Source organism: Sprattus sprattus (assembly GCF_963457725.1).
Source record: "Sprattus sprattus genome assembly, chromosome: 19".
In the NCBI taxonomy this organism is placed as follows: domain Eukaryota; kingdom Metazoa; phylum Chordata; class Actinopteri; order Clupeiformes; family Clupeidae; genus Sprattus; species Sprattus sprattus.
This window is the reverse complement of record NC_137917.1, coordinates 4,206,212-4,349,867: the sequence shown is the minus strand read 5'-3', so window position 1 is coordinate 4,349,867 and position 143,656 is coordinate 4,206,212. Positions and strand designations below refer to the sequence as shown.

General features: G+C 42.1%; 9 protein-coding genes across 11 annotated transcripts in view; 6 read left to right on the top strand and 3 right to left on the bottom strand.

Annotated features, from left to right (window-relative positions):
• Positions 1–5,956: 5,956 nt before the first annotated feature.
• Positions 5,957–10,815, bottom strand: LOC308380538 (retinol dehydrogenase 12; the record flags this gene model as incomplete). The annotated part of the gene is made up of 7 exons (XM_080857933.1): positions 5,957–6,050; positions 6,406–6,610; positions 7,546–7,665; positions 7,855–8,016; positions 9,395–9,586; positions 9,953–10,087; positions 10,749–10,815. 7 exons carry the CDS (start codon positions 10,813–10,815, stop codon positions 5,957–5,959), a joined length of 975 nt encoding a protein of 324 aa, XP_080714059.1.
• Positions 10,816–26,445: 15,630 nt separating this feature from the next.
• On the top strand, positions 26,446–41,585 carry pogzb (pogo transposable element derived with ZNF domain b; the record flags this gene model as incomplete). The annotated part of the gene is made up of 19 exons (XM_080857354.1): positions 26,446–26,566; positions 26,902–27,039; positions 27,682–27,872; positions 28,111–28,198; positions 28,479–28,748; positions 28,979–29,149; positions 29,276–29,358; positions 29,559–29,803; positions 32,209–32,363; positions 32,594–32,694; positions 32,916–33,062; positions 33,247–33,381; positions 33,520–33,737; positions 34,018–34,158; positions 34,260–34,316; positions 34,440–34,552; positions 35,629–37,278; positions 39,466–39,493; positions 39,857–41,585. The coding sequence occupies 19 exons, from the start codon at positions 26,446–26,448 to the stop codon at positions 41,583–41,585; spliced, it is 5,781 nt and encodes a 1,926-aa protein (XP_080713480.1).
• A 6,707-nt stretch (positions 41,586–48,292) lies between these two features.
• Positions 48,293–56,661, top strand: selenbp1 (selenium binding protein 1). 2 transcript variants are annotated; one of them, XM_080857520.1, is made up of 13 exons: positions 48,293–48,376; positions 48,477–48,610; positions 50,200–50,256; positions 50,427–50,539; positions 50,841–51,026; positions 52,139–52,259; positions 52,483–52,665; positions 52,816–52,997; positions 53,401–53,479; positions 53,651–53,772; positions 55,008–55,100; positions 55,497–55,615; positions 55,980–56,661. In XM_080857520.1, the coding sequence occupies exons 2-13, from the start codon at positions 48,607–48,609 to the stop codon at positions 56,140–56,142; spliced, it is 1,422 nt and encodes a 473-aa protein (XP_080713646.1). In that variant the 5' UTR covers positions 48,293–48,376; positions 48,477–48,606; the 3' UTR covers positions 56,143–56,661. The 2 variants fall into 2 exon arrangements, with proteins under 2 accessions (XP_080713646.1, XP_080713645.1); XM_080857519.1 differs by having other exon boundaries at positions 48,339–48,610.
• A 6,556-nt stretch (positions 56,662–63,217) lies between these two features.
• Positions 63,218–80,104, top strand: pi4kb (phosphatidylinositol 4-kinase, catalytic, beta). The gene is made up of 11 exons (XM_080857408.1): positions 63,218–63,289; positions 66,361–67,460; positions 74,056–74,283; positions 74,740–74,967; positions 75,107–75,216; positions 75,349–75,453; positions 75,626–75,749; positions 76,017–76,282; positions 76,652–76,784; positions 77,044–77,164; positions 77,716–80,104. The coding sequence occupies exons 2-11, from the start codon at positions 66,381–66,383 to the stop codon at positions 77,895–77,897; spliced, it is 2,577 nt and encodes an 858-aa protein (XP_080713534.1). The 5' UTR covers positions 63,218–63,289; positions 66,361–66,380; the 3' UTR covers positions 77,898–80,104.
• Positions 80,105–83,854: 3,750 nt separating this feature from the next.
• On the top strand, positions 83,855–98,233 carry myo1eb (myosin IEb; the record flags this gene model as incomplete). Its single annotated transcript, XM_080857450.1, has 26 exons — positions 83,855–83,947; positions 85,827–85,916; positions 86,578–86,672; positions 87,570–87,657; positions 87,824–87,913; positions 88,603–88,734; positions 90,582–90,716; positions 90,932–91,064; positions 91,206–91,402; positions 91,799–91,879; positions 92,052–92,138; positions 92,237–92,323; positions 92,435–92,602; positions 92,816–92,901; positions 93,305–93,386; positions 93,608–93,813; positions 94,130–94,274; positions 95,092–95,206; positions 95,431–95,600; positions 95,736–95,881; positions 96,016–96,162; positions 96,447–96,604; positions 96,856–96,930; positions 97,173–97,368; positions 97,648–97,823; positions 98,157–98,233. The coding sequence occupies exons 1-26, from the start codon at positions 83,870–83,872 to the stop codon at positions 98,231–98,233; spliced, it is 3,240 nt and encodes a 1,079-aa protein (XP_080713576.1). The 5' UTR covers positions 83,855–83,869.
• A 1,474-nt stretch (positions 98,234–99,707) lies between these two features.
• Positions 99,708–112,018, top strand: prune (prune exopolyphosphatase). Its single transcript, XM_080858638.1, has 8 exons — positions 99,708–99,909; positions 104,020–104,124; positions 104,626–104,828; positions 105,410–105,594; positions 106,168–106,326; positions 106,665–106,759; positions 108,674–108,832; positions 109,924–112,018. Exons 1-8 carry the CDS (start codon positions 99,871–99,873, stop codon positions 110,359–110,361), a joined length of 1,383 nt encoding a protein of 460 aa, XP_080714764.1. The 5' UTR covers positions 99,708–99,870; the 3' UTR covers positions 110,362–112,018.
• A 567-nt stretch (positions 112,019–112,585) lies between these two features.
• On the top strand, positions 112,586–124,161 carry bnipl (BCL2 interacting protein like; the record flags this gene model as incomplete). The annotated part of the gene is made up of 9 exons (XM_080858438.1): positions 112,586–112,629; positions 116,074–116,154; positions 116,271–116,341; positions 117,249–117,500; positions 118,220–118,402; positions 118,745–118,847; positions 119,109–119,240; positions 122,326–122,412; positions 124,059–124,161. 9 exons carry the CDS (start codon positions 112,586–112,588, stop codon positions 124,159–124,161), a joined length of 1,056 nt encoding a protein of 351 aa, XP_080714564.1.
• A 2,558-nt stretch (positions 124,162–126,719) lies between these two features.
• On the bottom strand, positions 126,720–138,384 carry cdc42se1 (CDC42 small effector 1). 2 transcript variants are annotated; one of them, XM_080858547.1, is made up of 5 exons: positions 138,306–138,384; positions 134,780–135,101; positions 131,681–131,785; positions 129,344–129,423; positions 126,720–129,172 (listed from the first exon to the last, which is right to left on the bottom strand). In XM_080858547.1, the coding sequence occupies exons 2-4, from the start codon at positions 134,831–134,833 to the stop codon at positions 129,355–129,357; spliced, it is 228 nt and encodes a 75-aa protein (XP_080714673.1). In that variant the 5' UTR covers positions 134,834–135,101; positions 138,306–138,384; the 3' UTR covers positions 126,720–129,172; positions 129,344–129,354. The 2 variants fall into 2 exon arrangements, with proteins under 2 accessions (XP_080714673.1, XP_080714672.1); XM_080858546.1 differs by having other exon boundaries at positions 138,214–138,321.
• Positions 138,385–142,146: 3,762 nt separating this feature from the next.
• The window catches only part of ttk (ttk protein kinase), a gene marked incomplete at its 3' end in the record, with an annotated part of 10,225 nt that continues 8,715 nt past the window's right edge, over positions 142,147–143,656 (bottom strand). Inside the window, exons 21-25 of the mRNA XM_080857353.1 lie at positions 143,585–143,653; positions 143,239–143,415; positions 142,990–143,086; positions 142,808–142,893; positions 142,147–142,233 (exon numbers count right to left, since the gene is read on the bottom strand). Of these exons, the coding sequence (XP_080713479.1) occupies positions 142,147–142,233; positions 142,808–142,893; positions 142,990–143,086; positions 143,239–143,415; positions 143,585–143,653 (516 nt within the window). The remainder of the gene's footprint in view (positions 142,234–142,807; positions 142,894–142,989; positions 143,087–143,238; positions 143,416–143,584; positions 143,654–143,656) is intronic.

Genomic DNA, 143,656 nt, shown 5'->3' with positions numbered 1-143,656 from the left:
CTGAAGCAGGCTTTGAGGGCTGTAAGCATGTGTTTGTGTGTGTGTTATGTGTGTGCATGCTTATGCATGTTTACCAGTCAGCTGAGTAGCTGTGTTTGTCTGTTTGTGGGCATTTGTATGTCACTACACATGTGTGAGTGTGTGTGTGTGTGTGTGTGTGTGTGTGTGTGTGTGTGTGTGTGTGTGTGTGTGTGTGTGTGTCTGTCTGTCTGTCTGTTTGTGGGTATGTGTATGTCACTATGCATGTGTGAGTGTGTGTGTGTTCCCAGCAGCTGCCATCACCCTCAGAGAGTCTTTCACTTTCTCTCACATGCTGCCTCTTGGCCTCTGGCCTCGGCCTGCTGAATGCTATCAAAAGCCATCGCACACATCGTGTCCTCCCTCTCTCACAACTGACCATTATTAGGGGGAGAGATGAGGGAAGGGAGGGAGTAGAGAAAAGTCCCCTTGAGAGAGTGAGTAACCTATTTCACACTCGCCCTCCCTCTGCCTCTACTGATCATTAAGGAAACATGGAGAAAGAGAACAGAGAGAGAGAGAGATTGAGAGAGAGAGAGAGAGAGCGAGAGAGAGATGGAAGGTGGAGGGAAGCTGATAAAAATGGTAACGCCAGAGAGAGAGGGAAAGGCACGGAAGCCACACAAAGACATGATGATGAGATGGAAAACAATCAAGGATGGTTCAAATGCGTGAAGTGACAGGGGAGCCCTGGAACTCACAAGTGAAAAACACACACCTCTGTTGGTTTGTGTTTTGGTTGGCAAATAGGGTGAGCAGCAGAGATGGTGTTGACTCTTCTGAGAGGGCTCACACAGCCTGAGTGGGCGCTATCCGTTTTAACAGCAGTACCTTCTCCACAGGACCCAAAGCCCCTCTTGCCAAAGCTAACTGAAACAGAATAGCTAAGGATGACTGGACCTGAACATTTTCCCCTATAATCTCCACACAAATGGAGACTTGATTCATTTATAAGGTAAATTACCACAAAATTCCAAAGCTAATGAAATCTGTGTCAACTGTTGCCAGTTTTGAACCCTGATACATGGCTTCAATAAACTCTTTAGTGTCTTTGGGCCAAAAGACTGCCAGTGTTAAATTCTTAAACAATGAAGACTGATGTGTGATCTTCCGCTAAAAGGATCGATATCACACTAGGTTGTGTACTCATAGGTTTTGCCATGCATGTATGTCTTTGCAGCATAGGTTCCCCATATACCATACTGAGATATGATATTGTTTGTATAGATGAAGAGTCTGACTGATATGTGCACCTCCTCACACATCAAGGCAACTCAGCTGCTCATCCGGCCACTGCTGCCTGACTCTGTGTGTGGGCCTCAGCTGTCCAGGCAGAATACAAGCCTTTGACATCTCCTCAAGCAGGCATACTTACACACACACACACACACACACACACACACACACACACACACACACACACACCATTGGCCAGTGTTTAATGTTGATTTTCTGCAACTAAATCAGCACTATTCCTTGCCATGCCTGGCATCATAATGTAATGGTTGTGACAGTCAAGGTTATTTCCCTCAGGGTCTCTCTCCATCCCTTCCAATAGTGTTCCCGGCTTCTTTCCAGAGCGAGCCTCAAATCCATCAAATAAACTGCTCTCGTCCAAAGAAGAAAAACGCTCTCGCAGGGCTGTTTGTCTCTCTCTGCTGAGATGAAAGGACCTGTCCCTCTGCCCCCGGCCTCTTTTGTGAGCGAATGAAACAGCCCCACTCCCTCCCCCATGCCACCCCTGCATCCCCCACGGTTATTTTTACCATACCCCTTTGTGACGACACCCCACCGCTCACACGGCCCCAGCCATGGAAGAAAGGAGAGTGGGGAGCCCATAAATCGAGCAGGCACTGAGGACAACCTCATGAGGACCAAGCCAGAAGAGGGGCCACTCAGACTCAGGAACATGAGGCACCCTAGAGTGGTGAAAGGCACCAGCATGTTCAACCCATTGTTGGACATTGCTGGATTCCACCATGGCCTCCATGTTGCCTGGAAGAGAGGGGGCCCAGTTCACTTCGCTGACATCTCTAAGGGCTTGATGATGGCCTGCATGTGTGCATGGGGGCCGCCCCAAGGCTCAGTGGTGAGGGGGATCGACAGTCACTGGGACCTCCTTCGCTGGATGAGCTGGGGGGGGCTGTGCCATTCCCAGCCCCTGGGGCAATCCTTTCCTTGGTTTTCTTCTGGAGCACTACAACCACATACACCCCGAACCCCAACACCAGCCTCTGAAAACTTTCTCAAACAGCCCGATCAAAGGGGTGATGGGAGTGGGAGGGGGAGAGGGAGGAACAGTGGATACCCTCTGGGGTCACACAACAAGGGCTTGGGGTGGCCAGGATGACGTCTCTCAGTCAGTGCTTAACTATTCACTGACTTTTTGTGCCTGTGAAAGTACGTCACCAGGGGCAGTTCATTCCCTTCAAGTCATGATCTGACATTTATGTGGCTTGAACCCATAGCCAAATCTAAAGGAAAAGGCTCATGAAGTGTCTGTTGTGCTTCAGTAAAGAGAAAAGTAGTAGTGAACAGTCACTCTCTTTTTAGAGCCATAATAACAGGAACTTGAGAATAACAGGAACAGAGTACTGAATATTACAGACAAGAAATAAATCATTACACTTTACATTTTCCATTTTCCATTTTCCATTTTTCCATTTTCCATTTTCCATTTTCCATTTTCCATTTTCCATTTTACGTTTTACATTTTACATTTTGCATTTTGTATTTTGCATTTTGCATTTTGCATTTCACATTTACATTTTCAATTTACATTTACATTTTACGTCCTTTTCTTTCTTAAGACTATTTCAGGCAATTTGCTCTAATAGACATTTTATTGGCTCCAATAGACCATCAGTGTATTCTGCCTCTGGGTGCTGCAGTTCCGCCCTGGAGAGGTAGAACAGAGGAGCATTGAAAGGCCCGGAGCCTGTAATGAGTTCCCACACAAAAAGGAAAAGGTCAAATGTCTCCCAAGCACACGCACACAAACTGAAGAATCCACATAATTAGGAGTCAAGCATTCAATTGCCCGTCCAAACTCTGATGAGTCATACGTGAACCACGCATAAACAAGAACTTTTCCTTCAATACAGACTTGAACCCCCTTGAAAGTGTGTTCTACGGTATACCGTGCCATAGGACTGACGGTGCAGACAGGAAGTTGTATTTAAAATAGTATTGAATGTTGAGGTGAGGTGGAGGGCCTGGTAATGGCCCATGAAAATGAGGGTTTAGTGGACTGTTCAGCTAAGAGCCATCAGCTCCTAACACCAGACACGGCAGTGCTGATCAATGCTGTCTGGGGATGAGGGAGTGGCGGTCTATGTCTGTGTGTCTGTGTATGTCTGCATGTGGATTTGGTGTGTCTGCCTATTTACATATGCGCTCATGTCTCAGTGTGTGTGCTTCGAAATGTACGTGAAGCCGTTGTTGTGCATGTTTTTGTGTGTCGGGTGGAGTGGGGGTTGGAGGAGTTGTCTGTAAATGCTATTCACCCCCACTCCACCCCACCCCACCCAGACTGCTCCTCGTTTGTGCTGGCACATACGTCGGCAGTTGTCCAAGGTGCTGAAGGGTGTGCGGTGTGTTTGAAGGCGGGCGGTGTCAGAGGTGGTGAGGCTGGTCAAAAGGCAAGTGTCAATGTCAGCCAAGCGCTGCGCTCAGACAGGAGATTGTGTTGCTGTTGTGAAAGCGCACACTGGCCGTGGCTGAACTTGTTTTTCCTCACCCACTTGCACAAATGTGGGTCAAGGGTGAATATGAGTATATTTGACAACATATACACACAAACCGCAATAGCACATACTGTATAGAAATAAACCATAGCTTTAATGGAGGATTAAAAACTAATGGGTGACAAAGCTATACCACTATACTATGACGCAACCAATGGAGCTATTATCATGCCGCAGCAATGTTATTAGTGAGAATGTAACAATAACAGAATATTGAATCATGTAACAATTCTAAAAGTAAGGCTCTAGCCTTTAACCCTTTGTATGTATGCCTGAAGCACACTGTCCACGACATGTTTGTTTGGTTTGTCCCACTGGCCTGTCAGTCTCCTCATCCCCTTTAGGTGTTTGTTCAGCTCAGGAAAAAGCGGATCTGTCCAGTCTCAAGGTAAGACTCAGGAAGCCGATGAGGGGCTTTCATTTCCTCTGTCAGTCACAAAGAATAAAGAGTAGCTGTGTGCCCTCTTCAGAATAAAGAATGGTCTCTTTTGTGTGTGGACCATGAAATAATACTATTGTGTTTCAAATACACGGGGATATGAGTAGTCTTTATGGCGGAGAATTCTGTCCTACTGGTCAGCCTGCAAAGGGTTCATTCACTGCAAAGGGATCATTCATTGTGATGATGGGTCTCAGTCCACTTAAGACCCTTTTGTCAACTGAAAGTGGCTAACTGACACTGGCAGGTCACCTGTGTCCGTCACATGGACACACGCAGGAACTTGTGACCTTTCGAACTAGGCATAGATCACCCCACAAGCCTACCTTGTGTCCATTTTGGAATCTAAGCAAGCTCTAAAATGGAATGATTTTGCGCAGAAGTGACTGCAAGTGACTGATTAACCTCAGCAAATCCTTAAATCCATCAGCTGCTACATTTTGATCAAATATTTATTGCATGTTTCATGTTAACATGCTACAAATCTTTCAATCTATTGAGGTTTACCAGCAGTTAAGTTAGATGATCATTTGATTATAACAGATGATAACAGATTTATGATATGATTTATGATGATACAATTTGTAATATATAAATGACTGCAATTGAAGTGTAATAATGAAATGTTATTCAAACCCATATGTATGGGCTCTGTAGAAACACTTGCACAGGGCCTCTCATGTATGCTTTCAAAACCAGTTAACATGAAAAAGACACTACTATGTGAAATAAACCATAACAACAATAGTGTTGTTTTTATTATTCCTGTTGTCTTCACTTAACAGGTCCATATCCTTCTGTTATGTCCTATTCATTTGAAAATAACTCCAACAACAAGGCATCTCAGATTCTGGGTTATGATAATGAAGTTAACGTGAAAGAAATCATATTTCTCAGGCAGTCTACTGTCTCAGTTATAAATAAAAAGACAAGACTATTCTGCCCCCTTGTGGCCATTTATTGGACGTACAAAAGAGATACTGTTACACTGTAATATTATATAATGCTGACTGAAATACTCAGTTAACTTCCATGACTCCTGAAGTTAATAAACTCATGATACTGTTCACATTTAAGTGTTTCATAATTGTTCAGTACATACAGTATTAATGCATAAAGTTAAGTTTAGAAGCCAAGTATAACAAACAGTACTGTACCTGGTATGTAACATACATAACAGGGTACTTTTCTAGACAGAGTTAGTTCAGTCAGTTCAGTCAGTTAAAAAGTTCTGTTTCTCTTGCCTTTACAAATCACAGGCTTAAAGGCGAAATATTCAAGTATCTTACAGTTCATTGTAATGTGGTTTATTGTAGCTTACACAGAAATGCAAAACCCAATAAAAACTGAAAACTCAAATATTAAAGATGAATTCCATTTGAACCACGGATGTTAACCACACAGACAAACTATTAACAGTAGGTTGATTTCATTCATTTCACATCTAACTAATTTCCTGATATAATTCTTCCAGCTTTAAGAGGAGAAAGAAATCACTCACACAAAATCATGAACAAGGCAAATGAGCTTGCTAATGTGAAAATTATTGTTTGTTGATTGGGTTGCCTTGATTACTCCAAAATGTCCATGAAAACACCCAGAAACATCCTGCTTTTCCCTCTTTAAGCATCAGACGAGACAGTGGCGTTTTGAGGTGTGTGTGCTGACACCTTGGAGCACCCAGCAGGGGTGGGAGCGAGCGGAGCTGGTGGAGGAGAGGCGGAGGAGGCGTTTCTCCCTCTGAGCCTTCCTCTCAGAGGCCCACCAGCTGGACACTGACCTCCCACAGTCGGCTGGCCGCAGCGTCATCTCTGCCCTCTGGTGCGGCCTCCTTCTCAGAGCAGTCACTGAAGTACAGGCAGATACAGACACACACACACACACACACACACAAACGCAGAGCAAGTATTCATATTTATTGCACCTAAACACGCGAACATTGACATTTTCAATAAAGGAACATTATCTATGAACAAATATCATCCATTAACAGATATCATCCATGTATACTACACTAGATCCAACTGTTTTTGAATCACAGATACATCAGACAACAGGTAATAAACCCCCAAGACTCTGCCATGATTTGGTATCTGCATCACATCACTTACATACATCAAAACAAACAACTCACCACAAATCTGTGACCATACCCATTGCCATAAAAAAAACTCCACCAAGAGCTCTGTAGTCCAAACCTACCTGAAGTAACAGCCAGATTTGCTCTCCAGCCCCTCGGTCACAGCGCAGTAGATGGATGTCTGCGCTCCCTCCCGTGGGGTTTTCATGAACGCGTATGAGGGGAGCATCAGAACAGTCTTCAGGAAGGGGAACCAGCTCTCCACGTGCCGGCCGAGCTCTGTCCGAATTACCCCTGGATGGAGGCTAAACGACGTAACCCCGGTGCCTACAGACACAGACAAACTCCTCACTCACACACTGTTTTAAAGGATCGGGGGAAGTAAATAACATTCAAATGGTGTTTACCCAGCGCAGACCCATTTCTCCATGGCAACAGTGAAAGTTACATAAGTGCCCAGAGAACTTAACCTATGCTCTGCTGTCTGCCATGGTCATGGTCCCCAGGACTGACATCTTTTCTAAAGCACACTTCTCAGAACGTAAGTAGGGATTATCCTCAAATTCCTCAAGTCATCAAGTGTAAATTATACACTTGAAAGGAATTTGTCTTTAAAATTAAAATCAAGAGACTGGTCATTTGTGTGTATTGTAGAACCTTTTACTGTGATATAATTGCTGTTAGAAATATAGCTAGCTAGCTATCCAGAGTTAAATAGGCCCAAGGTGGACAATAAGCTGTTCGATAATGCTGGCTAACAGCATCATCAGAAGACAACAGTTTAGACATGAGGGGTTTGTTCAAGCTGGAGTCTTTGCTTGAGATGGGAATTAAAAGGGACTTAGCTCAACAGGACAAAACAAATCCTGAATTACTGACTAAATTATTGAAGAGCTTTCCCAGCAACAAGGATATCATGAATGAATCAATCAATGTATTTATTTATTTATTGTCACTTTACACTTTTTTCAAAGTGTGTTTTCTCGCCGTAAGGGGTGCAAATCACTGACCCAAACAGACATAGATTTAATTGTAGTTCTAATGAGAATTCAGAAAATCTCAAATTGTTCAACATTTATATTTCATTTTGGTATTTCAATTGAATTTAACATTAATAATCCTTGCATCCCACCAAATGTTGGCACCCTTGGAGAGTGTCAGAACTGCCACCATCTGCCATCTACCCAGTTGGAGGTAAATCAACAAGGAGAAATTAAGCACAAAGGAGGACCTCAAAATTAGGTCTATGGGGAGCTCTTTACCTCTCAACCTGCGAGCAAGCTCTCGGGAGAAAAGGACATTGGCCAGCTTGCTTTGCCTGTAGCTGACCAGTGGGCTGTATGCCCTCTTTTCGAAAAACAGATCATCAAAGTCAATTTTTCCTGTAGGAGTTCAGCAGAAATATAAGGTAAGTTGGGTATGTCAGCAAGTCAAGACATCTAATTGATCTTGTTTTGACTTTTATTATTAAAAAATCTCATAATTCAACATCTTTTTGTATATGGCTGTAATTATATTTTCAGCAAGCAGTTCTTTGGTTATAAGTTAAAAGAATTTCAAGCAAACATTACCTCCTTTGTGTGCAATACTGGCCACATTCACTACCCGACTAGGGGTGGACCTCCTCAGCACCCCTATCAGCATGGTGGTCAGAAGGAAATGTCCCAGATGATTGACAGCCAGCTGTGTTTCATAGCCATCCTCTGTCACCCACTTAGGGCACATCATCACACCTGAGAGACAAATATCAGCTTTAATACATCATAGGGGAAACGAGGGTAGAAAATTCCATTCCAATATAATGTTGGCCTTGAGAGTTGTATCAGCCATCCACTTGATAGCCCTAATATATGAGGCTCTTCCTGGACTAAATATGATGAACAACCTGGGTTAAGACCATTTTGATAGTACACAGTCAGGTGAAGAGGAGATACAAAAACATGCAAAAATGTGACAGTACCTTTCACAGCATGACTGCCAAATAAACATAGCACAAAAAGTAAGGAAATCTGTGTTTGGTAGATTATTTCTTTGTTGTAACAATGCTTTATGGCAATACATCTTATAGTGTTGGGAAGCCTGTATATTTCCCTTTTCAATGGTGCCACATTTCTAAGGAACGTGGGATGAGCGGCACAGCTGAGTCTGTGGGTAGCGCCCAACCAAAATTCTCATATTCTACTGTTGGTATTCACTCTTGTTCTGAGTTGTTTGGTGGATTGGATGATTGAACTCTCGATCAGTAGCAATGAATAAAGTGTAAATTGCCAATATGTCTTGTTTGTTCCTTGTTACTGATCGAGATTTCAATCATCCAATTCACCAAAACAACTCAAAACAAGAGGGAATACCAACATGAGAATAAACTGTTTAGCATTGGCAGAGAATTTTGGCAAATTTTACTTGGGCGCTACCTACATAAACAGTTGTGCTGCTCATCCCACAAATGCATGTTCCACACAAATGTGGCACCATTTCAAAGGTAAATGAACAGGCTTTCCAACGGTATAAGATGTATTGCCAAGAAGCATTTTTACAACAAAGAAATAATCTACCAAACACAAATTTCCTTACTTTTTGTGCTATGTTTATATCACCAAAATGCATTTTATAAATGCCAGCTGTGCTGTTGTTGGTGTTGGCAGAGCAAGACTGTGGCTTGTTTTATACAACACACCTTACTGAAAACTGCACTAAATAAGGCAAGTTTTCTGTAAATAAGAATGACTATAACTTTATATAGAACATCAAGTTGGAATGACGCAGTTAAACTAACTTCACCTATCTGTTTTTTTCCTTCACAACCTTCTGAGGTCAAAAGTATTCCTGGGAGCAGTAATAGTGTCTAAACTGAAATTAATGGGTGCAGTGTTTCCGAATGAGGTTTGTGGCTAAGCATTCAGGGTCACAGAGCAAAGCTAACACACTAACTTGGCCCAGAGCTGGCCTGAGAAAACTTCCTAGAAGGACATACAGTGAAATGTACAAGGGAACACAGGACAGAATAATACCTCAAGTTATATATGTCCATATCAGAACCTTCTACTCTTAAGATCCCTTTTGTAGATAATGACTTATTATTCCAATGAAAACAGCAATGCCACACCTCACCTGCATTGTTAATGAGAATGTCCAGGCGATCTTCTGTGAGTTGAAACTCTTTGGCAAACTGACGCACGGAATACAGGGAGGCCAGATCCAGGTGGCGCACAACCACATTTCCATTTCCTGTTGATGTCCGAATATATTCTGCCGTACTCTCTGCCCTCATCAGGTCCCTGCAAGCCATCACCACTCTGGCCCCTAGATATAGAGACACACTATTACCCAAGAAAAGGGCAAATACACGGCAGATGTATGGCAATATCTTTTACAATTACAATTTCCATGCGGTTTGGTATGTCCACCATTGCACAAAACAGGTCAACATGTGATACACTGATATAATTAGCCAGTATGATTTTCATTTAGAGGTCATGCTAAAGCAAGGCAATCACTCTAGTAATTAAGAGTGCAATACACAAATGCATACACTGCCATCATTGTGCACAGCACTGCCAAACACTCTGCACTTTACAATGGAGACTCAAGCCCACTGTGTTCACAGAAAAAAATCATATACGTGCATCTAGATGAAATGCTGCATTGGAAAGGAAGGCCTGGTTGTACCTCTGCACGCCATGTCAAGTGCTGTCTCCTTGCCAATGCCGGTGTTGGCTCCAGTGATCAGCACCGTCTTCCCATCAAGACGTGCCTGGCTGCGACACGTTCCCCCAGCTATCCATCTCCTTAGTGCAAGAAGGCCTTTGTCAGGGGGAAATGTGCTTTAATTTCTAACTCTGTTCTAACTTTTCTGTCCAAATAATTTGTTTGTCTATGCAAAATCAAATGAGCTGTACATTGTGGGTGCTATGGAGTATGCTTACTTATAGTCCGATACGTTACGGACTGTGACATGAAACCAATTCAAGTTCACTAAGGACCAAATATTTTATTCAGACATGCAGGCACATTGGACCAGGTACTTGCTGTGTATTGAGTATTGTTATTAGACTTGTGGAGCAAAAAAAATCTGATCTTTAAAACTGCAAGCCATAGAGCAAAACACCTTGAAAATTGTCTGAAGATTATTCCATAATCATGTCAACAATAAAGTTATAAACTAGCCAGGTTCACAGAAATAATAGGAGCTAAGAGGAGAAACTAAGAGCTTCTTTCAAGCAGAGAGAGACTCTATAGCTGAAACAAGAACCCCTAAAAATAACAGTTTGCATAATAGGCATCACTTGAAATCCCCATTGTTTCATTATTTCTTTCTCTGTTCCACTCGGGTTAAGAGATGCAGCATCCGTCCATTTCCTGGTAGGATAATGCACATTTCCACAACAAATTGCATGCAGCTTAACAGCATAGAAGACGTGGTATTGAATCGTAGGACAAAGAGCCACAAAAGGCGGTTACTTACAGAAAGCTGTCACCACGGTTACAGCACCATACTTGGCGAAAGCAGATGATAGAACTTCTTCCCACATCTTCTACACCGGTAACGGGCTGTCCCCGAACCCAAACCCTCCTCGCGACTGACCTCTGATCGAGTTAATGTTGCGATGTTTGTCTCGCCTCTTTCCTCTCCCGAACGAGGCTATGAATAGGTTTAAGCAACTTAACACAGCGGCTTACAGACTACCCATTAAGCTGCCTGGGTGATTCATCTCCAATGACTGACAGCCAGTCACACATCGAAGCAGAGCCTTATAGCAGCGAACGGTAGAGCTGCCATCGATGTATTTTAATAATGAGAAAAAAATCCATTCCCAGTAATCCATAAACAAGCACACACAGCATAAATTAAACACATTCTCGTGTAAATGGATACTATCTTGATTCCATCGGCAACACATTTGGAAAAACTGTCATTGGACTACATTAAGAAACTTTATTAGGTCAAATGTATTTTTTTAATTCGAAATAATTACGTAAAGGTTTGAAGAAAAAAAGGAAACATAATAAATAAAAAGGAGTATTGTAGATATTTAATTCATAATACGGGCTGATATAGCCTAGCACTGGTCAATTGCACAGCTCAAGAGAGGAGAATATTTTCTAGAATTCTTTCAATAAAGAATATACCAGCATGCTTCAGCAGCCTGATGAAAGTACATTTTTAATACTTTTTATGGGCGTTTTTTGGGTAATCAATACTAAACAATTACACATTACAAATCTAATGATTGATTATACCCCTACCCACAATAAGACCCACATGCCCCCAGCCGACCTACCCCATGCAGCCCTCCTAGTAAAGTAAAAAGTAAAGAAAAAAAAAGTAGAGAGGGGGGAGGGGGGTTGCCATCTAATCTTTCTCTTGTAGTGGGCTTTGTATGCTCTCATAGTACGTCAATAAAGGGATCCAGGTTCTCTCAAAGCTCTGTATGGAGCCTTTCAGAGTATATCTGATTTTCTCCAGTTTCAGGAAAGACATGGTGTCTCTAATCCGTCTACTAAATGTTGGTGGTGTTTGTTCCTTCCATAAGATTATAATCAGACATCTGGCAGGCAGAGAAGTGAAAGCTGACAACATGGGCCCTGCCCTTAAGAGAATGAGTTTCATCAGTAAAGCCAAAAATGGCACATAATGGGTATGGAGGGATGACCATACCAAACATTGTAGAGTAAAAATGTCTGCCCAAAATATTCTGAGGAAAGGGCAAGACCAGAACATATGTATGTGATCAGCTGGTTGACTTTTACAGCGGGGACAAGAGGGGTCAACATCAGGTAAAATCTTAGCAAGTTTAGCCCTTGTCCAGTGAACTCTCAGGCAGTGGCGCCACCAAGGGGTGGCGAGGGGTGGCTGCTGCCACCCCAAAATCATTCTTTGCCACCCCATTTGCCACCCCTAAGACAAATTTTATTATGCATATTTATTTTAAATATTTAATGTACTCGAGATTTTTTTTAAATTCACAATAGTTGTTCGTAATGTGAAAACGATTTTGTAGCAAGATACAGCGCGCTGCTCTTGCTGACATTTTAGCTAGCTCCCCCTCCCTGACGTTGCTTGTTGGTGATTGCTATGAGAGATTTGAAGGAAACGTGGAAGACGGAGACTGTAGTAGTACACAGCACTTGGACAACACCTTTTGAACAGCACTTGGACAACATTTCCGACGAGAAAACTTCTAGTGGGTATGTATATCACACAATGGTGAACTCTCAAAGGAAATACATACATATGTTTACTTCATTCTTAAAACTGAACTTACTCATTACGTTTTTATTATTGTTGAATTCACGCTAGCATTGCTAAGCGGGAAAGTTAGCATAGCTAACAACTAATACTGAAATGGTGTGTCAATTTTCAGAGGATGAAACGAAAAACGGAAAAACAGCCATAGGCCGTAAGGTGAACACGGTTTTCGTTTCAGCCCGTTCCACTCACTGGCATCTACACAATCTTTAGCTTATAAAAAAGAACGAGTCGTGGTTAGTTACCAAAAAAAAGTTCGTCGCTGATTTTCCAGTCGATTGTCTATATGGCTTTGTTTCATGCAGAACTAGAGACTTCAGAGCGTAATAAGATTTTTGTCGGGAGCCGTGCCACGGTTCGACACGTGATCATGCTACACCAATGAGAAGGCTGCATTTGTCAACAGAATGGAAAAATGGCGGCTCCCGTGTGGTTAGAAACATCGTTAAAGATAGAGGAAAACATCCGAACATCCTCCAAAGTGGGCTAAATTAATTCTAATTAGTGCTGTATAGATAGCCGCGTCCAAGAATAACAATGAGGCAAATATACGATAATGTTATTTTTATGTTAAGTCATTGACATCAAGTTTAACATACATGGGAATACCCATTACTGTGGATCTTACATGGACTGTGAACACCCACCGAAGAAATCAAGGCAAAGACTGTACTTCCTACATCAGCTGAGGAAGTTCAGCACCATCAGCTGTGTGTCCTGACAGCATCACTTGGTATGGGAACTGTACAGCCTGTGACTGCAGCACCGAATCATCAGAGCATCTCTCCATATTCTGCAGGAGACCTACAAGAAAAGACCTACCTACCAGCGCCCAAGGTATTGTAAAGGATTCCTAACATCCTGACCATGGACTTTTCAAAACACTGAGGTCAGGCAAACGTCTCTGCTGCTACAAGACCAGAACAGAGAGACTGAGGAGGAGCTTCTTTCCTCAAGCATTCCTTATCCTGAACACACACAATGACTATAAAACATCAATTACACCTTTTTTCACACACTGCTCTTTAAACTCCCTCTTGCTATTTATGAAAAATATTTCTTGATCTTTCTTTCTTCACACTCGCACAGAAAAAACAGTAGTATTTTTATGTATGTGACAAATAAACCTCCATGTATCAATAAAAGGCAGTAATTGTAAATACCAATGACCATCTGTTTGTTCATTCATTCATTCATTCTTCCACAAATGAAAACAACACTAATGAACCATAAAAACACTCTTTATGAAACATGAAATATGATATATAAAACTGTACAAAACTGAATAAGAAATAACAGATTAGGGACACTCAGTCCTCACTGTTAGTGTCAGTGTCAGGACAGTTATCTTCCAGTTCCTACAGCAACGACATAGGTCAACTATGCAACACAATCCTGCAGAAAAACATCTGTCTGTCTCACAGGCACCTTTGCAGCCACAGTGTATCACATGCAAAACACTGTCAGGGGCCGGATTTCTAGTCATCCAGGTGACATGCAAGTTCCCATTCTCTATTTGCCAACCATATCCAGCAGGTGATGGAGCACTTATATTATGTTTGAGACAGGACCTCATTATTGCAGCCTGGTAGTTTGCCCTTTTGCAGTGCTGATGGAGGGCATCAGTGGTAGGGGGAATGGATAATTCTGGCAAGGCTGATGATGTCATACAGAAAGCCTTGAACCTAGCTTTATTTACATTATCAGCTGCCGACTGATCATATAAGTGGCATACATACTGGCAAAGAAATGCAAATGTTGACTGCTCCAAGTTTAAGTTAGTACCTAAACTTTTAAAAGCCTTTAGGTACTCATCTTTCTCACATGCAACAGAAAATGTCTTTTTTTTCTCCTTTGCCATTAAAGGCACTTGTGGAGTCACACCCAGAAAATGTTTGAATTCCGATCAAGGCTGAAAACACACTGGTTCCAAGAGCTGATGACACCTTGGTAATGTCAATGATACATGTCCTGTTGCCAGTCCCTGTAAAAAAACATATAAAGTGCATGGCAAATCTGTCTGCACACTTACAGCAATGACTGCCACATCTGTATATGCCAGACAGTGTAGCGGGTTGAAACGGAAACAGGGTTCACCTTACAGCCTATATGAGGATGTGCATGTGTGTGAGTGTGAGTGTGCACACACTGGGCACCTTCACGAGGCTTCTCTCCAGTCTTCTCTTCCACACACACACACACACAAACAGAGTTGAAGACCTTGTAAATGTTTTCCCACATAGTATGTTTTTGCATATGAAAATGCCAGTGAAAATGCCTTTAAATATTGTAAACATATAAAAGGTCAGGCACATTTATGTGGACCTTCCCTGCCATGTACTATCAGGTGATGTTTTAAAGACCCAGCTTGTTTAGAAGTTTTTCCACATTGGCATGAGTATCAACATATGCATTTGAGAAGGGCAAACTTCAAACTTCAGAATTCAAGCATTTACATGGCTTTTCTTCACTGTGCAACCGCTGATGGCATTTCAGACTTGATGTCCTAGTGTAGTGTTTCTCAACCACTGGGCCGTTGCACTTATCCTTATTACTACTGTATTTTGTGCTGTGTCTTACTGATATAATGTATTTAACCCTTATTTAATGTTAATCACAATTACAAACGAGGGTCTGACAGGGCTTACAATTAGGTGTGAGTGCTCCAGATCAATGAGGAAAAGTCAACCCCCTCCCTGGATTTCTAAAGTTGGGATGATTATTGTATTTCTGTGATGACTTCTTACAATGTTGCATGGAATTGTTTGTGTATCATCTAAGCCTATGATTTCTCATAGTTAAGATCACCTTAGCTGACGTAGGAAGTACAGTCTTTGCCTTGATTTCTTCGGTGTGCTGGGTGTTCACAGTCCATGTAAGATCGTCAGTAATGTGTATGCCCATGTATGTCAAACTTGATCTAAATGACTTAACATAAAAACAACATTATCGTATATTTGCCTCATTGTTCTTCTTGGACGCGGCTATGTATACAGCACTAATTAGAATTAATTTAGCCCAATTTTGAGGATGTTCAAGTGTTTTCCTCTATCTTTAACGATGTTTCTAACCGCACGGGAGCCGCCATTTTTCCATTCTGTTGTCAAAAAGCAGCCTTCTCATTGGTGTAGCATGATCACGTGTCGAACCGTGGCACGGCTCCCGACAAAAATCTTATTACGCTCTGAAGTCTCTAGTTCTGCATAAAACAAAGCCATATAGACAATCGACTGGAAAATCAGCGACGAACTTTTTTTTGGTAACTAACCACGACTCGTTCTTTTTTATAAGCTAAAGATTGTGTAGATGCCAGTGAGTGGAACGGGATTCATTTTCTAAAGCACTTTTCGTGCTTCACCTTGCGGCCTACCAGGGGAGAATAGGCTAGGTGCACGAAATACTTAGTGTGGGCTGTTTGTTTCCTGTTTAGCCAGGTGTGTTTGAACCTGCCACTATTCTGAATGTAATTAGTGTCTACAAGTCCTTCTTTATCGTAATGCTGATTCACTAGGTGCAACACCTAACCAGGTCCGTGTAGACGCTAATTACATTCTGAATAGCGGCAGGTTCAAATACACCTGGCTAAACAGGAAACAAACTGCCCACACTGAGTATTTCGTGCACCTAGCCTATGAGAATGAGGAGGAACAGGCAATGAACTGGAAGAGGTGGATAGATCAGGGACAGAACACGCCGTGTCAGCGACGGTTCCTGGGCCAGCAGGTAAAGTTACAGAGATAAAATAGATATCCTTGCTACTGAAATGGATATTTCAGATAGGCTAACATCAGTAATGTAATGGCATCATGTTTCAATATACCAGGAATCCGAAAGTTTGATAGGAATGCCTGAGGATTAATTTCGGTTGAGAAGGTTAGGCTACATGTTTTTGGTCATTTGCTCTATCAAAGTGCAATCTTAATTTTATTTTCAAGGAAAAACAAAGCAATCCAATTTCTGTAAATTCATTGCAAATTAATGTATCTGAACTGTTCATGTATTGTCCATTGTTTTTTCAATGTTTCATTTCTGTTCATACAGATTTGGTTGAAGATGGCAAGCTTGTGAATATATTCAGGCAATATTCTAAGATGGAACTGTTTAATTGTTTTAATAGTTTAACTGTCTATTTAAATGGACCTATTATAACCTGTGCTGTAAATCTGTGCACTGCACAAAAAAGCAATATAAAAAATATTTTTGGGGTGTTTTCAAATATATTGTTCATTTAAACATCAAAATTAAACTACAGTAATTGTCAAGGAAAAGTACAGTTATATAAATGGTACTACTATTTAGCTACTGTGAAATAGGCTACTGTATAGTATACATACACATGTAAAACAAGATTGCTTGTTTGAGAGTTGCCATTAACAGTCAAGAGATCAAAATATGTCTGTATACACCATATTACATAGATATAGATTTATTAGAATAAATAGTAGATTATTAAATTGGGTTATGTTTTTTTTTTGTTTTTTGTATGCCACCCTAAGATTTGCTGTGGCCCCCACTGGCCACCCCTGGAATAATTTTCTGGAGGCGCCACTGCTCTCAGGAGGATTTTTAGTTGCTTACATGTTTTAAAGGTATTATAAATAGTTTGTGTTTAAAACTTACTTACATGCTTCTGTGTTTAAAACCATAATGTAGGCTTTGAAGTAATATGACATAAATGTTTGTGCTTCCTTGAAGAGCCCCTGTTGACACTTTGTAAAGGTCCCAACATCTCTCAAGTGTTCTCAAAACGATTCACATCCATTTACATCAAGGTTGTGGCAATGATTGCTGATCACACCCTGATAAAGGGGTCCCCTCAAGGATCTGTGCTTGAACCCCCTTCCTCTCTTGATATTTACCATCTCCCTCCAAGGTTATGACACCCAGCTGTCCCTTGTGGAAGTCTCCACAGTACCGGCACAAATCTTGCTTGGCTTATCAGAGATTTCAGCTTTAATGAAGGAAAGTCATATTCATCTTAACTGAAGATGACTGTTATCCGGGACAGTTTTTATGCACAACATGATAATAACTAGTCCAGCTTTTCATTGCTTCAACAAAGTCTGCAATAAATCTGGGGGCAAAGTCTTGGGACAATCCCAACAGTGGTGTTTCCTTGATCCTAGATTAGAGCCCCCTTTGGGTCCGTTTTTGGTAGCGAAAAAGGGCGTCACTGTTGCACAAAAAAGGACACGCTTTGAGCAAGCAGTAAAATCACTAAGTGGGCAAAGCCAGACCAAAGTTAATTTGTGAAAAAATTGGTGAAAGCCGTCCGTACGAGTTGTCGAGCAATCCCTAAACTGAATACTTGAGACAAGATTACAATATCAGTGTTAGTCATGAGTGCTTTTACAAGGAATAAACTTTAGTACTTCTTCCGTTGTTCAAAACAATTACATGTAAAGACACATAACTGTAGCTTGTAATACCTGTTTTAAAGTGGCCAAGGCACATGCCTTCAAACAGACTGTTTTGTTGAAAATCAGGGTCTGTGATTTGGGTTCACGACAAGCTGACGTTTTTTTTTTTTTTAAGAACAGTATAACCCGTCTCTCATCCATTCTTTATTAAGGCCTTCAATGTAACATGTCCAAACATGAGTCACATGTGAGGCATATTAAGTTCATCTAAATGTATCTAATGGAACACATATGCAGCTTCGGAGCTAGGAACTGAAACAAAAAATGTATCTTACATATTTCAAATACACATTTATAGGTGTAAGTGCAATGCAATTAAGTACAGGGGGAAAAACATACACAAGTTCAGTGTGAGAGAGACTTCAAGCTAACTTTTTCACCAAGCTTTAAAAAGGGATGATTAAAGTTATTCTATCTTCCGTCATTTCAAAGGCTGATTTCATGGATTGACACATGTACTAATAAATATATTTTGTGTGTCCTAGCAACATCACTGATGCTGGCTTGTTCATGGCGAGTGAAGGAGAGGAGTTGGAGCCATGGCAACAAAAAAAGGGGAATGGAAAAGATGAAACAATTAAATCTATTGAGAGAACCAATTCTGATAAGATATTTGTTATGGCAACACGGAAGAACTGTAGTTTAAATATATTTCTATGAGTAACCATTTGAAATATGAGTATCTGCCCAATTAAGTGTAGTATTTTTCCAATGCTTATCTTCTGAAGTACACTATGAATGTGGTTCACTACTGGTTTTATTCAAAAACGAACATGTAACAAAAATTATTCTGAGGAACTGTTGGAAATCCACCTTTATCATGTTTCTACCCTTAAGAAACAGGGCCTCGTTTCCCGAACGCGAAAAAGCACTTGAAATCGGTCGTAAGAGGGATCCTACGTTGCAGAGCAGTTTCCCGACGCCGCACTTAGCTTGATCTTTCGCTGAGAAGAATTCTACGTGTGGTCAGGACCAGTAGTAACTTCACACTTAGCGAACTTCACACTTAACTTCACACTTAGCGATGCAATCCACCAGGGGCGTCGTCCGGCCTATTGTAACAGACTAGCTTTGTGAAGAGCGAATGTATTTTATCCCCTCGGGGTTTCCGTACTTGGAAAGAAGTATTCCAGCTCTCACGTTGTACGTTGTGACTGACTCACTTCTTGTCTATACGAAGTAAACGAGACTGTTTTCCCTTCAACGCATGTGTCATTCTTGTGATAAAAGATATAAGTGCCAACACTCGGTTACACTATTATAGAAGAAATCCAAACGATGTTTCTGTGTATAGCACATCATGAGAATGTCATTGTTTCACCTGCCTATTCCCATCAAAATAGAAATAAAGAATATTGAGTATTTGAAAATAAAGATTATACAAAATAATATGTTAGTGAACTAAGGAGATGGCTTTTCTGACTGTAGTTAGGCTGCAATATTAGGAAATTGACATGTCATTGAGCCTGGCTGGAAATCAATCAAGAGGTTGGCACCTAGCCTATATCAAGGTAGTGCTGAGTTACACTCTTCTAGGAGTAAAGATGGCGGGTCTGCAGAGACTAATTCAAATAAACAACAGGATTCGGCAACGGCGCAGCCGTCTTGTAATAATTAACGCGGAGCTGAGGGTACGCTTCAACCCCCTCGACACATAATCAGATGGGGAGATAATGTTACGTTATCGCCTGCCCCGGGGGGTAATCCTCCAGCTATTGGAGATCGTTTCCCCCCTGATAGCTAGGGCAACAAGGCGTAACTATGCCCTGAGTGATGTTTTTTATTTGATCTTTTCTAGCCTATATATATATTTATTGAGGTATTGTTCTTATGTCGACACTTGTTATATTGGAACTTCATTCATGAGCCTATACACAAGTGAGAAAATCGACTCTTCTGACATCGATTACGTTACTTTCAGAACCACTGTGATGGACAGCTCCAACCACTAGGAGTACTTAAGGACTTGTGCACGTTACGCTCGTGCACCTGACTTTAAGATGATGTTCGGGAAACGCTCGTAAATAGAAAGTGTTACTGAGTCTTCTATGTCTTAAAAATCCACGTAGGCCGTTAAAATACGTCGTTTTCGGGAAACGAGGCCCAGAAGAATACACAGATGCTTACTGTATAGGGCCATAATCTAACCAACAGATGTTTACTGTACAGGGCCATAATCTAACCCACTGATGTTAACTGTATAGGGTCATAATCTAACCCACAGTTCAGACAGCTGCAGTGGCACGTGCCCGACCAGAGAGTAGTGATGTCATTCATGTGCAAAAAATTCATGCACTAGCATTGGTATTGTTAGACGGAAGGGGAAAATACTAGTAAACATGGTCCTCACACTTATACCTTCCATATGAAACCTAAATGTATGCAGGTATGCATCTAGGACTCATGTATTAGTCTACTGTTTCTGTGGGTCACTGTAATAAATCGCTTTTTGATATAACAACAAAAACGTAGTTGAATAGTTACAACAGAAGGTTGTCTTGTTCTAGGGGAAACCATGTCACATTGTGATGAATTGTGGTAGTCACAAATTCACTTTGAAAAAATGAATCCATTGCAGGCTTTGAAATGTTATCGTTCGTATTTATAACCTTTAAATTATCATCTCAGTTAATCCTGTGCCATTAATTAAGGTGTACTTCCTTAAATTGGCAATATAATCAACAATTACAATAATATGAATACATTTTTTAATGAAGAGCCTCACAATAAAGATTATATCATTACATTTATATTATATTTCTACACACTGTTGTCTGAGATATGATGGCTATACAAGTCAGATGACTTACGTGTATCCTCAAAAAATGCCTACTGAAAAGCTAAGCATCCTGGTCTGGTCAACTGTCTCAAAAATAATTGAATAGGCATAACCATGCCATTAGTTCAATGCTTTGGCCTATCACATCATCAGTTCACCAGAACTGTTCAGTGCAAGCAGCACAATCAGCATGATCAGTTTTGGGGTAGAAGAGTGCCATACGGCAGCAGGGTGGATCTGAAAACAGTAGCCTACACTTCTGCTGGAAGAATGAATTCAACCTTACTCATCTTACACATGTTATTATATTGCTTTCAGACTGCACAAAGTAAGTGCTACCACATACGCTATACTCTTAGCAATGGATATTTTAACACTTATGTAAGTGTTTTGAGAGAGTGCTTAGTGTGCTTAGTGACTAACTAACACATGGTTGTATGCTAGGCCTACTCTTGGGAGATAACAGAACTCTCTGATCACAGAAAGTAGTTCGGAGGAAACTTTCTATGAGCAAATATCACTTTAAAACAAGCCACCTGCCGCTGAAACCAAGCCGTGAAATGAAATGTTGTACAGTAACCTTGTTAACTTATACACTTCACTGTTTAATTGTGTAGGCCTATGTCATTGTCAAAAATCCCGGGAAAGTCTTGTGAAAAAAAAGAATCTAAAAAGCCAACACAAAATTCTATCTAGAAAATACATTACAGTCTAGTTTTAGGCAGCTCTAGATCACAGGCCGGTAACATTCAATAATATTAGGGTCGCAACTGCTCCCAGACAACTTTCATCTGCATTTTAACTGATGTGGTGATTGGGTAAAATTCCCCTCGCGAGGCGCATCACAACCGTGCTGCGGACAGGGGCGTAGTAATACGCCTTCCCACTTGCCTTCAATAAACACAATAGGCCGTAAGGTGAACACGGTTTTCGTTTCAGCCCGTTCCACTCACTGGCATCTACACAATCTTTAGCTTATAAAAAAGAACGAGTCGTGGTTAGTTACCAAAAAAAAGTTCGTCGCTGATTTTCCAGTCGATTGTCTATATGGCTTTGTTTTATGCAGAACTAGAGACTTCAGAGCGTAATAAGATTTTTGTCGGGAGCCGTGCCACGGTTCGACACGTGATCATGCTACACCAATGAGAAGGCTGCATTTGTCAACAGAATGGAAAAATGGCGGCTCCCGTGTGGTTAGAAACATCGTTAAAGATAGAGGAAAACATCCGAACATCCTCAAAAGTGGGCTAAATTAATTATAATTAGTGCTGTATAGATAGCCGCGTCCAAGAATAACAATGAGGCAAATATACGATAATGTTATTTTTATGTTAAGTCATTTACATCAAGTTTAACATACATGGAATACCCATTACTGTGGATCTTACATGGACTGTGAACACCCACCGAAGAAATCAAGGCAAAGACTGTACTTCCTACATCAGCTGAGGAAGTTCAGCACCATCAGCTGTGTGTCCTGACAGCATCACTTGGTATGGGAACTGTACAGCCTGTGACTGCAGCACCTAATCATCAGAGCATCTCTCCATAGGGCTCAGATACACATACGCGTTTTTGTAAAAACGCGACGCTAGGAAATGCATTGATTCCTATGGTACGGGGCGCTTTGCGTGAAAGCGCGCCGTACCATAGGAATCAATGTATTTCGTAGCGTCGCGTTTTTACAAAAACGCGTATGTGTATCTGAGCCCATATTCTGCAGGAGACCTACAAGGAAAGACCTACCTACCAGCGCCCAAGGTATTGTAAAGGATTCCTAACATCCTGACCATGGACTTTTCAAAACACTGAGGTCAGGCAAACGTCTCTGCTGCTACAAGACCAGAACAGAGAGACTGAGGAGGAGCTTCTTTCCTCAAGCATTCCTTATCCTGAACACACACAATGACTATAAAACATCAATTACACCTTTTTTCACACACTGCTCTTTAAACTCCCTCTTGCTATTTATGAAAAATATTTCTTGATCTTTCTTTCTTCACACTCGCACAGAAAAAACAGTAGTATTTTTATGTATGTGACAAATAAACCTCCATGTATCAATAAAAGGCAGTAATTGTAAATACCAATCACCATCTGTTTGTTCATTCATTCATTTATTCTTCCACAAATGAAAACAACACTAATGAACCATAAAAACACTCTTTATGAAACATGATATATGATGTATAAAACTGTACAAAACTGAATAAGAAATAACAGATTAGGGACGCTCAGTCCTCACTGTTAGTGTCAGTGTCAGGACAGTTATCTTCCAGTTCCTACAGCAACGACATAGGTCAACTATGCAACACAATCCTGCAGAAAAACATCTGTCTGTCTCACAGGCACCTTTGCAGCCACAGTGTATCACATGCAAAACACTGTCAGGGGCCGGATTTCTAGTCATCATATGTTTGAGACAGGACCTCATTATTGCAGCCTGGTAGTTTGCCCTTTTGCAGTGCTGATGGAGGGCATCAGTGGTAGGGGGAATGGATAATTCTGGCAAGGCTGATGATGTCATACAGAAAGCCTTGAACCTAGCTTTATTTACATTATCAGCAGCCGACTGATCATATAAGTGGCATACATACTGGCAAAGAAATGCAAATGTTGACTGCTCCAAGTTTAAGTTAGTACCTAAACTTTTAAAAGCCTCATCTTTCTCACATGCAACAGAAAATGTCTTTTTTTTCTCCTTTGCCATTAAAGGCACTTGTGGAGTCACACCCAGAAAATGTTTGAATTCCGATCAAGGCTGAAAACACACTGGTTCCAAGAGCTGATGACACCTTGGTAATGTCAATGATACATGTCCTGTTGCCAGTCCCTGTGAAAACATATAAAGTGCATGGCAAATCTGTCTGCACACTTACAGCAATGAATGCCACATCTGTAGATGCCAGACAGTGTAGCGGGTTGAAACGGAAACAGGGTTCACCTTACAGCCTATATGAGGATGTGCATGTGTGTGAGTGTTAGTGTGCACACACTGGGCACCTTCACGAGGCTTCTCTCCAGTCTTCTCTTCCACACACACACACACACACACACACAAACAGAGTTGAAGACCTTGTAAATGTTTTCCCACGTAGTATGTTTTTGCATATGAAAATGCCAGTGAAAATGCCTTTACATATTGTAAACATATAAAAGGTCAGGCACATTTATGTGGACCTTCCCTGCCATGTACTATCAGGTGACGTTTTAAAGACCCAGCTTGTTTAGAAGTTTTTCCACATTGGCATGAGTATCAACATATGCATTTGAGAAGGGCAAACTTCACACTTCAGAATTCAAGCATTTACATGGCTTTTCTTCACTGTGCAACCGCTGATGGCATTTCAGACTTGATGTCCTAGTGTAGTGTTTCTCAACCACTGGGCCGTTGCACTTATCCTTATTACTACTGTATTTTGTGCTGTGTCTTACTGATATAATGTATTTAACCCTTATTTAATGTGAATCACAATTACAAACGAGGGTCTGACAGGGCTTACAATTAGGTGTGAGTGCTCCAGATCAATGAGGAAAAGTCAACCCCCTCGCTGGATTTCTAAAGTTGGGATGATTATTGTATTTCTGTAATGACTTCTTACAATGTTGCATGGAATTGTTTGTGTATCATCTAAGCCTATGATTTCTCATAGTTAAGATCACCTTAGCGGACGTAGGAAGTACAGTCTTTGCCTTGATTTCTTCGGTGTGCTGGGTGTTCACAGTCCATGTAAGATCGTCAGTAATGTGTATGCCCATGTATGTCAAACTTGATCTAAATGACTTAACATAAAAATAACATTATCGTATATTTGCCTCATTGTTCTTATTGGACGCGGCTATGTATACAGCACTAATTAGAATTAATTTAGCCCAATTTTGAGGATGTTCAAGTGTTTTCCTCTATCTTTAACGATGTTTCTAACCGCACGGGAGCCGCCATTTTTCCATTCTATTGTCAAAAAACAGCCTTCTCATTGGTGTAGCATGATCACGTGTCGAACCATGGCACGGCTCCCGACAAAAATCTTATTACGCTCTGAAGTCTCTAGTTCTTTATAAAACAAAGCCATATAGACAATCGACTGGAAAATCAGCGACGAACTTTTTTTTGGTAACTAACCACGACTCGTTCTTTTTTATAAGCTAAAGATTGTGTAGATGCCAGTGAGTGGAACGGGATTCATTTTCTAAAGCACTTTTCGTGCTTCACCTTGCGGCCTACAATGAGTTGCCTATGTTAAGAAATTCACTCAATGACCTCACGTTAATTGTTTTGACTGTGCCTCTTGCTTAATCTACACTGCGTTCTAATGTATGATGTGTCATTTAACAGTGAAAGAAGTGCGTTTTTCAATAATAGGTCGTCGTCAAACGTTTTATTTTTTGGAAAGTAGGCCATGTTAGCTATTAACTCCTCCTCCTTTTTAACTACGATTACAACCAATCAGGAACCAGCTTTAAAAAGGGGAAATTACGTAAAACGGCGAATCCACCAGTGCGAGCGAGGGAGAATAGGAAACGTCTGCCCCCTCAGCGCAGGTATTTGTGTCAGTGAGTGACCAGCCCGCGAAGAAATTCAATGCTAACGTTTAGAGAAATATAGAAATACCCCAGCCCGAGGAAAGGGTGAGTAGCATTTGATATCAAACGAGTTGCTTATGAAATATAAACGTGTTTAAGGTTTGGACCATTTGTCGTCATTCTTGTAAAACCGTAGACGATATGCGGAGGGAGTCGCGCGTTGCAATAAGGCTGTGCGCAGTCTGTGATGTGTATCAATTGTTAGCTGTTTCAATCCAGGAAATGCCATCTCTTACTTTGATATGCTAAAAGACGTTTTACCAGTCAAATTTGAGAATAAAATATGGAGTCGTCTGCAACGATATAACAGCGAAATTCTGGTTACACTCCTGTTTCCTTAATCTAATCCAATCCGCTCAAACGGCTGAATGGGAACTATTTCCTCCCCGCCCCTTATGTTCTTTTTGGCAAATCTCGTGGCTAGTAACTCTGTGAATTTTGCGAAAACTACTTCTAAATGATCTCATTGTCAGCTCACCTACGTTGTGGATAAGACATTACAACATACCATTCCAATGTTTATTACGTAAAGTTGAGGAATGTAAATTAAGTATCTAACTCATAGCCTTTCCATCCCTACCTCCACAACGTGCGTGCAGAATTGTAGAGACAAGGTGCACTCAGCTCTGAGGCAAGTTGGAATTGTTTGAGTTGTGGATGACTTGTGGAATCACACCTGAGTCTAACACATGACTTTCATATGCATATAAACAATCTCCCATGACTATCTTCATGCACGCAGACATATCAGACCGAAAATGAGCTTTTCAAAGACTACTAAGAGGAAAGCACTACTACAGCACTATAGTTAAATATGTCCATGATTTTGTAACCATGTTAGTGTCCCTTTGAAGACTTTATTGGAGATTAGATTCAGCAACATAGTTTTGCATAAATTAGGCACATCATGAATGCAATACTGCATTCAACATGTCATTTTTTATTTTATTGCTGCATAATCTCTCTTAAAGATAAGATACGTAACAGTAGGTGTATACCACTTTGTCCATGCAGTTCTATATATTACTCAAAAAAAAACTACCTAAAGGCATAGTATGTATTCAATGACTGCTCCCTTCTCTTCACCTACAGTCATATACGTATATTGTACACTGTGTTTTCTAGCAAAATGGATGATTCCGACTTGTTCATGGAGTGTGAGGAGGAGGAGTTGGAACCATGGCAACAGATACACGAGAATATACAGGATGAAATGACTGAGCCTATGGAGTGCGCTGTAAAGCAAGGTGGTGTGCCTGCACATAATAGCACTGGAGTTCAGTGATGTGGATAATGAGGGATTTGGGGATTTTAAGCTGGGTTCTTTAACTTTTCCCTTTTCTCTTAACATCAGCAAGGTTAATGGAGGGCTGTATCATGATCATACACATGTTTGTCATTCTTATGAGCCTCAACAGGCTACAGATGTTAGATCCTCCAATACTACCAATGACATACTTATCATTACTCTTTATAGAAGTAAAATCCAACTTATCCAAATGTTTTGCTGAGGCCACAATTATAATTGCCTCTGTGTAAGTTAGTGGCTTCAGTTTAGGAAACTGTCTCTTTAAATCATCTGTAGCAGTGCCTGCAGTGCTGCCAGTGGTGACTCCTGCCTCTGCCACCGCTCCAGTGGTGTCCACCCATATGCTGCCCTCAAGCCATGCCCTGTCTGGCAGCAGTGGCAAGGACACTATGGTGCCGCTGCTCACCAACACAAGTGAGTACCTGTGGGTACCTGGGCTCTCTTCAGGTCTATTGAGACATACCGTGACATTACCACGGTGTGCATAGTGCACCATGCTCTACTTTGAACTGTGCAGCACTCCTGACAAAGACATAGAGTGGCTTTTTAAATTCAGTTTTAAATTCAGACTGACTTCAGAAACAGTCAGTCGTCATCCTTACTGAAAAAACACAGTTGGAAAAGATGAGGTCATTCTATTAACTTACAATATGCACAAGTACTAGTGAAACATGTTCTGCCACTGTATTTTACATCCAAATGTCCCAATGAACAGGCTGCCTTATCCCTTTTCTTGAGATTGTAGTTATGACCCTGCTATAATGCATCTTATTTGCCTCTGTAAGTATTTGAAAGATTAACCCAGGTGTGGAAGATGAGATTTTGCAACAAAATTGTGCAGCAAGTTTAATCACCTGGAAAACTATATGTAATTATGTGTGTGTGTGGGTGTGCATATATATTTATAAATCTTTATATATACATATATACAGTAGGTGTGTGACTTACCTGCCATCAAAATAAAGTGTCTACTAAGTGAATAGATGAATGTCTTTTGGTATGGGCTCCATATGTAATGTGTATGTGTGATGTGGTGTGTAGTGTGTGCCACTACAGCATCTCTCCTCACCTCCATGGCTTCAGTCCCTGCCTCCACTACTCTGCCTGCTGGCCTCCCCAAACCCTCCCCGGGGCAGCAGCTGATCCTCACTCAGGGGGCAGGGGGAGAACTCTCGCTCTCCCAGGTGCTGCTCCCTGCCCGCGGACCCGGCACTGCCACCGGCCAGCCTTTTTTCTTTACCACACAGGTACTTTTACATTTAAACAGCATTTACCCAAGTTCTGTACTATTTCAAGAAAAAAATGACAGAAAAGGACAGGAATTGATGACGACACACAGAGAAACGAAGACGCACTGTACAAAGAATATGGACAAGCCATAAAAAAACATACCAAACCATAAAATAAATGTTTCCGTAGCCTAGTGTTACATCTGTGTATTTTGATGCCAAAGGAACGGCTGAGTCAATGTGTTTGTCTTTGCAGGGTCTTCCTGTTCAAAATTTAACAGCTGGACAGATCGTCCTGAATGTCCAACAAGGTCAAACCATTAAGCCCTTCACGTTGGTGTCAGGTAAAAAAAGGACATTTACCTGTGGTATACAGTATAGTATGTATATACTTTGTTTTGGTAGTTTTGTGTTTCTTGGAATTAGACAGTGTGGATTTCGTAAATGTATATTTAAACAACAGTTAATCAGAAAACACCAATGGCAGTACAGTCATGTTTTGATTCAGAGTTTACTGTACATTACAACAATTCCTCTTGCAGATTTACAGTAACCCTTGTTGATATCACTGGAATTCACACAGGAGGCCAGCATGCACTAACATGTTCTCTCACACCCTCCCAGCACCTGGAACTCCAACTCTATTCAAACCGGCAGTCGGAGGGTCCCACATTATAAATCAGCCCGCTCAGTTTAAGGCTGTCACACAGGGTGGACCTGTGAATCGCCCAGCCCCCCCAACCCACACCACCACCTTCACCAGAGTCCAGATCCCAGCCACCCTCACCATCCGCAACACCACCCCGATAAACCAGCCCAGACCCACTATGGTGACCGTTTCAAGTTCCCTGCCCTCAACCTCCGTCAAGACGACAACCATCCCGATAAAACAATGTGAGCTATGTCATGATTCTGTGATGGTTACACTGATGAATGAATGAACTAACAAACAAATAGATGGATGAATTAAGAGGTGTTTGAGGGAGTGTGTTGGCCATTTTGTATTATCAGTTATTGTTCAATCATAAGGAAACAAAAGCAACCAGTTTGCCTTTGAAGTAATTGTCTTCTTCCTTGACATTTTGGACTCTGCAAAGCTGACGTCTCTTCCTCTTGTTTGACAGACACAGCAAACACAAGCAGCCTGCTCACAGTGAAGCCAGGAGAGGGCAGCACTGACCTACCGAGACTGGTGAGCCTGGTCAACCAACCTCAGACGATCATTTTGCTGCCTAGCCAAAAGGCCAACGGTATCTCTAGCAGCTCCACCCCCAGCACTACGCTCAATGTCCAAGGTATTATTAATATGTAACACTCTCTGGTTTGATCAAGCACAAACTAGAAAACAAGATGAAAAGGCTTTTACCCTTGTACCAATTCAAAATGGCTCACCCCTGCCTCCTCTGCTCCCTTTCCTGCAGTGAGTTCTGCATCATCACTTAAAATATGCCCACGCTGTGGTGCCCAGTTCAAAATGATAGAGGCACTACGTGGACATATGTGTGTAAGTACATAGCGTTATTGAAACTATTAACAAAAACAGATTGGCTCCCCAGTGGTCAGAAATAATAATATTTATAATAATAATTATAATAAGTCATACTATAACCTCTATAACCTCTTCTGGGTTCAACTAAGATGGTGCAAACTGGAGCAAACCACCCGGAACATCCAGGAGGATCTGTTAATTACTTGCTCTCTCAGTTCTGTTGTCCAGATCTGACCCAGGCCGCCAGCACCAGCAAAGTTTCCTCTGGTCAGTCTCCTACGAGCCTGAAAAACGCAAAGGGGGCCGAGGGGGAATCTACAGACAAGCTTGTGATGCTTGTGGATGACTTCTATTACGGAACGTATGAGGGGAACCGCACAAATGCAGCACAGGACAACCTGAAGGAACCGCTGACATTCAAGTGCCTCTCTTGTGGAAAGAAATTGAGAAGCAACATAAGGTATGTGAATCTGTTTCTGCCAATCTGTCAGTTTGTCCCCAGGGCAAACATAACGTTTAAAATGCTGTGTCCAATCCAGCTGCTAGGCCTCAGGAGTAGTGTTGTGTAAGTCATAAACCAATCATTCAAATAGAACAACTCTTTTTACTGACTCGGGAGTCATGATTCTGCTTGTCCAATAACTCGGTCCTCCACTTGCTGCTAGTACCAACAGAGGGCAACATCACAGAAAAGAAGTGCAGACTCTGGGCCGTATTTTGGCACTGAAACTCTGTGATCAATTGAAAATTCCTCTGACTTTGGCATTTGGGATATAAGTGTGGCGAAATTCTTCCCTGAAAAAGAACATTTGCATGAGCAAATTACAAACCATTTTGACAAATAAACATTTCACAAAAAATAAACAATATTTCTTTATTAGCAAAGAAGCCGGAGCAAATTCCATAAAGCAATTATTCTGTCTTGGATCGAAGTTAACACCTATTTTGTCAGGGTTAAATAAAATGAATTCCTTTAGTTCCTTCCTACCCTTTTGCTCAGTCAACTGTAAAGGAATGTCACCCATGATAAGAATGAACAATAACTGTGTGTTGTCATAACTCATCTCATTATTTCCATTCAGAAAATGTAGCATAAATACATGAAAGCAAAAGAAGAAATCAGTGCCACACAAAAGCATTTTTAACAGAATGCAGAAAGAGATCGCATTTATGCTGTAGTTCATGTGGTCAAATTCAACCCCATAAACATAGCTCACATATGCACTCCCCATTCATGTAATGGTCACTGCTGTGCTTGCGTCAGGTTCTTCTGTCCAACTCTTTGCACTGTCTCTGGAATACCCTAGAGAGGGCGTCAGTATACATGCAGTTACCGATAGCCTCGTGTCATGCAAATTATTCATTTAAATGTCCACTCTCTCCCTATGACCCATTGCCCTAAAAAACAGCCTTTTACTTATCTGTTGGGTTTTACTGTTCTGGGTGCATTGACAGCACTAGATACATTTTGTTGCTCTGTCTACAGTCAGGCTAATTTTAAGTTAAAAGAAGGATAAGGATATAATTACAATCTAATTAACATTCATACTGTGCTTACCTGAGATGAACCTATTAAACAGTTGCAGTAAATGCTTAATGATTATTTTGTTATTTTTTATTTTATCACCACACTGTACTGGGAAAGAAGTGAATGCACAAATTGTTCAAAACTTTTAGTTCCATAGAAAACAGGGCAGACTCCTCCTGCTTCCAACAGTTCAGTCGTCCTTGGTTTCCACCAGTTGGTTTTGCTCTCAAATTAAGGGCCAAAATGTCAGTACGTTGTGCAACTCCTTGTAACTTGTACAATTTGATGATAGCATACCCAGTGAGGGGGCGGTCCGGGAGATGAAACTTTATTACAATATTTGTATTAGTTTAGAGTGCATAGGGTCAAATATTTCAATAAAGTGATAAGGCTATTAGCCCCAAGATAGTTGTGTTACAGAAACGATTAGTATTTTCATCAGAACTACATAGCCTAATAAGGGCAATGTGTCAGAAACTATTAAACTTAATGGTATTTACCCTCGTTATAATAATAAAAAAAAAACACTCACACACAGACAGTAAACTCTCAATGGTATAGCATATTAACTTCAAAAGAATCATTTCTTGTCAGGGCGTCAGACGACTTGAGGCGCAGTGGGCTCTCTGTTCACCAGTAGAGGGATAAGTGAGTCGTGACAGAACTTGACAGTCAGTAAAAACTGTCAAACCTCTCATCAAGGCTCAGAAGCTGGTATTTTTCCACTTCAAAAGAACCCAATCATTCTGCAGTTTCTGCATAATAGTTTAGGCTTTAGCTTACAATGTAAGACTTACTGTTCTTGAGTGGAATGATGTCCTTGTTAGGGAGTCTGTGTTATCACTTACTTCAGCTGTCTTCTTCTAAATGTGTGTAACTGGTTGATATTTTTTCACAACAATTCAACCCCACTGAGGGCAGAATAATATGTAATATTGAACTATTGAGTCCTGGGCATGACGTTAAACTGCACTGGGGCAGACGGAACTCATGAGCGTGCATGACTCAGCGATGGTCTAGGTAGGGGAAGGGAAACCCTGACAGAAAACCAACTGGTCCTCCAGGTTGGGGGTTGGGCTACAGGCCAATCACTTTTTCCCAGAAAAACTGAAATGATTACTGAAACTGCGACTATTCAGAAGATATGGCCTTGTGCGCCTCATGGCGTGGAGAGAACTTAAAAAAAAAAAAAAAAAAAAAAAATCCAGGGATGACTATTTTTGGAGAGCAAAGGAGGACAAATTACTTTATTTGTACTCATCAAACTTACAAACCTTGAAATGAGCTGGGAACCAACCCGCTGAAATCCTGAGCGAGTTTTCCTCATCTCCCTGCAGGCTCATGAACCACATGAAGCACCACGTGGAGCTGGAACAGCAGAACGGAGAAATGGACACCCACACGTCTTGCCAACATTGTTACAGACAGTTCCCTACTCCCTTCCGCCTTCAGTGTCACTTGGAGAGCGTGCACAGCACTTACGAGTCCAGCAGTAAGACCCCACACACACCAACCATTTGAATGGTGTTCATGTATTTCATATGGAACGTGTCATCTAGACCAGTTGGCCACCAGTTGCTATTTTTTTTTATTGTTTTAATAACTTGGATAATGATAAACTGATTATAGTTTGTTGGAAGTTATGGAGAAACAAGCTGACCGTTTCTTGAACAAGCATTGGATTTCTGTCTCCCAAACTCCGTTTTAATCCTCTCTCCTCAGCCAAGTGTAAAATCTGTGAGTGGGCCTTTGAGACTGAGCCAGTCTTTCTCCAGCATATGAAGAATACACACAAGCCTGGGGAGATGCCATATGTCTGCCAGGTAAAAATCGCTATAAAGAATATATCTATAGTGAATCTAATAATTGTATTAATAAATTCCCATTCTTCAATTTATCTGATGCTTTTATTGGAGAGAATAAGATTACATTATCATAGACGACTAAAACTGAAAACATTGTTTATATCTGATGTAGCGGAATGCAACCATAGCAGGATACACTTGGGAAATTGACCGCAGATATGGCCTCTGTGTGAATACAGGTGTGTGAATACAGGTCGTCAATCTACTCTGACGTGTACAACCACTTTCGCACGTGGCATGAAGACACACGTTACCTGCTCTGCCTGTACTGCCTAAAGCTCTTCAAGAACTCCAACTCCTATCAGCAGCACTTCTCCCGACATCAGGTGAATATGGACTCAATCTCCATGCAAGATGTGGACATTTGGTTGTCTATCCATGTGGTGGGCTTGTGTTGAAAGATTTTACTTCGTAGTTTTAAAATCCTTTTATTTTCATGGAGGCCTTTTAGAATGTTCCTTCATAAGCCTGTATTCAACTTGACCAATGTTGTCATATGCATTTGAGCAGAAATCTACAGTTTACCACTGTAACAAGTGCCGGCTACAGTTCCTCTTCACTAAAGAGAAGCTTGACCATAAGATTAGCCATCACAAGACTTTCCGCAAGCCCAGGCAGTTGGAAGGACTCTCCCCTGGTACTAAAGTGAGTGACTGACTAGTCCATGAAATCAGTTCTAACTGTCAAATACAAATGAAGTGTGTATATCTGAGCTGACTTGTTGTTACTAACCTAATACTGTAGTTCTAGCAAGTCAAACTGGTCAATTATCTTTCTTTCCAGGTGACCATTAGAGCATATGCACAAACTAAATCGCGGAGCGCTAACTCTGGAACGTCTCAAGGAGCATCGTTACCCCATCCACGGCCATCCACCGCACCAGTCAGCCTCTCTCAGCCCAGATCAGACCCCAAACAGATCATTCAAAAGCAAAGAGCCAACGTGTCAAAGAAGCCCATCAGCAGGATGATCGAGCTGCTAACCAAGTTCCAAGAGCAAAGGTGATGTGGGCTCTCAAAATGTCAAAGTTTAGAGCTAGGCACTATTTAGCATGAAGGTTGGGGAGGTGAGCAAGGGTCGGTGAGGATTACTTTCTTATCACCTTTCTTTCTTCTATTTGTTGTGCTAAGGCCCTGGGTCCTTATTCTGATGAAATGTGAAACATTTGAAAGGCTCAGTATAAATGTTAAATGAATATTATTGACACTGTCAGCGGCACTTTTGTAATAAATGTAATTATCAAAGGTCTGGAAATGACACGGTAAACCATTCTCGCTGCAGGCCTGTCCTTGGCAAGCAGAAGTGTATTGAGTGTAATTACGAGGTTCCAGACTTCACGCATCACTACCCCACCTACGTCCACTGCTCCCTGTGTCCTTACAGCACCTGCTGTTCCCGTGCCTATGCCAACCACATGATCAGGTGAGGAAACCTCAAAGGGACTTTTACATACACAGCCTGTTTTGTTACAACTAGATGTTTGACCTTAATAGAACTGATACGTGGTTTTACATTTATTTCAGCAACCATGTCACACGTAAAAACCCCAAATTCAAAGGACCTACACTGCCACCTCCAAGGTAAAGCTGAGTTTTCCCAATTTTCTGACCTTTTATGGCTTAATACTTACCACCAAACCATATTATGTCTTAAATAAAGGAGTTCTTCCACCTCTTAAATCGCCATTTTCTTTTCACTTGCAGCTTGTTAAAGATGGTCTGTAGAGACTGTGATTTCACCACCTTCAATGGTGACCTGATGGCTAAGCACTTCGTGCAGAACCCTGGCCATTCCTATACTACCTGCACTCCAAAAGGTGTGTGTTCTCCCAAACCAACAAGACTGATTAAATATGTAAATGGCCAGTTGTAGGATGATGACATGCCCCTGGTCATGATATAATTGTCATATTGGACAGAACAGTTTTGTGTTAGTAATGGTTTGCATCAGTCAGTTTCAACACCCTATTCAGCTGTGAATGGGTGGTGTGTGTTGCTGAATATTTAAGTACGCTGAAAGTTAGTGTGCCCAGGATGAAAGTTGTTTTTGGTGTCTGCTATATGGCAGCTTTGGTGCGGAAAAAAAATGCACTATTACATTTTAATTTATTAAGCTGAAATAAAATGCATCTTTCTTAAACTGATTTGTGTGCTTTGTAACATTGCAATGTTTGCTGCTGTAAGGATGTCTTTTGGGCGAACATTAAATAAGCATGCATAATTTGGCTTGGTTCATTTTGCTATGTCTTGTGATTCTTTTGGGGGCTTAAGTTTGTTTGCAATGGCTGCTTTGTTGGTTTGTTTGCACAATTTATTTTAATGTATTTTGGCTGTAAGCTTGCACCCCTATCAGTTTTGTTTGCTCATTTCTATGAACTTTCTATGATTGATTGCAAGTAAAGATGCTAACTAGCTAGTTCTCTGCAATAATTTAAGAAATATTCAGATACATCGGTATTGTTTGCATATTAACACAGTTATTGCTCACAAATTTGAGGCGTTGGTCTCTGAAATGTGTTTTTATTTTTTGTCAACCCTGGCCACTGTGTTATTACGGAATTACATAATAATTAATAATTTGGAAAATGCCTGAGATTTTAGTCTGCGTGTTTAACACTTTTACCCTTTATCAGTCAATGGGAACCTCCAAGCCTTTCCTCTGGAAAAGAGAGACAAGCAGTGCTTGCAACATAAAAAAAGACGTGGAGGGCCTTATTCGAAAGCTGCAATCATAAATGAAACAAGGAGAATGGAACAGCTTATCATTTACTTTTTTCTCTGATCTTTTTTTTCATTTTCAGCATGAGTAGTTAATTGGAGTATTGCTGAAATATATCCAACTCTTAAGAGCAGCAGTCTAACTGTGTTCCTATGATCCCTCCCCTCCCCACAGAACTCCTGGAGTCGGATATAGAGTTCAGCGAGGTTGAGGAGGAGGAGGAGGAACCACGAAGTGAAGAAACTAGTGCTGTAGGGAAGGAGCCAGATTGGGCCCCGGTGGATGCCTGGACCGAGGGCCAGAGCAGTAAACCCATCCCAGATTTCACTGACTCCAGTGGGCCCTGTCACTCCCTGGGCAAAAATAGTGATGCTATTGACTACTTCCAGTTACTTTTCCCCAACTCACTGATGAAACTCATCACTTATGAGACCAACGCCTATGCCAAAGGTTACTGCTTCTTGAGGCAGGGAGACCCTGACTGGACTCCCATGACGGTGAATGAACTTAAGGGATTTTTTGGTCTCTGTATTTTCATGGGTTTGCGGCATCTCCCTGCAACTGAAATGTACTGGTCCTGTCAACACTATGATGGCTGTGCAATCTTCATGAGAACAATGACATTCAAACGCTACCAGCAGATAGCCTCCCACCTTCGAATGGGGAGTTGGGTCACAGAGAGGGAGGGCAGCAGCAGTCAGGGGCGGCTCCGGCTCTTCCGGCCCATGCTGAACATCCTGGAGGTCAACATGTGGGAAACATACAAACCCAACAGGAATCTGACCATTGATCGTGCCATACTGCCACGTCTGGAGACTGAGGGTGGTAAGGAGAAACGACTTAGAGAAGCACAACCAAGGATATGGCTTCTCTGCGACTCGAAATCTGGGTATTGTCATCGACTGCAAATTCAGACTCAGTGTAGAAGAGGTAGGGAAATGGTTGCCAGTGTCGTGCCTGCATTAGTGGAAGGTATAGAAGGTAAACATCACCAGATCTACCTATCAACATCTCTGTCATCTATTCCTGTCATGCAAGAGTTGTTGGTCCAGCAAATCTATACCTCTGCATCTGTACTTCCTCAATCCCCAATTTTGCCCAAAGCACTTTGGGATCAGGATCATGTGGAGACACCTGGAGATTTTCGGCAGTCCACCTGTGGCCCAGTGCTGGTAACTAGATGGAAGGATGCTAAGGAAATGTTCTGCATGTCAACAAATTGTGAGCCAGGGCAACCTGATGTTGTTTGGAGGAAGTCCCACAGCCAGCCTGGGGAACTCGTTTCCATCCAAAGACCACTGGCTTTTAAGTTGCTTCAAGATAATATGCGGGGTGTTGATATCTGTAACCAGCTGCTGACTTGCAACCCACTGGGTGGGATAGCCCTTGACACACACTGGCGCTGCCTGTTCTGGCTCTTGGTCAACTTGAGCATCATCAACTCCTTCATTGTGCTGAGAGAAAGCCGCAAAAACAACCCACCCACATGGGTGCAAGATGGCCGCTTCTCCCAAGCCCAGTACCGTAAACGTCTGGCCTATCAGCTGGCAAAGTGTGCGTGTAGAAAAGCTGAACAGTTTCATAAACACCTGCGAAAGCCAGTGAAGCCAGTAAACCTTTGCATGAAGGAAGAGAGAAAGGATGAATCAGAAGGTGTGAGACACTACCTGTGTAAGGTCACTCCTAAAACCAGGAGGTGCAGGAACTGTACGCTGAAGAATGTCCGTCACGAGACAGTGTTTGGGTGCAGTGTTTGCAGGGTGAACTTGTGCAAGGGCCCTGTCTGTTTCTGGGAATACCATGGATTCTCCACCCATCTGAAAGGTCTTGAGTTGTTTTGAGTTTCTTTGTTTATGATTGATGCCATGTTTTGTGAAACGTTTTGTACAATCTACAAGTTATTTATTAACATGTGATAAGTGTTGCACTTTTGGACAAACAAAAGCACTTAATAGCTTGTGTTGTCCCCATGAAAAGTCTTGGCAGGTTGATCACAATAATTATAATTTCTAAGTAATACATGCAATGATATATGTGGAAGATGAGTTTGATTAATGTAATGTGGAGAGAAGTTCGCTCTTGACCACCAAGTACATCACTTCTTCTTGAGAGTTCACCTGCATCACACACATCACATCCCCAGTCTGACAGGTTGGGTATCTTCTTGTCCAGGTTGGAGAGATGTGCTCACAGAGACTAGATTTTTACCTGGAGCAGATGTTATGTTGATAGCTGCTGTTATTCTGAACTAATGAGAAATGGGCTGGAGATTGGATTGTTTTGCACATAAGGTTTCAAACCAATGGTAGATTTCAGTTGCATAAATGGAATAGGGTTCCTGGAACAAGGATATTATGAGTGCTGTATAGGAGCACTAGTGTGTTCCAAAAAATGAAAATGGAAGTACGGCTAGGATATAGCATTTTCAATATTCCAATGTAGCCTACATAACCTCCGTCTTAGAATTTTCAAGAGAGTTTAAAAATGCCTCAACCATAAAAATACTTTGCATTGTAGGCTTATATATGGAAATATAGACATACATAATAAGACATGCTGTGTTGTGAATTAAAGATGCAGTCCGAGAATTCCGCAGTCCGAGGATTTGGTTGAGCTCAACAGCCAATCAAATAACAGCCCTCCTGAACCTGTGTGATTGGCTGGGATTGTTTATGGCTCAGCCTGAGCCACTATGTTTGTTTCCAAAGTACAGAACCAGGACTGTGTATGAACCGTGGAAGGAGGTTTTTTAACCGCTAACTGACTCGACAACTAGAGGACTGTGAGGAACAATTTGTTGAATTTCAAGAGTGTATGGGGTTAGAATTGTGGACTGCAGTAGTGGCTTTTTCATTCTTTTTTTTTTTTTTTACCAAAAACAACGTTGACAAATTCTCAGCTGCATGTATAGAATAAAAGTCCCTGGGTCAGTGATTGCACTCCCTTAACATAGGCAAAGTCATACATTTAACAATGAAATCGCGTTGTGTCTTGTTATACATATATGTTATGTAGGTACATTATATGGACAAAAGTATTCGGACACCTGACCATTACAGCCTCCACTCTTCTTGGAAGGCTTTCCACAAGATTTTGGAGTGTTTCTGTGGGAATTTGTGGCCATTCATTCTGTAGAGCTGAACATATGTAATTACAGTCCCTGTTGGTGTAATGGCCAGGCGTCCGAATCCTTTTGTCCATATAGTGTATGCTATGTCTTGCAATATCAACTTGTGTCCTTATGATGGGTGTGTAAATGTGGTTTACTGCTGACAGGCCTACACAGCATCATACTATAGCTAGGTTAATGATTCCGAAGTTTCAGGCAGTCTAACGAATGACTGAAAAAATGTATCCTGGCAATTCATTGCGGTGGTACTGGATTGCAAAAAACTAAAAGGAAACAAAAACTTGCAACCATGAAGTGCAGATACAGCACACAAATACAAAAACCTGTGGTTCTGACGTGCAGATGCATTATACAAACATGCTTGGTGTGGTGTATAATGGTGTGGTGTATAATGGGTCTTTGCATGGAAGTATGTTTAGCTCTTGTGGGTGGTTTGTATTCATACGCGAAACATTACAGTTTGTAGGATTTGCAAAGTTTTAACTATCATTAGTTTAAGTTAATTAGATATCTTCCTAACTGAGTACCTGCTCATGAAATCATGTCAACATAGATACGATAAAAATGCAACTCTAAAAAGAATGTAAAAATGCCAAATGTTGTATCAGATATGGAATGATGTGCACAAGTACAAGATACACATGCAGTTTGCATTTGTGGTTGCACATGAACATAATGAAACCTTTGCATCAAAGTGGACCTGCAACAGAACATGCTCAGGTGCCAGTTTTTTGCAGGCTTTCCCTGTATTTGTAGTGACAAGAGATTTGCACATTACTACACTTGGTGGTAGAGAACTAGGTTAAGGACCTTTACTGTTCACTATACTTATTTGTAATGTGATTTAAATGCTAATTTTTTTTTTTTTTCTTTCCTTCTAGCACCTCCCAAAGTCGGTTTCATTGAAAGGTAATGATAAAACACATTCCATGCATATCACAGATGTGTGCACACATTTATAATGTTTACATCAGTGCAGAGGTCTTATTGTGAATGGAATACAATAAACCTTAGTTAAAAAATAGTTTATTGGCCTTTTCGCCTATCTTTTGTAAGTGCCGTGCACATGGACAAAGCATACAAAGTTCTTGTTCTCTCTTGCCCTTTCCCGTGCTTGAGTGAGACAATTCTGGTATGCATAAACATGGTTGAACATTTGAACAACAAACATTTTCGTCCTTTGGTTTATCAGATAAGATTTTTTTTTCCAAGATAAAGCCCTTTTCTGCCGGCATAACTTGACTCAGAAAATGCACTCTTTTTTTACGACAGAAATCGGGGTTCAGGCATGAAGAGAAACAGAGGGTCAGGCTCGGTTTCAGAGTCCCTGGACGACCATTCTGTGTTGGAAAAGGATCCAGACCAAGAGTCCCTGGAGGACTATTCTGAGTCGGAGAAAGATCCAGACCAAGCCATGGCTCCCCTGGAAGACTCAGACTCAGACTTGGAGCAAATGGACGACCACGTGCAGAGGCCTGCAGAGGAGTCTGATGAGAAAAACAGGAGTTCAGAGCAGGATATCAGTGAGGAAGCACACACACAAATCCCCCCCACGCATGAGAGCCCTGGGGCTGAACCTCAGCCGTCTGCCAAGGAGCGAGAGAAGACCCTATCCGTCAGGCAGCTCAAGACTGTCCTGTTTGCGTTGTGTAGCGGGATCAACCAAGCATCAGAGAGTCTTGCTACTGAGCCAGAGCTCATCGAGACCTGGCTCAAGGAGAAAGAGACCCAGTTAGAGAGTGAATGCCAGAGAACCACTGTTGATGGTAGTGACGCTATTGAGGCCATTGAAACCCTGGTCGAGTGGGTGCTTGCACAGCAAGAGCAACAACTGCCAGTCAGTTACGAAGATCTCTTTCATAAGGCCTTGGAGTTGCGTAGCCAAGCCAGTCAAAACAGCAGCTTTAGAATCTCATACGAGTGGGCCGTAAGTTTCATGCTACAGCACAGACTTGGTGCCCAGACCATTGCAAAAGTGGATCGCCCTCTTCCCGGTAGCATGGAGGGTGATTCGCTCCGTTTCACTGACTTTGTCCAGAAGCAGATCAAACAAAACAACCTGTGTCATTCTGTCATTGGGGCTATGGATGAGCTATCCATCTTTGTGGATGTGGACTGTCTTCTTGACACTGCTCCTTCAGGAAAGAAGAAGATGGCTTTCCAGTTTGTAGGCAGTGGCAGGTCTTTAATTGACATCTACTTGGCAATTCTTGCTGATGGCACAGTACTGCCAACCCTGGTGTTTTTCAAAGGCCAGCTTCCCTCCGGGCAACTCAGTGGGTTGCCAAACTGTGTTCTGGTGGAGGGCAAGGTTGAGGGGTTCACAGAAGAAGAAGAGCTGAATATCTGGATTGAAAAAGTTTGGCGAAAGCACCTTAGTGCTCACAATGAGAGCAAGGCTCTTCTGGTCATGGACGGATACCGCAGACACAAGTCAGACTCCAGTCTTGGCAACTTGAGCAATTGCAACACCTTGCCAGCCATAATTCAAACAGGATGCAGCTCCAGACACCAGCCTCTAGAGATGTGTTTCCGGCCGGCACTGCAGACATTCCTCCTAATGCGCTGGGCTCAGCTGGCTGAGAAGGGAGGCTCTTCCGGGGCTTCAGAGAGAGATGTGGTGCAGCTGCTGGTGGCCTGGCTGGTAGAGGCCTTATCCAGTCTCTCAGAGCCCGGGATCATCCAGCGCTCTTTCTGTTTAGCCAATGTGGTTGATGAGGAGGAAGGAAACAAGAGCGCAGCAGATGCTCAGGTGGAGTTGATCACTGCAATGAAGAAAGCCATGCTGCGACTAGAGGAGATGGAGCCGAAGTCACCTGGAGAGACAGCAATGAGGACGTCTGATGGAGAACAGGTCAGAAACCAGGGTCAGGAGACCCACCCAAAAGACCGGCCAGAAGCTGAGGCTGAAACTTTGTCATACGCAAAAGAACAGACGGCAGCCGCCCAAGAAGACAAGATGGAGGAGACAGACAGTGAATCAGCAAACAAAGCCGAGTGAAGTGAAGTGAAGCTGAGACCACAAGCTTTGTCTCTTTCTTGACTTTTGTCTCTTCTCCCTTCTACCTCAAGTTTTGCAAAAAAAATAAATACCACTATACTGTACATTTAAACTGTAAGGTATAACTTTTTTTTCTAAAATAGCGAATATTCTGTTAGACTTAAGATGATGTCCCTGCCTGATATAAGTTGCCTGAAGTACGCTCTATTGACTTGGTGCTATGAGGTGTTTTCTGATTTAATTTGATGGTTGTGTCAATGTGCAGACAGCAAGTTGAACCACATTGGGAAAAAATATAATCTGAAAGACTGTCAAAAAGTAAATGTTAAAAGTCTGTGGATGAGGAAAAAAAATGTATGCTATTATACTAGTTTTTGTTTTGCTCTGAGCTCATTACTGTTTTATTTAATATAATAATATAATTGCTATCCTTCACCTTTATCTATGAACCTTTCCATCGTTAGCAGAATTTATTTTTTCTTTGACAGATTTGTGGTTCATTGGTAATATCATTTGCTTTACTAAAAAGCTGAAAAATGGAATTCCATCCTTCTTAATGAAGATTGAATGCAAGATTGCATTTGCTGTTATTCAGTTATGCACTGGAGTATTTCCAACCATAACATCTTATTCTTATTGTTTTTCCTCTTTGTGGGTTTTTCTAATTTTACAGTGTTATGAGGAAAATGAATAGCAAAAAGTAGGTTGATACATCTGAGACAATGGTACTTCATTTTTGGCACCTCCCACTATTATTTGTTTCCATGCCACAGTTTCTGTACAGTGTAAAGAGGTTTTCTATGTGGCATTTTTAAAACTGCTGAAAAATAAAAGACTTCCCAGTATCAACTGTTGCAATTCTGTATTTTTACACAATCAAATACTTAAGAAAGAGTTCATAGAAACAAAAAGACTGTTAGTCCTGCCTAGTGAGCGTTGTCCTTGGTTCAGGTTAGAATTTCAGATAAATTGTTAAAATCTAAATGAGCACGCCAAAGTAGAAGAAGGGACCGAAGGACGTAGTCAGGAATTATGGAGTTTATTTCAGTGTGGAGACCCCCTCTCAGTTGGTGCTCAGAGAATGGCCTACCTGGTTGTAGAATATGTTGCCATTTATACCATTCAGTCAGGTAGAATACAGCAGGAGAGGGGAGACCACACCCTATAGGTGATGGCAGGAAGGGGAGACAGTGAGGTGTAGGGTTTCACCTATGGGGGAGGGGGGGGGGGGGGTGATACCAGAGGTATAGGCAGGAAAGAGACTCTGGGGGAGTTCACTTGCTAATTGTTTAGGTCTCAGTGAGACAGACAGAGTACACATCCATGGGTATGAGTTACAAATGATACAAAATAATAATAGTAGAATAGCTATTTTGTGATTCCATCAGTCCCCCATATGAGCATTTCTATGCTCACACAAGAACCACCATGCAACAACCAAATCAGAACCGGAAAACATCAATATGCGGCTCCCCTAAAATACAGCAGATTACACAGAATTGACAGTTTTATCAAGATATTTTACACAGTTGTTTTTAATTTTTTTAATTAACATGCAACTGTGTCCTTATAGCTGCTGTGAATATAAACATAATTCTGTAATCATACAAAATTAGATGTTGATGCCATTATTAGAGTTAGTAACTTTAATTCATGATGCAACACTTCAACTCTTTATTAACTGAAGTAACCATTTTTCCCTAAATAAAGCTCATTTTGCAGCTTTGAGAGCTTTCTTGTTCCTCATATTCATCTGACAATCAGAGGAAGCTCCCAGTCCCATGTTGACATGGGTGTATCCCCCACTGATTATCTTTATGCGGATCCAAACTATTTTGAGACTCTTTTTTTACGGAATTTAACAAATGCAGTTTTCGTTGAAATTCACCTTTAATGAAACACTCAGGGAGGATGTCCTTTATGTATCTGCACTGCAATCTGATTCTTAGTCTCTGTCTATATCAAGATTAATTGTCATTACTTTGGAAGATCACTCAGGAAGCAGTTGAAAATTAACACCATTCTAAACAATCATACTACTATATTTCACAGCCTATTTCTTTAATATCTGGGGCCCATGCAGAGAAGTAGCTTATGTGTTTCTACCTTTTCTTTTCGTTCTTCTGCCATTGGAGTCTATGGTAGCCCTTGCGCTAACAGGTCAAAGTTGGAGGCGTGTTAATGCACGTGACATTTGAGTTGCATGCCTGGTACCCTCTGACTCGATCAAGCCAAATTCAATCAATTTCCGCCATATGGGATTTTATGAAAACGTTTTTCAAATGTTCACGTTCTTCAAGTTTGTCGTGTTCTTTTAGATTCCATCAACATGCTTGTGTAAATAGACAATCTTAATGGAACTTCGTGGGCTCATTAATAATGACATATAAAAGCTATTTACCTACATTTCAAACAAAAGGTTTTCCTCTGTTCGGGCTATCTTCAAAATCTGTTTTGACTTGAAATCCTTAATAGCTACATCAAGACGATACATCTGACCACTGATTGTTTTTAAAGGGGAAATTGGTTGAATTGGAAAAGGGTCAGAAATGAGTCATGCTGCTACTAAAAAGCTTTCCATTTCTTTCAATGTTTCGATTCCTTTCATTCAATGGACCATTGAACCAATTAACCAATTGTTATAGCTTACTTATTGAAGTTGCAATGATAAAAAAGAGCAAGCCCACATGAAACTCCAATATGTTCCAAATGCATTAAACAAATGTTTTTGTTTCTAAGATATTTTCTTGTGATCAATACAATGTCATAAAGGCCAAAAGGTCAAAAACATATATGCAAATACCTGCATTGTTTTTGTTGTTGTCAAGGTGTGTATTATAACATCCGAAGAGTTTGCGCAGCAAACTTTAAACAAGCTTCGACATGCTTTTCCTTCAGCAATAGAGTCTTGCGAGGTGAGCGTGCATACAGGCCATGGCGGTTGAGTGCATTACTTATTGTTTTCTTTGAAACAATTGTTCCAGGATCTTTCTGAAGCTCTCCACAAGTGGTCCTTGGCTCTTGGACAACTCTTCTGATAATTCTTTTCACTGCTCTGTCAGAAATCTTGCAAGGAGCTCCTGGTCGTGGCCAGTTTATGGGGAAACGATGTTCTTCCCACTTCTTTATGGCCCCAACAATGCTAACTGTAACATTCAGAAGTTTAGAAATGCATCCATAACCAATGCTATCAGTATTTTTTGCAACAATAAGGTTTCAAAGGTCTTGAGCGAGCTCTTTGCTTTTACCCATCATGAGATGTTTCTTGTGTGACACCTTGGTAGCCCATCAGTTGGGACTGAACCAGCTGGTAATTTGCACTGAAAAGGGGCCAGATTGCTTTCTAATTACTAATAGATTTCAGCTGTTGTCTTGGCTTCCCATGCCTTTTTGCACTTCCCTTTCTTCATGTGTTCAATACTTTTTACCTGTGTCATTTCTCATTATTACACATTAGCCTACTTAATTTCTGAACTTTTTAGTTTTGGCTTCATGTAAATACTTGGGTTGTAACCAACATCTGGTGAACATTTCATATCAATAGCACCTTTGGAAATATATTTACTGAGAAAAATGGTGACGTGTTCAATACTTATTTTACCCGCTGTATGTATGTTATTATGACCGCCGCGCGACAGGTTTAGTCGGAGGTTTTTTCTGTTTTTTTTTTTTTTTCTGTTTGCAGATTTTCTGTCAACGATTCCAGGGACACTGAAACACCGGGGTGCACGAAATTTGGTGGGCATGTACATAGATATCTATAATAAAGGCTAGATATCCTTCCTGCCTTTCTGGCCGACGGAGTCGAATGTCCGCACATTTCGGCCATTTTGAGGACAGTATAGCTCACTCCCCCTTGGTAGTGGTACTTTTTAAATAACCAGAACTTGCTCAGTTTTCAACCGATTTTCAAACGGGTTGGTTTGTTATAAACGTAAGATATTTCTTATGGCACTACATACTTATGAAGAATTATAAACATGGGTTTTCATATGAAAATAACATTGACAGGTCTCTGACAGGTCTCGTTTCAAGGGAGTGTTCAATAGAGCAGATTGCACAAAATTCTGGCATCTTCATTGGCAATAAAGTCAGCAATTTCCTGTCGAAATCATAATGTAAGATGTTTAACAAACCAACCCGATTGGAAATCATGTGCAACTTCAGTTTTATTATGTGCAACTTAAGTTATATTGAAAAGAAAGAACAATTACTCGCCAATTGATGATACACAATAGCCGTGATACACAATTAAGCTGCACATTTCAACATGTTCAAGCATTCAGAATTATTACCAAGGTAATGACGATTGTAAATCAAGTCATTTGTAAATCCGTCAAAATTTCCGCGAGATAAGAGTGTAAACGATTGTGAAGATCACTGATGTTACCTAACGTACCACTGATCCCTACCGGAAGCTATACTGTCCTCAAAATGGCCTCCTGTGCGGACATTCAAGAGTCCGCCATAATCCATTTAGCCTTTATCTAAGATATCTATGGGCATGTAGCCTTACTAGATTAGCGTGGAACCACTGATTTTCCGTTGCACCCCCGTCGGACTGGACCCCTTTTAAAGAGGGTGGGGCGATTCAGTTTTCTGTGAATAAGTCGAAAACCGTAGGGGGACCACATTTTTTTTGTATGTTGGTCTTAAGAGGCCACGTCAACCATTCCACTACCACTTATTTCATGTATAGCGCCACCTAGTTACAAATGAAAAAGCAAAAATGGAGTGTTGTAAAACATTTTAATTGTAAGTTGACAAGGTCAATACTGCACGAAATCGGAGGTGTGGGATCATTATGACACCTTCTGACTGCACGTTAAGTTTTGTGGAATTCCGTTCAAGGGGGGGGGGGGGGGGGGGGGGCATGCAATATCTATGCAATATATTTATATGATTATACACCAACTGGCCTGTAGGTGGCGCGACACAGTTTTCTTCGAATATCCCGAGAACCGTAGGGCCTTGGAGGGCCAAATTGTTCTTGTATGTTTGTGTCAAGGGGCCATGTCAACCCATACCCTAACCAGTCATTACATGTATAGCGCCACCTAGTTAAAAATTAAAAAGCAAAAATGAGGTGTTTTAATCGAATATATGTCAAAGTGCTCGAAAAATTACCAAGTTTGCCAGGGACATCAAGCCTGTAACCGTCAATCTTCGGTAGAGTTTTTGTCCATGGATGGAGCAAAATAGCTCTGTAGCGCCCCCTAGAACATTGCAAAAAACCCTGCGCATTGGGGTTATTTTGCGTAGCTTCACGGAATTCGGTACACGTCTTCATCATGCTTGGACGCACCAAAAAGTCTCCGACACCATGGTGGCAGGTCCACAGGAAGTCGACCATTTTGAGTGGAAGATGCGTTTTGACTGCGTTTGCACACCTCGCATCTGATCAAACTTCTCCGACAGCTTTAATGGTAACGCCTTGAAATGTGGTCCGGCTACTCTTCAGCCATGGGCGACTAAAAGTTATATTGGATTTTCTCATTAGTCGGAAGGTGTGGGCGTGGCAGACCCTCAAACTTTGCCAACTTGTAATTGCTTGCCACAAAACACAAAGTCTCTTATAACTGTTGCGTACATTGTTTGATCCAGAGACAATGTCTTAGGGTGAACGCTGGATCCGGACCGAACGCGTACATATGCCTGACTGATATCACCTATAGCGCCACCTGTTGGTGGTTGGAAACTTCACTTTGTTTCCACACCTCGCATGTGATTGAACTCCTCCTACAGATTAAATGGTAATGCCTTCAAACGTGGTCAGGTTACTCTTCAGCAATGGGGAATTAAAGCTTATGAGAGTCTTTTACAAAGTTTGAAGGGTGTGGGCGTGGCAGACCCTCAAACTATGCACTCTTCACAACTCCAGTCACTTATAACTTATGCATATTGTCGAAAGTGCACGAAATTGAAAGTGGTGGATCATTATGAGACCCTCTGAATGCATGCCAAGTTTCGTGCAATCTTGTCCATGGGGGGCCATACAATATTTTTTTTTTTTATGTGACTATACACCAACTGGCTGTAGGTGGACAAAGTTTTCTACGAATATCCCGAGAACTGTAGGGCTTAGGAGGGCCACATGTTTTTTGTATGTTTGTCTAAAGGGGCCATGTCAACCCATCCCATAACCACTCATTTTATGTATAGCGCCACCTACTTAAAAATGAAAAAGCAAACATGAGGTGATTTAATTGCAGGTATCTCTGGCTGGCATGGTCAAAACTGAAGCATAATGCATGGTCAAAACTGCAACAGATACACACACATACACAGTAGACATTCGTATGCACACATACACACACAGTAGACATGTGTACGCATGCACAAATAATTCCTTTAATACATAAAAATCAAACACAAACCAATGTACACACACAAAACACATAAAAACACACAAACACACTGACAACCATGACTCATTCTGTGCCAAAACCTACTGAACAGTTCGGCGGTCATATTTTGTAACGCTTTGCGTTACGTCTAGTTCTGTCATCATGTTTATCAAAACTGTTTTCCTAGTTTTAGTTAATTTTCACTTTATTTTCTCACTTTATACTGGGGTCATATTACGCACCGGTATGCGGTAGGCTAAGTCTAGTTGATAATAGCAGTGATGGGGCTGCTCAGTAGGCCTATCCCTAGTCATTCCGCTGTTACTACAGTATTATTCTCCTTTTCACTGAAGGGAGACTACAGAACTAAAGACTACACCCACCACATAACCCAATGAAACTTGGTAGAACCAGTCGGATGTGGAGATAAGTAGCCTGATCTAGGTAAAAGGACTGCTCGGTTGGTGTTTTGGGGCTGCCACTGTGGGATGCAACCTTTTTGAATTATTCATGTTTTACACACAACACATTTTTGTTCTTGCAGAGTTTGTTTTATTAGCCAAATCACTCCACAGTCCCGCCTTTCTCCAGTGACCATATAAGTCCAACGTAACTGGCCACTCACTCGTGTGACCGGACTGCAGGAGTAGGAGATTAGCTGTTCAACAAGCAAAATGGGTATGTGGATTTGGTTTTTGTTTGCATGTTAACATTCCACCTGCTTTTTGCATTGCGTCCATGAAAATGTTTTTTTTTTTTTCGCGATCATGTGGCTTTGCATGTATAGGTGACTGTTTAGACTGATGGACGAACATAATGTGGCCCATAAGGCGTAAAATATCATTACGTAACATGTATACTACACAATTCTATAATTTAAGAGAGTCAAAGACCCTTTGTGTTTACTTCATACTACATGCTGTGGACGTAGACCAATGTCCAACTTTCATTAATTTACTAATCGTAAAGTTTCACGATGAAGTCTGTACAAAGTGTCTGTTAGGTGAAGTTACAAAACTTAACAAGCATAAAAACTGACCGTTGGCAGCGTTGTTGCATAAATTACCTAAACATAACTAATTGCGGATTGAACTTAAAGTTACCCCGTGAGAAAGCGTTCGCTTATCACAGTGGAATTATTCTTGGCACTGGCAGCAGCCTGCCAAAACACTGAGAAATCTAGCAGCTGTGCCTTCTCGCAATCTAAACCAATAACGGAATTTATTCAACAATGTATTTGAGGTATTTATTAGAATTTACAAGTAAATATCTGTACGCTGGTTGCACAGTGCACCACGGGCCGCTTTTGCCAACATTTCATGTACAAACATGTAGTGAAGTAGCCACCCTGAAGTAGGCCCCCCTCCCTCCTGCTATGCAAAACATTTCTGGATATATACGTATGCATTGTATGGTAAGTCTCTTATTTAGACACAGTAATATTACATTTTTTACTGGAGACTATTTCATAGCATGCCTGTCAAGGAGGATGAAGCCCCACTGTAAATAGGAAACAATTATACTGCAATCACTTCAAACCTTTCTAGGTTGCAAATAACAAATTCTCCATTGCTCTCAGTTGATTTTGCTATTCGCAGCTGTGTTAACCTTGGCAGGAGATAGCCTACTGGGACTTTAACCTCTGCACACTCGATCTAAATGCCTTACTGCTGAACTAGAAGTCTGGGATAGAGGTTAAGAGTTCTTTGCCCGGAAATTAAACATTGTCAAGTGCTTGCTAAGCAAAGCCTGCAGTCAACTGTTTTTGAGTTCAGTGACCATATTTCTCGAATATAACATTTAACTTGGAGAGAGACAGCTTGCTTATACAGTGTTTCAGAACATTTGTTTACTTGTAGATCGTTCATTTTTGATTATGTAAAAGTAACTAATTGACTGATCAGTTAAGTGAATAATCAGGAAAGAAAAGGGAAAAGTTAAAGAGCAAGTCCTTTACTCACTCAAGATCTTTTTAAATAATATATCTTAGTATTAGTATAAGTCAGGTGCTTCTCTTTAGATAATTAACTATGCCCCTGGACTGGATTGTGAAATCTGGTATGTCTCATGTAGATTTCTCTTACCACTTACAATTTCTCTTAATACACAATGATGAAAACCCTGTCAAAGTGTTAACTTCCTTCATTCTGAGGAGCATGGGACTAAAATGACCAATAATCTCAAAACACATTGTCAGTAGTCCAAGAAAGATTTGGGGGTGTTGTGTTTAGTCTTATCTTTACTGAACATTGTCCTCATTTTGACAGCTTCCAGCTGCTCAGGATGTGGACCTGGCTACAAGACCCCATTGGATGCCATGAAGGGTAAGTGAGTAAATACATAATGTGTTCATTAACATTTGTGCTGCTCTGAGGGAATGACCGATAGCAAAGAGTGGTGAAAACAGAGCAAATTATATGGGTGACAAATACATGAATTGTAGTTTTTAGGTTGCATGTGAGGTGTTCAATCAAATGTTTTTTTCTTTTTAAAGGACCACGGGAAAAGATTGTTTATTTGCCATGTATATACCGCAATACGGACATACTGAAGCCTGACTACCTTGCAACTGTGGATGTGGACCCAAAATCACCAAGTTTTTGTCAGGTGAGACCATACGACTAAATATACTCCATGGTAAACTCTCTGGTTCACTGTGACCTCTGGACAACCATTATGCAAGTGCTCCAAAGGTTATCCAAGTCCAACATTTCAGCAGGGAGTTCACTTGGATTCATTCCAGCATCAACAAACAATGGAGGGTTTTGTCTGCAGATCTCATCGGTGACCTTTTTGTGCTCTTGTGAATGTGTGTGTGTGTGTGTGTGTGTGTGTGTGTGTGTGTGTGTGTGTGTGTGTGTGTGTGTGTGTGTGTGTGTGTTGGGGGGTCCTCATTGGCGTGGTGTAGGTGATTCACAGGTTACCCATGCCTAACCTGAAGGATGAGCTCCACCACTCGGGCTGGAATGCCTGCAGCAGCTGCCACGGGGACGCATCCAGGAAACGTAACCGCCTCATTCTGCCCTCCCTGATCTCCTCCCGGATCTATGTGGTGGATGTGGGGACGGACCCTCTCGCTCCTCGCCTTCACAAGGTGCTGCACAGGTTTACAAGAACGACAGTTTAAGGTGCCCTTTATACGAAGTCTAGATTCACTGAATTGGGTTCATTTTTCACACGAATCGAATCTTTTAATTTCGTAAGGATGGAGCCTGGTAACGAGAGATCTGCGTAACGACCGACAGTAGTAGTAGCTGTAGTACATACCCCACGCCTGTTGTTGGCGCTTTAGAGTTGCTACAGACAACTGAAAAAACGTGAAAAACGTAGAAGAAAAGACTAGACAGCACATGGTAAAGGAGCACAGCACACGGATAAACACATAACACAAGACATTCAAGCTCCAATTAAAAACATTACATATGGTGGTTAATAAAATCAGTGGTCAGACTAAAGGTTATGCGAAAATGAATTCTATTTTCTTTTGATAATAAAGAGTTCGGAACAGTACAACATGACATGTCTGCCATCCCATTTCCCATGAGGCTTTGCTCCGACCATTTTAACTTCAATTTATTAACAAAAAAGCAAATCGCTGGCCAATTTATATTTGTTGTCATGAAAGTTATGTAACGTCTGAATAACAATTACTAGATCAAAATAGGAGGCTAAACAAAAATCAGTAGGCTGGATTAATGAGAGTGAGTTCGAGACACACCATTAGTGAGATGTAAAGCGATAACAAGTGTTTTATATATTGGTTGGAGATCGCATGTGGATCACGTGGGACAATGACGTCATCAGGTTGCGTGAATCCGTGCAGACGAACACCAGCCCCCGTACCGATTCAAATCTACTCACTTTCTACCCCCGATTTGGATCGTTGCGGATACCGTGTGCGGATAGAGAGTGTTCGTCTAAATGATAGGGCTATCTGTATTATGAACTTTACGGACGCAGACAAACTAGACCTCGTATAAACAGCTTCTAAGTCTACGAGGAAAATTAATGATTAATCAGAAATTAATCAATACTGTTGACTTGATGCTAAATGAGCATTAAATGAGGTCTGCAAGACAATGGATTTACAGAAAATCATAGATTAATCTGATTGTTATACTGTTGAATCAATACTACACAAGCATGAACTGATCACTTGGATGTAGGCAGTCTTGAGGTTGGGTTTAATATTCCTTTGCCTTGTAGATGGTGGAGCCCACAGAGCTCTTCTGGAAGTGTGATTTGGCTAATCCACACACGGCACACTGTCTGGGCAATGGGCAAATTATGATCAGTACCATGGGAGATCCTTCAGGGAATGGCAAAGGTAAGTGCCACCTATGACACTGCCCTAAGACAACAAGGTAGAAAATCAGATAGAGGTGGATTAGACCAATTGATTCCATTAGTAGTGTTAACAAGAAAGTCGATGCAGCACCTTTTTGTGTAATTTTCCCCGTATTGGAATGACATTCTTGTGTCTCTGCTTTTGGATGAAATCCAGTTAGTCTGAAAGGAACGGGTGTTGACTTTATCAACTGTTTACTCAGGGGGCTTTGTTCTGCTGGACGGAGAAACATTTGAAGTGGTCGGCAACTGGGAATTACCTGGCGATGCAGCACCCATGGGCTATGACTTCTGGTATCAACCACGGCACAACGTAATGATGAGCACAGAATGGGGAGCGCCCAAAGCGCTGGCCCGTGGCTTTGACCTTGCAGATGTTAAAGCTGGTATGCATTGTGTGTGTGTGTGTGTGTGTGAGAAAGAGGCCTTATGTCAGGCAACCTTTTGATCAACCGTGTATAATGGCCTGCTGACTATGTTATGAAGCTGGGAGAACTTAGCCTCAGCACCATAAATCATACCGTGTGATGGTGTAGGTCTGTATGGGCAGCGCATCAGCGTCTGGGATTGGACCACTCACAAGCGTGTGCAGACCCTCGACCTAGGGGAAGAGGGTGCCATTCCCCTGGAGATCCGTTTCCTGCATGACCCAGCAGCAGCGGAGGGCTACGTGGGCTGTGCCCTCAACGGCACTGTGTTCCGCTTCTTCAAGACCCCGGTGAGCACCTGCTTCATTACTGGTGTGCCCAGTCGCCCTGGTAAACATCCATCCTGTAAAGTCAAATGTTTACTCTAAAGTACAGCTGATGTACACAGTCAGCCGCCATTGTCTGAAGTATATGTATACTATAGCCAGGCTTTTAAGTTGCTGTTAAATACCATTGGAGGAGGATTAGCTGTTGTGAACTGCTATTGCAACCACAGAATAAATATCAGAAATACTCAAAAAGAGCTATTGAAAAATGTTAACACAATTTTTGCCCCTCATTTCAGAAGCACAGTAGAAGCCAATTCCTCAGAGTTCATTCATTGTATTGGTTCAATTTAAGTAAATACAATTTGTACATTCCCCTTTGTAATATAATAATCCTTTTGTTTTTCGTTTTTTCTCTCCTGTGAAGAAAGGGGACTGGGCAGCGGAAAGGGTCATCAAGGTCCCAAACAAAAAAGTGCAGGGTTGGGTACTGCCAGAGATGCCAAGTAAGCACTACTGGCTCCAGCATAACACATAACATAAGTACATACATAAACACAACATTGCATTTGTGGTGTCTTTGTCAGTTTGGTACTTCCAATGACTGATGTGCAAAGCAACATTGAATGGTCAGTTAGGGTGTGCCCTTAGGGTGTGACTTTATCTTCTGCTCTCAGGTCTAATCACAGATATCCTGATCTCCTTGGATGACCGCTTCCTCTACTTCAGTAACTGGTTGCATGGTGACATTCGGCAATATGACATTACTGACCGGAGACATCCACGACTCGCTGGCCAGGTCTGAAATCAGATATATTCCTCCAAAACATTCCTGAATATCTTATTTGTATAGTGCCTATAAACCACCAGTTCAGGTTGTACTTTTAGGTACCTGGTCAGGAAATAACCACTAAAATGCTTTAATCGTTTACAATGTTGTCAATTTCGGACTGATTCCGACGAATTATGCCAACATTGGGCCTCATTCTCGATCTTTTTCTGTAATTCTTCAGAAATGTTTCTTACACGACTTCGCAAAAACAACGTAAGAGAAACGCTTCCGCTGCATTCCCACACGCTTGAAAATGTGTTCATAAGCAGCCGAAGTCTTCTCAGCTGTGTTCCTTCGGATTAGTTTCTTAGATTGATGCGCGTTCTCGTGAAAGTGGATTTGCATACATACACGCCCCGCCAGCTCCTTATTAGGGCACGCAGCCATAGCCAAGTGTACTGTCGGAATTTCCCAAATCCACACCAAAGCAACTCGTAACAGGTGTTTATTAATAAGATGGAGATATTTTCTTACGTTGAACTTCCGAAGTCCGTAAAACACATTTAAGAAGTCACTTTAAAAAACGTCACGAGTAGGCGTATAAAGGGCAGTAAGTACAGTGACAGTTCTTAGAGATTGGGTTTAGTGTTTATTTATTTATTCACTTACATTTGCAGTGCTCGTGTACATTTACATTCACATTCAGTCATTTAGCAGACGCTTCTTCCAAAGTGAAACGTAATTGTTAATGATACAAATATTCTCGTATTTATTATTATTATAATTATTTTAATCCGAGGATGTCTGTAGAGTTGACGTGAACGCAATCACCAACGGGTTCTCACAAATTCAACCGTTAACCCTTTTAACACAGAGTTTTTCCAAATGTCATTCCTCAACGCGATTCCTCAAATAACCACAAGATGGCCCGTGGAATCGCATTTGAGAAGATTCCGGCAGAGTTACGACTGCTATTTCGCGTTCTGAAAGTCGTCTGAAGTTCAGAAGAAAGCACAGAAGAAAAAACTATGGAGAATGGCAAATGTTTTCCTAAATCCACCGAAGTGGAGTTCCTTCTGAAATCCTTCTGAAAGTCTTCCCAACTGCTGTCGAGAATGAGGCCCATTGTAATTATAGGCAGCTCCTCCAGAAATGTAGTATTTTGCTACTCTCCCCACACATATACTTCCATGGATGATAAACAAACATTTTAATTTGGAAAACTGCTTGCTAAATTGATAGCTTGTTTTTGCGTTTAAAAGGTCTTTCTGGGTGGCAGTATTATAAATGAGGGCCCTGTGAAAGTCCTGGAAGACAAAGAGCTAAAGTCCCAGCCACCCCAACGTATTATCAAGGTATGAAACACAACAAAGAGATGGTGTATGTTTTCAGTGTAAAAGTGTTGGGGGAAGTGGTAGAGCACTGCTCTCCCATGCCCACATCCACGGCTGAGGTGCCCTTGAGCAAGGCACCTAACCCCAATCACTGCTCCCCGGGCGCTCAAAAGCAGCTCACTGCTCCGGGTTAGTGTGCCTCACTGAGTGTATCCCTACCCTGGATGGGTAAAATGCAGAGATAAAATTCAGAGTGTGTCTGTGTCACTATCTCTGCCGTAAACAGTCACTAGACACTTGGGCTAATTTCATTCATTCATTTTTATAACCATATGTTTATGCTTATATACCATGCATATATATATATATATATATATATATATATATATATATATATAAATACTATTTCCAATCAAGGGGAAGAGGATTCAAGGAAGTCCACAGATGCTCCAACTGAGTCTGGATGGGAAGAGGCTGTATGTCACTACTTCTCTATATAGTGCCTGGGACAAGCAGTTCTATCCTGAGCTAGTCAAGTAAGATGACTCCATGATCTTCAGTTTCCAACCAGTAATATACCTTTTTAAAAGTTACAAACCTGTTCCTCCATTACACTCTAAAATGTCTTTGCCTACTGTAGTAGGATCATACTAAGTGGGAGAGAGAAGTTCTTAAGTAGAGGCAAGAGAAAAGGACAACTTTTCAAAGTTGTCTGTAATCCAATTATGAATAGCAGCACAGCGCACAAAAATACTCCTGTTTCATCTGTGTCAAAATGAACAATGAAACATTGCAATGGTCAACAGTACTTTTTATGTATGTAGTGGTGTGTGGATCAATCTGTGGTTGGTATTCTGAATCTGTGGTTGTAGTCTCCTGACCTCTCTGCTTTTGCTTCAGGGAAGGCTCCGTTATGATGCAGATTGATGTGGACACAGTAAAGGGCGGCCTTGAGTTGAATGAGGACTTCCTGGTGGACTTTGGAGCAGAACCTGATGGTCCAGTCTTGGCCCATGAGCTTCGATACCCTGGTGGAGACTGCACTTCAGACATCTGGCTGTAGTGAGAGCAATCACATCAAATAGGGGGTGCTCTTCACTCTGCTAACGAAAATGTTCCTCTTTGAAGGATTAGGGAGGGAAACACACACAAATGTGGACAGTATACTATGGACCAAATTTAAATGATATGCTGTGTAGATTTGTGTTACTTACCTTTGTAAATTCTTTAACTTTTTTAACTTTAACTGCTAACTCTTCTGTGGGAGCTGTTCATCATTGCTGTCAGTAGACCAGTCATTCCTTATACTTTATATCAGTACAGTAGAGCATTAAGAAATAAGATGACTGATTACTGAATAATATTTTGTGCCATTAATGTAACATTGTATTGGTCATAATTAATTGCTACTGACACTTTCAAATGTACTTATTAGTCATGTAAACTAGAGCAATGGTTAAAGACTTTACTCTGTAAGTTTTTCTTTGACTTCCACTACAATGTCTTGCCAAATGTACCATTGGAAAATAAAAAAAATACTGTAAAAGAAAAAAATTGAATAAATGTTACCATTGATTTTCAATTCCTGTAGCAGTGTTTTGCTTTAAGTGCACAAGACCATACAAACACCTCAGATATAACATTGAAAGGAGTTTAAGGAAGAGTGTACTGCACCTTGTTCACTCAAGATATTATTCTGTCATAGATGTAGGATTTTTTCATAATGCTAGAAGTGAATGCATCTGTGCAAAGCTTTAGCGCTACTCGAATGCTTGATCGACATTCGAATGCTGTCTATATTACTCTGAAATGTTTTGGACTGTTAAGAAAATAGGCTACTGCACTTTTGAGCAAATGCGACTGATCATCTGTAATTGTTTGGCCGCTAGATGTCATCCTACGCCTGAGCTCTGTGCTATTTCAATAACAGAACACTGATTAATGGATAGTTTAGTTATACTGTATATGGCAAGTTCGACACATAAAGTATTTCGAGGTGAATGATTTCAAAACAGTGAAAACGTATTTACAATGGCCATGTTTTTTGTATAATTAACATTTCAGGGGACTCAGTCACATTTAATTTCGCAACAGGCAAACACACAGCAACAAACAGTTCTAACATCATTGTGAAGTCTGCAGACGACACTACCATCCTGGTAGATTAGGCAACTATTGGATTAGGCTACTGGCAGTGTTCTCTTCGTTCTGAGTTATATGTTAGAAATGTCCCAATAATTTACTTTTGGCCATCGCGGACCATTACAGGGCACTGGCGGACCACACTTTGAGAACGACTGAAATGGAAACAAAAAGATACGTACAAACTGCACAGTCAAATTTACAATGTAGCAGTACAGTAGCCTACTTTAGGTCACTAAACTGTGGCAGTACACAGACAACACACTCAAGTTTCTGAATTCGCTCTCTCTCCAAGAAGTTCTCACAACATTTCAAGAAGACGACCTTAGAGAAAACGTCCTTGTGTCGAAGTCGTCGTCGAGTGTTTATTAACCTCCTCCCGGCTTTTGTCACTCACAGTTGAACGATGGCAGCTAACAAACGAAGACTTTTGATGGAGCTGGAGCTGATTGACATGAAGAGGGAGTGCTTACAAGGCATTTTTTATTAAGGCAACAGAAGAGGAGACGGCGGCCTGTCCACTTAATCAATCAATGCCACGCATTAAGCATCTTGAGACCACGTCGAACTACGACAATAAGGTAAGTGTTTCTCTGTTTTTAACAGCCTCTCGGTACTCGAGCTAGCAGTGGAAGAGTGGAAGAGCCACACTGCAGCTAGATATTGTCGTTGTATGCTTGACTTTTTGCAAAACGGAATACGGGATAAAATGCTGGCAAATAATCTGCATTATAGATGTAATACAATCGCTAAAATCCCAAACTGTGGTGGGCGAGTTGGCACACTAGCAGTGCTATAAGAAAAGACAATTAGGCAATACCCGTCAGGCACCTGGTCCAAGACCAACTGTCTGTTCTTAAAGTGATTACATTGTTGATGTAATGAATGCAGTTATGTAACTTTCATCATTGCAGCCAATGCGATTTTCAAATTGCTAACAGAGCAACTGCCTGTTCTTTTATTATTATGAACAGCAGGCGCAACCGTTATGCGGTGAGGGAATCCATGCAACCACCTCAGCAACTGACGCCGCCCTTGAGTCACCCACAGTACCTGAGGCCTCTGTTGAGCCATCAACCTTAAGTTTTCGGACTCTGGCCCCCCCATCTCTTCGTTTCCTGCCTGCCACCCCTCCAGTCTTCATGGTACCGTCATCTTCTCCTCGTATACCGAAGAGGAGAAGACAAATGGAGCAACAACCGGGTAACCTCACCGAAATGCTATAATTAGCGTTATAAGGGCCTATCCCTTGGAACCTTATCCACCACAGGATGAATGTACTCTGTGGGGGCAGAGCATGGGTCATCTAGCCGAAAAACTGCCCAAAGAAAAGCGATGGGCAGTAATGAACGATTTAAAGAACCAGATACAGGAGGAGCAAGCCGACCATGTGCCTGCTTAAAGTTACTGAGATTTGTAAATAATATGCAGTTATATTTTGAATAAAACCTTGTTGTTTTATTACTTATTTTGCACCTTGTTCTATTGCATTTCTTCTTTTGCACATATAATTTATTGTTTATTATTGTTTGTATACATTTGTTAAGTAAAACACTTAATTCAACAGTTGGGTATTTTTTTTTTATTTACATGGCTATAAGTCAACATCAATTCATTAATCACACTAATAGGAGTTCATACAGCCTGCAGTTTAAACAACAGGACTGATCATATGCCATGTCATTATGCTGTTCTTTGCACTTTGTAGATCATTGTTTACATGGCTAAAAGTCAGTGTAACAGGTCATCAGGTATGAACTAATATGCAGTTTGAGGTTTGAACAGGGCAATATGGATGCAAATACCTTTTGCTTCAACCATCTTGTCATGGCTTTAGACAAAAGCCAACTATCAGGTTCTAATAGCTCTAGCTCTGAGACACACAAAAGCCAGGAACCATGTCTGATGACCTTAGGGGCGACAGTGGTACAGGAGGTAGAGAAGTCGTTTAGTAATCATAAGGTTGCTAGTTCGATTCCCTGTCGAAGCATCCTTTAGCAAGACACTGAACCCCTAATTGCTCCTGATGATGTGCAGTGTGCCATCAGTGTAAAAAAAATGTGTATACATCCTTGTAAGTTGCTTTGGATAAAAGCGTCTACTAAATGTAAATGTAGACCCTACATAGCCAAGCTGACATGTGAGATTAGGGTCTGATATATGAAATTTACTGGAATGTAACAGGTAATGATCAGGTCGTTAACAGGTCTTTTGGGGTCAAGTGCCACAAGGCTGTACCGTTCCCCTGAGTCTGTATCCGAGAAACTGGGCAGTATGTAGCGGCTCTTGGGTGTGGCGCCTCATCTGTGTAGGCCAGGTAGTTGTGGAGAACTACACAAGCCTTGACCACATCCCCAGCCTTGTCTGGCAGGAACTCAATCGACCTCCAAAGAATTATCCACCCAGCCGCTATGATACCAAATGCATTTTACAATTACCCTCCTGGCTCTGGAGAGGCAGTAATTGAGAATGTTTTTCTCCCTGCTCAGATTTGCCCCTGATAATACAACAAAAAACATTACATGCAGTGTTACTGAATAGAATATGGTTGCACTACCATCACAAAAAAGATACTATGTTCTGTCAAATTTCTATGCATCGTGCAATGCAATTCATTATTATGGTTTGTAACATACCTGGAAATGGACGCGTGATGTTGTTGTGCAGGGGAAAGTCAGCATCAGCAACTATCACACGCGGGGCATCGGTCCTGGGAAGAAACACCAATGGCGCCAGGTTCAGCTTGTTGTCGGGCAGCTGTGACCCCAATACGCTCTCTTTGAAAACGCTGCAGTCGCTCTCCCGTCCATACCCTCCGACGTTCATACCCTCCGTGCATATAGCATTAGCCACTCTCTACAATGCAATGCTACGTGCCTTCAAGACCCAAAGGCCCAGATGCGATTGCACCTGCTGCACCCCCTATAGTTTCGTGTCTGGCTAGTAACAGCGGGTAGGAGGTTAACAAACAATCAACGACTTCTACCCACAAAGATGGCATGAGGCAGGCTTCTCTAAGCTCGTATTCAACAAAAAAAACGTTGCTCCACCTACTGTTCTTGTGGTGAATTGTTTTCAGCACCCACAGCCTTTGGAGAAGTATAAATCAAAAAGTGTCCATCGAATCCGTCTGTCTGTCTGTATCGGAGTCTTAATAGTATGAGAGGGGTTCAGAGATATATTTTTTTCCTCGCAATAGCTTTTCGAGCCCTTGCAATAGTTTAGCATCCCCTCTCAATACTTTAACATACCCTTTTGGGAAATAAGATTCAAACACCTTTTCTTTTGCCGGTTTGCTTTGATGTAATTTCAATGCCTTTTTAAATCTATGAAATAAAACTGATACTCTAACAAATAATCAAGCATCTTCACAGTGCATATGCACATATAAGGGGTCCGCTTATGCTAATTTTCAAAGATCATAATTTTAATTTTGAGCTCTACAAGAATAGATTTACATGCTTCATTGATCCAAAAACACATTATTATTCTCATACTAAAAAAAAATGTGTTCACTCTCTGTCTGAAATGCTTTGTTAGACCTCTTGTCTTTAAGCTTTATACCGTAACACACTTAAGGAAAGGAGGAAACTGAAAAAGCAAAATAGTTGCCCTTCTAACTCTGAGCAGCATGGATGGGAAGATTGATGTTTCTTGCTTTCCACCTGATGGTCTTAATAACTTGTGAGATTTATTGCTCATGGCTTTGTAGAAATAAAATCACTAAATGGGTCTGAAAAGTCGCTAACTTGGCATCACTAAGTAAGTGTGTGTGTGTCAGATGCCATGAGTGAACTATTTGGGGATAGCTACCAAACAATGTCCAGTGTTGTATGAGCTCATAATGAAAATTACCATGAAATATTTTGGCAGTAATAATAGACCCTTATGCTACAGAAAAAGTCTAAAGCCCAATGACCATAACCCTAATCCACCCCTGTGCTAGGTCTAGTTCTGGAGAGACAGACACATCTACTCTCAACATATGAGTGGCTGAAAAGTGACACTGTGAAAAAAATCTAGTGTATGCCTATATACAAATCAGCAAAGTATCCGAGGTAGTAGGATTCCTAAATCCCTTAAACCCCTTCTTTAATCACTGGGTTATCTCCTGGCTTGAAAATGCATTTTTGGTGATTGTTTGTTTTTTGGATTCACTAGCTAGCTTCTGGTCACCTCTAGAACTAGGCAAGCAAGTGGTTAGTCGAAGAGGAAGAGTGATATGAAGCAGCCCCCTCTGTTGGCCCGAACAAGTACAACGTGAGACGTCTGCTCCTTATCAGTCTGTTTTTTATTCACAGTTAGGGACATTTTCAGGGACAGCTCCAGCTGCCAAAAACGGGAACTGTCCCCAGAAAACGTGGAAGTCTGATCACCCTACTGCACAGCACGGTAAGGCTGCCTAGTGTTACACTTGCTAACTATCTTCATCAGAAGCAGCTCTGGTAACTGTGAACGACTCAAGGCAGCTCCAAAACCTCTCCAGCACCACACACTCATCCCATTGTGATACATGTCTTTTGTCGGTTGCTGTATTTAGTATTTTAATTTGATACTTTTACAACGTGTGTATTTTGTGTCTTATGCCATTATTTTATCTTAACACATTTTGGTGTCTTTGGCTATCGAGCCCACCTCCTGTAGAATAATCCTCCTATCTCCATCCGTGAAGCAGGCACCCTTTCCATCTTTAAGTCTAGACTTAAAACATTTGTCTTTGGTGCATCCTATAGTTAGGAATAATGCATCATGATCTGGAACCGGTCGCAATGTAGGCTACTTCAATACTGTGCCAGGCAACCTCTCCTTCTACCTCTTCTTCTCTCTATGTCATGTGTGCTATTGTGCTATTTTTTATAGTGATTAAGTGGCCATATTACTTCTCGTTCTCTTTGAGTTTCTCCCCTTAAAGTAACTCTATGCAACAATTATACTTCAGGATTAGGGCTAGGATACAGTTTTACCTTAAAAAAAAAAAACAGCCTGAAAAAAATTGGGGTGCTACAATGACATTTAATATGGTGCCATTGCCATACCAGGGTCCATAGGCCTTCGTTCTGTAGTTTTGCCAGTGGCAGCCCGACTTGTTTACTGTCTGCCGAACTAGTAAGTAGCTTATTTGCCCTCTTGCTTTGTCTTGTGTTGCACTTGCTTGATGTTTGACTGTGTAAGGACAGTCGTTGAGTAACTAGTTTGTCATAATGTCAAAGTCAGCACATTTCAAGAGATTTCGTTAGTTTTAGCTGCTAGCATACCGTTAGCGACGAGCTATTGATCCATTGTGCTGCTTTAACCCTGGGTTTGTATCCATAGACATATATATATATGCGCCTATATATGTCTATGTTTGTATCCATTGCTTCCCTTACCCTAACCTGGGGGGGGGGGGGGGTCATACTCCAATTATCCAATTTCAATGTTGTGTGTATCATGTAATATAATATGCCGTTATTATGTATGCTAATATGTTTTTACCTGATGCGTGTATAAATGAATCTGCTTTTTTTCTGATTCTCTCTTTACCTCCTCTCCTCGTTTCCCTTCTTCACCCCACCCCACCCGAACCTCCTCTTCTGTCGTTCTCCCCATAGACATAGATATACAGTATATATATGATAGACATAGATATAGTTTATATATGTCTATGGTTCTCCCCAGCCAGCCTCAAGCAGATGGGTCCTACCTTATGAGCTGGGTTTTGCTCAAGGTTTATTCCTGCTCAAAGGGGGTTCGGGCTCTGGGCTCTGTAAAGCCCCTTGAAACAATTCAAATTCTTAATTTTAATTAAATTTACATGGAAAACTACTAAAAATGACTTACACTGGCTAAATCCAGATTCAAAGATCGTTTTTACCAAAAGTGTTCCGTATTCCATATGCAAAGATTTGCTTTGGTTTAGTTTGCTTAGTCAACAACCGGACAGGCAGTGCAGTAGGTCAGCCCTGGCATGTCGATTTTCCCGAGTTGCAGTGAGAAACTCGGGGACCGAGGGACTAAGCACTTTCCCAAATGGAGCAGAGACAGAGGAGGTAGACCAAATAATACATTTTCACCCAGTCTTCTCTAAGGTAAGGATTCTATTTAAAATTGTACTTCCATTCTACAACATCAACAATAATCACTGTCGCCATTCGTTTATCGCTGGTTTAATTTGTTAGCCAACCTGTGCCAATCTAACATTAGCCAAAGAGGATTGCCCGTTAGCATAGCTAACCAAGAGCTAGCTAACTTTACAGGTTTCTGATCCAAGTTTGCTAGCAAGTTAGCTGATACGCAGCTAACATTAGCATGTCGTGGGGAACTCGAAAATGTTGATTGATGTTGAGCAACAGTTAAGCGTTAAGTTACAAATGTAGTGTGACACGAGAAGAGAAACTATGTCTATTGTAACAATTGACATAGCTAGATGTCTTCGCTAGAGGCATTCTACTCTCACACTAACATGAGCTAGATAAGCTAGGATACGTAGTTACCGAGGCTATCTAGCAAAACTTGCTAATACTCGAGTAAGAACATTGTCTTATTTTGCAGTCATTAAAAGCTGAGAAACCGCAATTGTTAAAGACACAAGTTGCTTTGCCACCTTGGAGCTAGCAGTGTTACAAATGTATTAATACTTTAACTTGTTTGGCATTAGAGCCTTGTGTTTAGTTAATCTTGAATACATTATTTGTCTTTTCAAACCGTATCTAGTAACTAGCGGGCTAGCTTGGAGGCTAACCTTCCACCAGTGATTAGGCGAATGGTAACAGTTAGTTTACTGAACAACTTCTGCCAGTTTCTTTTTCACCAGCTAATGTTTGTGTACTGAGATTGGTTACAGATTAACACCTTATAATAAATGGCCTGTTCCTTGAGTAAGTTGGGTGTTGACAGTGATGACCACTATTGAACGTTAGTTTGTGTCCTCGAATACCGTTAGGTGCATTGTATTAATAAACGATAACGTTAGTTTACTTCAGTGCTTCCCCACACTTTTCATGGTAGGCCCCTCTTTGACAATGGAAAACCCCCACCACCACGGTGCAGATTGATACATTCACATATTACATGCAATACAAAAAAAGTTGCATTACCTTTCTTAAGTTTGAAGAAGATTTGAACATTAACACATTTTCAATTTAATTTCACCAATCTTTTAAATTCAAATATTTTATCAGATTCTATTTGATCAGAGCTCTTGTTTAAAACACTTTTATCTTGTCACTGCGTAATCAATCTATACAATGTTCATGTTAGGCACATAATTATAAATATAAAGTCAGCTATTAACCCATCACCAAGTAGGTTAGTTATAGGTTACTATGTTGTAAAAGCACTGCCAAACCAAATTTGTAGTTGATTTTTCAATTGTTTTCAACCCGCTTCCAACACTTAGAGAACCACTGGTTTAGTTAGGGGGTCCAACACACTTAGAATGTTAACGGTATAATGTGTAGTTTTAGGTCATTGCCATCAATATGCTTATCAAGGGTTAAGTTAGTCAGCCACCAGAAGATGAGAAGTAAACCTGATCCCTCTAGCTTGTATTTCGCCTGACCATTGTTCACTGTTAGAAAGGCAGTATCGGATGATGCTCGCATTTCAGCCCTCAGTACTGATTTATGAATACTCAGTGGCAGTTGCTGTTTTTACAGACAGCATCTAGATCTAAACCCATGTCATCCCCCTAATTCCCCGCAACTTGGATTCTATGAAACACCAAGTTGTCAGTTTCAATTATTTTCCACGCACTCATCCTTAAGTAGGTGTAGTGCTACATCACTTGTATTGGATGTGGTCTTGGTTGTTGTTTTAATCTGGTGAAGCTGTGTTGCAACAAACTATTTTATTTATGTTACTTTATAATGTTGATTTGTACAGGTACATTTGGTTCATAGTCAGCATGGCAACAGGTGTTTCTGCTGTTGTCGTGTTGGAAGGCCGCAAAGAAGTGTGGCAGAGAGAGATGGACTTTGTGTTTTAGCATAAGGCCTAACTACTATCCTGATACCAGGGATGTGATAATCTGCTAGCGGGGGATTAGACCTGTGTCTGTGGTGTATTGCTCTGGATCAGCAGGACGGTGTGACCTGCAAGTAACTCACACTCAACTAGAATTGGATCAACCACTTGAGCATCCATCATTTGATGTGTATTAATACCGTTGAAAAGTTTGGGGTCATTTAGAATGTTCTTGTTTTTGATGGAAAAGTAAATGGAGGATTCTTTGACGAAAGCAACGTTGAAGGACAAATTACTATTTAAATTTAAAAAAAAATATTATTTCTAACTTTGTCACTTACTAGGCTATTTTCCCTACGCATTTAGCTATATTTATTATTCAGACTCATTTCATGTTGTCATGGAAAACAAAACAATAATTTCTAAATGATCCCAAACTTTTAACAGTAGTGCACTTAAAAATGATACATTTTACAGCGGTACTGGGTACAATGACTAAAGCAGCAATGTAGAGTTCTGTTCCAAAACTAGTGAACTATCTACCTAAACACACACACACACACACACACACACACACACACACACACACACACACACGCACACACACACACAAAAGGCATGCAAAAACCTTGCAAACACCACCAATAGCCCAGCTTTCACTGATATAAGCTTGCCAACACACTAACTAGTGTCTATAGGCAGTATCATAACATGTCACCATGTCATGCATGAATGCTTTCTTCCATTTTTGCAGGGTGTTCCAGCCTGTTACACAGAACTACATAGGGCATAATTTTTGATGGCTTGTGAGGAAGACACAGGTGTCCTAGACGTGACCATATGCTATCAAAATGAATTTGAGGATGGTACCAAAACTAGTTGCGTATAAAACCATACCTCAAAAACTGTAAAACTGTAAAAGCTTTTTTATTGAGATGATGGGTGTCTTGCAGAACCCTTAGGTGTTGATACAAAGTCATAGGGAACAGTCCTCATCAGGGCATAGAGTGTTGTTATTTGTAGTTAAATAATATGTAGCAACTGTATTTGAGATTAGATGCCTGCTTCTGTTAAGAAAGAGAGAATATCCCTTGTTCTGACTCTTCTAACTCGTCCCTGCTGTCTTCTCTTGCTTGTCTCCTCATTCTGTCTCCTGTCTGTGGATCTCCCTCTCTCTCTGTCCTCACTGTCACAGTGGCCTGAGCGTCAGCGGCCATGGGTGACACAGAGTTGGAGCTGTCGCCAGCCCACCAGCAGGAGGCGCTGCAGAAGAGCCCCTCTGCGTCCTCCTTGTCCCTGTCCACCGCCTCATCCCTGTCACTGCCCTCCTCCCCCTCCTCGGGCCCGCAGAGCCCCGCCAGCCCTAGCATCAGCACCAGCACCAGTGATGGGCCCCCCCTCACCAGCAGCAGTAGCCCATCGCTGGACGTCATCACCGAGGGAGTTGGGGAGCTGACTGTGGTCATCGACCCTGAGATGGCCCAGCTCGCCTGCCAGGAGGTGATGCAGAAGGTGAAGTTCCAAAAAGGTGAACTTGAAGTGGGGCTGCCCCAGGTGGCTGTGGAAACAGAGATACCCACGTTGGCTAACGGTGTGGCCATACACATCGGAGACGAGCCGGTCAGCCTCACCCCTGCGAAACCCAGCACAAAGGTCGGAGAAGGAGACGAACCAGAGCAGGCAATGCTATCTGGCTCGGCGAAGAACGCACGGCGGCGCCAGAAGCAGCACAACTCGTCCAAGCAGTCTTGGCTGCTGCGCCTGTTCGAGTCGAAGCTCTTCGACGTCTCCATGGCCATATCCTACCTGTATAACTCCAAGGAGCCTGGCGTGCAGGCCTACATCGGCAATCGCCTCTTTAGCTTCCCCTACGAGGACGTGGACTTCTACCTGCCGCAGCTGCTCATCATGTACATCCACATGGACGAGGACGTGGGCGACGCCATCAAGCCCTACGTTGTGCACCGTTGCCGTCAGAGCATCAGTTTCTCGCTGCAATGCGCCTGGCTTCTGGGCGCCTACTCCTCCGACATGCACATCTCCACGCAGCGCCACTCGCGAGGCACCAAGCTCCGCAAGATCATCCTCTCAGATGAGCTCAAGCCTGCCGGCTCCAGGCTTCGGCCCCCTGTCCCCTGCCCGCCACCATTGGCTGTCCTGCACCACGAGCACGGCCTTTCGCCCTCAAAGCGCACGCACCAGCGCTCCAAGTCAGACGCCACAGCCAGCATCAGCCTAAGCAGCAACCTCAAGCGCACGGCCAGCAACCCCAAAGTGGAGGCCAACCAGGATGAGGTGAGCCAGAAACTCCACCACACACACTAGGGGTGCACGATTCAGAAAATGTCACGATTCGATTCGATACCGATTTTTAGGCTCACGATTCGATTCAAAATCGATTTTCGATTCAAAATCGATTTTCGATTCAAAAACGATTCTCGATTTAAAAAAAATGGATTCACAGTATGTAAATGTTAGTGCTGTCAAACGATTAAAATACTTAATCGCAATTAATCGCATTTTTGTCATAGTTTGTCATAATTTATCGCAAATTAACTCATCGCAAATTTTATTTTTATGCTCTTATCATGGAAAAGTGGATTGGCTTGCTTTATCCAATGTTTTATTTTATTGAAAAATAACGTTGCCAAACAGGGCGGTACAAAATTAAATTATAAAGTGAACATTTCAGACTATAGTGCAGTTAAACCATGGCTTAATATTTTCTTTTTTCAAGTTTGCTGTGAACATAGAAGGCAGGCCTCTTATTTCAAAAACAATTAACCGTATCAGTAAGGTTACCAATAAAAGGTAAGCCTACTACTTCTGTGCTTTCAGCCAGCTGCCTATTGACATTTTCAGACAACAGTGAAGCTTGCTTCTTTTGCACAACACAACTTTTAAAGGTAAACTTTCTATTCAGAAGCTTTTTATCAACCATTTCGCCGTATCGCGCTCACCATCACTCAAACCGTAACGTTAGCCTACTACACAGTTTGCAAAGCCAAAAAGAACGTTAATCTTAATCTAATAATAACACTTTTTTTTTTTTATATAAATATGAATCGATATTTGGAATTCTTTGAATCGATTCTGAATCGGGAGCACTTGAATCGCGATACGATTGTGAATCGATTTTTTTGCACACCCCTAACACACACCAACCTGCTCCATCACACTCATGCAAAAGCCCCTGTGCCCACCAACACTTGTCATTGGTAGTGGTTGACTAACCTTGTAGCCTTTCTCCAAACACCCTCAAGCATTTACCTGCCTTAACCTATATGCTATATGCCACCAGACATGCCCAACTTCTCAGTCCCTTGGTCCACCAGTTCTGCCACTAGCAGCCTTTTCTGCTGTGTGCCTCAGGTTTGACTGGGATTGATGCGCATCATCAGGTTTGCATGTGAACACATCTAGGAGGACCTGTCTTCTGTAATTGTGGTCACACACACACGTTTGTACTGGTCTTTACAATCAGCCATAGTGCACACAGTGTTGAATATCTTGATTGAACCCACAGGGGACTTTGGTAGTGCACCAGGACTTTGATACCGATCTTATCACACATTGCAACACTAATAAAACATTTGGTAATATGGTTACTCTTAGTCGATAATTCAGTTTCAAATGATTCATTTCCGAGTTAGTTTATGGCCATTATGTTGTCACAGTCTGTCGAGACACTGAGAAGTAACTCTGTTCCTTGGCCCAGCCCGTCTCCGACAAATTGGGAGCTGCTGGTTATTGTGGGGCTACAGATTGACTGAGTCATTAGCACACCCATGGGAACATTCTATAGGGCTTTCCTCATCAGTGGTGAAGTACCTTACCAGGAGAGTGAGGGTTGACCTCTGACCAGACTTATAAGCACTCCTTCGTGATTAGATATTGATAGCAACAGTGGTGGGTGTGAGTTTGAGGGTGAAAGACCGCATTTGACCAGAACACTGAGTAATCAATACTGTCTGTCTGCCTGGCATAACAATTCTATTTCCACACACTGTTGCGACTCACACAAACACTTTTATATGGTTTTGTCTATTTGTGCTTGTCTTAGGGCTTTTACTTTGGGCAGTAGTGCATACTGTGTGTGATGGGTGCTTTGGGAAAGCCTGGCCGTCCCTCCAGTCTAGTGGGTTTTTGCAGGTGGTTATGTAAGCAGATGTGTGGAGGCCTCGCATCAGAGCGAGCCAGAAAACCTGCACTGATTTGTGATATAACACCAGATCAGGACCTCTGCTGTCTATCCATGTGCAACAGCCTCCGTTATGTCAGAGCCTGTTATTCTATTTTGTTCACCATGTCAACCCCATCTCCAAGCGCACACACGCTAACACACACGCACACGCTCACGCTCACGCACACACTCACACTATAACTGTGTTATACACAGTACACACAGTTAAATTCCTTGAGCTATTGATTGGGAACTTCCCACAACAGCGAAACCTCTCACCGTCACATGCAACTACTCATAGCCAACAACTATGTATTGTTACACAACCGGGTGCACAGCAACAACACATCAACAACACCAACAAAGACACCTTAGTGAGCGTGCCACTGGGGTTGTCAAGTGGGCACCTTCCTTTGTCTGTGTGTCATTGAATTAGGCCCACAACACCTCCAGAAGGCTCAATAGTGCTGTCTATCGTCCCAGACCCACCGTCCACTATACTCACAATAGGTTAGGACACGTATCAATACAAGAGACCACAACAGATACACAGTCAAGATACACCCAAGCTTACTGAGAGAATTCCCAACAACAACAACCGTGACCAAATTCCAGTCCAAAGTAAGATGCAGAATGATGTTTTTGTCGCCTTTTCGGATATATCTACCTTACTACATAAAAAAAAATAGGGGCTGGTCTTATTCTTACAGCGTGATCAAAATCTGAAGAACGCCTGCCTGAAGGGCTTTCATGGATTTAGACAGTGTCTCGAGCCCTAGCTGTCCACTTGTCCATCCCTCTTTCTGAGTCGTGTGTTGTTAGTGTCGTGTGTTTTCAGTTGCCATGCTGCTCGGTTTGCCTCCAGTCTCAAGTTCACCTCGACCCGCCGTCCCCTGCCTGCTATATTTACTGACGATAGGATGAGTCAGCTCCACGCCTGTTACCATCCACACACACACACACCATCCACTTCAACAGTTCCTTTTAGTCAGTTTTTATGTGCTTTGGATTTACTGTGTCACTCGCATCAAGGATACCTAACCCAGGGCCACCAGCCAAGTGAATGCTCAAGATCCTCTTCATGCTGTAAGGGAAGACACCTGTGACTAACTGGAAAGTTGGCGTGTTGCTTTTTCTAAGTAGGCTTTTTATAGTGCGATGATAGTCTCTGAAAGCCTATCTGGAAGGGAAATGTTTTGACGAGCTGTTGAAGTTGATTAATGTTCACTTTTTGTACTGGTCCAATTTTATGTTGCACAGCTCTGGGAAGTGGTTTGGTTTACATGATGTTTTCTTTCCCCGGGGGCTGCAGAGCATTTACAAGAAGTAAATATGTAAATGTCGGTATATTTTTAAACATTCTGTAAATACACAGTGCTTGTTTTTGCATGCTTAAACCCAGAATTGACACAATTCAATCCTCTGTCGTTTGCTCTGACCCCTGAGTTGCACAAGACTCTAAATTCTCCCTGTAGGCAAAGGGAGCATCCCTTACACAAGTCAGGCGCTCTTTGTCTGCAGTCTGCAGTCTGCTCGAGCCTTTGTCCAGAGAGCAATACGCAATTGTTCAGGGGGGGAAGAAGACCAACAACACCTATAAAATAAAGGCCAGTTTGTCACTTAACCTTGGGCACGCCATGTTCATTAAAGCCACTCTTCCATCTGCAGTGTGTGTGTGTGTGTGTGTGTGTGTGTGTGTATATGTTTGCCTGTGTGTGTGGTTCATGGCCCTGATTAATGGTCTGCTGCCTCAGGGAAGGTGTGGCCCTCCCCGCCTGTTTGACCTGCGGTGGCTCTGTGAATGGACTGTGAGCATCTTTATCGGAGAGGATTTTGGACTCTCTGCTCCGCTCCCCCTGATAATGAGGCTTTATTTAGCATCGCAAACAACACCCAATACAGAACGCTACACACCGCGTTCCAGGAAAGCATATTGATGTTCCTTTTCCTCTACACTCCCTACACACACACACACACATACACACACACAAACACACACACACACACAGACACAGACACACACCTCTTCCTTCTCCTTTTTGTTGCCCTTTCTCTCCTTGTGCAAGTTTTCTGGTGGCTGACTGGTCATGTGAGACCGAAGGCTTTAGGTCACGCTCTCCCCAACAGTTTGAGGCTCAGGCATCATGTGCTCTCAGCTACAGTAATACTCCCCACTGAGGGGTGTGTGTGTGTGTGTGTGTGTGTGTGTGTGTGTGTGTGTGTGTGTGTGTGTGTGTGTGTGTGTGTGTGTGTGTGTGTGTGTGTGTGTGTGTGTGTGTGTGTGTGTGTGTGTGTGTGTGTGTGTGTGTGTGTGTGTGTGTGTGTGTGTGTGTGTGTGTGTGTGTGTGTGTGTGTGTGTGTGTGTGTGTGTGTGTGTGTGTGTGTGTTTCGTCAAGACAGCAAACTGATGAGGTTTTGACCACGAGTGTGTTTGTTGAAGTGGCCTCATGCAGCACTGTTCAGGCTGTCACTGCCTCTAGCCCGTAATCCGGGCCACTGTCCTCAGTGGTGGTCACAGTGCTAGTCAGACATGCCAGCCAGAGCTAGGCCAGGCTTCCCAATGGGGATAAGGGAGACGCTGGGGGCTGGGAGACGTGACCTGGCTGTCTGGGCCTGCTGCGGAGGCTCCCTCGATCCCTAGCTGTAGTCCGACATCTGCAGACACAGATCCAGATCCAGAGTCAAAGTCCATCTCAGGTTTACGTTGCCCCCACCCAATCATTAGTTACACCTTCAGGTGGTGTAACTAATGATTGGGTGGGGGCAACGTAAATCCTGAGATGGACTTGAAGTTCAAATTGTTGTGCAAACTAACAAATCCAGATAGGTGACCCCCCCCCCCCCCTAAAGGATGAAAATATATGTACACAGTGTCCACTCCATCCCATGTGAACAGGGCAAAGCTTCCAGCAATAATTGTACGCTTTGTTTTTTTTGCTCTGTTTTGTCTTTCGCTCTCCACTCCCTGCTCTCACCACTCTTGTGCTAAAAAATCACAACCCTCCACCCCCCTCACCCCCCAACCCTCCACCCCTTCACCCCTTCTTCCCATCCATCTCTTTCTCAGGATCTGGCTTCCAGCTCTGACAGTCTTGAGTTAGGGACTGGTACAGTAAGTCCCTCTTCTCTCTCCCCACACCCCCCTCCTCTCCTCTGCCCTCTCTTACTCCTCCCCTTTGGATGTTGCTGTGCATTGTATTGTGGGTTGTTTCCATTGGTTGTTCTCTTGGTTTGTTTTATCAGCAATCTTCCACCTCTGTCAAGAAATCAATTACAAGCATGAATCGAAATTTGACTTTCTAGTCATAAATTAAAGTGACTCTGAAACCATTAAGCCTGTATTGTAATGCTGCAAAGGTTGTGATGACATGCTTGCTAAATTTGTTAAAACCAAAGCTTTCTGGTCTGTTTATTTATTAAACCATGTTTTTTTTTGTCTGTTTATTTTGGTGTCTGTCTGAATTTGGATAAGCGCCTCCAATCACTTACTATGTGTCTTGGTTTCAATCATACATCTTGGAGTTGGTAACTTGTTTGAACTTTGGCTCATCTTTCCATCGAGAAAGGGTCCAGAGATTTCGACATTTGGGTTCATAAAATGGCCAGCTGTTCAAAAATGTGTTTATCTGTGAATGATTTGCAGCTGGGTCCAAGTGTTGTGAATTTCGTCACACTTTCCGTCCAATGATTTAGCACCCCTCTTGTCAAGTTTGCATTTGCATTGGAAATCAACACATGCATATTGCATTAGAGAAAGACATTAGCCCAGTTTGCACGAGAGTTTTAGAAAAGATTTCCTGAGCACACTTGATAAGAGTGGGTGGACTGTTCTTAAGGGGGCCCACGACTGCCCTCCCTTTTATGATTTGGCATGAAGGGACTCTATCTCTATCTTTGTCTCTCCCTCCGAGTCATTTGGGAACTGGGGAAATGGCTTCATCTAGTGTTGTAAACATGAACATCTCCAGAACGTGTGTCCTGTGGCTTTAGACTGCCTGCTTTATGCCAAAGCCTCACCTATGACATTCATAAGTGAATATTTTTTTAATGACCAAAGGCTGGTGTGAGTTTCCAGGTGGAGTATGCTGTTCATCTTGTTCAGATAATTCCAATATGATATCATAATTTGCACTACATATCAAACATATTTGAGATGTTCCAAAAGAATCTCTTAAAGGCACCCAGTGCAACATTAGGGCATCAAAATGGAAATATTCTGGATAAGACAATCTTTATGATATTAACATTTACTTCACCATATAAGCACATTTGCATCATTATTTGATACTTTGGGTGTTAAAAAGTGCGCTAAAACTAGCCGCAATAGCGTAGCCCTTTATTGGTGCCACCAATAAATAAAGCAGGATTCCAGTCAATGGAAAAATGGCCTCTCCCCACCGGCGATTGTTGTTGTTTACGATTTTCTATCAGTTCTCACCACACAACGACGTCTCATCTTTGCTCCTTGACTGCGATATGTAATGGTATGGAGTTATTGAAACTTACTACGTGTAAAAAAGACTAGAAATTGAATGTTTATTTTTCGAGTTTCAAGCCTATAAAGTTGCACTGGGTGCCTTTAATTGAACTATTTAAAAGTACTTTCTCTAAACGTGATGTTTTTCTGTAACTGCTGCCATTTTCTAGTCCCATCTAATGTGCCTGTTCTCTCTCTGTGCCGCCTGCACCTGCTACCCCCCCCGTTAGCCCGTGCGCCTCACGCCGCAGAGAGAGTACATCAAGTCCCTGATGGGCATTGGCAAGCGTCTGGCCGCGCTGGCCACCAAAGAGCAGAAGACCCAGCGGCTCATCTCGGAGCTGTCCCTGCTCAACCACAAGCTGCCCGCCCGTGTCTGGTTGCCCACAGCCCCCTTCGACCACCACGTGGTCCGTGTGCCCCACACGCAGGCTGTGGTGCTGAACTCCAAGGACAAGGTGGTTGGAACAGAGAACAAAATAGACACACGTTTCTGTGCAATAACTATGTATTATACATGTATAAAAAGGGTTTCTATTTTGTTCACCAGACAGGTCATTAAATAATCAAAATGGGGTCAACACCTACAACTGACATTGTTTAAGTTTCAATTCAAATCCATGTGTTTGAATACAGAGTCAAACCAACCAAAATGTGTTCAATTGAATTGCATGTTCTATTTGGCCAGCAGGCCCATGAGTCTGTCAGCGCTCAAATGTGTAGGTGTGCAAATTATTTTGGAATTACGCAATTAGGTGCCAATGTGATTTTATTCTCTCCACCATATGAAACCAGTAAGAGTTTACAAGCTACCAAAGTTCTGTCTGTTTAGAATTTAGTGATTACTATTTTATATTACATATTAATATGTGTTCGACAAAAACCCTTGCTGAAAGTTGTAACTCCCTCGACAGGCTCCTTACTTAATATACGTGGAGGTTCTAGAGTGTGAGAACTTTGAGACCTCCAATGTTCCAGTACGGATTCCAGAGACACGCATTCGCAGCACTCGCTCGGTGGAGAACCTTCCGGACTGTGGTATCACAGCTGAACAGCGAGCTAGCTGCTTCTACCCCGTGCCCAACTACGACAATGATGATGAGGCCTGGTCTGTGGATGACATAGGAGAACTCCAGGTGGAGGTTTGTATCATCTGAGAATTCCTTGAAATTTCTCTGGTATTCTTTTGCTGTTTAAGGACTGTTTGCATATCGAGGCATTATTATGACTGTTACTGCTCGTCATCGATGACTTACCACTTACCTGTTTCTCTCAAACCAGCTGCCAGAAATCCACACCAACAGTTGTGACAACATCTCCCAGTTCTCAGTGGACAGCATCACCAGCCAAGAGAGCAAGGAGCCCATCTTCATCGCTGCTGGGGACATCAGGTAAGCCACCGCAGCAAGCAGCAGTAAGAGCTGTTGGCACATCTTTAAAAAAAGTCCCTGTTCTGTTACTGTGAAGTAGCTTTGCATTGTTTTGACCCCACGGCCACTGTGTGTGTTTTATGTGTGCCTCAGACGGCGTCTCTCGGAGCAGTTGGCTCACACGCCCACCACGTTTAGAAAAGACCCAGAGGACCCCTCGGCGGTCGCCCTCAAAGAACCCTGGCAGGAGAAAGTTAGGTATGCATCTAGATAAATTAGGGTCTTTTCTGCTGCATATTGCTGGGTGTACACTTTTGTTGTTAATTGTAGTTGTCTACGTTGTGCTTTGGTGGTGCTGGTTGTTGCTACTTGTTGGTTGTATGTAGCCAAAGCTATACTTGGTGTTCATGTCATTGTTCTCTTTGGCTAGGCGGATAAGAGAGGGCTCCCCCTATGGGCACTTCCCCAATTGGCGTCTGCTGTCCGTCATTGTGAAGTGTGGAGATGACTTAAGGCAGGAGCTCTTGGCCTATCAAGTGCTGAAACAACTACAGGTGAGCTTAGACACTTACAAGCATAGAAGTTGAGAATTGGGTCAAATCATAGGATATTGTAATGTATTTGAGTACCTGAAATATCTGAATCATACAGGCCATATATACTCATCATCTCTAAATAAAGAAATAAGTACAATAACAATCAATACTTAAATAGAGGTCTTTCTTATGAACCCATATACATTAGTTCAGTCCACATGGCCCAGATGATACTATTATTTATAACTTGAGAAGATTGACCAGTTGATGCTTTTCTTTGTGCAGTCCATCTGGGAGCAGGAGCACGTGCCCCTGTGGATCAAGCCCTATAAGATCCTGGTGATCTCGTCAGACAGTGGCATGATCGAGCCGGTGGTGAACGCCGTGTCCATCCACCAGGTCAAGAAGCAGAGCCAGCTCTCACTGCTCGACTACTTCCTGCAGGAGCACGGCAACTACACCACCGAGGCCTTCCTCACCGCGCAGCGCAACTTTGTGCAGAGCTGTGCGGGCTACTGTCTCATCTGCTACCTGCTGCAGGTCAAGGACAGGTAAGGGCCTATTCCAAGAGTAGTAAAAGTGCCTAGAATGGCGTGATATGCTGTGAACTCATTGTGAGCAGAACTTAACTGTCTGGAGTTCAGGCTTTGAAACTAAAGAGCTACTTGAATATTCTCCTCCATTCTAGAGTGTTTAACCTTTCTGCAAAAGTTTTTTGGCTCATTTTACTACATTTCATTCTTTTATTTTACTTCTATACATTTACTACTTCATTGTTTTATTCATGTTTATACTTTTACTCCTCCTGTTCTTTGTAGTTGAGTTTAATGCTGGATATGATAAAGAATTAGATATACTGTGATGTTGGCTTAATTTGTCTAACTGTTTTTTCCCCACATATTTTGCTTGTCTGTCCTCAGGCACAATGGAAACATCTTGTTGGACTCTGAAGGGCACATCATCCACATTGATTTCGGCTTTATCCTCTCCAGTTCTCCAAGGAACCTGGGCTTTGAGACCTCAGCCTTCAAACTAACCAGCGAGTTTGTTGATGTGAGGATGCTATGTCTTTGAAGCTACAGAAACTGTCAAATAATTGTATTAAGGCTTTGTATCAAAGCTTTCCTGGGACCTGTGGACTTCCTTAAACAAATTAGCTTGAATTAACCTCACAAAGTATGAGTCCATTGATCTGTAAGTGGACCTGAGCCAGTCCATCCTTGAGCTTGTAAACCTGGCATGTCTTGTCATGATGTACAGAAGATAACCTTTTTAGGCGGTGTTGTGATTTGTCTTGTGTCCTGTGTCTCAGGTGATGGGTGGTTTGGACGGGGACATGTTCAACTACTACAAGATGCTCATGCTGCAGGGCCTCATAGCTGCACGCAAGCACATGGAGAAGGTGGTCCAAATAGTGGAGATTATGCACCAAGGTTTGGCTCCTCATCTAATTCTGCTTCCACAGAAAAGCCCCCAGACACTGGCCATAGTATACCCCCTCCCTAACCTTTTAAAGGACAGCTGTTCATTTCCCCCTGCTGATCATGGTCAGTGCCATGTATACTTGAACTCACTAAAACGTACCGAGTCCTTTAACCTCTAGACACCCTGTTGTCTGTGTATATGATTCTGAGTGCTTCTTCTTAGAGTAGATCCTTGTCTCAGCTCAGGGAGAAATGATGTGTAAGGGAGGGGAAGTGGCCATTAATGATTCCAACTGGTAAAATAGGCTGATTATTTCTAATGGTATTTTAGTGGTTTTCAATTGTTTAAAATGTTTTAAAAACCCCAGTAGATCCTGATAATGTAAAATGTTTAACAAATAGCACTAACTAGAAGAAACACTTGCAACTGCTCATTGAGCTGAGGGACCCCAGAGCTGTCATCCCCTAAGTTTCTTTATCAAAGCTGCGTCAAAGTTCACTTGTAACATCCCTTTCCCTCTCCCCCCTTTCTCCACTCTTCCGCTCCTATCCACCCCCAGGCTCCCAGTTGCCCTGCTTCCATGGGTCCAGCACCATCCGCACCCTGAAGGAGCGCTTCCACATGAGCCTGACAGAGGAGCAGCTGCAGGTGCTGGTGGAGCAGATGGTGGACGGCTCCATGCGCTCCATCACCACCAAGCTTTACGACGGCTTCCAGTACCTCACCAACGGCATCATGTGATCTGAGCCGGCTGTCGGCGGAGAAGAAGCCAGCAGCTCCTCCTGAGATGGATGCGGACCAGAGCAGGGACTTTAAACGAAAGAAAGGCTGCACCACTTGCAATGCAAAAGACCACTCCTCTTCCCTCTTCTCCTCCTCTTCCTTATATCCCTCATACCCTCGTCATCCTCGTTGCTCTCCAGTCAGCCCCCCTGGTCATACATTCGCTCATACACACAAGCACACACATACAAACTTTTTTTTCCTTTGTGTTTGCCAGCCCCTGAGGGCTCAACCCACCAACTAGACTGATATCTGATCGCTCATGGATTTTATACCCTGACTGAAGAGGTCTCAGCTGTGAAGTTAAAGTTTCTCTTTTTCCCCCTCATCAATTCTTCTTGATTTCTCTCTTACTTTTTTCACTACTCTACTTTTTTCCCTCCCCGCTCCTTGCTGTTGTCTTTTATTTGTGTTGTATTGTCTATTTATTTGTGATCTTTTGAAGCTCCTGTAATAAGTTTGTATGGTTTTTGTCCAGCTTCTGAGTGCCTCTCTGAAACTCTCTAGAGGCCCTTCAAGCACACAGGCTTTCACTCGCTCCTGCAACCAGTCAGCACCTGCTCACACACACACACACACACACACACACTCTCCATCACCATGCGTCACACACCTTATCACTTTCCAATACACAAGTCCAGCGTAATGCTCCTGGACTGGTTTTGCTGCTCGTTTAGGTAATAGCAGTAGAAAGGGGAAACCTGTAGACAGTAGAGGGATTAGCTACAGTCATTCAGTCTTCACAGTGGTATCTGTGCCCCTATTTGGCTTGTAAAAAGCCTTTTCATGAATGAATAGGGGCCCCTCCCATTGAAGGCGCCTGATCCTTCACTTTTGATATTTGCTTTCTGGTTTCATCGATGACTAGTCCACATACTGTTTCTCCAGGTTTTAATTTTTTTTGTTTTACCTTTTCGCCTAAGCTGTTTTTGACCAACTTATCCATTGTATGTGCAAATCCAAAGAAAATGTATTTACATTAACATTAGATTAACTTGCGTTCTTAACATTTGTAGTATGTAGGGTATAGCATATAATTGATCAGAATGCATAGTTGAGTTCTGATTGCTCAGAGGTAGATTAACATACAGTCCAGTATGTTATGTGAAAAAACAGCGAGCGCTATGTTGGTGTCGACACTCATCAGAACCATGCTTTGATACTCTCACATACCATATGACTCCTTGGGCTGAGTTGGTCTGAGTGCAGACGATGGTCCGAGGCATACCTTCATCTTTCCAGCTGCTAATATTTAGAACTGAATATACACCCAGTGCACAGCTCTCCTTGCTGATGTTCAGCGAATCAGAAAAGACAAAGACTGGGAAGTGTGTGGCTTTGGCCTTCCCAGTTTTTTTCCTTTTTGAACTTCCATTATTGACCAGTCTGCTCTCTGAGCCTCTGTGCATGCAACTCCAACGGCTTGTCCTCAATTGAGAGTTGCTGGCAAATGTTCTCATTGTTGTCAATCTTTTGTCTTTTGAAATCACCAGGAAGAGAGGGAGGAGGAAGCTGAACCATCATCTTTTACCCTGTTGTAGACTCTGAGCCAGTGAACATAAGCTTCAGTTTTGCTGGAGTAGAGTGCAATGGCATGAACTGTAACACTGATACTCTTGTGATCGAGTGCCTCTGAAGACTAGAGAGAAACTGATAGGGCGTCAGTCCATGACACGGGACAAAACTACACCAGGCATTTCAAAATACGTGGGATGGATGAATGTCCGAGAGATAAAAGTTTTTGAGCTTTCTGAAGACACTTTAATTTCTTTAACACGAGTGACTGAAAAGTGGGGGGACTAGGCTATCAGATAGACTGGTGTAGTGTTCCCTGAAACCAATGAGTATTTCCCTGAATTATATATTTTTTTTAAAGCGCCCTCTACATTTCCCCCAAAGGATCTCTTGTGTTTCAAAAATGAAAGCTAACACAAGTCTATTTCCTAAAGACTCATCAAAGTGTGTGTGTGTGTGTACCCAAAGGAACAAATCAATCAGAATGTATTTGTTTGTTATAAACCTCCCCTATCCCATTGCAATCCCACTGGGAAACTATTCTCTTCATTTTTGTACAACATGTCTGTGTTTCTTTTGTCAGACCTGTTTCTTTGTGAACTGTTTTAACGGACCAGCTCTTACGATCATGTGAATGACCTCCCTTAACTTGTGAATGTCTCTTTGTATAATAAATTAAATGTACTTGTTTGCCCATCTGTTTTGAAACTCGTATATAAGCACTCACCTGTCTCAGTGGTGACTTTAATATGCCTTTGCCTTTGAAGATATTGCTGAGAACCTAACCAGATAGCGAAATTAAGAAAGCAATAACATTGTTCATGATCAATATGTCGATCTCCAGTGGCCAATAACATAACTGGACAGCTTTTATTACATCATTTTGTAGCATGGCAGAATCCTATGAAATCAAGAATGCATTAGGTCATGCACTACTGGTCGAAGATGTAGTGTACAATATGTCATCATGACTCCAGTAAGTCATCTCGTGACAAAAAAATGGCTTATATCTCAATCTGTGTATTAATCATCCTCTTCTGTCTATGAGGACCTGACGAGGTAAACGTTTAGGTTTAGATCGTGGTTAAAACGGTTTCTAAAAAAAATCCCTTACGCTCTGGAATGCATTATTGTTTGGTCCTACACCTATGGACTTGGCTTTTCTGCTTGATGATAGCCTATGTGTAGGACAGCTGCTATTTAGAAAGTGGAATAAGGGAAGGGTGGTCCTCAGCAAAGTATGACTTAGTATACAAACTCAAACACGTCTTCTTACCATTAGGAAAAGTAGTTATTAAGCGTTTATTGAAGATGGTGTGAAACAATTGTAACTATTTTTCCGATAGTTCCCATTTTACATCTTCTTTTGATTGACAACGGATTAAATGGTGAAATTGGACGAGTTTTAAAAAGTGTTTTCCAACAGTCATTACCTTCTCCGCCTTGAGATGGCATTGTTGTGACTGCTATCCATAGCTCAGGCCTGCTTCTTTCCCACAATGCTTGACGCGCATCGAAATTTTGCCCTACCTGTCCACACTTGCCGCTGTTCATCAATTTCTTCACCTCAAACTTCCAACAACCTGGCCTCTCCCTCAGCTCTACCGTTCCTGGCTAGGAAAGTCCAAGGAGTGGTCAGATAATGAAAAGATTTCGTTGTGGAAAAGTAAAACGCTGTTTTGAAATGGACATTTTGAATTGATCTCAGAGGAATTTTTACCGAGTTTAATGAGATCCTACACTCGACTGGTTTGAGGAATTGGAGGAGTTTTTTTCTTTCATCATTTTGAAGAAGGCAAACAGGAAGTATTCACAATCGGTAAACAACCATGGTAAGTTCCAAGAAACTTAATATGTAAGCATGCAAAATAAGTTTCAACTGACCATCGTATGTGATGAATCCACAGATACGCACACAAATCTCAGCCTACATTCCTTTAATCTTTAGAAAAGCGGGGACGAGACATAGTATGGTTATGAACCCTTAATATAGTTTCGATGAACCACATAGATAAATCGACAACAATCGCGCAAATCAGTGACTGCGCTCTACATGTAGCCTATCTTTATTTGGTTTCGGATGCTGCCTCTGGCTAAAGAAGGACTATGCGGTGGATGCAAAGTGGCGTAAAATGTCGAGCGTTTTCTTTCTCTTTTGCTAGGTCTACATGCAGCATTGCGTTACCATTACAACTATTGAGCCTTTCTCGGGGTCACTGTCATTTCATAGGCTAATTTGCGTTTTTATATGCTGTACAGATAGTATACATTTACATCTTCATGAGGTTGTCAGTACCAGGTAGGGCTATTGCATAGCAATACTTGTGAACGAGGGCCAACGTGTCTGGGCAGGGCCACCCACAATCAACGGAGGGGAATGCAAAGAACTTAACCTAGAGAGTGAAAGAACCTGGCAAATATAGACAGACTTCGCTGGGCCATATGTAATGTCATCAAGAAGTTCAAAATATATAGGCAAATATATAGTACAATAAAAAAAAGCATTTTTTGTTGTTGTGCAGAATATTTCCTAAAACAGTCTGAAAAAATCTGATGGTGTCAGGTCATTAGCCTTGCTTTACTCACACTTTCCATGGCCGTTCTCATGACAGTGACAAGTGTTCCTCTTCTGTTGTGAAAGTGCAGCATGCCCACTCCACAGTAGGCCTACCCAGCGGTTGCAACATCAACACCATCTGACAGACAGACTTATCAGGCCACTAACTTCTCTATGTGGCTCAATCACATCAAGCATTTGCATTTGTGATAGAGATAGAAAAACATTAGTTTTAAGAAGCATGTGAATGGATTTTAGTCCCTTCATCTACATGCTTGCACATCTTCCACGCTCACAAGTCTACTGTTATTCATCTGCTTTCATCAGAAAGCGCATAGGAGTGGTGATTAGTAGTTGTTGTGATTAGTATGGTACTTCAGTATGTCTCAGTAATTCTGAGTGTAGTGCATAATCATTTTCAGTGATCTTATGGCAACATTGTTGGCATTTCAAAAATAACTACATGATTACCTCAAAGATGGAAATAGAAACATTTGTGGAAATGCGTGTATGGAAGTGAATCTAGTTGTCTCCAGGAGTAATGAGTGTATGACAGTCTCTGACATCCGTCCATCAAACATCCGTCATATGTAGTCTATTGCAAATTGTACCCATGTGGTAGTAACGTTATTGTCTTGATGCCGCATTATTCTCTTGCTTTCTTCCTGTCTCGAGGAGTACAATCACAAATATGTGATGAGCTCTCACTGGTCCCTGGGGCTTATGTGATCGTGTGATGTGTGATTAGAACATGTGTGATTAGAACATTAGCTCAGTAATATGATGCCACAGATTTTTATATTTTCTCCCAACTAACAATTAATAAATAGAACATTGGGGGTGGGGGGTGTTCTCAAATGGGTTTCTTCCTTGCCACTAGATAGCCAGTAGATATTTGTTCAGTTAATGAGTAACTCATACTCATTCAGTCAATGAGTAACTCACTGTAGTTGTGCGCCTATGGTCACCTAAATTCACCTGAATCCCTGCCAGACAAACACTACCTGTGCATATCAACTACTAGCATCTTCAAAACAGTAATTTGAACTGGTTTATCAAACTACATTATGCTTTATATATAACATGTCATGAATTACACCTAAATAATTGTATTTGGTCCTAGTTGAAGTTTAACCAATGTAATGGTGCAGTGACCTGGGTATGTTACCTCAAATGAGTGTGATTCTGGAGTTTGAAAGACCAAATACAGTGAACTGTGAACAGTTTATTCACCATACCACTCATATTCTTCTGGCTTTGGTCACTGTTTGCAGCCATAACCAGGTTTTTATGCAATCTAAGTAAAGGGATATTTTGTTCCATTCTAAAAGAAGAAATGCTCTAGTGCTGTCCTGTCTATGACAATATGAAGACCATACCTGGGTATCAGTGCTTTTTATCAGTGTCATGTAGGCTAATGGGATTTTATCTTCTGGAATAGCCTTCCCAAGTAACACGAATCTTTGTGGAATGGAGTTATAACTGGATTAACAATTATTAAGCTATTTAGCAGAAGCTTTTAGCCACTACAATTTACCGTACAGCCAAGGCAGATATTTTATCAGAAATTGTGATCCCATTAACTCAGAATGATGGTAGGAGAACTAGGAGAGCACACTCATACACGACTGTTTCAGATGGTTGGTTCTTTTTTTTCAAAGAAAATATCGAGACTTTTCATTAAACATTGAATATTGTTTTTTGGAAGGGAAAAATATTCTTACATTTCAGGTAAATTATTTGGTAACGTAACTGTGGTAATTGTGATCTCCACTAACCTGTTTGTCTCTGTTTTTAGGGGAGTAAGGAGCAATACCACTGGCAGACCCAGAATGTGAAGGTGAGCGGTGTGGACGACATGGTCCTGCTCTCCAAGATCAATGAAGACTCCATCACAGAAAACCTCAAGAAGAGATACATGGACGACTACATCTTTGTATCCTTAGGCTGTTGTGCACTCCAAATGAGTGATGGAGACCTTCAGCTCTGTTTGTGTTTAAATAGTTTTTCAAGAATTTTGTATGCAATCAGGAGATTAAACATAATCATACAGCCGCGGAAAAAATTAAGAGACCACTTCAAAATTATCAGTTTCTCTGGTTTTACTATTTATTGGTATGTGTTAAAGTAAAATGTACATTTTAGTTTTATTCTATAACCTACTGGCAACATTCCTACCAAATTTCAAATAAAAATATTTTCATTTAGATCATTTATTTGCAGAAAAATGACAATTGGTCAAAATAGCAAAAAAGATGCAGTGTCTTCAGATCTCGAATAATGCAAAGAAAACAAGCTCATATTCATTTTTAAACTACACAATACTAATGCTTTAACTTAGGAAGAGTTCAGAAATCAATATTTGGTGGAATAACCTTGATTTAAAATCACAACTTTCATGTGTCTTGGCATGCTCTCCACCAGTCTTTCACATTGCCGTTGGGTGACTTTATGCTACTCCTGGCGCAAGAATTCAAGCAGCTCGGCTTCTTTTCATGGCTTGTGACCATCCATCTTCCTCTTGATCACATTTCAGAGTTTTTTTTATGGGATTCAGGTCTCGAAATTGGGCTGGCCATGACAGGGTCCTGATCTGGTGATACTCCATCCACACCTTTACTGGCCTGGCTGTGTGGCATGGAGCATTGCCCTGCTGGAAAAAACACTTCTCAGAGTTGGGGAACATTGTCAGAGCAAAAGGAAGCAAGTTTTTCTTCCGGGACAACGTTGTACTTTGCCTGGCTGAGGTTTGTAAAAGACCATAAGGATTGAACCAAAGCCGACTGGAGGGTCTCCTAGTTCGTCTTCTCTGATGAGTCCAATTTCACAGTAGGTGCAAGACTCTGTGGCTTGTAGGCCTCTCCAGGTCTCCGTCTAACCATCAGACGACCATGTGTTGGGCAAAGCTGAAAATTGGACTCATACAACGTTGTCCTGGAAGAAAAACTTGCTTCCTTTTGCGCTGACAATGTTCCCCAACTCTGAGAAGTGTTTTTTCCAGCAGGGCAATGCTCCATGCCACACAGCCAGGCCAGTAAAGGTGTGGATGGAGTATCACCAGATCAGGACCCTGTCATGGCCAGCCCAATTTCGAGACCTGAATCCCATAAAAAAAACTCTGAAATGTGATCAAGAGGAAGATGGATGGTCACAAGCCATGAAAAGAAGCCGAGCTGCTTGAATTCTTGCGCCAGGAGTAGCATAAAGTCACCCAACGGCAATGTGAAAGACTGGTGGAGAGCATGCCAAGACACATGAAAGTTGTGATTTTAAATCAAGGTTATTCCACCAAATATTGATTTCTGAACTCTTCCTAAGTTAAAGCATTAGTATTGTGTAGTTTAAAAATGAATATGAGCTTGTTTTCTTTGCATTATTCGAGATCTGAAGACACTGCATCTTTTTTGCTATTTTGACCAATTGTCATTTTTCTGCAAATAAATGATCTAAATGACAATATTTTTATCTGAAATTTGGTAGGAATGTTGCCAGTAGGTTATAGAATAAAACTAAAATGTACATTTTACTTTAACACATACCAATAAATAGTAAAACCAGAGAAACTGATAATTTTGAAGTGGTCTCTTAATTTTTTCCGCGGCTGTATATTGCATATTTTGTGAATGTTGCAAAAGCCAAAGGTTGCAGCTCAGTTTCTGGTTGACCCGTGTTGATTTCACGCCTCTGGATTTTAACCTTAACATTGAACATTATAGGGTTATGAGTAGACAATTCTAACAAATATGATGTATCAAAATGTTTTTAAATCAACCTATAAGTTTCATCAGTTTTGACCTTAACCCTTCTCCTTTTAGACCTATATCGGTCCAGTGTTGATCTCAGTCAATCCCTTCAAACAGCTGCCATACTTCACTGATCGAGAAGTGGAATTGTACCAGGGTGCAGTAAGTCAAACTAGCTCCTGCAGCATTTTTTCCTCAGGGTGAAACAGCCAAGAGAGAGAGGGGGAGAGAGAGGGAGAGAGGGAGAGGGAGAGGTGGTGAGAGGGAGGGAGGGAGAAAGAGAGGGAGGAAGAGGGGGAGAAAGAGAGAGAAAGGGGGCGGGGGACGGTAGCTGACCGTAAGAGCAAGTTGATGAGTAATTGCCACAGCCCTCCCCTTGAGATAACTTTTTTCAGAAAGAAACTGTTCTTGCTACATGTCCGAACTTGTGTTGGTGGATGCTAAATCTGACTGAGGTGGAACAGCACAGTTAGCTCTTAAGCACTTCCTCTTTGGCTGCACAGCAGGGGGTTGGAGTTGCGTGTGCGTTAAGCAGTGCAGCAGGGGAAAGCTCTCGAATGGCACCTAAACTAGCCCTGCGTTAGGATGCAGCCAACACGGATTCTTTCTTAGTGGTGAGGAAATGTGTACATGTACTTCAATGTCATATTCAGGGGCAAAATGTCTCAATCACAATTAGTTGAAATGAACTGATTAGGGATGTCTCTAGTAGTTCATTCATCATAGTTGCATCACGTAGACATTTTGATCATTTTTCATAAAGGATTATAAAATGACTTTACAAAGTCATTTTTAACTGGAAATGATCTGATATCCACAACAGGCCCAGTATGAGAATCCACCACACATCTACGCATTGGCAGACAACGTGTACCGCAACATGATGATTGACATGGAGAACCAGTGTGTGATCATCAGGTAAGAGCAGTAAGACACTCGTTTTGCCATTACTGGTTAGATTCAGCATCATGATCGTGAATTTACTGAAGAGCTGTTTTATCTAGAATCAGAATACCATCTGATTCCTTCAGGAACATAACAAACCATTGCATACTCTCGATCTCTTCCCTGAAAAAACTGTTTGCCATTTCTCACCTGGTGTCTTGTTGGACATTCAATGCCATTGTCACACACTGGGGTGTGTTATACTCCTGTTTATAGCAGTCACCTGGGGGAAGTTGAATGGTCAAACCATTTGGCCAGTTTTGACCTACATGCTTCTAGGGTATATTTTTGTCCACAATGTTGGTACACATAGTCAGACATTCACTCTAAAGAGGCGTTACAAATTCACTGGAATTAGGTCAAATTATTTTAGATGCTATTCCAGGGAGGTTTGGACTAGCTTGTGTTGATTTCAGGAGCAAGAGCACTATTATAGTAGAACTATTTGGCATGTTGCTGAAGGGAACTTCAAACTTTAATCATGGTGCACATACGCTTTGTGCCAACAACTATATTTTCAGCTGTAAATTCTTAAAGTGGTGCTCATGTCAAGTTGTTTAGTTGCTGCTCGGGGCTTTGTTTAAAAAAAATATATATATATTTACATATTAGTAAAGCATTTTAAGTACCTATGAATACATGTGTAGACATATTTATGCAAGGCGGCATGTGTCTGATGTGATGTTTACATTTGAAGAATGTATTGTCATTGTGTTTATCATAGAAGGTTCTCATTTAACGACCATAACTTCTTTCATAAATCTGTGAAAAAATAGCTTATTAAACCTAACTCACATAAAGATTAAAGAATTAAAATGCCGTAAAATTGTTTTATGTTGCTTGAATGATATCCTTCTCCCTCCATTGTAGTGGAGAGAGTGGTGCTGGCAAGACAGTGGCAGCCAAGTACATCATGAGCTACATCTCCAAAGTGTCGGGGGGAGGGCCTAAAGTTCAGGTGGGTGTACTCAGTCTTCCTTATCATCGCTATGAAATCTGCCTTGGAGTTCTCGCCTGAAAACAAGTTAAGTAGACCTTCACAGGAACAATGCGCTTCACTGACTTGTCCCCATTGCTGATTTCTTTTCTTCCTTTTTGTTTCTGCCTCTTTCTGCTACATGCAGCATGTGAAAGACATCATCCTGCAGTCCAACCCCCTCCTGGAGGCTTTCGGAAATGCCAAGACCGTGCGCAACAACAACTCCAGCCGCTTTGTGAGTCCATGTTCCAAACCACCCTTGCGCATCAAACAGAAAATAATTTGAGAGTTAAATAAGAAAAGGATTACACAAGTATCCAACATTGCAGTTTGCATCAGCAGCAAAACCATGGCCATGTATGTGACATTTCTGTGTAGACACTTCATTGAGATGTGATTATCACTGAGTGATACCCTGTAGTCTAGCATACCCAGATATCGTTGCAAAGACTGATGAAATGTTGTGTATGTTGTATGTATGTAAATGTTAGTAGTTTATTTATTAACACTGGACTTTTACATCTCTTTGGCTTCCAGCAGTATGGTGCTTAATATGTAATATTAGATGAAGTGAAGCGCACCAGTGTGCGCATTAAGCCACAGATGACTCATAGATTCCTCCACTCTCCTACCAACTCAGGGTTGTGTGTAGCATTTCAAATAAGTGTGAATTGCCACAGTATTTGTCCCGACTCTTCATTCATGTCTAAGGTAAGGGAGATCAGTCTTCATCCAACCCAAGGCCACATGTTTGTGATGACATTGACTGCTCTGTGCAGGTCAGGACAGGACGGGACCTGTCATAGGTGTGCACCCTAGTGAGCCCTCAAAATGAGCCTGTGTTTCTTGTATCTCGTGTAGTCAGTGTTGCTGTCAAAGGCTTTGTCATATGGCCAACCTCCCTCTTGTTTTGGCTGCCCACAGGGTAAATATTTTGAGATCCAGTTCAGTCGAGGAGGTGAACCTGATGGAGGAAAGATCTCAAACTTCCTTTTGGAAAAATCAAGAGTGGTCTCCCAGAATCAGGAGGAGAGGAACTTCCACATCTACTACCAGGTTGAGCAACATTTAGTTTATGTGAATCTATACTATCCATGATATGTGGCTGTGTGTCTCTTTGTACTTTCCTCATCCACTAAAGGCCTGAATGTCAATAGAAATGTATTTCAATGCAATATACACTACCGTTCAAAAGTTTGGGGTCACTTAGAAATGTCCTTATTTTTCAAAGAAAAACACTGTTTTTTTTCAAAGAAGATGACATTAAATTAATCAGAAATACACTCTTTACATTGTTAATGTGGTAAATGACTATTCTAGGTGGAAATATCTGGTTTTTAATAAAATATCTACGGTACATAGGTGTATAGAGGCCCATTTCCAGCAACTATCACTCCGGTGTTTTAATGGTACATTGTGTTTGCTAATCGCCTTAGAAGACTCATGGATGACTAGAAAACCCTTGAAAACCCTTGTGCAATTATGTTAGCACAGCTGAAAACTGTTTTGCTGGTGAAAGAAGCTATAAAACTGGCCTTCATTTGAGCTAGTTGAGTATCTGGAGCATCACATTTGTGGGTTCGGTTATACTCTCAAAATGGCTCGAAAAAGATAACTTTCATGTGAAACTCGCCAGTCTGTTCTTGTTCTTAGAAATGAAGGCTATTCCATGCGAGAAATTGCGAAGAAACTGAACTTTTCCTACAACGGTGTGTACTACTCCCTTCAGAGAACAGCAGAAACAGGCTCTAACCAGAGTAGAAAGAGAAGTGGGAGGCCCCGGTGCACAACTCAGCAAGAAGACAAGTATATTAGAGTGTCTAGTTTAAGAAATAGACGCCTCACAGGTCCTCAACTGGCAGCTTTTTAAATGGTAACCGCAAAACGCCAGTGTCACCTTCTACAGTGAAGAGGCGACTCTGGGATGCTGGCCTTATAGACAGAGTGGCAAAGAAAAAGCTATATCTGAGACTGGCCAATAAAAAGAAAAGATTGATATGGGCAAAAGAACAGACATTGGACAGAGGAAGGTTAGAAAAAAGTGTTCTGGACGAATTTAAAGTTTGAGGTGTTTGGATCATACAGAAGAACATTTGTGAGACGCAGAACAGGTGAAAAGATGCTGGAAGAGTGCCTGAAGCCATCTGTCAAGCATGGTGGAGGTAATGTGATGGTCTGGGGCTGCTTTTGGTGCTGGTAAAGTGGGAGATTTGTACAAGGTAAAAGGGATTTTAAATAGGGAAGGCTATCACTCCATTTTACAACGCCATGCCATACCATGTGTAGAGCGCTTGATTGGAGCCTCCTTCAACATTTCCTCCTACAACAGAACAATGACCCAAAGCGCATCTCCAAATTATGCAAGAACTATATAGGGAAGAAGCAGGAGGCTCGTATGCTGTCTGTAATGGAGTGGCCAGCGCACTCACCAGATCTCAACCCCATTGAGCTGTTGTGGGAGCAGCTTGGCCGTATGGTACACAAGAAGTGCCCATCAAGCCAATCCAACTTGTGGGAGGTGCTTCAGGAAGCGTGGGGTGAAATTTCTACAGATTACCTCAACAAATTAATAGCTAGAATGCTAAAGGTGTCCAATGCTGTAGTTGCTGCTAATGGACCCTTTTTTGACAAAAGCAAAGTTTGAAAAACAAAATTAATATTTCAAATAAAAATGTTCAACCTTGTCAATGTCTTGACTATATTTTCTATTCATTTTGCAACTCATTTGATAAATACAAGTGTGAGTTTTCATGGAAAACATAAAATTGTCTGGATGACCCCAAACTTTTGAACGGTAGTGTGTGTATATATATATATATTTATATATATATATGACTTGCCCATATATGCCCGTATTTTCCTTTTCGGTCATATTATTTCTTACCGTCCTCTTGCTGTTGCAGCTCCTAAGTGGGGCTACCAAAGAGCAGAGAGAGAATCTTGGCGTCACAACAGCAGATTACTATAACTATCTCAACCAGTCAGGCACCTACACTGTGGAGGATGTCAATGACAAGAAGGAATTTCAAGACACCATGGTGAGTTACGTGTAGTAATTTTTACTTTAAGCGTTTATCTTTTGGCATGACTGTCCACATTTGTACGCATTATTAACAAACAAATGAATACATCAACAAATGAATTAAATTACGGTCTCTGGTTGGCTTCGCTGTATGTCTGTTACATGTGTACAGTAAAAGATTATTGGAGTTTTGAGATGAAGTTTAATGATGTTGTCTTTGTCATCCTTTAGGAGGCCATGTCGGTGGTGGGCTTGACTCTTGACGAGCGGGACACTGTGCTGCAGATTGTTGCAGGGATCCTCCATCTTGGAAACATAGCTTTCAGAGAGGAGGGCAACTATGCAGTGGTGGATAGTGAAGACTGTAAGTACTGCGCACGCACACACACACACACACACACACACACACACACACACACACACACACACACACACACACACACACACACACACAGTGCTCTTCAACTGGCCCATAAAGTAAAAACATCACCTCTCTCTGTTGCAGTCTTAGCCTTCCCAGCCTATTTGTTGGGTATTGACCAAGAGGGTCTAAAGAATAAGCTGACCAGCCGCATCATGGACAGCAAGTGGGGTGGAAAGACGGAGACCATCGCGGTCACCCTCAACAGAGAGCAGGCCTCCTTCACCAGAGACGCCCTCTCCAAAGCCCTCTACTCCCGCCTGTTCGACTTCCTGGTGGATGTGAGTCAGACTCTCCTGCACTCTGCTGTCTTCAACACATGCCTCAGTCACTGGCTCAGCTTGCTGAATTATGAGATTTTGTCTCACTTTGTCCTCGTCATTTCCCATTTTCCTAAAATAGCTAATGTATTGTCGACAAAACAGCAGTAGCCTTGGTGCCTCGTTGTTTTTTAGAGAACCCCTTTCTGTAAGAAACGTCACACTCACTCTTCACTGTCTTCCATGCTTGTGTCTTGAGAGAAGAGGACATTTAGATGCTGTGTGTGTGTGTGTGTGTGTGTGTGTGTGTGTGTGTGTGTGTGTGTGTGTGTGTGTGTGTGTGTGTGTGTGTGTGTGTATGTAAGCAAGCCTGTGTTTTATTCCTTCATTTATCCTTTGGTATGGTTCTCATGTTAGGTAATAAACAAAGCAATGCAGAAGGACAATGAGGAGTTCAACATCGGGGTTCTGGACATCTATGGTTTTGAGATCTTTCAGGTGGATATCTACAGTGTTGTTTCTTGTAGCGCAAGTCAGTTTAAATGATCAGTATTGGATAGTAGTGGTGGAATAGGCCATAGTTTTTATTTATTCAATGCAGTATTTCATTGAAATGGGTTATGTATAAATGAGAGTTTGAAATAGTATTTTTTTTTTCCTCGTTCATCAGAAAAATGGTTTTGAGCAGTTCTGTATCAACTTCGTGAATGAAAAACTGCAGCAGATTTTCATTGAGCTCACACTGAAAGCTGAGCAGGTAAAGAACCTTCCTTTCCGATTGACTTAAGAACTTATAGTATGAACCTGTTCTTCTGTGCAGTGCACAGTGACTAATTTATTCTACTCATTTCCTAGGAAGAGTATGTTCAGGAGGGAATACGATGGACACCCATAGAGTACTTCAATAACAAAATTGTGTGCGACTTAATCGAGTCCAAATTGGTAAGTGTGGTGCGATTGGTAATCATAAGATTACCAAGTAAAAAAGCATGTAATCATTAATCATCATACATAAGTAGTACATACTGATTGACTTTGACATGTTCTACCCAGAATCCCCCTGGCATCATGAGCATCCTGGACGATGTGTGTGCCACTATGCATGCCAAGGGCGAGGGGGCCGACCAGACGCTCATCCAGAAGCTCCAGACGGGGATTGGCAATCATGAGCACTTCAACAGCTGGAACAAGGGCTTTGTGGTTCACCACTATGCTGGCAAGGCAAGAGATAACAATGCTGAAACTAAATGCCCCTCTTCTCAGTGTGTTTGGGGCCACTTGTATGACCTGTTTGTTTTGTGGTTGTACACTTAGAGATCAACTCCTGAAATGAAAAGCCTACTGTGCTGCCCCTACCAGGCCAGTTCTTGTTTCTGTTGCATCGTTGTTGTGACGCCCCCTGCTGAGTGCATGATGTCTGTCTGTCTCCCGTAGGTGTCATATGATGTCAGTGGGTTCTGTGAGAGGAACAGGGATGTGCTGTTCAATGACATCATTGAGCTGATGCAGAGCAGTGAATTGTGAGTAGCCTTTGGTTGGAAAGGAAAGACCAACACTCAGTCCTTGGCCCATTAGAAGAACCTAATTAACTAAAGAGGCTCTGAAGTACCCATCGTCGTATAGAAACTACTTAACTAATAGGGTCCTCCTGCACCCGTTAATCACTGTTGTGTGGTATGTCACAACACTGAGGTTCATGGAGGACATTAGGAATAAGGGATCTGCGTAAAGTGTATTTAGCTCATTTCATTTATACATCATAATCTCATCATTGATTGAAAGAATTGAAGAATTTGAAGAATTTGAATGAGCAATAAAATGATAATGATTCACAATAACCATAACAAACTAAGCAATGTAAATGTTACTCAATAGTGTGTGTGTGTGTGTGTGTGTGTGTGTGTGTGTGTGTGTGTGTGTCAGCGAGTTTATCAAAGACCTTTTCCCAGAAAATCTCGAGGCAGAGAAAAGAGGCCGCCCTACCACTGCAGGCACCAAAATCAAGGTACTCACTCCATAACGACTGGTTCTTTAATCAGAATATTTCATGCATTGAAACAATGACCCATTGCATGGGGGTATTCCACAGAGCAGGCTCACTGAGTTATGCACACAATGCACACACTTACACTTTTTACCTCACCTATTTTTCCACAATCGGGTTAGATTTCACTTGTCATTCTATGATGATATTTGATGTGTGTTTATCGTGGTGACCTCGTTCAGAAACAGGCCAATGACCTGGTGCAGAGGCTCATGAAGTCCACGCCCCACTACATCCGCTGCATCAAGCCCAACGAGACCAAGAAGCCACAGGACTGGGAGGGCAGCCGCGCCAAGCACCAGGTGGAGTACCTGGGGCTCAGGGAGAACATCCGCGTACGCAGGGCAGGCTTCGCCTTCCGCCGGCCCTTCAAGAAGTTCCTGCAAAGGTATGAGAGAGAGCCCACCATCTCATAAGTAAGACTGAACACATCGTCAGATGATATACTAGATTTCAACTTCCCAGCTCTGACATTCAACACACCAGTGTTAATGAATGTATTGCATAACCCCCCCCCCTGCTTTAATAATGGGCCTTAATTGGTATCTGGTTAGATATCTGGAAAGAATGGAAGCATCCCCTGAAAAAACATCTTAATTCTACAACACCCTCTTAAACTCTTACAGAATGTGTATACCAGGTAGATACAAGGACAAAGTAAATAATCTCTTTATTCCTCCATTATCTGTCCTGTTGTCTTCCAGATATGCCATCCTGACCAGAGAGACCTGGCCCCAGTGGAAGGGGGAGGAGAAACAAGGGGTGCTGCACCTGCTCCGCTCTGTCAACATGGACGCTGACCAGTACCAACTGGGCAAGGCCAAAATCTTCGTCAAAGCTCCAGAATCGGTGAGGGCTCAGATCTCATGAGCGTCTTGGATTGTCACTGGTGCACTGGTTTTAAAATCACAATTGGACAAAAAGCATCTGTGTAGCAGCTTTCTTTCAGTCTTGAGCTCAGTGACATCTTGCGATAGTTTGTATACACGTTGAGTACACGTGTTGAAATATGCTTTCAGAATGTTTATTGTCGAAGCCTAAAATAATGTCTCAGGTGATTCACAAATATTTGAAATACTTTACCAGAGAGTTCTATCTTTGTTTTCCTGCTATTGTGCCCTGTTACCCAGGGAGACACTAGTTAACTCTAACTAATGTTTTCAAGCCATTTGCTGCCAATTCTTAATGAAAACCATCACGCTTGGAGGAAAATCGCATCAGTTCATATCTTGGAGCAATTCAGTGCTTGAAGCTATTTTAGAAAACACAGCACTACAATGAAAAGTGGCCAGTCACCATCAGTATATGTGGCCGTTGACCATCCACATCCACTCTTAAGAGGGTGGATAAGTGAGACAGTGACCCACAGGAATTCTGACACCAAATGAATACTGCTCAGCTCAGTCAGCTGGAGGAGATTATGTACATTAATGATGGAGACAGAGTGCAATGTCACCATAACAATTACCTATGTCAGGCTATACTTAGTAACACTTGCCATTACATATGACATATGGAATTGAATTGAATATTGTAGGTGCTCAGTACCACTTAATACCATTTAGATGTCAGTATAAGCTTTTAGCTCTTTACTATCCTTACCACAGATGGGCCCACTGTATGGTGAAACTCCAGTAATCGTTTATCTTCTGACATTTGTGTATAGCTGTTCCTTCTGGAGGAGATGAGAGAGAGGAAATATAACGGGTATGCCCGAGTCATTCAGAAGGCCTGGCGCAAGCACATTGCTGTCCGCAAAAACGTCAAAATGCGAGAGGAAGGTAAGACAGTTCACATAACCAATGTAATATTCAGTCAGTCTATAGCCAACAGTTATTTATAAAGCTTCCATGTAATCAATTTGTGCAAAGAGCCCCCTCTTCATTCATTTAGTAATTGTCTTATGGTTTTGTTTTGTTCGAATGTCATTTTAATGAATGTTCAGCATTTCCGTTTTTTATGGAATGGCGTCTAATTTGAAAGCTGTCCCTCCCTCTTGTTTCAGCGTCTGACATTCTGCTAAATAAGAAGGAGCGCAGGAGGAACAGCCTGAACCGGAACTTTGTCGGGGACTACATCGGCACCGACAACCATCCTGAGATCCGGCAGTTTGTGGGCCGCAGGGAGAGGATAGACTTCGCTGACGTCGTGGTGAAATACGATCGCAGGTTCAGGGTAGGTATCCGGCCACCTGCTACCAGAGGACCAGTGCATTCACCCACTCTCATTTCCTCTGTGTGTTTTGTGGATGTTGCTATTTGTTTGGATGATGTAGTGGTTATCAGAGTGCATTGGTCTCCCCACCCACAGCCTGTGAAGCGTGACCTCATCCTGACCCCCAAATACCTTTACCTGATTGGTCGGGAGAAGGTGAAGCAGGGCCCAGAGAAGGGCCAGATCCGGGAGGTCCTGAAGAGACAAATCGAGGTGGAGAAGATTCAGTCAGTCTCTCTCAGGTAAGGCCACAAGCAGTGTCCATGGATTTAACTGCTCAGTAACTACACTGCATTGACGAAGCATGATTGTGTTATCTGTATACAAAACACACACACACACACACACACACTCACTGTCTTAATTGTCCCCTTAGTACGTTACAGGATGATTTCTTTATTGTGCATGAGGAGCATTATGACAGCGTACTGCAGTGCATCTTCAAGACTGAGTTCCTCAGCCTGCTGTATAAACGCTTTGAGGAGAAGACCCGCAGGAAGCTCCCAATCAAGTTTAACAACCTGTATGTACTTATGCTGTCATCTGGCGGTCTGCCATCTCACTTTGTTCACTATGTTTATGACCTATTTAAGAACATAACGTTTCAAACAGTTCAGATCATGGGTTGCCTTAAACGATGCACAGGCTCTTCCTCAAGCATATAATCTTTATGTTTGATATGTAGAACAGCTTTTACTTTGAATTTCTGTTGCACAATTTATGATTTCTAAGTGAGATGTACAGTGTATATTTCTCTTGGGAAATGATATGATTTGATGTCTTTAAATTTTGCCTTGCTTGTTTCAGTCTGGAGTTTAAGGTGAAGAAAGGGGGCTGGGGTCCTTTCTCCTCGGCCGGCTCCAGGCAGATCCAGTTCCAGGGGGGGCAGGGAGACGAGGCGGTTCTGAAGCCTAGTGGAAAACAATTGGTGGTCAGTGTTGGACCGGGTCTCCCCAAGAACTCCAGTAAGTCTTACCACACTAAGTATTCTAATCCTCACATATTATGTTAAGACCTTTGCGAGGCATAATGATGCACATCAGAATGAAACAGTTAAGTACATTCTTCTCGCATAATTAGAGATTTAGAATACATTGTTTTTTGTTCTGATTTGAGTCTTATTTTTAATGATTGCATTCCAACTATTTGTCTCTATAGACAATTCAATTCATCTCCAGTTGTTTGTTACAATCAAAGCAATCCTGTTGTTCCTTAGGGCCCACTCGACGAGACAACAGGAAGAGCAGACATATGGGTAACCAAGCCCCCAGCTCAAGAGGGTACTCCCGTGGTAAGTTAGGATTCAGGAACTAACATTGCATTTACATGTCTGCTGAAAGGGGGATATCTAGCTTGTGTTTTTATTTACATGTCTGCTGAAATAGGGGTATCTAGCTAGTGTTTTTATTTAAATGTCTGCTGAAATTGGTTTATCTAGCTAGTGTTTTAATTTGTTGTGCTGTTATGCCTGACTCATTGAGCTACAATAAGATTTGAATTGGCTAATAGAGTGTTTCTGATCTGGGTCCACAGAACCTCAGCAGAATGATCCTCGTGGGGGTGGTGGTAGGGTGCGCCAGCCGTCGGTCAGGGGCTCTCTGATCCGCCAGCAGTCCAGCATGGAGCAGCCCAGTCTGCCTCGACTCCAGGACCAGCGGCAGTCCCGCAACCCCAACCCCAAGAACACTGACAAGGGCTTCATGGATGTTCCTGACCAGGGAGTGGCTGGGTGAGGTTTTTTTGTGTGTGTATGTGTGCCTGTGTGTGCGTGCGTGCGTGCGTGCCTGCGTGCGTGCCTGGTGCAAATGTTGGGGTTTTGTAAGTCACAATGATTCCTCCTTCTCAGTGACTGAGTGTGTTAATGTGTTGAGTGAAATGTGACTCAAAAAGATTGTTTGTTTGAAAATGTTCAAAGTTCCATCAGCAGAAACAACACAGGCATTCTCCCCTTCTCCACCCTCCCTCCACCACCCATCCATTTACTGATGCCCTTGTTGTCCGTATTCAGACTTCATCGGAGACGGTCGAAGGAATACAAGCCTGTACCAGGCTCAGGTCGTCCCAAGCCAGCCCCCAGACCCAAGCCCCGCACTCCCCAGTGCAAAGCTCTGTGGCCCTACGACGCCCAGGACACGGATGAGCTCAGCTTCAATGGCGATGACATTATTGACATCCTAACTCAAGGTAACAGCACACTATTTACTGAGGGCCAGTTATACAGAAGGAAAATAGACAAATGTTTTAAGGATTTATTTAGCTTCTCTTCTGTGATGCTGAGTTCTGTGTAGCTGTTATTAGAAGATAATTTACATGTACTCATTTTACTAATGCTTGTATCCAGAGGAGCTCTAACTGAGTATAACTTTATATCACCAGATCTATTTCTGCGGTTTTGTTTCTGACACATGTTAGCAGCTTGCTGGCAAGAAGCGAATCTGGATACTGTAGGTGTAAGTCTTTGTGGATTGGCATGGCATTCTAGGCTAACTGAATGCAACATTCTGCTGTTTGTTTTAGATAGCTCTGGCTGGTGGTATGGGCGTTTACGAGGACGAGAGGGAATGTTTCCCGGCAACTATGTGGAAAAAATCTGAGCGAAGATGTCAGTAACAGGAATCAATACCAGGAGGACTTGATTAATTTGTTTCGTGCGACATGAGGAGGATTTGAAACTGGCGTGAATAATCAGTAACACCTTGAACAATAAAGATGCCAAATCGTTGGTGTTTTACTGACAATAAAGCAAACTAGGCATTATTAATTACAGGTTTTTTACACTGATGCACACAGATACATACATACAGTACAAACATACATTTGTGCATACATACATATACCCACAGAGACATACACGCATTAAATATGTTAGTATCTTTAAATCTATTAGTTATTTTATTGAACATAGGACATATATTATAAAGGAGCAAATCTCTAACTGCTAAATACATTAGATTTTGTAATAGAAATATTTTTTCATTTCGCAGTCATGTATTCTTATGGAATAAGAAAAAAGTGAACAAATGTTTAAGCCTCTTGTCAATGAAATTGCCTTCTTCTTGATGTTCCAATTCCTGTGCAACTTGAAAGAAATCCAGTTATATAACTGCTGTACTTCTAAGAGAATGCTAAACTCATTTCTGGATGTTGTTGCATCTAATTTTTGCCACTCACAGAAGTGCCAAATATTGGTATTCAAGATGGGAATGTCCTTCCAGGAGAGTACCAGAAAGAGTACCAGAGTCTGGATTGTGTTGTTTGGAGAAGAGGGTCTGCTTACTTCTTTTCCTTGCTGTTTCTTCAACCCTGTGTTAATAGACACACCTCTGTTATTCCAACAGAAAAACACACTCTTTTTTTACACATTGTGTAAAGCTATATGAGACTGTTAGTGTGTTTATCCTTATGACTCTGCTCGTGTGGGAGCCCTGTCTTTACATTCTCCATATTTCTGTCTAACCCCCTCTTATAACCCTTTGATGAGGCAACATTTTATACATAAAAATGTGTCTGTGACCTCATTGAAATGTTCAAATAAAACTGTTTTATCTTGAATTGTGTGCATTTCTTGAACATTATAATGGAATAATTAGTATTGCAACACAGAAATGGGATAGTTTAAGTTACTGCTCTTGTCAAGGAAGCTCACTGATTCATTTACTACTCGACATGTACATCACAATAATGTTAAAGCATGGGGAATACGATATGGACTAGGTTGTGGGCACTGGAAGTAAGGGTCACAACTGGTCTGTTGTTAAATCACAGGGTTGTCATGCAGGACCCTCAAGGGCTTGAATCAGGTCTTGTTCGGTCATTTTAGGCAACTAAACCCATGTTGTTCTTATAGAAACATGCACACATGGTATTTGGCCGCTGCACTTTACAATTACAGAGGATGGGAAGAGGGTCAGTAAAAATGTCCCTGATCATTTGACCTGGTGTTACAAAAATAGCAATCCCCAAGCGGCCTTCCTGAAAATTGCAACAGACGTTCACCGATTTCCGTAAAACATTTTAAGACTACACTACCCATACTTCGCCATTGCATGTTAAACGTCAGCCTGGGGCGACGCATGGCACTTACTACTAAAGCAGTTTACAAGCGTTGTGCCGTATTTTCTCTTCTGGCAACGTGTCAGCAACGGACTCATTCTGTTTCGGTTAAGTACATGCTAATACGGCCATTATTAGGACTTTAAGGCTGCTGTCATCTTGGAGACTCCCGGGGAAAATGGAATCGTTTCTAAGGAGCTCTCACGATGCGCTGAAGGTAAGGGCAACTACCGTAAGAGGGTCGCGCATGGTTGGCTTGCTTCATCCATTTTCTATTTATAGTTGTTCTTATTGGTCGTCGTAATGAATTCGCCGACAATGCTCACGTTGTTAGATGTCTGGCATCAAAGAAGTGACCTTGTTGAGGAAATAAATAAGGGTTGACAACGAATTTCGCCTTGACATCTCCGGTTTTGGGTTAAAACTTTGATAAAGAAAACATTCTTTCTCGCCTGTTTCTCTGCAAGTGCTTAGTATTGTTTAACGCTCCAGTGATCACTGCTGCATGCAATTTGTTGTCTGATGCCAAGTGTCAGTGAACTTTTCAAATATGCATTAAATACGGAGATACTCACGATACTCGTAATATTCTTGTATGCATAGCCTGCTGTATGTATGTCGGTGTCCATTTCAAGTTATTTCCAAACTTCCCTTGCTATCCCATTAGTATTGTTGAATAAAGCCGGAAAGTCTTTCTGGAAATTGTATGCTGTTCGTGTATAGGCTACTATATTTGCAAATCTTTGAGACATATATATTGAACCTGGGAGATATGGAACTCTGCCTCTTGAGCTTTGGGATAAGCTTTTAACCCCTTGCCCCCTGACATTTGTTTTCTGGTCGATTTACTTCACCTTACGTATTAGGATGGTTCTGTTTGCAGAGAAAATAGTACCCACTGTGCAGCATCATATGATCAGGCTTTCGTAGTAGAAGCCCTGTGTCTCCCCGCTCTCTGCCCTGGAGATCACAGTAGGCGTGTTTTCAACCCAAACAATGCCACCTGCTGTCAACATGTAGTGAGGGAGATAAGGACTGATCATCACTTTATTTACCTCACATGGCTTGCTAAAATGACAAAGCCACAGTGAGGAACCATAGGGGACCAGTGAAATGGCTTGTGTTTCAACACACACACAACACACACACACACACACACACACACACACACACACACACACAGAGCTTTCAGGTCCAACGAAGCATCCCTGAGTGTCTGCAAAGAGACGACAAGTCAAATACAGCAACCTCTGTTGAAGAACCAGTATATGTGTGCAGTATGTTTACCCACTTTCTCCTGCTCCATTTCAGCTTAAACATACCCCCTCCCCCCCCCCCCCACACACACACACATACTCTCATTTAGCTGCACTCCAGGGATAAAGGAGTTGGAATTTTTCCACTATCTCCCCGTGACTTTTGTCTGATGTGGTAATTATCACATGAGCGGTTGTGCGATGATCACAACTCTATTTTTACACGTGGTGTTGAATCTGTTGTCATGTCTGCTGTGACTTATACTTATTTGACGTTGAGAAGGTCTCCTTGTCTCCCTTGTGTTTCCTAACAAAAAAAAAGAGAAGCTAAGCAAAACAAAGTCAAACGTGCAGTGAGTCAGAGTACATCATTAAGCACTTGCGTCACAGAAGCCTCCTGTGTTACACTGAAGAAACGGAGCAAGCTAAAGGCTAATTAAGCACAGACAGGGCCTTCTTACAGAAGGCAGATGCCGCTTGACTCCATCCACCAGTGACACTCTACAATTTGCTCATCAGCACCCACTCCGTTGCCTCAGTGATACAGTATGTGTCGCACAGGTCACTCCCTCCCTTCGGAGTTACTAAAAGACATTTTTTACATGCAGAAAGAGATTGTTTGCGTACCCTGGGAGTTGAACCCATGACAAGCTTGGTATTGCTACTTTACTCCTCAGAATCAGAGGCCCACTCTAAATTCGGTTTAAATGTCATCTCTAGGGTAAGGTGAAGCGTAAAAGTTTATTACGCATTTTAAAAAGAGGAAGAATTTCAAGCTACAAAAACCATAACTCTTCCGTAATGCCAAAACATCTTAAGTTAGAAAATTGAGGACACTGACCTGTCGGGATGTAGGCTACAGTGGTTTTAAGAAACTGAGCGGCTAATCCATTGTCTAGTGTTAATATAGCATGTCCCATGAAGTCCAAGCCATTCCTGTAGCTCAGCCCCTGGAGAAGGTTCTGGGGCTGGAGCCCCGGATGGTGTCTAGGGCCCAAGGGCGCCTCATCATCCGGGATCAGCATCATCTGTCAGACTGCACCGTGGGCATCGCTGGAGGGGTTTTCGAGTGCACGGCTTTGGCACAGTGCACTGCCAGGACATTATACTGCCCTGGATTCCCATCCCTATCAGATTGCCTGTGCCCGGAATCTCTTCAGTCTACTGTATTGATTTCTTTAACCTTCCTCTGCAATGAAATGCCTTTTCAAACCCTATAGTATTAGGGTGAGATGGAATTTGAAAAGGTTGCCAAAATCTGTTCTTCTATTATAGTGTTTTAAGTCCACCTTGCAGCCTGATTAGCTAAACACTAGCCCCTTATACATGCGTCAATGTAAAGCGGTTACATTGCGCCTACCACGATAGAAACTCGCGAGCGTGTTACAATTGCCTCATGTATAAGGGGTCTAGATGTAAACCGTTAGTTTTTCCGCCGATCGTCTGAGCCTTTCGAGAGAGGTGGTTTACCACGTTAATTCGTCTTACAAAAGGGCGTGTCAAATCAGGCCGATGTGTCATGGGGGAGGCCGTGCGTGACTGGGGGGAGACGGTGACAGGAGGCTAGAAAGTTCACTCCATCATCTCTTTGAAATTCCTTATTCCATGAGTGGTAGGCTACAATGACTGGCTGTTTTAAAATATAACTAATAGCCTAACGAAACAAAATAACCCAGGAAGTTTCATCTTCGACGTTAAGGCTTCTTCCAATACTGACAGCTGACTCATAGCTTGCAGGTTTGCGGGAGACGCGACATTTGAGGGATGTCACTTAATTTAAACCTTTTTTGCTTCCGTTAGTGTGTGTGTGTGTGTGTGTGTGATAGAGACAGAGAGGACTCAGAATAGCATCTACAGTGTCAGGATTCAGGCGCTCTCGCCTGGCTTCTATAACGCGCCCTGCTGCACTGAAGGAGCGCTCACTCGCAGCACCTGTTGCTGGAACGCATATAATTCGTTTTGCAAGGTGCTGTAGTCGTGGGAACGACTGGCCTGGTTTCTCCCAAAAGGAAAGTAGATTTTCCTCTGCTGATCCCGCGTCTGTATGGAAGTTTGTAGAGAGATTGCCGGGGAGTAAAATGCTCCCTTTCCGTTACGTCTGCTGCTGGCTAGTAAGACAGCCGGAAAGGTTAATAAACGGAATGAAATAGCTACACATTACACACGCTATGTTTTAATAAAAGCCACGTTACTCACATACTGGTTAACACTGTTTGTTACAGCACATAAATGTTTGTCGCTACATCCAAACTGCGTCACCGTTGTCCCTCCCTGTGCTCCAGCCGCACCATTTTGCTTGCAATGTGAATCATTTAATTGAAATATGCTTATTGGCATTTGTTGCACCTTAATCATTTTCTACAAACATGATATGCTATGTATGGTGTAGTAGACTGAGACTCTATTCACTACTGCACAAAAACTAGACACGTTTGAAAAACTAGACGTTTGCAATGAAGTAGGTTAACTTTCGCCAATATCTCCGTAAGGGAGATGGGTTATGTGCTCAAATTTCCTGGGATCAAAGAAGACGTTAGTATTCATGTGCAAACTAAAAATCACGTCTCAGGATTGCTGCGCATGCAAGTTATTTCGGGTGTCTCAACTGTAACTAATACCACTGTCATATAATTATGAGTCCAGTAAAAGACGGAGCAAACACAGTTTTCTACCGTTGTTGAAACACATCCACGCGTAGACTCGTTTTCTTTCCATCCGAGAGTGGTTATTCAAAGAAAATATTAAGCACTATATGCTGATAGAAAGAAGGGAACTTTAAGCCACTACACTGCCTGTGCCCGATGCGGATCCACGTTGATGTTGTTAGTAAACAAACCAGGTGGGAGCACATCTCCGTGGTCTTTGCGCATGCCCGAGGCAATGTAACCGCTTTACATTTTGCACATGTATACAGGTAACGACAAGAGCCGTTTCCCTTGAAAATCTTCACACCTACACGCGAATACGATACGATAAACTGATCTGATCTCAGTGGCACATGTATAAGGCCCTACTGAGCTTTGTAATATGACATATTTGTTTTGTTTTTGTTTTTAATGGGCATATATCAGAGTTTCAGCAGAGAGAGCCCAGGCTTCCATGTGGTCCTGGGAAATGAGGCATGCGACCTGGACTCCATGGTATCAGCCGTTTCTTTTGCCTATTTTCTGTCAAAGGTAGGTCTCACTTCCTGTGCCTCAGACGTGTTGATACTGCTGTATGCCATGCTATGTCATGTTAATGTGGACCTCTTTGTGTCAGTTGGTAATGAAGGTCATGGGTAACTCAATGAGTTCTGGGCTGTGACATAGTTATTGATGTAAGCTCCATTTGTACCTCCAACAGTATTTTGGGCCAATGTTTTTTTGTCAATTAAAAGATTATACTTAATTGAGGTAGTAGAAACACAATAGACTCCTTGTGGCAGTTCATAGTAATGCATGTTCTTAAACCTATTCTTAACCCTAAATGCATATTTTAATGACATTTACTTACATATGAACGAGATTCTATTTGTCAATTAGTTTTAGTGTGAAGTAGATCACATCTAGCAGGAACACATTATTGAGAGTGGCTATGTGTTTGTTAACAAAGGGAGATCCTGAGGATCTCCTTAGGTAGGACAGGAGGGGGAAGAGTATTAGTTGCTCAGCCATCTGTCATCTTTTCCTGGGCAGACGCTGGAGCCTGGAAAGGTGGCGGTGCCTGTTCTCAACATCCCGCGGGCGGAATTCCCGTTGCGGTCGGACAATGCTTTCCTTTTGAAGGAGTGCAGCCTCCCTCAGAACCTGCTGGTGTTCCGTGACGAGATCAATCTTCGTGCTTTGCACAAGGCCAAACAGCTGACCCTAACGCTGGTGGACCATAACGTCCTTCCCAGGTCTGCTGCCTAAAATGACTCTGTGCACCGTTGATGAGTCTGTCTGTCTGTCTGTCTGTCTGTCTGTCTGTCTGTCTGTCTGTCTGTCTGTCTGTCTTTGTCTGGCTCCCCATGTCTCTTTTCCTTGTTTGTGCATGTCATCATTTCCCTTTTGCTTCAACAGTTTATTTATCTATTTTGAAGAATTCTGTTAAAGCTTTTAAATGTGCTTGGATGTGTACTCATCAAAACCCCCTGAATGCACTGGCCTCTGAATAATTGACACGAGGCACCAGGAGTGCATTTTAACCTGAGACACTAATGGCTAGTTAGATGTCATTGAAGATGTTACAGCATACTCTGTTTGCCTTCTTGACCTTGTGCTGTTGCTCATCCCCCTTCTCTCTCTCTCTCTCTCTCTCTCTCTCTCTCTCTCTCTCTCTCTCTCTCTCTCTCCAATTCTTCTTTTCACCTTGGATTGCTCTTTGCCCCCATCTCTCACATATCATCCCTCTCTCTCTCTGTCTCTCCCTCTGTATCTCCCTCATTCCTCCTTCCCTGATGTTGTGCTCTTATGTGTGTGTCTGTGTGTGTGTGCGCAGTGGAGATGCTGCTCTGGAGGAGGCTGTGGTGGAGGTGATCGACCACCACCTCCTCGAGAGGAAGCCCTCGCCTACGTGCCTAGTCACCGTGGAGACCGTGGGCTCCTGTGCCACGCTGGTGACTGAGAGGATCGCGCAGAGGGCCCCCGAGGTCCTCGACCAACAGGTGGCACAGCTCCTATATGGTAACTATCATGGACATTGAGTCCCTGTGGGAGACCGGAGAGGAATGCATGGAGGATTACCAGACTCTACGGACTTGATCTCTGTGTGCCAGACAACCTGGCTTTGATTTGGAGCCGTTTGTGGGGCTAGATTGATGAGCATATGAAGTGCATTAGTTGCCATGTGTTTCTGATAATGTCTTAATATTTAGTTGTTAATGAATAAAAGAGCCACCATCTTAATGGCTACTGCATATTGTTTTTGCGGTTTTGTCAAGTGATTATGAGTATCGCTAGCATAGGAAATGCAAACAGTGTTGCTCTCCCCAGTGGCCCAGGCTTCAGATGCCCGAGAGCCTAAGCTCATACATACACTATCCCATGCCACACTTGAAAACTAAGGGTTAATTTATGTTTTACTGTAATTGGTACTGTATTTTAATCCTGAAGCCGGACGTTGGTTCATGCTTTTCTGTAATGTGTTGTTCATCAGCCTCTATTTAGATTCTCTATTTAGCGAGGTTGCTGTGATACAGTAGAATCTCATGTCTGTGTAAATTGAGTTAAGGAAATTCCTCCTGCTGTCTAACTCAGGCACCATCGTGTTGGACTGCGTGAACATGGCACCCGAGGCTGGGAAGGTCACTCCCAAAGATAGCAAGTATGCCAGCCTCCTGGAGACTCGCTTCCCAAACCTGCCACCAAGAGGCGCCCTTTTTCAGTCTCTTCAGAATGCCAAGTTTGATGTATCGGGTGAGTGGGTGTGGAGAAGGCTTTCTCAAGTGATGAAAACCTCCAGATCTGTCTGTGTCTGTTGACTTATGTATATTTTGCCTTTCTGATTGTGAGCTTGCTGCTCTTTCTGTCCATAGTAGGATGACATTTTCTCATGTACAAAGTATCATTCAAATAGTAGCCCAGCCTAGCAGTCTTCTGTCATTTCAGCCATATCCAGGTCATGCGCTTAGGTTTCAGAGAGATATGATTTTGTTGCTCACAGACTTGTGGATAAGATGTCCGTGAGATCACTATCTTTTGAGTGATCCAACACATCACAGGGAGTTTGACGAGGCCTTTTCATGTGTTCACAGGTCTCACCACTGAACAGATGCTGCTCAAGGACATGAAGGCTACCTCCAGTGGTGACCTTAATCTGGCTGTTAGTGTTGTTTACATGACACTAGAGGTAAGCGTCATGAGTATTACTGTTGGTTGATAATAGGCTATTTAGTTCTATTCGGTTGGCATGATGCACTAATTTCTGCCCAAAACTGTGTACTTAGCCATTTTGACTCTGCTGTAAGAATGGAATGGTACATATTTGTGTCGCTATGCATGCATGCCATGAATAGACAGTGAAGAGATACACTTAGGCTTAGAATGATTACATGCTATCTAATGTTCACCCAGAATTCGTACATAAAGCTAATGTGCCGTGTGCACATTGATTGTTGACTTCCCCTCAAATGTAGGTTTTCATGTCGGAGAATCCTGATACGTAACAAAATGGAGCTGCTCCAACAAAAGCAGGCTTGTTCTGGACCACCATTACATAGTTATGGACTGATCCCAACCAGTAATGTGGATTCCTGAGCTGTAATGAGTAACAAATGCGAGATGTTGCTATGCGTGCATGCAGTCAGACACTCCCTGCATAAGCACAGGGTTGGGTATTGTGTTTGACACACCCACGAACTGCACACACACACACACACACACACACACACACTTAACATTTGGACTAGGCAGGAGCTTTAGACTTTCATGATGTCTCTCCCCCTCTGTCACTGTCTTACTTGAAAGGAAGAAAGTCCAAATTGCCTCAGGTCTTCCATACTAAAAATCCAGTGGTGGACAGTTACGAAGTAAATGTAATTCGTTAGTTCCTGTACTTAAATAATATATCTATGTATCTGTACTTTACTCAAATATTTCTATTTGGTGAGACTTTATACTTTAACTCCACTACATTTCAAGGTGAAAATTTGTACTTTTTACTCCATTACATTTAGTAAAGCCTCTCGTTCCTTTTTACCAAAGCGAATCAAATAATGAGAGGTCAAATTGAGTTCACAATCACACCAATCAGGGATTAGCGCTATTTGCTCTGAAGTCCTTTCGGTTTTGTCAGTTTCGTTCGTTCGTTGAGCGTGAGCTACGTTGAATTCTGCAGCATTTTGAGGCTGTTTTATGCTCAAGCTTAGCCTACGTAACGCTACATAAATGATGGAAGAAATATACACAATCAACGGACTTTCTGCTCAGGCTCACATTTAAAAATGCTTGCCTTTTTTATAAGGGCACAAGATGTCGCAAACTTTTATCATGCAGTTCTTGACAAACTCCCTCGGTAAAGGTATGACTACATACTTCTTTACAGTCTTCGGTGCAGACTGGTATGCTCTGTAACTTTGTGCAATTTCTGCAAAAACTAGTTCCTCTAATGACATTTATTTTCTTCACGTTTGATCTGAGGTCAAGTGTTTTGTTTTTGTTCCTAGGGTTGTGTAGGGAATATCACTGCTCACACTAGTCTTCAGCACAAACTATTACAACACCACATGCATTCTCTGATTTTGTGGAACTAGTTCCTGTAATGGTATTAATCATTGAAACATAAATCAGGAATTATGAGTTTAAGGGTAACACAGACAGACAGATGTGATATAGTAAAGGAGCTTATGCTTAACTCCACATTTTTTATAACTAAATGTGCAACTAAGTTACAAATAAATGTAAAATGAATTGTTCTCTTGTATTTCATAACCACTTTGTCTTACCTAATGGCAATAGATAGCTTTAAATGTTTTGTGCTTATACACTTTTAAATAGACAAATGTAAGACACTATTTAAAGATTGGCATTAGTATTTTCATCTTATATCAGTTGATTGAGCCGAGCTTTACTGTGAAAATGATAATGAATTATGGTTTTAATGGCCTTTTAAGGTACTTTTACTTTTAATACTTAAGTATATTTGAAGGCAAATACTTTTATACTTCTACTTATATATATTTTACACCAGGTATCTATACTTTCACTTAAGTATGTAGTTAGTGTACTTCGTCCACCGCTGCTAAAATCTATTTCCCCCCTGCAGGCTTTCCTTCAGAGACGTGGCCTGCAGCAGGAGCTGTGTGAGTTCTGTCACAAGCACAAGTACAATCTGCTGGTAGCCATGACTATCTCCTTCAGTGAAAACAACGAGCCGTTCCGGCAGCTTGCGGTCTACAGCTCTAGCACTCTTTACCGGGAGGAGGTGATGTTTCATGTTAAAACTATCCAATATGAAAATGGCCAGAGATTCTAGAGCACTGAGCTTTGCAACGCTCTATGATCTTTCGTAATGAGTTTTTTTATTGCAATTGATAAACCTGGATCTAGGCAAAACCGTGTCTGGGGGTTGTGTAAGCTGTGAAGAACCACATATATATTTGACCAGCTCTTTTGACTCCAAGTAATTTGGTTTGCAGTTTTGGCATAGTGGTGTAAATAATGGGCCCTGAAATGGCAAGGTCAGATCCCCTTGTTTTTTTTTAATCTCTTTGTTCTCCTTGATTTTACAAGTTGTGTCATTTCTTCAAATTCATGTTGTATATTAGTCAGGATGGGTGTATTTCAGGAGCTGGAGGTCCAAGTTTGAGCTTTGATTTTTATATTTTTTTCACAGTTAGAGCAGGGGATGTTTTGTGGCTACTAATGGAGGCTTTCTAACTTTGACTTCAGGCAACAAGAGCATATAAGCTGCAGCCTAGGCTATGTGTTAGGCAACCAGCAGAGTGGGCTGCTTTTAGTCAAAAAGCAAACCCTTTCTTTTTTTTAAGCTAGTCCTTTCTCATGGGGATAGCTCACCCGGAGAGGAAAAATCTGCCATTATCCACTCAACCTCATCCAAGTATTCACCCGTAAAAGGTTTGATTGTCAGCAGTGTCTTGTACAGCAAAGTGTCAGTGAGCAGAAATAACTAGCGTAGATTTCCATAGTGGAGAAGAAAAGCTGTACTCTATATAGGAGAAGTGACAGGCTGCTGTCTGACTCCTTTTGTGTTTAAAAACAAAAAAACTGCCAGATATGTGATCCGGTTGACCTGATAATGACAATAGAATGATGCAAAATTCTATAATTCTAACAGTTTTGTGTCTAACATGAACATCTATGCTTTCTTGCTATTTGCCCCTAAAATATCCCAGAAGCATGTTCGGTGTATGTAATGTATCATTAGCTTGATCTGAGGTTAATAAATTAAGATTAGGGCACATAAAAAGGCTACTGGACACTTCTATGGAAAATGTTATTTAAATGTATCGAGGGAGAATCAGGTATCCTCACAGTTTGCGTTTTATCTCACAGATGAGTCAAGCCTTGGACAAAGCTCAGAATCCCAGCTTGGAACTCTCACCTATGAGCAGCCCGTACTCTGACGTCAAGGCATACATCCAGGGCAACACACTGGCGTCTCGCAAGAAGGTTTTACCCATCATCAAGGACTTCCTCAAGTACTGGGAGAAAAGAACGGCCCCCTCTGGAAACCTGGATGATTTTGGATACCTAGAGGGTGTCTGTTGCCCGGGGATGGAACAGGGAGGTCAGTACCACTCTCGCCAGTGCACAGAGGACTCTGGCATGGAGGACGACTCGAACGTGCCCCCGACACCCATGAACAGCCTAGTGGAAGGCTGCCCACTAGACGACGGCCTTCCCAGGATCAGCGAGGAGGCCATAACGGAGAAGTTCAGCAAGATGGCCAGCCAGGAGGACCCGGAGGAGGAGACAACAGGGGGACTGTGAGTCTCAACAACGTGGACCTTCTGCCCACCTCACATCTGCTCCGAGGAATGGGAGTCCGTGTGGACTGGCAGGGTCTGCTGTGGGACTTGTGGGATTGTTTTGGCCTGACCCTGACTGCATGTGTGTAGTATTGATCTGCATGAGTAACACGGAGGATGACGACATGGAGGAGCAGCTCGACTGCCAACGCAGGTCAGACAGAGGTCAGACAGAGATGCTTGGACTTGCTGCAGATGATGTGATCTAATTGTGAATGACAACGCAAAGCATAATTGCTCAGCGTGTAAGACGTCTACTCTGTTGTTGTATTTGACTGAGTGTATGACCCTTGACCTTTATGGTGTGTATCTTCAGATACATTAACCACCCAAACAAGTGTCCTGAATTCAGTTATCCAGTTAAGCTTAGCGTTTTATTTAGACTTGATGTTTTCTTTTGACATCCAAGGTTAGGTTATATGACCAGGTCATGGTCAGCATTAAAGGGATGTACATTTAGATGAAGGTGAGGATGATTAGCTTTGTGAGAGGATTTTATTGCCCTTCACTACCTTCTATCTTTAAATTACCTTCTAACTTTAAACCTTGTGGAGCCTTTCCGAAGTTTGTGATATTTTAAAATGTTGTAGTACCGAAACCCAAAACATCTGCTTTAATCTTTAGATTGATTTTAAGCATATTTATGGAGGTTCCTTCCAGTGTAGCTATATTCGTTTTGCGTGTGAAGAATGGCTCAAAGGGCCTGCGGTACACATTTTGAGGTACAATCATGTGATCCTACACAGTACAAAGGGTGCCAATATCCATGTTGGGTATATTATGAAGGGTATTTTATAGGTTTCTTGTAATGCCTTTGATAAAAAGCAGTACAAAGAACATATTACTCACAAATGTGATCATATATAGCTATATATATACTGTATATAATTTGTTTGGAGAGGAGGGTTACTTTAGAAGCAATTCACAAGAAGTGAAGGTTTAGTATACGCATCCTGGCATGTCATTCCAGACCGGAGAGTGGCTTTAACTTTTTAAGATCAGAGCAATAAAGCCTATGGTAAGATCAGTGCTCCATGATTGCTTTGAACATAGGCAGTGGCACCAGGCCGTTCTGTCTGAATGACGGATACGTCTGCTACAACATGGTATGTTTGGCGTGCATTATCCAAAGGAAACATGAGTACGAGTTGATAATCTTGGAAAAAAATCAGTGTTTTACAGGGTGAACTTTAAATTGATTTGTTTTTATTATAACATACTTTGAGACGTGTTTAAAAATGACAGTGTTTCACTTTGAATGAGTGATATATATAATTTGTATAGCGTGTAGAAATGCTAAATCGGGGATTAAATTGTCATATGTATGGTACTTATGTACATGCATTTTGCGGGGGCAGCAAGACCATGTGACTGTTCCTGGCATCTGCTTTTTCTCAGTTACTTCACCAGCCAATATTGAGTGGACAGTATTTCTTGAACTGAACTGGTCAAGTGTTATCTATGACCAAAATATAGCTGTTTATCTGTTTGTACATAAATTGTACACACTCTACCAGATAGTTTTACAGGACAATCATAAGCCAATGATATACCACTACATGTCAGACTTAATTGTTGTTGCCTCATTTAAAATTGTGCAAATGTTAAAAAATGTATCGTTCTCCAGATGTGCTCAATTACAATTTCAGTATTAAATGATTTTTAACACAAAGGTTTTTTTGTCATTTTCAATGTATGTTTTTATTGGTTAATATCTTTGGTAAAAAGAATATTTTGTAACTTAAGTGGGCTAATTGTTCTTGTTAATGCAACATCATACAACATGTGTGGCACTGTAACATCTTTTCTTTAATATACACAATGGCTTACTGGGATCCTGAAAATACTAGGTGTTTAGGACCATGGGGAAATCTTAGACTTTAGTCTCCCTCTCGCGTGCTCTCTCTCTGCCTTGTTCTAGGATGGCTGCAGGAGAACAGGGTTGCCCAGGTGAGGGGCAAACCAATGGCAGGAAACTCCCTTGTGGATTCACTGAAATGTAGACAAACCAGTAGTGACTGAGAGCGTGTAAGTTCTTTTGACAGATATAGAATCACACCCACCCCCGTAACTGACTTCCTTTGAATAGGTACAAGAGATCAGGGCTCAGCCCTGTCCATTGATGAGGCAACAATTGCTTACTGCATCTGCATCTGCCAAATGCAGTAGGACGTCAGAACTTCAACATGGGAACCTATTCAGATCGGCAGGACCAATATATGCTGAACGGGTAAGTCTTGAACTTGTTCAATGACAATTCCTTCACACCTAAAATACGAAACTTTGACAGCTTCAGGTACTTCTGTCATTCAGTGATGATGAGACACATTTCTTTAACGTCATGTATGTGCAAAGATGAATCCGAACTTGTATAGAGAACATTTTAAGTGTCAAATTTAGAAAAGAATCTGAACTCAAAAGTATTAGTATGGTGGATTGAGTGTGTGGTCTGAAGTGTGTGCTGGTTGCCTGCACTGAAGGAAGAAGTGTGAAAGCACAACTTTGTGTTGTGTAACTGAGGTCTGCACAGGAGGGACGGTTTCATCCAAACGGGAAGTCTCAGCTCGGTCGGGTAGTCAGACGTTATAGATGTGGAGTTTATGTAAGATGTGTGAAATCACAACGGTCTCCTCTCAGAGGGGGTCTGACAGTACCACACTGCCAACACTTAGCTACTTGAAAAGGAGCTAACTTGTGTTTCAAGGCACCATTCAGCTGACATAGTTTATTCACACTGTTGGAAATTGATTGCGAGGCACTTTAAAAAGTCTGAGAGGCCAGGCCAAATGTCAGTCTAAATATCGGGTAGCTTTGTGTGAATGGAGGTTAAAGTGTCCTGCCCCATTACTGGAGGCTATGTGTGGGCTTTTGGGAGCACTGGACTGAACAGCTGTCAATAAGGACATGGACAGCCACACAGATGTTTTCCTGTTCTCTGTGTTGTATTTCTTTATTAACCTGTCAACATCTGTGCCATCTCTGAAACATACATCATCTGTATAACCATTGGATATCAAGAGCCATTTTTTTTAAGGACAAAAAAAAACATTTCCTTGTTTGGTGTAATGTCCTAACTGATGTAGCAGTGAAGCATCATGCTCCTGTGCCCGGCCTACGGTGTCCTCGTAAACAGATGAAGCAATATTGGCCTTTGAAATCTCTTTCTGATCACTACATATATATCATTAATATTTCATCAGACAAACCCATTTTCTCAGTTCATCATAGTTATGTTTTGTTGTGCATCATACAAGTTAGGACATTGAGAGATGTCTGTCTCAACATACAGATTGTGTTCCAAAATCCTCTGTAAGCCACTTGTGGGCGGGGGGGAATGAACGTAATGGTGTAGCAAAGTCCTGATTTAGTCATTAGCACCCTGTTAGGCAAGGCTTCAAAACAACTTGTTTTGTCCTAAAGTAAACCGATTTAATTCCTGTCTGTTCTGGACAATTACAAGCCTGGCTCTGGGTGTAACCACAATAGGATGATAGGTGCTACATCCCTGTGTCAGATTCATATGGGCATTGAGAGGAATGCAATATCAGTCTAAGATCCAAAAGAAAGAACAAAACCTCGAACAAGTATCCACACCTCTATTGCGTCATTCATAGTGCGTTTATGTGCAAACTGACAGACAGACCCAATCTCCACTTCATTTAATGAAAGAAATTAAAAACTTGCAGCTGATTATGCCAATAGGAAAAAAGCTAACATGCTAATTCCAGAGCACAAAAGAACCCAAACTAGATTTTCAGGTCTTTACAGCCACGTGTAATGACGCGGGACCTTAACACAGGTTAACTGTATAATATAGGCTACGTGTATACAATCCTGAACACAGTCAAATGAAAATGTTTAAATAACATTGAGGTAGTTATTGGTGGGTGACAACAGCCTGATTTTAATTAGTCTTTTTCTGTGATGAATCATATAGAGGTTATAGCCTATTGACAATAGATTATTTCACAGTGCGATTATTAGTTACATTTTAAAACAACTTTTCTGTTATCGCTAAAATTCCTCGAGTGAAGTACTGTGACAACTGTAGCAATCATGCTGATGTCGGCCTGAGGTAAATCATTTTTGGTGACCCGCCCTTTTTTCTGGGAGGTGTAGTCACCTCACCTCTCAGGTGTAGCAACTTTGTCATCAGGTGTAGAGCGCGCTGATTGGCCGAGAGAACCCTCTGTTTGCTCTGTAGGATTCTTGCCGCAGAATGTAGTTGTAACACAAAGACGGCTCCAAGATTTCCTCTTTAAACTCAGTTGGGTCTGTGCATTAGATAACAACATCAGCCACTTTTAATGAGATTACAAACAAATGTAAAAGGAATAGTAATTTAATACCTGAGCTCGTAACCTGGCTACCTCGCAGTTAGAGTCGGTGAGTTGCGTTTGTTTGTCTGTATTTCCATATTTACACATTGAATAGTTTCATGGATACGCAAACAATGCACTGCGCTTGACGTAGAAATGTCCACCTCTATATGTTTAGGTTGGCTTTAAGCTAAACTATTAGTTTTACTCAACGTTATACTAACGTTAATGAGAACGTTGAGGAGCTTTTAAGTGATGATACGCACGGGCAGCAGGTGAGTTCTATATTGTGTTATGGAGGTCATATATTTTGAAGTTGTATTTGCATTTTGGTTGAAATTAAAGCAACGCGTGCATTTATTTATTGGCATCATGTGTTTATGATTCTGCCGTACTGTATGAAATCGTGTCGTTATCTGTCTGCATAGCCTATTTTTGGTACTCCCCCCCCCCCCCAGTCGTTTGTATACCTGTCTCAGAACAGGAAGTCAGAACTCTATAGTGCTTCGTATATAATTGTATGATTATTGTGAGTAATATTATTGGCTCTGAATATTGTCAGATGGCCATCCCAGTGACCGTGACCGCCTGATTTGTTGTGTAACCAAGAAGTACCCAATGCTTGCTTAGAGGAGTTGCATTGGCTGCTGTAGGCCTCAGACCTCGTCAAGTCAATGTGACGGACAGAGGCAGTTGTTGCCAATGACGGCCAGAGGACAGCCCGCCACAAGGTCCCAACCTGTGTGTGTGTTGCTGCCTGCCCTCAGTGTGACTGAGTACTCAGTGAGTGAGCATCGAGTGCATTGCCGCACCTGCTAGGGTGAGCTCAAGCGGAACCAGAGGACGTAGTGTTCACCTGGTTGTATGAAGGGAAGCTGAGCTAAAATGGCTCTTCTGATGAGTGGACTGGGATTTTTCTGACCAAGGCCTCCTTTCTAAATATTTCTGTTCACCTATACTACATGTATTTTTGTGTTGACGTTGTGCTTTGAGTCATCTGTGCTGTAATCTATATGTGCATTGTGTTAATGTATTCCTTCATGTATTAATGTTGTCTTTCATGTATTGGTTGTATTCTAGCCTAAATGGATATCAGAAAACATAGTCCTGAAGGACTTGATGTTGAAGTCAGTTGAAGTCAGATATAGCGAACACACTGGATGAAGCATATGTTCGGTTCTGAGTCATCGGTGTGAGCCAAACTATGTTTTCCAGTAATCAGAACTGCCACTTCCTTGGGGCTTCAACCGAAATGGTGCATCATATCACATTAACCTGTATCTGTTCCTTCCTTTTGGGGAGATCCTGCGAATGGTGAACATGATCCTAGAAGTGACCTTGTTTTTGTCTCCCAGGAGTCCTGAGCACCCCAGGCCACTGTCTCACCTCCCGGACATGGAGCTGAGGGAGGAGTGGCAGGACGAAGAGTTTCCCAGGTCAGAGGAGCCCACTACAGTAATTCCATATGAACGCCAGTCTTGATTGCCTGGTAGCCTTGTACTAATTATGAATGCGTATCTGTGTCTGTTTTCTTTTGTCAATTCTCCCACAGGCCGCTCCCTGAAGAACCACAGAACCAGGATGATGAGTTGGAGAGTGCCATTGCCAATGGAAACAGACCCGGTAAGCACAGGGATTTGTAGGAGAGTCTGCTCAGCCTGCTGGGAGCTGTTGGGTGCTTCACATGTTGGCACTTGAAGGGTGACTCAGTAAAAGAGCTCCATGCTCTTAGTTTAGGTATTTACGTCCTCAAATAACTATGTCTCTGTCAAGTGATGCAGATTATGGAAAGGTTTGTTTTATCATAACTTGAGGATTTATACATTAACATGAAAGATTAAGACATATATACAGTACCAGTCAAAAGTTTGGACACACCTTCAAATTTGTTGAGAAGTTTTTTCTTTACTTTTATCATTTTTTACATGGTAGACTTTTTTTGTTTTGTACATCATTCCATATGTGTCCTTTCATAGTTCAAATGTCTTCAGTATTAATCTACAATGTAGAAAATAATAAAAGTAAAGAAAACACTTCTCCAAAAAATTAAAGGTGTGTCAACTTTTGACTGGTACTGTATATATACAAATGAAAGATCAAGAGATCTGGTATTAATGTAGGTTTTGCCTCATTCGTCTTCCATTCAGTTTTATTTTACCTTATTATTTTACATCCTACTATTTTTAAGATGGTGTCTTTGGTTATGAAATAGGTATGGATTAAGATGCCATCTGCTGGTCTTCCATTGTTCTTAGTGAGATGAAATACCAGACATCCTTTCTTATACTGGTGGCCAAAATATTGTTTTTTTTACACATTGTTTTCTACACAAGGAGCCCTTAGATTATCTGTAATCTAAAATACTGCGAGAATGAGGGTGAACAAATGTGTTTTACAACCAAAAATAAATTCTTAAGAAAGAAAACGGATGTTCCCACCAATGAACCGCCCTTGACTGCATAGCATATGACTTGAATGATGCACACATACAGTGCATGTGACTGAGCTTGTGTGATTGGCTGCGGGCCAGCTCCCCCCAGCAGCTTGGCGCTCTCGGGGCATCCCGTCAGGAAGAAGCGTCTGGTGGCTCCCACGCTCAGCCTCACGCTGGACAAGGCCGACTCAATGGACCGCAGCCTCAAGTCGGAAGAGTTCTCCACTGCCGCCCTGTCGCCCTCACCAGACGACACAGACCTGGACATCAACCTGGAAGCCTTAGAGACGCCGTCGGACAGCGAGTCCTGTAACTTCCCCAGCAGCATGCATGACCTGGAGTGGGAAGGTAACCAACCTGGGAGACTCGGTCAAACGTGTGTGTGTGGGTGTGTGTGTGTGTCGGTGTCCTAATCAATCAACTTGTTGTTTGACAGACACTTAGCAGTAGTAGGGCACGAAATACCTCATGCACAAAAGCAAGTTGGGGGAAATCAATTGATTTGTGGGAGATTCTTAAGGGGTGTTTAATTTTTCTTAGAGGCTCTGTTTTCACCGTCTAACTAAAGGAGATGTTGATTATGTAGAGTACACTTTGAATTCAGTAGAACATAATATGAGTTACTTTGGTGGCTGATTAGCATCAAACCTGAGCACCAGACTGCTGGAATATAAATCATTAAGGATTACTAGATTTGTTTTGTACCATTCTCTTGAACTTCTCATGAAGGCTTGTTAATTCGCTCTGATTAGGATTTGGCAATCCAGGCTCAGAATAGTAAAAAATCCTCCTTACTAGATTATGATTACCAAACTAATGATGGAACTAATGATGGTTTTATCCGCTCACTTGAGGGTGGTAGAAAAACATGGCATTACTTGGGCCTCCTTCACTACTGCTGCTTGCCTGCCTTTGAAACCCAACTAAATTCATCCTGAGGAAAGGGTCTATCCTATCCTGGACACTGCTTTGAAATGCTAAGATCAAACCCTACACTTCCATGTGTAAGCTGTTTTAAACGCCCTGATCCCTGCGTGTCTTCCCCTGACTGGTTCCCTATGTGGCAGATGACTTACCCAGGATGGGGGTGATGGAGGAGGGCAGGGCCAGCTCTCCAGCAATGGCCAACCTGGAGCTGGACCAGGTGGACAGCCGGGGCCGCCGCTGGCGTCGCTTCTGCATCTCGGGCCAGGACTACCACGTCAACATGAGCGTGATAGAGCCCTACCTACAGGTGCTCTCCCACGGAGGTGAGTTTGGACACAGACATGTTGGAACAGAGCTGCTGTGAACTGTGTTCTACTTGGGGGAAGTCTAAAACTATTAAATAGTTCTTCTCTCGTTTGTTATTGAAAATATCAAGAACATTTTATTGAGAACTGATGATGATTTATTACAAACCACTCTGAGAACTTGTTGGAGGTACTCCGGTATTTCACTCCCCCTGAACAATTAATTTTACTAATAAATGCTTTTGTTGATAACCGTTCTTAAACAGCTAATAAAGATGTATGAGTATAGATTCTCTCACTGTTAGTGAACACACAAGGACCTAGGCACAAGTATGTGTTTTTTTCTTGTTTTTTTTTTAGGTTACTATGGTGAAATAATGACTGCCATCATCTTGTTCTCATCGTGCTACCTGCCGGAGAACTCAATTGAGAACTATGAATATGTAATGGACAATCTATTCAAGTGAGATGGTTGTTTCTACATATCACATACCTGGAACATTTCATGTTTTCTTGCAAATACACACATTCATATTAATTTGGTCAGTCCCTTTACGTTTGTGTTGAACAGATCCTCTCTGGATGGAGTTTTGTTTGTTTCTGCAATAATATATGAATACATACAATTTACATCTGTGCAATCCATTTAACAAGCCATAATAATAAAAACATTGGCATAACAACAGTGAACGATAAGTAACATTTGCATATCATATACTCTCAGGTACATAGTGGGGACGCTCGACCTTATGGTGTCGGAGAGCTACGTCATGGTCTACCTCTGTGGGATGGCTCCCAGGAACAAGATGCCTGCCATCAAATGGCTCCGGCAGTGTTACAACTCCATTGACAGGAGGTGAGTTTCACCGTCTCTTCAAATAATATCAGATTGTAACCATTTAAACCTAAAGCTGCATGGCAAATAAATAAGTGTGTACTCTGAGGGGCACTTGTCTTCAGAAGACTGCATAATGGTTTCACTGCATAAGCATGAGTCTTTCAGAACTATCCTAATGTACTGTTGGATTTAGATCATTCAGTACTTATAAAGACCTATTTTAAGTGGGAACGTATCTCAAGGCAGCCATTGTGCAAGTCCTACACTAAAGGGGTAGGAGGCAGGCAGGGTGACCACCAGAGGATGTCCTCTCCACCACCATGTTACACAAGCCTAAGGGTCGTCTTCTCATTAAAGATACATGAACTAAAATTGCTCCACAGTCCGCTCACAATGACCTCTGTCTCTCCTATTGACAAAGCATCTATGCCGGTTATACACATCGTCCCCAAAGTCACAAAAAGGATGCCAAGGTGAGAGGTCTTGTTCTGTCAGAAGGGGGCGCTTCAGTTAAAATGATGGCCTTGTGCTGTTTCCGCTTCGCTGATGTCCTCTGACAGGAGTGCCTTAAAGGAGAGGGGGCGCGCTCTCTCTCTCTCTCTCTCTCTCTCTCTTTCCCTCTCCTGAGTGCTCTGTTGCCCAGGCCCTGGGATGAAATATGACAGGAATGCTGCAATTATTCATAGCCTGTGTGGGCTGGTATCTCAGGAGAACAGTTCCCTGCGGGCATTCCTCAGATAACCCGCTGACCCCTGCTCTTCACTGCATAGACCTGCTCGCACAGTGCACAGCACACACAGAATGTTTGTAGAGCTAGCTAGAGCCACAACTTCAACACGCTGTAATGTCCCACCTTTGAGATGTCAGCTATGTGTGATGTGACGCCCTCCAGTCCTACACATTTAGCAATTCTACACATTTTGCCCTTCCCTGATGGTATTTTTAGAAGCCTCCTTTTGTGCAGCCTCTTTATGCTAATGGTGGCTATTCTTCATTAAAGTCCAACCCAGCTGTCATCAGTTCTTGTCATTGTTGAAGGTCATAGGTCTTTAGAATCAATGTAGTTTGAGAAGCTGAATACTTCCCCTGGTGTTTTGTGGTGAGAGGGCCGTGCTTAGTAGTGCATATTTCTATGTGTATTTTGGCAGTGCTGTAACTTCTCCTTATCGCTGTGAACGTATGTGTTTGCACAGCCCATATAAAGGCAGCTTTGTAGCCCCTCGCATCGGCAGTGCTGTCTGTACCTACCACATAAGTCACGTTTGCCTGTTAGGTAAAAAGTTTTAGGAGACTTGATACAGATTTGAACTCTTCAACTATTTTAGGTATCTTCATGCGCAATGCAAAGAAGTTCCTATATGCAATACAAACACTCAAATCATATAAATTGTATGCAGACATTAATCCACAAAATCTCAAAGAAAACCGTGCCTCTACTCCTGTATTTTGGAAACGTCACAGTAATGACTAAGCTGCTGGCACCTAGCATTAGCCTACCTTTCTAACGTCAGCTGTGGAAAGTCCGTCGAGTCAAGCTCATGACAAATCATGAAGTCATTTGACAATTTTGACGTCACTAATTGTTGTTCCAGTTACACTAACTGCTGAAAGTCCCTCAGGCCAGCCAAGGATCTGTTGATCTGGGCAAGGGTGAAAAGACATGGCAGACATGACCTCACACGCTGAAATAGGAATTGTAGGCATCTGGGGATGGACAACAGTGTACTGTTACCAAGCAACTAGACGGTGTCCCATTATACCGCAGTCATGTGTTCAGTGGAGCTGAAAAACATTCACAGCCTTTACAGAAAAACTCTGATACTGGGGAAAGCAGACGGTGGAACCTTAACCAGACATGAAATATACTTCAAATAACATTTGTCTGTATATAGTATCTGTTTCACAACAGTGTTGGAGAGGAAGAGACCAGATGTTTTTGTTCTTTTTTTTTTTTTGTTATGTTTCAAATGAGGGTAACCGTCAGTGGCCTAAGTGTTGCATTTCCTCTGTAACTTGTGGTCATGAATAAAGTTTATAAACATGGAATGAGGAAGTGTGTACAGTGACGGTAAGCCACAACAGTGCCGTCCATGCCGTGTTTGAGTCATGGGGTTTGTTTACATGATAGGCAACCCCAGTGAATAAGCAGCCTCTGCTGTGGGACCGTGCAGGCTGTGGGGGAGGAGAGGCCAACTCCCAGACAGCTGTCTGGGTCCTCACATGTGCTAAACTGGTGATTTGCATCATGTCTTGACTATGGGCTTCCCATGCTTCCCATAAGGCTACTAGCCACACAAACGCTCCAAAGGGCCATACGTAATAGTTGCTTTGTTCTGTCAGTGTCAAACTATTGATACCCAAACTGCTGCTGTTACTGGTTTTGTCTTAGCTTTTGGGTATGGGGTATTGTGATGAAATTAAGTCCTCTCCTGTGCATAAAAGGTTGCAGCCAGTAGTGTGTTAATGGGTTACCAGATGTAAAAAATACAATTGTTACTAATACGTTTTGCTGTAAGGAGCCTTCTTTGAGGTGGGCTGCAGAGGTACACTGCGTACCTACGTACATATGGAAGATGAGTTGTGGGACTAGGAAAAAAAATGCTGCTTCAGTTCATGGTATGAATAATATTGCCACATAATTTTCACAAAATTCCAAAAAAGGTGGATTTTTTTCTTTCTTTCTTCATCCTTCTTTTAGGGAACACAGGTGCTGATAAGATTAAGGGAACACCGTCATACTCCCAAGATGTGTTAATCTTATCAACACCCGACAGACAAAGACGTGTTTCGAAACACAGTTCTTCTCATCAGGCATTCTAGTCTGTTGAGTGTTGAGTTTCATCTCAAAATGTTATCCGTCATTGTACAATCAGTTTAATTTATTAGCCTGGGATGTTGCCGATTTTTCATTTCTTGTCTTGTACATGCAGTCCAGCATCTGGATTCAGTTTTTTCTAACAGGCACATTCTTTTATTCTAAACCGAGAGTAAAGTTTTGAACTGGAGCTGGCCTGGCCAAAAGTCAATGGCAATGTCAGTTGAGTGGAGTGCTGTACATTATTTGAAATCGATAGACATGTAATTTGTCTGTGTTTCTGTGTAGGTTGAGGAAGGACCTGAAGGGTTTGTTGGTGGTGCACCCAGTGTGGTATGTGAAGGCTCTGATCACACTTGTCAAGCCCTTCATAAGGTAAGATTCCAGTTCATTCAGTTGAAGATTGTGTAAAGACACTTTATTCTCCAAAAATGTATTTAGAGTTGATTAAGTAGACTGTGGATCGCTTGAGAAACCCTCTGTAGAAATGACACGAAGATAGAATTGATTGTATTTTTATGGAGGAGAGCCAGCAATTTCACAAAAATCACACATTGACTTGCTCAACCAGAAATGAACAAATACCTCACTACCATTCAGCAAGAACTGTAGCCTCCTCCAGAAGGGTAATCACAGCAGAGGAAACTGAGAGCGGTGGCAGCATAGGAGACGCCAAAACCTCTCGCAGGAAACTGACTAATGTGTAAACCTGTGACCTGTCGACTGTGTCACAATAGCATTTTGTCCTGAAACATCTTTTTTATTTCTTGTTTTTGAAAAGGTTACTACTTTATGGAAGTAAGCAGGAAATAAATTAGATGATGATAGACTAGACAAAATGTTTCAGGACAAAATGTCATGTCATGACTAAGTTATAAAATGCATGATACAATTGTATGAAATGACTAGGTGCAACTTAGGGATACTTTCATTACCCTATTGCCACCCTTATGATTTGATTCCTGGGTTAGCACTTATGTTCCTTTTAGAATGGTCCAATAATTCCAAAATTATCTTGTCATGTTTTTTTATGAAGTAGAAAGTGATTTTGTCAAATCTACAGTCATGGCCAAAAGTTTTGAGAATGACACAAATATGCATTTTCACAAAGTTTGCTGCTTCAGTGTCTTTAGATATTTTTGTCAGATGTTACTTTGGAAGGCTGAAGTATAATTACAAACATTTAATAAGTGTCACTGTCTTTTATTGGCAATTACATGAAGTTAATGCAAAAAGTCAATATGTGCAGTTTTGACCCTTCTTTTTCAAGACCTCTGCAATCCGCCCTGGCATGCTGTCAATTAACTTCTGGGCCACATCCTGACTGAGAGCCACTTCTCCCAACCATCCAGGAACAGTTTGGTGATGAACAATGCCTTTCCCAGCATGATGGAGCACCTTGACATAAGGCAAAAGTGATAACTAAGTGACTCGGGGAACAAAACATTGATATTTTGGGTCCATTGGCCAGGAAACTCCCCAGACCTTAATCCCATTGAGAACTTGTGGTCAATCCTCAAGAGGCGGGTGGACAAACAAAAAAAAAAAACTATTTCTGACAAACTCCAAGCCTTGATTATGCAAGAATGGGCCGCCATCAGTCAGGATGTGGCCCAGAAGTTAAGTGACAGCATGCCAGGGCGGATTGCAGAGGTCTTGCACATATTGACTTTTTGCATTAACTTGTGCATGTAATTGCCAATAAAAGACAGTGACACTTATTACATGTTTGTAATTATACTTCAGCCTTCCATAGTAACATCTGAAAAAATATCTAAAGACACTGAAGCAGCAAACTTTGTGAAAAATGAAGATGAAAATGCATATTTGTGTCATTCTCAAAACTTTTGGCCATGACTGTAGATTTGACAATCACTTGGTGGTCTTTACATCTATCAAAATATAGGTTCTGAGTATTCTGAATGGGAAAAGGTTATAGTTTCACTTATCATTTGGTTATAGTTCATCCATGGGTCAGATCCTCCACAGACATGTTAAAGCCTATGGTGTATTCCTTTTAGTGAGAAGTTCAGCCGGAAGGTGAAATTCATTCAAAGCCTCCAAGAGCTCTCAGAGTTCATCCCCATGGAGCACCTGGAGATCCCAGACTGCATCAGAGAGTGAGTGGCCCCTCCTTTGCTTACCTCACATGGAGTCCATTTGTTGATGCTTTTATCCACAATTATTTGTAGAGGAGCAGAGCAGAGCACTGTGAAGGCTGCCTTTTTAAACCATCGCCATGTGGGAGGTGGACGGCCTTCATGCTGACTCTGCCTTAATGTTGTTTCATGTGGAGTCCCTAGCACAGGCGGCTTCCCAACTGTTATTGCCAGTATGAGACGGACCTTGAAGTGTGTGTTTTCAATAAAATTGCTGCGTTTAATGGTTTGAGCAAACAGTTTATATGAACAAGTAATTTCCCGTGTATTTTCTTGTAGATATGACACCGAACGGAGCAGCTGAGGGCCCCCTCCCCACGGGTTGGTTTGTAAATACAGCAATGACTACATAACGAGGCTAAAGGTGAAAGCTCAGAGCTGGAGGCTCCGAGACAGAGGCACCGCCAGTGGTCAGTCATCTCTTTATGTCCACGGACTCTAATTTAGCCTCTGTCAGAGGTCACTGTTGTCTTTCTGCACAGAACCTCCTCTATGGATCAGTGAAGAGACATTTAAAAAAACGCTCTTGACTAGAAGGAAAGCACTTAACTGAGGAGACATTTTTGTCTTAATGCAGATGCACGCCCATGCAACAAGGGGCTTTGGTAACTTATTTGATGAAGTTGTTTTTATAACAAAAGAAACAAACGAATGACTTTTTTAACCTCAAATTGTGATCAACAATACTCTTTTTGTTCATCTCTCCCTGATTGCACAACACCTGCCATAACGGCTGAGGACTGATTAGAAGAAGTGTGCAACCCCAGCAGTGTTGCATAACACCTGTGATTTATGAGCATGTAATCACTGCTGTGTAAAAAAGGGGCACATCTAATCTAGTTGTGTGAGTTCAGTGAAACTTTTATTAGCCAAAATGTAATGAATCTGGCAGCACATGGTTCCTGTTACAATGAAACCCCCTCGGTTTCATTACAGATTCATCAGACTTTGGTTTCATGTGTTACAAGCCAAGCTACTTTAATGCAAAATTGTGTTTAGAGGGAAAAGGTAACAGTCAAGGCTATTACTACTATTAGGCAGTGAGTCATTGTTTAAACAATGGGCGAAGAGTTTTACAAGACCCGTTTTAATTTTGTAAGTCAAATCCCTCTGCATTCTCCATTTAATGTTGTTAGATGCACTGTTTTTCCTTCCTCCTTTCCCCCTTCATATGTACGGCATTTAATCGCCGTACCTCAGGGCAAATATTTATTCAAGGGAACACTTGGACAACCTGTGCTTTCCAGCAGCCAGGATGATTACAGGCCTTATGCAGCACTGGACCTTCAGACAGTTTCAGATAGATTTCAAAGAGGGGAATGTAGTGGATATGGTTTTGTCTGCTGCTGTGATGGCTTGGTTGTGATGATTGTAATACAAGCCCTGGAGGTTGGGAACTGTTTTGAAAGTCTCCATTGAAGCAGTTTGGACTTTGAGGAAATGGGCTTTGGCAGGAGAGGGAAGTGAGGTAACGGTACGGTGTGCATTTTAGTTATAAACAGGAACCAAGTTGTGCTGGTTGGGAAGGTTAAATAATAATTTCCTGTTTGAACCTTTTTTCCTCTCACTGTGATTCTCATATTGGGAGTCAGGAGATGTCTGCAAAAATGTTAAATTGTTTATTTAAAATAAGTGTAAATAATGTGTTTAAAAAATAAAAGCATAAATATAATTAAAGGGACATTACAACACAAAATAATAATTTTAACAGTTTTAAAAAAAAAGTACACTTTCAATCATATTGATGAAAATAGTCGTTTGATTTAAAGGACATGCAAGATTAGTCAACCCCCCCCACACCTTTTACAGAGATTGTGGCCTACATTGAGGTAAAACTGCCAACCACCTCTCAAACTTGATGCTTGTTACACCTCATACTGTGGTCTCTGAAGGACTCCCATGTGCACGCTTCTCCACAGGAGGCTGTTTTTGGCAGTGATTCACTGCATTGTTAAAGAATGGAAAGCCAGTTGTTTTTTTCTGTCCTAATACTCAGAGGGAGAGCTCTTGGCATCATCTGTTAATAACAGACTTAAGAGCCATGATTTGCCTTTGTCTTAATTTCTGGTCTGCTTGGGTGTTTGGATAATGACTTTGTGTGGATTTGTCAGATCCCAAATTGTAAATAAAATGTTACCATAATGCTGCTGGTCAGAGTTTATTTTTCAGTTCTGTTTTTTGTTATGGCTGATGTAACGGCCGTCTGCTAAAACTGTCAGTTGGACCAACAGAGAGTTTGTGGTGAAGTTGAACAAAAAATAAATTAGGTTTTCCCAAGGCTGAGAACAAGCCTTGCCTCATGCATTCAAACTTGGTTTTCCTGAGGAATTTGTATCCCATTACATGAATCTCTAAATGTGTTCAACCCACTGGCCTGTTCCATCTCATTGCAGCCTGTGGGTGATGAAGCTGGAACAGGGCCTGAGCACCTGCCCCCCAACACAAACTGCTCTTTATAAGCTGAAGGCTGGCCAAAAAACACAATTTCCCACACAACCGTCAAACCTACGGCCTGAGCTCGTTTGAACCGTTTTTATTTGAATGCTTGAGAATGGGCCAGTTTTGATGGTGGGTGACTAACTTTTTCCACAAATACATCTTGGGGAAGTTTTAGGCCGATTATTCACACGGAGGGTTTTCCCTGAGAGCTTTAGACTGACCAAATGAAGCACTTCACTTCCACTTATGAACATGCTTTATCCACACTTCAGTAGAATCAGTCAATAAAGAGACAAAGTCACAGATGGAAAAAAAATTGTGTATTAATTAAAAGCCATACAGCCACAAGTAAATCCAAACTCAACAGGTGGTAAACCTGTCTCTTTCACTCAATCACAAACCTCACTAACTTTCTTACAGCACACATAAATGGAGGAACAGATCCAATACTCTGCCGCGTGGTCATAAAACTAGACATTGGCTGAACCGGCAACACGAAACCCCTGTAAGTTTCCCCCCGCAAGCTGATTTGGTCTCTTGGGCCGATTTATACTCTGACTCATGCGTGCTCTGGAGGTCTTCACAGTGACTGCCGAAGCTTGTGTGAAAAGCTCAGAGCAGCCAAAAAGTCAGTTCCAGGTCTCCAAGACAGTGTTTCCAAACAACTTGGGATGAAAAGACGCCTGTACTGGGACTGAAGCATCCTCACACTCAGACGAACACTCAACAGTTTAGTGCACCACTAAAATAAGATGATTCAATTAGGTCATAGTACAGTATAATCAACCATAGAAAAATACATTACAATGCCTTAACTCCAAATCACTGGGAGAACTGGAGGAAAGAAAATAAGGCACTATAGAATTTGAACAGCACCATGGTGACAATAATTTATGACCGGTTAAGCCTGCCTGTGGTGGAATGTTCCTCTGCTTCTTAAACAAGTCTGTCTGTGCAGGGCACCATTCCTCTGTTAGTGTTCAGAACTAATCTTTAGCATAATAATGTTTGGGTATGAGAAGTGTCTTTGTGTTGAGAACCCTTTAAGGACATGGAATTGATGAGGGACCACACTAATAACGACCATTGGTGTTTCAGATTAAACTGGCATTAATAAAACAATGTCAATAACAACAACTGACAACCAAAGCTAGTGAATGCAATTTGTGAGTCTGTTTATAATTCCAACAGTCATGAAGCAAAAGTATTAAAAGGTGCCATTTGCCCAAATTACAACAAAGATGGGAGTTTACAATGTTCACCTGGTTTATGTTACTTGCGGCAAAATGTGTCATACAAATCTCAATCAATCAGATGCATCAAATGGGTCTGTGTGACTATATCTGTATGACTGCTGCGTGACTCCTAAATCAGTGAAGGAATCTGGCTTAGAGTCGAGCTCAGATCAGTGGACATGATGGAGGACAATGCAAGTAAGTGCAGACACCATTTAGCCCTGAAGGAGGTCACATGGGTGGAGACTTTCCAGTGTTCAGTCCTTTCTATATTGTTGTTTGGAACAACATACCTGCGGTACATGCAAGAAATTTAAAATTAAATAACACTAAATAGATAAAACCTTTTGGCAATATTTGTTTTGTGAGTGTTAACTGCAAAGGGTGAAAGCAAAGGAAACGTCAATCATCATTCATCGTGACACAAACACACAGCATCAACTAGAACTTTCTCGCAAGTGAAGATATATACACACACCCACCCACACATACATCACATACAAAGCCACCTTCTCTCACTTTGTGACACGGGATTCCAGAGACAATATGAAGACTTAAAGATACACCAGTGCAGGGGGCAGTCCATATGAACAGCCTGTGTTATTTTAAAACATTTTAGTTTAGAGTATGACATAGCCTATTTTTAGATATAATTTCTCTCAAAGGATAAATGACAAACTGCTATAAGATTACAAGAAAAAAAGTGTACAAAGGAAGTCATTAAACATTTTGGAAGGTGGTGACCCCCGTCACTTGGGATAGATAAGTCTGATCTGCCGCTCCGTCCAAGGATGAGCACATGTGAGTGTAGCATGGGCTAAAAGGCCAGCGGATGAGCCTGTGTCTGTACTGGTGTAGGTTGGAAGCAGGGAACTCTAAGCCCTTATACATGAGGGGAGCACAGCCAGTGTATCAATACATACCCTAAACACACACCCTTCTTCTCCCACACATCCACATAATTTATCAAACTTTAAAAAGTGTCCTGTTTTTGGTACTTTACATCCTTAACTTTAAAAAAAGAAACAGAGAGGTTGTCTCTCTTGTATTGAAAAATGGACCATAGAGAAAGTGGAGAGAGAGAGAGACAGGAAAACAAATTCCTGGGTAAAGCAGTCTTTTTTTGGCATGAGTAGCACATGGATCTTGCTGAAAGTGACGAATGCCAGACTGCATGTGAGCAGCTGCAGTCTCTTCTGCAGGTGTGCCAAGTGCTGCATGGGGAGGGGTCAGAGGGTAGGTCTCCATGAGGAAACTGCTCTGGTGTGGAGGGGGAACATGCCCAATAACCCTCCACACGGCCTGATGGACAGATGAAGACAAGTCAATAATGTACCAACACATCATAAAAACATTTATTTAATACATTATGAATGGCAACATATTAAGGAAGTGGTTTTATACATTCAAAAACCAATAGACCAATATTTGAAGAAAGAAATGAATAATGAGTACATCAATAAAGGTACTCACAGGCTAGATGGCTATAACAAGCTGTTGCGGCCATTGCTATGGGGCACTTTCGACCTCATCTGCTGCTGTACTGGTCCGGACTAGTGCAAAAAGACAGACAGGCAGAATCAGTACAGTCAATCACATTTCCTCTACATTCTTAGGCAGGACAACACACACTGGGTTTTGGGACTTGTTGATGCGTCGTGTGTAATACCATTCCTTTTAGAGAAGACCCAGGAGGGGGGGGGGGGGGGGGGGGGAGGATGGGAGGATGCAGAGCACTCGCAGCCTGGGCTGGGACACCGCTTCTCCCACGGTCATGCTCCGACTAGTCCCTCAAGTTCTGCATGCTGCGCACTGACACACCCATGTCTGACAGCTCCCGTTACAACACAAGTGAGCTACGTGTATGTATACGTGGGCTATGTTCTGAGTGTGCATTCATGTATATGCATGTGTGCGTGTGCGTGTGTGTGATTTATGGCATCCTAGCAGGAAATGCAGCCTCCTTTCAGCATTGTGTCATATTCTTTACATAACTCACAATGGCGATTCATGTTAAAACGAGATCCTCGGGCCTCTCTATAACAACCGCTACAGTGCCATCTGCACCTGGATTATGTTCCGCAGACAAACAGACTGCTTTAGTCAAGCGACACAACACCTGATAACGCCAGCCAGCCATCCGCAGACACTTCCACATTACATGCACGCGAGCCATGCCTGACGAGACAGCCACACATTAGCAGTGTGTAGGCTACGCTAATAGCAGGGAATGGGTGTGGACGCAAACAGACCGCAAGGCCAGGTGCAGATTTGCTTCTTTTAATACATGGCTGAAGGAGTCAGTGAGGCATGACACAGGACTCTCAATGCTGCGCGGCTTATTCAGACGATGAGGGAGTGGGTTCCCACGGGGCGACTTAGTGGACCTAGGATTACGTAACGCACTACGGAGCCATAAAATGACATAATGATGCCAGGATGAATGTGAATATAGAAGGACCCATGAGTCCACACAGGCACAAAGAGCCGAGTTGTTGTTGGACAAGCCACTTCCAGCTGAACAGTTTTCAAGTACGCCCTGTATTATATTGCCATTAATTAAATCCCCCAGACTAAAGGGCATCTGTGGCCACCGTTCACACAACTGCCATCGTCCTTCAAAAGCATACTCTCAAAGAAGGCCGGATTTTATGATTGCCATAATCGCACACCATTTGGGTAGATAAATGTTTATCAGCGCGAGTCAATTAGGACCTGACTGGCGCATTGTTTCCTTGTGCTCCTTCCTGTTTGGTTTCGCTTTTGTAGAAGTACAGTCATGAAAGACCGGGGGCAGGGGTGAGATTCTCCCGAGGCTGAAATACACCAGCAAACCTGCTTCACCCCCCCGGTCCCCAACCCCCCACCTCCAACCAGGATCCGCAAAACAAAAGCAGGAACTTAAAAAACGCCAGCGAGTTAAAAAGAGAGGGGCCATTTACACTACATGTGACCTTAAATGCCCAATAAGCACAACACTCTGGCCCCTAAATAGCAAGAGGCAGGAGGGAAGCAACAACACGCCCAAGCACTCCCAAGGAGAGGCACATCGAGTCCTGTTGTGAGCCTACCGCCCTATCCCGCCTCAGCGTGTTCACTGTGCTCTCTGAGAGGTTGTGTTCTGCTCAAGCAGGCCACCGGCCAACATTCCTCCAGGCAAGTCGCAGGCTGCTCAGCTCTGCCCAGGTAGGAGACTCACCCAGCAGCTAGCTGGATTAAGAGCCTGGGGAACTATGCCCCCAAACAGGGCATCCACCCCTACTCCTACTGTTCGATGTCTGTTTGAGGCTGGGATGTTTGGGGAATCCTACAGGGGAGTTCTTCCATTCACTTTGGCTTACGTTTGCATTTACTGACAAACAGAGGGATTCTTGACAGCAAAGGTAGAAATTCCCACTTATGAATACAATTGTAAAATGATGAACTGAAACAGACACGGAAGCCACCATTTTCTGTACGTAAACAACCCAGGTGCCGTGGTGTCAGAACGAGAAACCAAAATCCTCTGACGTGCTCTTCAATGTGAAACTGGGATATACACATTTCTCTGGATTTGATGTACCGTACATCTCAAATGTAATCACTGTTCAAAGATGGGAATACCAGATGCCGCGCCACAATGCTTTTCATCACCTGCTCCCTCATTTGTGTTTCAAACTCAGCTTTGTAGGAGGTCAACCCTTAATATCCCAGAGCAGGCGGTGGCAGCCCTGCTGTACACAGGTGATTCACAGGTACTGTATGGCCTCAATGTACTGGAGGTTGTGCTCCTTTAGTTAAAAAGTTACTGCCAGGCGACCGCGTTCTTACCGGAGCCATCCCATCAGCCATCTCGCCAGAGCCTATGTGGGTCAGGTGGACAAAGTTTGTGGGCTCTCCAATCATGGTGCGGTCGATTTTCCTCCGTCGTTTCTTCTAAAAGAGCAAACAAAGGCAGGTCATTTTCAGGCAGCTCACTGGAAGAGCATGGCACTCAAAACATCAAAGTCATAAGTGCAGATGCCTAGGCCTAGAACTCCTGATAAAAACACATGACTTCACTTGTACACAGGGCAAAAGGATCTACTACATTCTGCTGAGTGCATGTGAACAGGAAAAAAGCCTTCTGGCACAAGAAGAGACAAATTTAAGCAAATTAGTATAAAAAAAACAGCTAGAGCAGACTATGGATAAATTCTGTATACAGCGGTTATATCCGGTGGAACGATTTATTCATTTCTAATTGGACATTGGAATTGGGCATCGCACTCTGAGACTGACTAGGAAATCGCTCTGTGTTTCATATACTTCAACCATTGAATTGTAACATGACGACAGGTGAGTGTACAAATAAATGTGCACAAGCAGTCTTTCTCGCTCAACTTGGCTGCAGAGTGACAGTGTTCAGTACTCAGGTTGGAACTAGTTTTTGGGTGGAGAATGAATAAACAAAACAGACATAAACGAGACACAATCTGGTGATTTGAAAAGCAATTAGTGGGTAGTAGAACTGTTGTATAAAAGCAAAGTGACACTCATGTTGTTGTGGGGTTGGTAAAGGATATCTTCAAGGCTGTGATTACCTGCGGTACTCTGCCTTGTGCCTACGGCAGAATCACAGCCGTGAGGATATCCTTTACCAAGCCCACTCTCACTCGTGTCATATTGCTCAAATACTCGACCTGCTTCCTTTGCACTCTCTATTCTCTCCATTTCAGCTACAGCTTCTGCCAAAGTCTCCCAGGTTACTAAGAGATAGATTGGATGTCCCTCAAGGTGTAGTTGTGTTGAACAGGTTTACCTCCTTTCAAGGCTTTTATAGCTGGCTCCTTTTGAGGAATCATCTATAAAAAGCTGTCCCTCCACAAATAAAAACAAACTAAAGTTGCAGGGTTGTTATAGCTTCAGCTTCAAGGCAGCTTTTGAGGGAAACATGGGGAGGAATTCAAGTAGGAACCGAGCGGAAAGTCTTAACGTTCCCCAAGACCATAGTTATTTTATGAGCTCATACTAAGCACTTGTCATCACTTGTCAGTTGAGAAAAAGAGCCAGCCCAATTTATTACAACAGACCATGTTATGAGTGTAACTACTACAGAGGTCCTCAGAACCAGAGGTCCTCCTTCAAATTTCTTCCTCTAATTTCTCATGTTCACATAGCTCATTTGAACTCAACTTTTGACACACAAATAAAGCCAAGGACAAGCATGAGACAAGGGCGGGGCCTGTGACTCATCCAGCCATCTGAGGGGGCCAAATCTTCAGGGTTTTCTTTTCCACACAGGCCCTAACGCCAGCTCCAGCCTTGCCTCGTCCTATCCCAACAATGGAGTAAGCGGAGGACTAAAAATAAAAAAAAGAGGAAGGAGGGAGGAAGAAGAATGAGCTCACTCCCAACAAATCCCATAAGCCCAGCTTCCCCTCTGAGCTGCGCCTCATTGTTAGAGTGGGTCTGTGGTGAAGGCTGGCCCAGAGGCACAGGTAGAGGGGGCCCTATGACCCCCACAAGCTCACACTCACGTCTACTGGTAAAGCTCCTCTCACAGCACACCAGGCTCAACTGTTTCCCCCTCTCCAACAAAGAGATATGATATTCTCTCCAATTTGTTTGTATTCAAATTTCCTCCACAGTGGATAATTTGGTCTAAGTACAAAACCAAAATCATTTTAGGAAGAAAACAGTGCATTTATGTTATGTTATCGACATCTTGTTTATGCGGAGGAGTGCCAATTTTAAAGCAGTGGTTAAACAGTGTTTACTTCCCAAGCTTGAGATGAAAAGATAGCCTTTCTACTGAAAGCTACTAAAATTCTTTCAAAAAAGCTGCCAGGAAAAGCCGTTTTTCTAATCAAACCAAATCAAGATCACTGCCAAAGGTTTGAGTGGGGGTGCTGCCGAACCAAAATGAGGCTCTCAACCCATATTTAAGACACATGGCTACCTTCTGTAGTCAGCAATGTACTGCTTCCTGATGACAGAGAATTCTCTGTAGAACTGGTGTTTCATGTCTCGAGTTTTCATGCTTCTTCTCAAAAACACGTCTGTGCGCCTGAAACACTTCAACGTTGGTATGTGGGTCATCTGCAAATTCAGCTGATGGTGTCATGGCCTCCTCACCTCGTTGCTGCGTTATGGTTGCTCCGCTCACGGGAGGAGGCCCTTTCGAGAGAGAGGGGCCACTGAGGGGAGGGAAGGTCAATTGGGAGAGTATACAACCAGCTTCTGAATTTGCCTGGCTGTCTCCCAGCAGTGTCTGCTTCATGGCCCCACAATAATCTCAGCCTCTTGTGTTTATGGACTCAGGGCCACAAATCTTATAGTAAGCAACTTTAATGCAGGTCAACGGCTCTAAATTCAACTGCTCAGATCTCTACCATCCTGTTAACGCCATTGACTGCTTAGATCTCTACTGTCCTGTTAACGCAGTGACTGCCCACATTTCTACTGTCCAGTTAATGCCATTGACTGCTCACATCTCTACTGTCCTGTTAACGCCATTGGCCATTTCCTTCCCATGACCACTGCTGCCGAGTTATTTGCATGCCTATGAAGTGACATCACCATAATGAAGGGTTCAGGTCCTAGTAACACACTGGCACATGACATACACTTTTACTGAATAGGCTGTTGCTTAGGTTAAGATGGTGTTTAAAAGGAAACATAATCATGGCTTGGATTAGGGTTCAATGTAATGCATGATGCTGTTTAACAGGAAGCTCTTAATGAGAGGTTTTGTTGTCAAAGAGCCACTTCTGAAAGGGAAAATGTGGCCCTAGTGCACCGCTAAGATCTAAAGCTGTGACGTCATTGCTTTAATTGCAGCTTTCAGGTAAAATTTCCAAAATGCATTCAAACACAACCCTTTGTACCAGAGCTGCTGTAATGCGACACTTAAATGTCCTAAGAAAACAAAATAGTTGTTCATCTCACCGGCGGAGGCTTGGCGACCACGCAGCAGCCGATCTTGTGCCAGAACTCGCTCATCCCCGGCGCCCCACGCCTCCCGTCCTGGCTCTCTCTCGCCACCCTGCAGGCCGTTGTCGTACACGTCTCAGCGACTGGGCTGGTTCTAGGAGAGCCTCCCGTGTTGAGAGATTGGTGTGTTAGCGTGGACTCGGCCCTCAATAGTTCCCCAGTGACTGTGCTTTTGACTGGATATCCTTTGGGGGAAAAAAAAAACTTGTCTTCTGGATCCTTCGTTGAAGGCCCCTTCAGCCACACGCTTGTTAGGTTCTGCTATCTCTTGTAGGACCTGTAGAGGCACAAGTAGATTCCATTTAGAAGGCCAAAGGGCACATGACAGAGCCCATATGAAACTACAGCAGTTCACCTTTTGGGTTTCAGAGTGCTCACCCTCAAATTTATATTTACGCCACTATCTAGGCCACCTGAGCTTCTTTCACATCCAGAAATGAATGAATCAGGTACAAACTACATGGGATGGATACAACAAATTAATTCCCACTCAGTCTCTTCCATAACGGTAAAGTCACAGGTGTGAGATACTACACAAACCCTCGACGAGATGTGTAAACCACGAGAGGTCTCATGCCAGTTACCTAGCTATGGACTATCCTAGACATCTCTGATGCAAAATTTAATTTCTCAAAATCAGCTCACCAAAAGGCAGTCTTGGGTTCAAAGTGATCACAATTCCTTGCAGATGGTGTTAAATAGCTTGTGATATACATTAAACAACCCTTGCCCTTCTTTAACACGTTAATTCAAATTCCCATTGGAACCGTGCCAGATGACAGTTAATGTTACTAGGTTGCCAGGGGATAGATTAACATCTTGACTTTACCATTTTGCTCCCATTCCCACATGGCCCCATAACAGTAAAAAAGTGGTAAATAAATGGCTTTCGGTGAGAGTGGGAATGAGGTACTGGTTAAGAGCAACAGGTTTATAAGGCTACTGGTCTGCTCAGTGTTCAGTCGTAGGGGCATGGTATTTACGGAGTCTTGGCAATAAGACAGTGCTGGCACGGGTGAGTGTGAGGGGGAAGGGCGACAAACTGTGCCAAAGCAAGGCAGGTTTTTAACTGCAAAGGCAAACACTGCGAAGACTGTTTTTGCTAAACTGTGCTGGCACAGTACTAGGGAGGAGAGGTTATGGAAAGCAGAGATAGGCTACCACTATCCGATGGCAGGCAACATTACCAACCGTTAAGAAAATACCCCGTTATGCTTGATTTACTAAATGCACATGAGACTATTTGGAATTTGACACTGTTAAAGCTCATTTGAACAATTCTTAGAAGCTGTCCCTGGGGCCAAAAAAAAAAAGGAAGGCCCATCAAAAGAGGGCGTGAAATTAACAGAACCCAGAGTCAATGGAGCGGATACAACAGTGACAACACATTTCTGTATGAAGCCTTTGGGGGTCACAGTGCTTTTCCCCAACCGCAGCATGATTGGGGTAAAAAGCAACAACAACAACAACTCCATGCCAAGGATCTGTGGTATGAAGAGCGTGGCTGATAAGAATTTATCAAAGACCATAGTCTCATAACTCTTCCAGTCTCAAACACATTGAAGTGTGTATTACGTCAATTACCCCATCCCCCCAGAATTCAACCTGAGGAGCAAGTTCAACCTCTTTACCTAGCCTAAGTATTTGCCTACATTATTTCTGTTTTCCCTTTGACTAACTGTTCAATACGGCACCTCAGATGGGATAAGGGTTTCTGCCAAATGAATATGCAAATGAGAATTGACATTTTTTCTTATACATCTCTTCACATTACAGTTCCCTCTGAGTCATCTAAGTGTCAACAAAGTAATTTAACTTCCTCTTTAAAAGGAAAACACCCACCAGAGGGATTACAGGGTCAACTTTGACATATCAGCAAACCTGAGAAGAATATGCAATCAAATGTTAAGGCTGCCCTGTGCCATTTGAGGAATACACCACAGGGTGCTCTGTGTTCAGAGGCTGAGGTAAAACTACCAAAAAAATCCATGGTTTTCTATGACACCACAACAGGACAACTCGACCAGTGAAAGACGTCCTTGAATACTGGACTGAGCACCACTGATGGTTCCTTCCTGCTTTGTCACAGTTCTCCTGTTTTGCAATTGCTAGTATCTTTCCCAGAAAACGGCACAGGCAATAATCCCTTTTCTATTGTTACTTATTTGAGCAGCGAGAGGAATTCATGCCTTGGCTTAACAAGATAGCTAGCTGGCCCTAGTCTGACACACTGCCAACTTTAATGTAACATCATAGTCGCCATCTGTACACAAATCGAGTTCGACTTTGTACTCAAAGGGCAGGAGGTAACAGAGGTACTAAGAAAAAGTGAGGTCTTTTGAACTCTCAAACTCCACTAGACATGTCCCTCTGTTATTTAGGAATTTTCAAACAATCTCTAATACAAAAAAAAAAATGATCTTCTAAAAAGGTAATCAGCATCCTAGCTGAAGTCGTTATTTGTGCACGGACACAGGCGTACAAACGCGCTCGGTACGCTCCCTTTTGCTCGGTTCCCTACAGCGAAATATCTAACGTTATGATACATCAAATTACTGTCAATATGTAGGTGTCAAATATGAACTGTAAGAACATTCATTTGGACTTCTGGAAAAACCAGGTCTTTACCAAGAGGAACGTCGATTTTACGTTTAAGACTTTCAAACTGCCTTCATTGTTCACCAAAAAGTCTGTTTATATGATAAAACCGGTACATTTACCTGGGATAACGTATAGTGCTCGTGGAAGACTGTTGTTAGGAGTATAGTCTACAAGGATGGTGACGTTAACGTTAACGTTTAATTGGCAAACTATGGACATCCACAAAGTGGACGATGGCTGGTTTCCTGTGAAGTTATATAGCTAGCCAACCTAGCTGGCAGGGCACGCATGACATCCGAGTGACGTTAATATTAGTTAACAGCGTTTACAGGGTGTTGAATGTAGTTGCCAGGCAGTGTCTGATTCAGCACCAGACTGCTGAAGTGATGAATTAATGTATTTTATGTATTACATGTACTTTAATTCAAGTGGCTATGAAGTAGTTAGCTGACGGATGCTAACGCACTTAACATAAATAAGACATCTCCCGGGGCGGCTTAAACACTGACGTTAGCTAGCTAGATAATGTTATAGCAAACTCTTTGGCAACTATCTACAGGAAGAACTACAATGTGTGTGTGTGTGTAATCAAAAACCAACGCACCGACTACCGATATGTAGCTTAAAGTTATCCTATCTAGTAAAATGAACTCATACCGGTAAATATATATATCATTATATAAAAGGTGATTCTGATATATATATATATTTATATATATAAAGCTAACTGTTAGCAGTCACCATTCAGTGACTAGACCAGCAATAAATCAGAACTAACGTGAACTTACTTAACATAACGTTGCTCGTTGCATTTATTCCAGTGTATCCAGGTAGATACCAAGCGATGTAAAATAAAAACCGTTACACTAAATAACTTTACCTGAGCAAGGAAAAATCCACCCTTCCAGCAGTCCTTTGCTGAGACTTCTGAAAATCTGAGTGACCACACAGAGGCGTTGAAGCACACTGGTGATGGAACAAGCGCCAAGAGGACATTCCCCTCAATGCAGACAGACAAATGTGATCAAAATAAAAGTTCGAACTGAATGTGCCCGTGTAGGCAATGAAGCGTCTGCTTTTTTATTTTTCATACGACACACAACCATAAAACGTATGAATAATAACAATTATCACTACATTTTTACACGGAAATGTAACGCTGATCGTCTGACAGGACCTTTATTTCACCAGGCACTGCATTTCCGAGACACAATGTACGTTTTGGTCCCAGGAACGAAAAATCGAAGGGAAAGCAATGGTTTGAGAAGTCAGGGGACGAGAAACGTTGGACAGTACGTGTGACTACACGCATCAAAAATTAAATGTCTCTATCCACATATTGGTCCTGAGCTGAACTTTTTGAAATTCTCTGACCCGTCATCTTTAACTGACCAAGCTCCTTTATAACGTTTCTGGTTGAGTTCTCATATAATGGAACTTAAAACAAGGGCAATAGTGCCCTCTACCGATGACAGATTCCAATTGTAATGCATTGTCTAATGAAGAGGAATCAGATAATTTAACAAAGAAAGATTAAAAGATCTCAAAGTGTACATACCATTTTAAAATACCACTGATGAGAAAGTGTTGAAGTGGCTATAAACCAATGCATGACAATAATTAGATCGTTGAACAAAGACATGTTAGTTTATTTTTTGTTCTCAAAGTGTATAACATACCATTTTAAAATACCACTGATGAGAAGGTGTTAAAGTGGCTATAAAACAATGCATGACAATAAATATGACCCATGTCATGTCCATGCGAGGGGTCATTTCAAGATACAGATCATTCGTAATCCTGAAGTGGTTGTCAAATGGTGGACTGCACCTCATCCATTTACTCATAATTTCCAAGAGGGCTGGCTGGATGTTGTCGCACACTCAGCAACATCCAACTTCATCCCACTGTTGCACATTTTTACCAAGTTCTAAGGCACCTATCATGTTATTACCGCACAACCCGCATAGAATTTTCCATCATATCACTATAAAGCAAACCCATACACGCAAAGGCCAGGAGTTCATTAAGCTCATCATTCAGATCATCAAGCTGTATGACTAGTGAGTTGGTGGTTATTGTTGTTTTTTTTGTTTTCAACATGTCTCAAGTCTTCTAAGCTGGTACCATGTCTTGAAGGTGCAGTCTGTTTTGAGAACATGTCACCTGTTTGGGAGCAGGTTTTTGCAGTTGGGCGTCTGGAAGGAGATTCCTGTGAGTCTGGAGCAGAAGGCGTGGGCAGCGAGTCCGGCAGGCGTGAGGTACGAATGGGCTCTGTAGGGTACTTCTTCTCTTAGACAAGAACACAAGGTGACAGCTGAGTGAAAACGTGGCTAAACCCTCATGGAATGACACACTACAGGTTAGTCCAACCCTCAGGAAGAAACTGTGGGTTCATCAGCACTATATCAAACTAGCCAACATGAACATCATTAGTTAATCTCATCTCAGTCTTTGGAAAGGTGATTATAGCATGAGATGTAATTCATGAACAATTATTTCACAATCAACTTAAAGTACCTCTGGAGACACAGATTTATTAAGTTGAGCGGGAACTTCCCACTATGGAAGGCTCCTTCATCAATGGCCTCTGGTGGGCCTGGCTTGAGGGCAGCTGTAAAGGATTTCCTTCATTCTTGTCATGTCTGTCCCTCTGGGCAGCAAACAACAACCTTGGGCCTGGTGGTTCTGCATTCGAAATATGTAGTTTCAGAGCTGTGATTGGTGTAGCAATAATTAATGATTGTGACGGACCGAGCCTCAGTTGCCGTCAAAAATTTGGGTTTGGCCCAAAAAGCGCAGCGAGAGGGAGAGCAAGGGTTCAAAAATATATGTTTATTTATGCTTCAAATACCCTGGAGAACTGCTAGTGCTAATCCTCTGAATTAGCAGAGGACAAAAAGCAACACTCACCTGCTAAGCCTCTATCTGCAGGACAACATTAAGCAGTCTAATACATAACAGAACCTGCTAAGCCTCTAGAAGCAGAGGACAACAATCAGCAGTTCAATATAGTTCACATAACCTGCTAAGCCACTATATGGGCAGAGAGTCAACAATCAGCAGCAAAACAGTCTACATAGCAACACTTACCTAACATGACAAGACTAACCGAACCAGACAGAGCAATGAACATATATACCTGGCGGCCAGCACCATTTCTAAACACAGGGGTAGACACAACAAAACAAACAATACACAATGACAAGACAGACCCTTTAACATACACATAGCATTTCTCAGTGTTCTAAACAACAAAGAAATAACTAGCTAATAAAATAAGCACTTTCTAAGTATATAAAAACACTTTATGAAAGTGTCTGGCCCAAACCATTCCGGTGTCCCTTCTGCCAGCCTAGGCAATTAGCAGGGTAATTAGAAAGGAACCAAGGTAATCAGTTTTATGAGTGTTTGTGTGTGCAAACCATGTCTGTTTGGGTGCATTAGAGGTCTAATGAAATTACAAATGGCACGATTAACACCAGATTTAAATGCAAAATGCAAAGTAGATATCTATTAGGCCATTCCATGATCCAGTATTAAAATATGTAAATCATACCTCCATAATGTCTATCTGCTGGGAATTGTCAATATACCCAAATACATGCATTTCTAACAACTCTTTGTCTGTGATATATACATAAACTGATTAAACTATTAAATATTTTGTAGCTTGCAGGGGGGTACAGTAAATGTCATGTGATTCACATCACATTCTCAAAGATATTAAAAGACCAAACCAGAAGATAGGGGAACGCACATGATGATTCATATCTTTTAAGCCTTACACCAGAAATGTCATTCTTTTTCTTGAACTTTTCTCCGCCAAAGTAAATGGTGCAACCCCATGAACACTTAGAACCTGGAACGATTGGCATCCCAAACCGCAGGACATTATAATGAAAAATAACTAATTTTAATGTGTGACCTGTTGACATTAATGTACTTTGTTGATATGATTTGTTATATGAATATATCTCATGTGAGTAGGGGGGTTATGACATGTTTGGGATATGTTATTGTATATATGCTTAACAAGAAGGTTTGAAATATTGTAATCCCAATTTAAACCAATACAAAATAAATAAAAAAAAAAAGAAATGTCTGGCTGTCAGTAAGCATCTCGTTTTTGAGGTGTGTCCTGCACCATTGCCTCTAGCAGGGCAGTTTTTCTGCCGAGGTTGAGCATGCTGAATCAGAGCCCGTGAGAAAGATCACTCTGATTAGCAGCACAACGAATACGATGAAAGAAATATTATACAGATATCCTATTATACCTCTCAGATGAAGAAATTTGATGTTAGTAAACATTTTGTTGATAATTGGTCAATGCAATGTCCATGTTAAAAAGTAGGCTACACTATTTAAGAACATGACTGGTTAACAAGAATTATTTTTAATGAAGAGGAATCAGATCGTTGAACAAAGACAGGTTAGTTTATTTTTGTTCTCAAAGTGTATAACATAACATTTTAAACAACACTGAGGAGAAGGTGCTGAAGTGGCTATAAAAATATGATAAACATATGGTGACAGAAACTAGGTTACAGGCTTCTTCAAGTTGTTGCTGAAACACTACCTAAGGGCTAAAACAGGTTGTAGGTGGTAGAGATGGAAGCCAGACTAGAGTGCAATCTAGCTGGACAATGCATGACAATAAATATGACCCATGTCATATCCATGCGAGGGGTGAAATGGTGGACTGCAACTCATCCATTAATTCATAATTTCCAAGAGGGCTGGCTGGACGTTTTCGCACACTCAGCAACATCCAACTTCATCCCACTGTTGCACATTTTTGCCAAGTTCTAAGGAGGAAGGAGCACATTTGAACATGTTAACCAGAAATGGAAACATTTGCCTTTGAACAAAACAATCTCTGGGGGGGGGGGGGGGGGGGAAACAAACAAACAAACAAACAAATAAACAGAAGAAATGAACACCACCACAATTATTTGGACACTAATCTCATGGAGCCAGAGATGGAGACAGGCACTGTGACTAAATTTGGGTGAGGAATGTGGTTCACGGCACTGGCAATTACAAACTCAACACTTCCTGAGGGTGTGGCACAAATAAGTAGGAGGCTCGTACTGGGACGTGCTTCAGTTTGGAGGAAAATCCAGCAGGCAACTCTTTGGTGGATCTCGTTTTTAATGCAATTCTACTCCTCAAATTCAATGACTTGCCTCCAGTCTGTAAACTCTGATCACAGGTTCAAAGCCAGTCACGCTTTGTTACATGTGACCACTCGAACACATATCTGTATCCTGATTGACAGGTTCTATAGCAGGCCTATCTGTCCCACATGGCTCAACACATTCTGGGCTAGATCCCCTGACCTTGAATCAGTTCATCCCCAAAACAATAATCCATACTTACACTTGCAGCCCTTGCAATGCTGTTGGGGGACTGTAAGGCAGCCAGCTCATTGAGTATTCTCTTCAGGTCATCCGTGCAAGGCTTCTCTGCATATGGAGTGGAACGGAAGCAGAAAATGAAGTCTCTCCTCAATGGAAATGTCGATGTTCGCTTATATAAAGGAGTATGCAAGGGTACTATACCAGGTTCAGGAACTTGTTGTGGCTGAAGCTGTAGGTAGGGGTGTTCTAATAGCTCTGCAATTGAGATTCTCTCCCTCGGATTACGCACCAAACACCTCTGCAATGCAGATCAATTATAATGAATAACACAAAGCAACTAACTGCCCCCAAAAAGAGCCCACACCAACAAGCAGGGAAAAATAAATAAAACAAATAATCAGAAAAACTAAAGATAACAGCAACCAAAGATAAACTAAGACAAGAGCTCACCTTTAGAACGTCCAACAGATCTTTCTCAGCCATGTTTGGGAAATCAATCTCATGCGTGGGATCAATGATCGCGTGCAACTTTGCGAACTGGTTGGTGATACTCTGAAATGGCGTCTTTCCATAGGTCATGCAATACAAGATGCACCCCAGTGACCACACATCACCTTTAGGACTGATCTGAGGATGAAAACATGCGCAAAAGCAAACACGCAAACACACACCACACCCACACACACTTTAATCCTGGGTTAGACAACGGCACAGTGATGAGTCCACCAAAACAAATACATTTGAGCATTCTGACACATGCACGGATTGCTTTCCTGAAAATGGAGGCATGTTTTACCTTTGAGGTTCCTGGCTTGGATGAGGTGTCTCTGATGGCCTCAGGGGGCATGTAATTCAGAGTGCCCACCTG

What these genes read in the sequence shown, in the direction of transcription:
- selenbp1 (XM_080857520.1), top strand. An exon ending in GGTACTGCCAGAGATGCCAA is followed by an intron (nt 53,480 to 53,650) that starts GTAAGCACTACT and finishes TTCTGCTCTCAG; the next exon opens with GTCTAATCACAGATATCCTG. An exon ending in CACCCCAACGTATTATCAAG is followed by an intron (nt 55,101 to 55,496) that starts GTATGAAACACA and finishes TTTCCAATCAAG; the next exon opens with GGGAAGAGGATTCAAGGAAG.
- pi4kb (XM_080857408.1), top strand. Translation starts at nt 66,381, where the DNA reads ATGGGTGACACAGAGTTGGAGCTGTCGCCAGCCCACCAGCAGGAGGCG. An exon ending in TAGGAGAACTCCAGGTGGAG is followed by an intron (nt 74,968 to 75,106) that starts GTTTGTATCATC and finishes CTCTCAAACCAG; the next exon opens with CTGCCAGAAATCCACACCAA. An exon ending in TAACCAGCGAGTTTGTTGAT is followed by an intron (nt 76,785 to 77,043) that starts GTGAGGATGCTA and finishes CCTGTGTCTCAG; the next exon opens with GTGATGGGTGGTTTGGACGG.
- prune (XM_080858638.1), top strand. Translation starts at nt 99,871, where the DNA reads ATGGAATCGTTTCTAAGGAGCTCTCACGATGCGCTGAAG. An exon ending in TTGTTTACATGACACTAGAG is followed by an intron (nt 106,760 to 108,673) that starts GTAAGCGTCATG and finishes TCCCCCCTGCAG; the next exon opens with GCTTTCCTTCAGAGACGTGG. An exon ending in GCACTCTTTACCGGGAGGAG is followed by an intron (nt 108,833 to 109,923) that starts GTGATGTTTCAT and finishes TTTATCTCACAG; the next exon opens with ATGAGTCAAGCCTTGGACAA.
- cdc42se1 (XM_080858547.1), bottom strand. Translation starts at nt 134,833, where the DNA reads ATGAGCGAGTTCTGGCACAAGATCGGCTGCTGCGTGGTCGCCAAGCCT. An exon ending in TGGTCGCCAAGCCTCCGCCG is followed by an intron (nt 131,786 to 134,779) that starts GTGAGATGAACA and finishes TTGCTCTTTTAG; the next exon opens with AAGAAACGACGGAGGAAAAT. An exon ending in TGGCTGATGGGATGGCTCCG is followed by an intron (nt 129,424 to 131,680) that starts GTAAGAACGCGG and finishes TTTTTGCACTAG; the next exon opens with TCCGGACCAGTACAGCAGCA.